The 144,179-nt window shown below is 40.6% G+C and overlaps 4 protein-coding genes across 10 annotated transcripts; 2 read left to right on the top strand and 2 right to left on the bottom strand.

The window, feature by feature from the left end:
• The first annotated feature begins 42,598 nt into the window (after positions 1 to 42,598).
• On the top strand, positions 42,599 to 71,273 carry KLF3 (Kruppel like factor 3). Of its 2 annotated transcripts, XM_032999201.2 has the most exons (8): positions 42,599 to 42,884; positions 46,821 to 46,859; positions 48,177 to 48,311; positions 53,587 to 53,680; positions 60,492 to 60,984; positions 61,426 to 61,576; positions 66,054 to 66,214; positions 67,366 to 71,273. In XM_032999201.2, the coding sequence occupies exons 4-8, from the start codon at positions 53,624 to 53,626 to the stop codon at positions 67,545 to 67,547; spliced, it is 1,044 nt and encodes a 347-aa protein (XP_032855092.1). In that variant the 5' UTR covers positions 42,599 to 42,884; positions 46,821 to 46,859; positions 48,177 to 48,311; positions 53,587 to 53,623; the 3' UTR covers positions 67,548 to 71,273. The 2 variants fall into 2 exon arrangements, with proteins under 2 accessions (XP_032855092.1, XP_032855091.1); XM_032999200.2 differs by lacking the exon at positions 48,177 to 48,311.
• A 2,767-nt stretch (positions 71,274 to 74,040) lies between these two features.
• LOC116963210 (toll-like receptor 1) lies at positions 74,041 to 79,264 on the bottom strand. Its single transcript, XM_042808207.1, has 2 exons — positions 79,155 to 79,264; positions 74,041 to 79,037 (listed from the first exon to the last, which is right to left on the bottom strand). Exon 2 carries the CDS (start codon positions 78,944 to 78,946, stop codon positions 76,490 to 76,492), a length of 2,457 nt encoding a protein of 818 aa, XP_042664141.1. The 5' UTR covers positions 78,947 to 79,037; positions 79,155 to 79,264; the 3' UTR covers positions 74,041 to 76,489.
• Positions 79,265 to 88,986: 9,722 nt separating this feature from the next.
• Positions 88,987 to 95,048, bottom strand: LOC104367839 (toll-like receptor 1). 2 transcript variants are annotated; one of them, XM_032999238.2, is made up of 3 exons: positions 92,287 to 92,309; positions 91,678 to 91,731; positions 88,987 to 91,560 (listed from the first exon to the last, which is right to left on the bottom strand). In XM_032999238.2, the coding sequence occupies exon 3, from the start codon at positions 91,467 to 91,469 to the stop codon at positions 89,040 to 89,042; it is 2,430 nt and encodes an 809-aa protein (XP_032855129.2). In that variant the 5' UTR covers positions 91,470 to 91,560; positions 91,678 to 91,731; positions 92,287 to 92,309; the 3' UTR covers positions 88,987 to 89,039. The 2 variants fall into 2 exon arrangements, with proteins under 2 accessions (XP_032855129.2, XP_032855128.2); XM_032999237.2 differs by lacking the exons at positions 91,678 to 91,731; positions 92,287 to 92,309 and adding an exon at positions 94,989 to 95,048.
• Positions 95,049 to 102,673: 7,625 nt separating this feature from the next.
• Positions 102,674 to 140,721, top strand: FAM114A1 (family with sequence similarity 114 member A1). Of its 5 annotated transcripts, none has more exons than XM_032999212.2 (14): positions 102,674 to 103,286; positions 105,821 to 106,170; positions 107,509 to 107,596; positions 116,954 to 117,067; positions 117,229 to 117,329; positions 119,395 to 119,529; positions 121,298 to 121,450; positions 123,554 to 123,677; positions 129,153 to 129,238; positions 130,350 to 130,517; positions 131,799 to 131,938; positions 133,217 to 133,289; positions 135,959 to 136,012; positions 137,554 to 140,721. In XM_032999212.2, the coding sequence occupies exons 2-14, from the start codon at positions 105,829 to 105,831 to the stop codon at positions 137,653 to 137,655; spliced, it is 1,680 nt and encodes a 559-aa protein (XP_032855103.2). In that variant the 5' UTR covers positions 102,674 to 103,286; positions 105,821 to 105,828; the 3' UTR covers positions 137,656 to 140,721. The 5 variants fall into 5 exon arrangements, with proteins under 5 accessions (XP_032855103.2, XP_032855101.2, XP_032855100.2 ...); XM_032999210.2 differs by having other exon boundaries at positions 117,226 to 117,329; XM_032999209.2 differs by having other exon boundaries at positions 102,675 to 103,286; positions 117,223 to 117,329; positions 129,156 to 129,238.
• The last annotated feature ends 3,458 nt before the right edge of the window (positions 140,722 to 144,179 follow it).

The raw sequence follows: 144,179 nt of genomic DNA, 5'->3' as shown, positions 1-144,179 counted from the left end.
ATCAATGTAACACAAGCCATGTTAATTTTATATTGTTTGGCTTTCTTAATTGCTGTCTCATGCGATGGTGGGTCAGATTTGATCATTTCCATCGTTCTCATCAAACTAACTTGCCGTCTCATCCAGAAAGGTGGCAAGTAAGATTTACAGTATCAACTTCACATACAGTAACATTGACTGGTTTTAATTATATTTTTCTATTTTATTTTTTATTTAATCTAGTCCTAATCAGATGTTCAATCTTCTGCCTATGATTCATAATAGGCCTTACTGTATCTACTATAAATTATTCTGGATTCCCACCTCTTCCAGAGTTTCAGGAGTCACTGAACATCAGCCATGAGTAATGAGACACTCTTCAGAACAACTCTGCTAAAATGTTTGGATGCAGGTTATCTGGGTGGTTTGTTTTTAATGTTTAACTTCTCCTCCAGTTCCTGAAGGAACGGAAAGTGTTTCATCCCAATCCGCGGATAAGAACGCCGCTCTTGACATCCTTCCAAATGAAACGTTTGCCGAAAGGAACTCTTTCGGGGCTGAGCCCTGACATGGCCAGCGGGCAGCCCCCAGGGCAGCAGGCGCGGGGTAGCTGCAGACCCCTGCCCATGGCGGAAGGCCTGCAAGGTGGGGGCCTGCAAGGCCAGCCTCCACGCTGCCTGCTGCCGCCATGGCTGGCAGGGCCGGGGTTGGAGCCCAGGACCCAGGTGGTGGCTGGGGCTGGGGGGCACCCCTCCCCGCTGCAGGAGTCAGGGCCTGCACCCTGCCCACTCTCCTCCCCGGGGGAACAGCCCTGGCCCCGCTCCCCCACTCCTTCCCCCGGGGCTTTCTGTCCCTACTCCTCCCTTTCTGCCGGCCTCCGCCTTCCCCCCGGGCTGCAGCAGCCGGGCCATGGCCCATGGCCGCGGTCCCCATGGGCTCCCCCACCTCAGGTGGCAAACGCATTTTAGCTTCCTCTACTGAAGAGCTTCAAGGGGGCGTGGGGGAGAAACAGCATAATAGGCATACTTCTTGCTCTTTGTACAACTAAAAAAAAAGTGTTAATTAATTGCAAGGGCTTCAGAGTGGCCACTACTTGGTGTTAAGATGCATATCAAAAGGCCCCATTTGTCACCCATAGGCCAAATCTTAACTGTTTTGCTGGCCAGTCCAATACCAATAAATTCCAGGAGATTCTCACTTTTTTTTTTTTTTTTTTTTTTTTTTGCCTGTCTACTCTGGTTTTGAGTCAAGACACTGGTATTTGTTCAGTTTCCATACACTTCCACACACTTTATATTTGTCAGTACCTGTGGCACATCCAGAGCCAAATGCCAACACCCGTCTTTCCACTTACATCATCAGCCAGTATAGGCAGTGGATTAACAGTCCCAAAATATCATGAACTGACACACTGATTACTGAAAAAGAACAACTGATATTTCTGTATTTAGCATTGCAGTAAAGAGAAGATAAATCCTTTTTGTCCTTTTTTTTTCTTTGACCTCCAAAATGATAGTTTTGAAAGAAAGTTTAGTATCTAACATTGCATTTTGGTAACTGACCTTAATAATTACATTCATCATACCCATTTCAAGCTTGTGAGAAAACTTTTAACTATGTCTCACTACTAGTTGCAACATCTGCTTTTTCCCCCATCAACCCTATGGGCTTTCCTGTGGCAAACTGTTCTGCCTTTTGGTCTCCAGCCAACCAATGTGTTTTGAATCTCAGTTATCACACACAAAAGATGAAGTGATTTTGCATATCAGCACTCATCATTTGTCACTTCATGAGAAAGAAAATCGACCCAAACCAATCTTTCCACTCTGATTTTAGTTAATGTTCGGAGTACAAGACCACCCTCCAAAACACTGTTCTTAGGCTCTCCTGAACTGGTGGAGTTCACAACAGATGTTAAGGAAGAAGCCACGAGGAGTTTTCTCTCTCCGCTGCTCTACATACCACCAGAAGTTAGGTGTCTTTAATACTATGTTCCTTTCACCTGAGATGTCTTTCACAAACAGTACTTAAAAACATATGATATGATAAATACAAGCAGGATGCACACCACTTGCAGACCCTGCAGCCATGGCTCACTTCATAAATCACTGCTTTTGGCACTAGGACATTAATCCTCACCTCGCTAAGAGACAGTGAGACGCCTACCCTATACACCTTATCTCTCATCTCATTAGGTTTCTCTGCCAGAGCAGAAATTATCGGACTGAAATGTAGCCCCTTCATTTATGAAGGATTGTCTTCAGGAGCAGAAAGGCCGAAATTTCATGAAAAATCTCATATTTATGACATTGTGTGGAGCAATACTGACAGGTTAACAATAGCTCTGCTTCTGCCAAATAAATGTATGTGGGACAATCAAGATATTACATGATGGGCCTGGAGATCAGCCAGCTTCAAGTGAGTAAGTGGACACATACACTTATTATCCAAGTCCCTATCCTGCAAGAACTTCAACATATCCCAGAAGAGTCCATCACGTCCTGCTGAAATCAGGTTATGTTGATAGTACGATATATGTGGAACAAAAAGGAAGACACAAACCCTGTCCAAAGGCTTACAGAAGCAAATTGAAACACAGTCACAAACCAGGCATGGGGATCTGCTTATATCAGCACAGGAAAGGATCAAAGATAGAAATGGATCTCCAGAGAGAGAAAAGACAGATAGTCCTGGTTCAGACATGAACATGAGACCTGTGAGAACTTCTGGCAGTTCTCTCCACTTTCAGAGACATACTGTGTGACTTAGGCAAATCACTAAGGGATAAATATATAATATGTAGGTTTTATTCTCACCCTTTGGTGTGCAGGCACCTACTGACTTTCACTAGCTCTTCATTTGCCCCATGAGGACAATGAGATGCTCATGCAGCACAGGTGCAAAGATGCTGAACATGACCTAGGAAATGCCAGGAGAGGGATGAGTACTAAGCTAGGCTTCTCCTAAAGAGCTGATGCCCGAGTCCAGGCTGCAAGGAGATGCTGCCTTCTAATCAGAGGCAAGCTAAACCAGGTCAGCAACTGTATGTGGAAAGAGGAGGAGGAGGATATGGTGGCAAAGATGATGCCCAGTAGCCCAGGGGCACCCCAGAGGTGGAAGATTCAGGTTGGATGCCTTGTCTTCTGCCTGACTTGGAGCAGGGATTTAATCTCAGGCCTTCTGTATCCTAACCAAGTGCTCTGAATGCAAGCCATCTACCACCCGGGCTTCTCAGTGTCAACTGCACTGCTTTGCACAGCACTTTTAAATAGTCCTTTGGCCAAAGAGAAAAAACCATGCTTTCATGCCCTGGTGTTAGAGCAGTGATCTAGGATGAACATTCCAGCCCTCATCCAGGGAGCATTTAAGTACTTTATACAAACTGGAAGAGCTGAGACCCTCTGCAGAATATCCTCTAGTCTGTTAAACTGGGCACTTTTTACAGGAGAACTGGGGTTAGACCCAGAGGGATCAGGACATCTCTGTGCAAAGGTTTGGGGGTTTCTGGGTTTTTTTTTAGGTTTTGTGGCATGCAGAAGCAGGGATTCCTGCTTGTCATGCTTCAGGACAGGTGCAATGCACTCCTTCACATTGCACATTTCAGGTGACATAGAGACACCTGGAGCTGTGAATGCCTGCAGTAAGCAGCTATTAGCAGCTCAGAGCCACTGGGGAGGGGAGGTAGGATTGTGCGCATGCCCGCAGTAAAAATGTAGGTGCATTACAGCCTTAGGCCTTAACTTTTGTCATCATCAACACCAAGGGACATCAAGTGCCTCTCAGGCTATGCATACCTTATGCAGGGGGTTCTGGTGATCTCAGGAGCATACAAGCATCAGGTTAGCCAGATACTAGCCCAAATGTTAATCTAGCCCTCAATTTCCAGAGTGCATCTCCACTGTGGTGTGGCAATGTCACAAAGATGAGGCTCCAGGCCAGACTCACCTCCCATCCAACTTACTTGCTTGCAGAAGCACCTTCAGGGCAGGTTCTGGGGCAGGCCAGCTCCTACTCCTGGGGATGAGCTCTATGTGCACCCAACGCATTGAAGTGCACTCAATGGCACGCTTATTTCTGTGCAGTGCAAATAGGCCCCATGACTCTGTGAAGCCTCTGCCTAGCCCATTTGCCCTTGCAGACATATCCTGTGACCTTTATCAGGTGGACAAGAACATCTGGAGTGACACAGAAATGTCTCTTGCTGTAGGCACAGATGGGATTTGTGGGCTACCTGAGCTCAGGCCAACTGCAAGTGACAGTGTGAGTATGAATGTGAGATGCTTTGCTGCCAGAGGAGCCTTGCTCCAGGTCGCATGGGAGCCCACATTGTGGGGTAGAGTACTCACAGCCCCTCTGCCTCTGCTCTACTTGCAGCAGCTGCAATCATCCCACTACCAGCAACGCTGTGAGGATGAACGCAGTCACGCGTGCTCTCTCACACAGCTGGGGCCACTGTGACCACCAAAGACAGGGTGTTTCAGAAGGGGCAGGAGGGCTGATCTAACAAAGAAAAAGTGGAAAGGTAGAAGCTCTTTCCTAGAAACACTGCTGAGGAACACAGAATAGAGAATCGGGAGGAGGAAAGAAATGATCACGTCATTGCCAAGTCCCAGCACACCACAGTCTTGAGTCAGGCCCCAAAGAATCACAAGACTTCAAAGCAAAACTGAATTTTTGTTCTTTCTATTCACCGTCTGACTTTTTGAGTCCCCAGGGTTCATATGCAAACTTTTCCTCCATTAGAAAAATAAAGATGAGATTTTGCCCTAGTCACTTATCTCCAGAAATTGTGGTTGCAACAAACACACCAAACAGAACAAGATCCCAGTGAAACCCCCAGAGCTATTGTCCTCCTATTATTCAGAGAGCTGGAGAGAGGAGGAAGATTGGACGAGCAGAGCAACAGAAAGCTGCATGTAAGAGAAGAAGGCTACCTGCACCTCTTTAAGCCTTTCCTTAAGGCAGTAAGGGACTGGAAGACAGGAGATAAATTAGGGAGGGTGGTAATACTCATATGTCTTGGGAGAAAATGAAATTCTCCTTAGTTTGCCTTCTTACCCCAAAGAGACTGCAGCAAGTATTTAATCTAGCTAAGAAACTGAAATGCTGAATTTTAGCTAAGAAACTTAAAACTCAGATGTATAGTATGGATAATTAGTGGCATGGCTAATTGGTGACTTCCACAATCTGTTCTTCTACTGTGAAACATAAGATGTTTCGCATTTGTGTAGACTGCAAGTCAGAAAGGAACGGAAAAAGAAGTATTTGAATATTTGCAAACATTGCATTATTTTTTTTTTATCAATCAGGGTGCTATTAAGAGAAATCTATTTGAATGAATTCACTGAGTTTTTTGTTAATGTGTGATGCATACAGATGAGGATGTTGTGGGAAAATGCAATTGGACATTCATCCTGTCTTCCCAGTGACAACTGTCATATCCATGCAGTTTTCCTGTCCCTGCACGTTAAAGCTCTCTGCTCCTGTCTGGGAGAAGGCCCCACAGATCACGCAGCTGAAGTACAGATCTGAGAATTTTTATGAATGTGGGCAATCCAGATGTAATTGACAGCTTACAGGAAGCAAAACAAAGAGGGTTTTGTGTCTCTGTTTACAGTGTAGCAAACAGGTGAGTTTAATATCAGGCATTAAATACATCCAGGTAATAAATCACACTAAAATAAATCACAGTCTTATTGTGCTGTGAACAGCCTTTTTTCTAACTCATTCTTCTTTGACATGGAGTCTTTGTTCCCATTATGAAACTTGGTATTTCTCAATGACTTGCTTTATCAATTTGCCAATCAAGTTTCACAGCAATACAAAAGCATCAGAATTTTAATCCAGTTTAAAAATTCTAATGTTAAAAGCATAGATATTTAATAATTAAGTACTGAACTGCCAGCTCAAGTCCCTGTCATTTCAATCAAGATTCTTCATTCAGATCCAAACCTTTCTTTCTTTTTGTATGGTATCCAATACAGACATACAACAATAGTCCCAAGGAAACATAAAAGTCTCTATTGTATCTACAGGTGGAATCTTTGTGTTTTCCTAAATTAGAGGACTGTGCAGGGGAATGTTTTGGTTCCCTTTAACATATTGAAATACCAGCCTCTCAGAGAGGCAGAAATTTTACTTTAGCGTATTGCAACAAGTCTTCTCCAGCATGACTGCTGGGAAGTCTTCCCCCACAGAGGCTGGAGACAGAGTGCTAACAAAGAGGGTTTTATGGATAAAGCACATAAAACCTCTGGGCGCTTTACACACTGCAGTATAGCCGAGGGCGTGCTGCCGGCAGCATGGCTTAGCATGCCCATGTGCCTTTGCAGGGAAATGCAGGTCCCTGCCCGGGGAGCCGGTGGGGAGCCGTGCAGCAGGACGGTGAGCCTGAGGTGCTGGTGACCCCCAGCCTCCCTCAGGTCTGGGATGGCAGCCACCTTCGTGCCAGTGTCACCCTGGGAGCAGCTCCCGGCTCTGGTCGGCCTGGGGCAAGGCAGAGCTCACACACAGCCGCCTGCAGAGGAGCCGAGGGCTGATACCAACAGCCACTCACCCCAATGCTCCGCCAGAGCAGCTACTGCCCCTTCTCCTCCTTCACAGCCGTTTTACCCAAGAGGGACTTCAACACTGGAAATTGCTACGCATCTGAAGCGCGTGTTTCTTGCAGCATCCGCAGCTGAGGGACCGTCTCTGCTAGGAGGTGACATGCCATCAGTCAGAGCATCAAAGCAAATATCTAAAAGCTCATCTACACTCACACCATTCACTTCTCAACACCCACATCTCCCCCTCTGCCTGTGAGAAGTCTTTCAGCTGCAGGGAACCTTGCTGGCTCACATTTGCCTCCGCTCTTGCCCAGCTAGTGCCCTTCCTGAGTGAACACAAACATGACTCAGCTTTTCCTTTGAAACAGAAGAAAATTGGTTCTCTCCACAGTTCCACTTTGGTGTGCTATGACAGAACACAGATCTGTCTTTCACTTTGTTTAGAAGATGTGACGCCAGTAGCAGTTGTGGATTTAATTATATTTCAGCTGCAACAGAACCTCAGTTATGTTTTTTATGTCTCTTCTGGCCTCAAAAAGCCAACTTTAAACAGGCAGAGCATTCTTTAATATCACTGATTGTGGTTAGGTCTGATTTAGGTCCTCATATAAAAGAAATTACTCCTTTTTGTCTGAAATGTTCATCATTTTGGCGATATAAAAAAATTTCTCTTTCTATGTAGATACATGTGTGTGTATGTATATGTATATTGAATAAATGTCATTGTATAATTGCATAATGAATTGTATAATTAATCTTTGAATTTCATAATGAAACTGCATAATGAATGTCTTGGCACATAAATATATGTCAATATTCAAAATGTCTTTCGTACACGTACACCAACAGTAAAACTTCTCAGTAATCCTTAGTCAGCACAACCACAACAACCGCAAAAGAAAGAAAATATTTTTGTAAAAGCAAAATTCTCCTATCTAATGCCTCTCAGAAAAAAACATGTGGTAGCCTTCATTTTGTAACATATTTAATAATATTCATTATACCTCATACATATTTCCTATCAATTATTGCTTAAGGATTCATATCTGTGCAATATCACTGTCACTCTGGCTTAGATAGCTCCTCTGCTCTAGCTCCCTAGAAATACATTAGAGATGTTTTCTTCACTTAGTTCAAAACCAGCACCCCTCACTGCATTGATAAAGTTTCCTCTGCTGGTGAGACTGAATTTTTTATCACAAATTGGTGATAGACCTTAAAAAGCACCTTGGAGCACGCGAGGCAAGGAGGAGCTGGTATTGCACATAGCATTGGACTAAGCAGTACCCATTAGGGTACTGAAGAAGGACACGTAGCTATTAGAAAAAGAGGGTGGATGGGACTCAGGCCAGCTCTCTGCCACAGCGGTGCCTCACCTATGGGGGGTGTAGATGAGCGCGGGCAGCCGTGTGCTCCCAGCCCCTCTGTGCACGGCCATCCCACGCCCGTCCCAGCTTCTGAGTTAGCATACCTTGGGGTTCCTGGTCCTCTCTCAACCTCTCCAACCACCCTCAAGAACCAATCTGGAGTCACAGGTCACCTCAGAGAGGCTGAACTTGAAGTCCAGGGGGTGAAAACAGATTCTGCAGAAACCATTGCACAAAACTGAGTCCCCGGCTTTCACTGGGGACAGGCTAACTTTCATCCATCACTCCACTCCATTCCTCTTCTGCCTCTTTCCTGCTTGGCCCATTCCCATGCCTGTGTCAGTGGCATGTCTTTTGCGTGTCACTTGGCTGAACACCAGTGGAATATAATTTACATGAAACAGATACAAGACATAGGGCCACTTTTCCTCTGTTGGAGAATCAACAGCCTCGGGGAGGAGGTTGTTTTACTTTCCTTCTTTGTTGTGTTGGGAGTGGTAGGGGGGAAAGAGCTGACAAAATATTTTGAAGATGTAGTCCCACTTAATAAAAATGGAATAAAAACAATAAAAATGATCAAAGAGGAAAATTCCTTCTTTCTACATTCCTTGTGATACTTCACTCACAGCATCCAGCAATTGCATTGCTGCTGGCAACACAGGGCTGGGCTGGCGGGTGGCTTGTTCTTGTATAACATTGCCATGGCAGGACCAGTCAACACGTCTGCCCTCATCCTGAAATCAGGGAGCTGAGAAATGGAGCCTCTGCATTTACGGCTGCTACTGCTATGGTATGGTAAAAGCTATGTAAATCTGGATTTTAAGAGTATTGATTGGGATCAAAAATACCAGAATCCCATGTGCAATGCACTGATCTAGCATAAGCTCACTCTGACAATTCAGATTGTACAAAAAAATAATCTCTGATGGATTCACTTTGACCTGCAGGCTTTATGCCTGACCCATTACCATGCCTGCCTGACCCTCTCTAGCTTTTCACCAGCCAGGCCAGCACACGGAGGCAACAGAAACATGCGTTGGATGATTACACAGAAATATGATTATGCACCACACCTGATCTGAATCAAACATGTACTTCTGGGAGATCCAGTCATACATGGATCCAGTGTTAATAGTCATGGATTTACAGCCTGAGAAGTTTCCAGAGAGAAAACTACAGGGCCAGGAAACAGTCAGGGATTCATGGAAATTGAAGGCAAAAGAAACCATTATTGCAAATTGCTTCTTTGCATAACAAAGCCTGTAAAATCTTGTTCTTTGAGAGCTATCAATTAAGCAATTTTTAATTCACTTAATGCAGTGGGATTGTACTGCTTTCCTGTCAGGCAGTTTTTCAATCAATGTCACAGGGACAAACGCTTTTCAGAAGTTTAACGGGTGGCAGGAGGAGTATTGTTAGCCCAATTTCTAATTTGGAAGTGGGGGGAGAAATTGCTATCAAATTGAAATCTAGCTACCATAAAACTTCGTGGCTGAGCATTAATTATGCAGCTATCCTTTCTGCTATTTGCATGCCACAATAGTCCCCCTAAGATTTTACCTGACTTCGAAGCAGTTTCCCTGTTCAATTTGCTCCAGTTTTTAAGCACTAGCACAGATCTTTGCAGATGTCTGCAAGGCGTCTGTATGTGCTGAGCTCTAACACTGGTGCTTCAGAGAGTCGCTTGGCCAACTTTGGTAATGCTCTGGGGAGCGATTTAAAAAATGTTTAACTTCACCAGTCACCGCTTCGTGTCCTTGTTGGTTGGTAGAGGCTTGTTTCTGCCCACAGCAGGCAGAGCGGGCGCAGCCGGGTGTGAGTGCCGCAGCCACCCAAGGGCGTTGCACATCCCTCCCTTCCCTCTGCAACAGCCCCGCTGGCCCTGGGGACCAGATAACTCTTCCCTGACCTTCCCCACGGGCAGCAGGCAAAAGGCAGCAAACTTAGCCCTGGGGTATTGGGCTGTGAATCTCCAGTCCCCACGGCAAGGCAGGAGCAACAGAAAATACACATTATTGTGCAGCCTGATCTGCTAATCCTCTCTAGGCTGCTGGAAATACTCTTGTCTAAGTGCAACGCCCTGGCTGTAGGCTTTGGGGAGACTGCTTGCAGTAATTACAGTCTGTCATAACATGAGTTTATTACAATAGTCGTGTTCATGTAAGAGACAGAAATGTTTGTTCCCTTATGAAATACACAGATGCTGGAAGATTTATGTGGGTAATGTAAACAATAACGCCATCACTTATTACAAACCACAGCTGATCTGCATACACTGCACTGAAGAAACGACAGCAGTTTATAGAGTCATTTGCCTAAAGCCAAGATTTCAGTAAACTATTTACCTTCAAGAAAGCAATGTACCCTCTTTCGGTGTTGCTTCTATTTATTGACAATTACAAGTTATTCGCTGCTATTTAAAAATAAAACATGGTGCGGTTGAGAGGATTTGGCTGCCCAGGGGGAGGATTTCTGTTGGCTTTTTAAGCATGAGCAGGCCCCTATAGGAACAAGGTACAGATCAGTATGTTCAGGTGATGGTAGCATAAGCAGGTTTTAATTTCTGAACTCTATTTATTTTGGTTGCTGTGGCAGGGACCCTCTGAATACCGCAGTGGAGACCTTGTCTGCCATAGAACAGGCAGCCAGACCCCTGTGCTGCAACTTGCTTGTGGCGATTACAGGAGCTGAAGGTCATTAACACTAAAACAGTATTTCCCTACAATTTTTGATCAAAGAACGACCTAATTTGGGGGCGGAAAAAAAAGCCTCAAATCATCTTCAACAGTACAGCCACAAGACCCTCTATATACAACTACCAAAAATGAGTCTTCACTGAGAGCATTTTCTGTTGCGTAGCTTGTTTCCCCAGGCTCGCCTGCATGGCAGCGTGCAAGTATGGTTACATGTGTTTCATTTCTTTGTGATTATTTTAAGAAGCCTTTCTGGGGAGGGGTGGCTCATCCGCCACTCGTTGACAGTGTTTTAAAGGACAGGGCTTGAAGATGGCTATGGCAGGCAGGCAGCTGCCACTGCAGAGGGCTTGTGCAGCCTCTCAGCCTACTTATTTGTGTCAGTGCCATCCAAGAGATGCTCTGTGTCTTCCACCCAAACTGCCACAGGCACCTCAGCAGCAACAATCTGCACCTAGCCTTGAGAAAGGTTATGTGGCACTGGTGGAAGCTTCATCTCTGCAAAACTGATACTTTTCTGTTGAAAGTTACATTTGCATAGCAAAGTTTGTAGCTCCACCCTCTTGCTTTCATTAGAGCAAAATTTTCAAAGGTACTAATTTGCATTTGGCATAATGGTTCATCTCTTTGTACAAGCCACAGTAACACCTCTTTAAGTCGGCTCCCTGCACACCAAGATGTCAGCAGGACACGCAGAGATGACGAGTGTAAAAGTGACACAACTGTTCCTTCGGATCTGCTGCTGACTCTACTTACGGTATTTTTACTTAAGGTATTTTCTTCCTGAAAAGCAGCCAGGTAAACACCAATTGCACACTAGTGGGGAGACCAGCCCATACTGCTTACCATTTAGAAAGCACCACAAAAATACTTGTCACTTTAGAGACAAATTCAGAAGCGTTGAACAAACATGCAGGGTAGTCCCTGCTCTGAGCATCTCAATTTAAAAACATGAGGTGATACAGTTAATGATAAAAAAAGAGAAAACAGAATAAACATGCTATTGAAAATGATGTTAAAATGTTCTCTACTGAATAAATTCAATTGCTTAAGTATTGCTTTGGCTTACTGCATCCTTTCAGACCTCTCAATGTGCTTGATGCTTAACTTCCTACTTAAATTCAATTACTTTTTGAAAACATAGCAGCCCCTAAAATCCACAATACCCAATGCCAAGGAATTCTATTTTAACACCATGTTGTGTGAAGTATCATCTCCTTTTATTTGTCTGAACTTCCCACCTGACGATTTCATTTGATGCCCCCTAATTCTTGTACCGCAAGAAACAGTAAGCAGTTTATCCTTTACACAGCTTCTCCCTTCCACTCCGTTTATTGATTGCTAGTTTATCCTCCCTCAGTTATCTCTCCCTGGGCTCAGGGATCTTGGCCTATTTAAGTATTCCTGATATGAAAGCCATTCCATATCCTCAGTGATATTTGTTGACCTTCTCTGTACCTTGTATAATGTTACTGCAGCCCACAGTACACAGTATTCAGAGTGGGGGTGTATAATGGCTTTATGTAGTGAGATAATTTTACTGCTGTGAGCAAATTCGTACCTTCAATTGCTAATTCAATTACATTTTGGAAAGATGTAAAATGATGACAACAAAGTAAATGTAAATTTGTTTATAACTTCAGTGACCTCCCACTGATTCTGGGACTTGATATTCAAGCTTAAGTTTCTCAGGTCTAATTAGTGATTTGGGGAATCTAACTGCCTTACTGGGGCATATAATTCTAAGTATTTTTGAGGCTGTAAGCAGAGGCTTAGGTGTCTGCATTCTGTTTGATAACTCATCTCTGGTTGAAAAAAAATTAAATCTTTTTGTTTTCTTCTCCACATTGCTATGTGAGAATGGGGCGGGAATGAAAACTCCCCATTTTACAAGTTAAAACACTACAAATCATAAATCTCCTCCCCACCTCTTTTTACCTACTGGTATCTTTCCATTTGCTCCTAGAAGCTAAAGACACAACCTGTTGCTGTTATTGGACAGAAACAGAATCTTAAATAACTCTATTAAACAAACAAACAAATAAATAAATAAAATTTTAATGGTCACACCGTAAGGAAAGCTTTTCACTTTATGAAACTGGTCATAATATATATGGCCTATATACAAGGGAATTATTGCATAGCTACAGCACTTATCACAGAGTATTTAGGTACTTCAAACCAGACCTAAATCAGCATCTCTGAAGCTACTGGAGACATGCTGGTTGAAATTAGTTGAAATAGGATGAAGCAACTTTCTGACCAGGGCAGAATCATAACTCTCCTGTCCCTTTCCAAAGGACTTCCAAGGGCTCAAACAGCATGATTTACCTCACTATAGGAGGTCCAGGCAATCCTTAGACTGCATTTGCAAAGCTTTTTGGTCACAGCCATACTGCTGACAAAGGCATTATTTATACCGACTGGTCTGATAAGAGAATGTAAACACCTTAAAAGTGCCATTCCTCTTGCACAATTAGCTCCTGGGTGCTGAATCAGCACTCTGGGGACAGCCACCCTGCCTGCTGTGCAGCCTGCACCTACCCGTGCTGCCATCCCACCATCCCTCTTCTTCAGGGCTCCACACGAGTCTCCGAGAGCCTTTCGCCGGTCAGCACAAAACTGCCATGCTCCTTTTCTAATCCTGGTATTTCATAAACTAACAAATCACAAGATTAGCCAGTGTGATAATGCATGCTCCTTTTCACCAGGGCAGGAATAACCAGTGAGAATCCGTACTGCGCATGCATGGTTTTTCACGTCAAGTGTACAGTTCTTGAACTATCAAACAAACCCCCCTATGTTAAAGATATGAAGAATCCCAGTAATAGCTATTGACCGGTTTAAAATATTTTTGCTTAAGTTTGTAGGTTCTTGCAGAAGCCCAGTGACTCCAGAGAGTAAACCACTGTATTATCTGGGTAGGGACAGCAACACTGCGCTTGAGAAACACACAGCATTACCTGAAATTCTTCACCCATACTGTGTAAAAACCAATGGATTTGGACCATGGATAAAGGTTTATCTTTGATTATCTTGTAAGTAACAGCAGAGCTGATGATACGATCCAACAAGTGTTTACAATCATATTATTGTATTTCATAAGCTGCCATTCCACACCTGTTAGTACATCCCTGAACCATAGCTATTGTGCAGGCTGCAAGGCAGTAATGTCCAGTCTGGGTGCTGCTAACTGGTTGAGATGCCCAGTAAAAACAGATGCATCTAAACCATTTGGTGAGTGCTCACTGCAGCTGTGTCATGGGAGGGTGCAGAGAGGACAGAGCCAGGCTCCCCTTGGAGATGCACAGGGGTAGGACAAGAGAGACGTGCTGAACATGGGAAATTCCAATTAGATACAAGGAAAATATTTTTGCTATGTGGGGGAACAAGTACTAGCACAGGTTGCCCAGAGAGGCTGTGGTCTCCATCCCTGGAGATATTTAAACATGGCCTGAGCAACCTGCAGGGAGCAAGGATGGGCTAGATGATCTCCAGAGGTCTAACCTCAGTTACTCTGTGATGCTGTGAGTTTACAGCCACTTACTGCATTTCAGTTGAGGGAGGGCTAGTTAACAGATTATGAGGATATTCACATCATTATAACTATCAAGGGAAAGTAGCAATAAAAAATTAAAGAAAATTCAGGACAAGAAAATAACTATTATCTACAGAAAAAGAAACCAGAACTGTAGAGGTTGGAGACGTGCTCCCCAACCAAATTATCAGCTGTCAGCACAGCTCCACAGGAAATTGAGTTCATTTAGACCAGGGGAATTTCCAGCATGCCAGAGTTGGTTTTCAACCAGATTTGAGATGAAAAATACAAATGATATATTTTACAGGAAAAATCAAAAATATTTCAATTAGTAAAAGATGTTAATACTGTTAAAAGATTATCACATAATACACACGTGCACATACATGCGTGCACATAAATTTAAAAAAGAAAAAAAAATGAAATGGAACAAGAATACCAATATGGAAAATTCAGGAAAAGTGATGCAGAAGAATCAAATTTTTTTTTTTTTTTTAAAAAGGAGAATATTTAAATGGGATCTCAATTTTGAATTTCTTTGAAATTTTCCCATTCAGAAAGCCAGTTGTTTTCAACATTCTGCTTCAAGAATTACGTTTTGCACCCAGTGGAGCATAATTTTCCAAAAGCCAATTTCCATTTCAAAACTTTCTATCAGTTCTCTTCAGCTATTCTTCTAATAGCCAGCATCTTTGAGGAATATGGGCTTTCTTCACTGATACAACTTCATTTTTCCTGAGCCAGGGTTTTCCTTTCCTCAAAATAAAGCAGTCAATTCTTCATTTTTGTTATACCTTCCTGTAGCATCTTACAAAAAGGCATCTAGAAATTTTACTGCCCTGTTTCTTTTCCGACCCCCTAACAAACTACTTCTGCTTTATTTTTAGAATTAGCCCTTCTTGCTGGCTTTTATTTTCCTGTACAGCCCTTACATGATTTACTGTAATTCAAATTTAACTATTGGTTTGCTGCACTGCACACCTGATGCTATGGCACAAATAATACTTACCTATTTCTCTCTCTCTCCAGGTACGTCACATCCCTCATCACTTAGGCTATTTGAGTACCCCAAATATTGACAACCAGAAAGAACATAAATAATGCAATTTCCTACTTCACAGTGCAGAGAAGAGGTAGCAAGATTAGCTTCCTAGTGATCCTAGCAATCAGTCCTCACTGCATTAAAAGCTTTGACACTGTGCACTATGTTCCTGGGTGTAAGCGTGTAACATTTTTGGAGGTGAGTTATGGCCAAGAAAGGAGGTTTGCACTTCTAGTGGTATAATGCCATTCACTAAAGGTCACATTAGAGGAACTGAAGAACTCTATATTACAAAGTTAAAAAGAACCCTGACGTTTCAAAATGCTGGCAGTAGAAAATGAGACCGTTTGGGGCTACCACACAGTTAGTGTAGAAGGCAGCTGCCACTCCACAGTCAGTCAGGAAAAGGTTAAGATTTTCTGGAAGTGGCGTCTCCACAGATGGCAAATTCCTCTTTCTGTTCAAATGAGACTGTCAAAAACAAAACAACCTCTTTCCCAGAGAAAAAAAAAAAAAAAAAAAACCCTAATTTTCCACGAATTCAATCCTTCCTTCTTCCACCATTTCCTCAGCTGTTGGGTCACTGCCAGTTCAGCCCTAAGCTCCCTGTGATTCTCAGAAAAGATCATGTTTGCTGCTTGCTGTTGTTTCCCAGCCCTGGTTACCCTACTCTTGCAGTGAACATTACATCCCCCTTTCCCCTGCTCTCATTCCTCCTACTTTCCCCTCTTGCCTTTGTGGCTCCATCCCCAGTTTGCAATATCATGGGCTGTATAAGCAAAAGACAGGACCTCTCCCTATAAAACCTGAACCTATTCACATCTCTGAACTCACAAAGTTAATTGCCTCAGGGGTTTATTCATCTCAACAGCATCATATTAAGCCCATTCTCCTGATGACTCAGTTTCAGATCTACATCCTACTAGCTGCTTTTGCAGATATTCTGTTGGTTTTCTGCTACAATCTTCATTTGCTTCCCTGGGATCTTCTTTAACCTCACCAGGCTTCAGGAACTGCAGCTGGTATGCATTTTTTTCCTTCAGCCTTCCACCAAGGCTTGAAAGGCTTCTCTTACACTCTTCCTATCTCTTTTTCTTTTTCTTCTCATGTAAGAAGAATTAACTGTACATCACAACGAGCAGGAGCTCAACTATCAAAGTTAAATGTCTTAACTACCCTCTGTATCCTTCTCTGAATGCCTGAACCCTCATCCATGAGAATGTGGATGTACAAATTTGCCATTTCTATGAACTTGAAACTTACTCAGTAGCAGGCCCATTTCTTCAGCAGGTATTCTAATTTTGTTCGTATTCTTTGGCTCTGGGGCATCAATAACTTATACATTACTGCACTTCCAGTCAAAGTTTCATACTTTCACACAGTTATAAGAATAGGGTTTTTTTTTATATTCTAATGAATTATTTAAAAATCTGCCCAAGAATATAAATAGCCTTTACTAGGTCAACAGGCCAGCAGCAAAACAAAATTTTCTTATTGTAACTTAATGTGGAAAAACACACCCATATGAAAAGGCCAAATTTTCTAGGAATTTCCATGAAATTCCTGAATCTCAGACTTCTCTGTAGGTCTTGGCTGCATGTACATGCACATGGCCATTTAGCTTGTATCTACATACATGAATCAGATGGCAAAACTGGAGCTCCACTCTGGTGTGGCAGGGAGGGACTGCTAGTGGCATGGCTGGCTACAGTGTTTTCATCATTTTCAAGCAGTACAACCTCACACAATTGCTTTGTTTTGAAAACCCACAAAAACCACAGCAGAGCTGATGAAGAAAATCCCCAGCCTCTGAAAGCCAAATTACTTGTGCAGTTGGATCCCTCCAGCTCCTGCAAAGGAGACATAGCAGACAGCTCCCTACACAGCCTTTCAAGCCACCTAATTTCTGTGCTATGCTAACCCATTGGATATGCCACTTTCAAGTATTTATTCTGCCTGTAATTCCCATGCACAACATCCACAGGGGCTCCTTTTCTAGTCTCTCTCTCCAGCTTAGTCAAATAACAGAGTCAAGGCAACTATACTATATGAACTATGCAATGGGTACACACACAAATGCTTATTATTTGGTTTAGCTCTATGTCGCACTTGTTCAGCTGATGAGTAACTTCGGGGAGGACATTTAGAGAGGCTATGTGTGCTTCAGAAGTCAATTAAACAGGAGGACCTCTCCAAAAAGTTGTGCTTACAGTACCAGGGCTCCAAGGCCAGCTTTGGTCTTAGAGCACCTAAAGCACTTGTAACAGAAAGCTCCACTTCTGTGAGAAGATCCTGCACAAGACACCTACATCAGGAAAAGATAAATACTTTCCACAGGAAAAATGTGAAATCCTTCAGTGATGAAACATCATCATATATTTTCTAAGTATATGGCACATGGAAATTATTACTTCATCATCTTTTCCTACTGCCTCTCTATGCTTTTAACTCCAACTTCACTCCCCTCCAATTCTAACCCTCCCTAATCAACACCTCTCCCAAAATCAGTGATCTCTGCCAGCACCCGACCACCCAAAGTGCCTTTGCTGACTGGTTCACTAGTGACTGTGACAATTACTCCTGGACGACAGAAGGCTTTATGGGCAAAAGGAATGGAAAGTGACCTCTCACTTTGCTAATCATAATTCCACTTATGCAGACGGCATCCACCATCGTTTCTCTTATGCCTGTTTTCATGGCAGTAGCCATGAATTTCCATATAGCCTTTGAGTAAACTGTGCTATCTGGCTAAGTTCTTTCATTATAAATACTATCCAGAGCTGTTGATACCTGGGCTTTCCCAGCTCAGTCAAGGATGAAATCTAGCCCACTAGATTTTGCTCAGCTAAGGAGCAACCTGTTTCCCTAGCACTCAACTGAAGTCAAGCCGGTCAGTTTTTACAACATGAAATCCTTACAAAATATGCCTCTAGTAATTCCAGGGAGTTTCTTGGTTGTTAAATCGAACTATGCCATGACAAATTGGCACTTTTAAACAAAATGTAGTCTCATAATTCTCACATTTCTGTAGATAAATGTTAAATGAGAACAATGTGGAGAAATTCCAAGTAGCTTTCTGGAAAGCAGAAAGGTTAATTAATCCTCAGTGTAGTTTCAATCCCGAACAAATAAAAATGTTTAAAGAGCTCCAGGGTTTAGATTTCAGCAGAGGCTGCTATACATACTGCAAGGCTACAATGCTCTTCATCAGTGTCTGGTGCTCCCCAGAGATTTTTCTGTATAAGTCCCAAAATTTAGGATTTGAGTTTTATTTACATAATGAGGCTTAGGCTGAATGACTGAGACAAGCCTACTAGGATATCAGGGCATCCTTCAGCTCTTCATTTCTCCCCTCTTACCTATGTTTCTAGCATCTGATCTCTTATCCCTCCAGAGATCACTGCTGTCAGTCCCACATGAGAGACAGGCCATGACCCCCACATTGACATTTTTTTCCCACTGCAGACCCAAGGGTGTGCTCCTGGGTAGCAATTTGCCTGTTAAACATTGTGCCCAAAGAGATCTGTGACACAGAAAAACCTTACTTGCTTTTCTGCCATCTTTTCCCAATAGTCCATCTTGTTCATTTGTAGTAAAAAAAAATGAGGCATTTTGCTCCTGATTATAACTGGATAAACATTTAGTGAGAAATCATTTTTCTAAGAAGACCCTTGTATTTCTAGTTCTGATCCTACATCAATCAGAGGAGCTTTTTCCTATGACTTTGGTGGGAACTGAAGCAGCCTCAAAACTAGTTGAAAGATGCGTACAGGCAAGTCTGTATTTACTGATGGCTGTTTGGCAGTGCAGCATATGAAAAATCAGACCTGCAGTGCTGGTACTGGAGAGCTCAACACTGAGTACGTGATCCAGCGACTTGTGCAGCGAGCGTGACAAGCACAATGACTTACAGAACAAGGCGGCACACCCAGTATCAATGTTTAAAGAGCTGAAACCTGATCTGATACCTTTGCAGGACAGAGAGGCAAAGGACTATTAATATCTACTAGGACAGGGATGCAAATTCGAGCTGTGAAACATTCCTTATGGAATAAAACTATTGGATAGGCCACAGCCAAAACTATAGATCTGAGTTTTGTATTTCTCTGCTATGGGAAACTAGAACCCTGGGTACAACTGAACCTAAATCCAGGGATTAGGACTTTGGACCTGGATCTAATCTTTCCATCTCTGTAGGTTTTTCAAAACGATGTTCAGATTTGATCTAACATAAATTCAGACCCAGACCCAAAATCTCAATTCAGACACAACTCTACTGAAAATGAGTTATCTAATTTATGTTATTCAAATCCACATTTGTCCAAATTCCTAGGAAGTTCAACCTCAGATAAACTGATTCTGAAGTTCCACAGTGAAGTTCAGATTTAGATGCCTGAAACGTCTGCAGAAATTAGGATACCTAGAGTAAAACACGTGGATGAAAATCAAAAGCAAAATAATGACAAGACCAGCTGACTGCCAAGAGAGGAAAGACAGACTGAGAGGCAAAAGGAGACACTGCTGCATAGCTCTGTTCACACTTCCATCAGGTAGGACATAGAAAGCCAGTTCTAGTGTGGAAGCCATGGAGATAGGTCAGTATGCAATGTGTCTATTCTAATAAATCTTGCTTTTCAGGTAGACTTACTGGAATGGGAACACTCCCATCCTAACCAGCGATGCAGCTCTGGGACTGGAGCTGACTTGCACTTCTCTCAGAAACGATAGCACCTGACTGCTTCCACCTTGTGAGCAAATATCTAGTATTTTAGATAGCTGACACACTGATGTGATGGCAGAGACATGATATGAGTCTGGTGTAACAGGCCCAAGCAGAAGTAACTTAAAGCAGCACTGGTGACATCTTTTCAGCTGTTAAAGACCCTCATATCAAAATCAAACTCTTGGTTTAAATGTGGCACTTCTAAACCTGAAACAGTAAAATTCTTACTCCAGCCCTGAGAAGGTAATTTCCATAAATGGAGCCACATGTGGAATATTATTGTTTCAGCTTTGCTATTCTTGATAAAGAAGGAAACCACAAATCTTTGCTTGCTCTGTACTATAGAAAGACAGAAGGAAAACCAAGTGACAATGCTAAGTGACCGCTTGCTGTGCAAACATGGCCAGAGATAAATGTAAAAGCTGGTAAGAAATTAATCTAAAATAACTCTGCTTCATTCTTAGCAAGACAAAAGGTATAAACCTCCTCACACAGTGTCTCCTTGATCAGCAAGATCTACATGGGCTGTTCAACTCAACAGGAACTGCCCTGTGTTAGTGGTCTCTCTCTCATCTCTTGAGTACTCATCATTGAAAGTAACTCCCCTGGGTGCTGCACAGAACCAAAAATGTCTTTATTCAAATGAGAGGTACACTCAAATACACGTGTAAAAAGTACCTTGCTACTGCCTTTACAGTGACATTGAAGAAATTATGCAAAATTATTGTGCCAAACTCAACGTGATTTTGTGGGTTTTGTCCTTTTCTATTACCCACATTATTGTTTACCTACTTATCACATGCACGTGCGAAAACTGCACATACAGCTACAGATGCAGTTGTTGCTGTACTATTTTGCACACAGCTCTGTGCAAAGCTTCAACACACATGGGCCAAGGACAGATTCCAGTGAGACCCACACCGAGTAGTGATGGTTGTACAGCAGAAACACTCATGGGGAAGAGCAGGGCCATGCAAGGAAAGGAAGCCCAGACTATGTGCTGGAGATGCCTGATAAGGTAAAGAGGTTGGAAATTGCAGGCTGGTTCTGAAAGTTAGCTAAGGCTTGCATGAGACTGCAGTGAACAGAAAACTGGACTGAATGGGGTCTCTCACAAAACAGAGAGGAAAACCTAGCAGTATTTAAAAATTTCGTGAAAAGGAGAAAGCAGGAGCAGTAGCTACAGAAGCAGCTGAGATCAAAGTTGAAGATTTTTTTAAGGTGGAAGAGACAAAAGCTTGCTTGTATGGCAGAACAAAAAGAAATGAAAGCAGAAAGCAGAAGAGAGTAGGGATGGGAAGGGTTCAGCCAGAGATCAGCCTCCAGCAGGAGTATATCCCTCGTCTCTCACCCCACGCACCCCTATTACCAGCCACAGGGTACCTGTAGCTTGTACAGCACAACCATATTCCCCAGACAGCAGCTTGACTACTGCCTGCTCATATTCCTCATTAACCATTCTGGGATATGCTTTTAGGACCTTGTGGCTGGCCAGATCTATCTAAATGATGTTGTTGCAGTGGGCCAAGAAGCTGTAATAACAAATCTGAGCTAGGCTCTTGCATCTGTGAGCATGGGCACATGTAGACTTCGGACATGACAGCAGGCCCAGGCCTGTGCTCAAAATACAGTACATTTTTTGAAGCATTTTTTTCCTCAAATTGATGGCATAGCCCAGGAATTGAAAGCTGCTCTCCAGGGCATTATGCTAGGACATACAGTGCATTTTTATTCCCTGCCCCAGACATGGCAATTTGTGAATCTATGCATGACTGCTCACATAGTGAACTGCACTATAACTTTACATTACCCACACAGCTAATGCTGGGAAGTATCTTCTGAGTTAAAACATTAGCCAAATTCTTTGACAGGCCTGGAAGAAGTTAAGGTGAAGTTTTTTTCTTTTTCTTTTTGTGAGACATTCAGCACTTGGCTCAGACCCAAAATTATGTTAAATGTACTTGGTGCTCACTTGGGTATATAAGACTTTGAGGATGCTGAGCATCCTGGAAGACTGGGGACACAAGTCCAAGGATAGGCTTTTCTTAGGAAATCATTTCAGGTTACCTTTAAAATTATAGGGCACATGGCAACTATAAAATAGGTAATAAATTACTATCACAAGCAGAGCCCCGTATCTCCTTGTAAGCAAACATCTGAATGAGACCAAACTACCGGCTGTGCAATAAAACACAAAGGGTGTGGAGTTTGTGTAATATAAGACATAATTTCTGCTTCATGACTCCACTTATAGAAAGAGGAATGAATTTCTGGGAAGTAAGCAAGTTCGTTTAAACAGAAAACAAACTTCAAAGAAATTCATAAAAAGGGGAGGGTAAATGCAGAGATGACTTTGTTTTGAACTCTGTACAACTGCTCAATAAAAATGTCTGCTATTCAAATTTCATTTTTGGTTTAAACATTATAGTTTCTTCTGCTACTCTTGGCAAAATGTTCTCTTTATCCTGGAGGCACTTCCGTTGTTACTTTTTTTCTTAGGCTCTGACCTTGAGGCTCCACAGGGACACCAGAGTTCATCCCCGCAGATTAGCTTCCAGGATTGGGGGTTGCCTGTATTTTATCAGAGGGCGTGGAGTGATGTTTTTCAGATATGGGCACCAAGGGTTTCCTGCAAAAACAGTACAGGTTAGCTCAAAGTTGGCAAAACTGGATGTGTCACTACTATATAAAAAAAAAAAAAAATCCCATTCTTCAGTATTTCTTTTCAAACTACAGTATAAATTCCAACCATAAGGAACCTACTTCTGATTTTTAACTGCACATTTTTAGAGCAGCGGGGAGTTAGCTGGCAAGTCAGTCCCTGCTTTTTCTCTGCCTCTGATCCCAATTCCTCTTTTAAAAGACTCTTTGTGATCCTCTTCTGCAAAGCATATCAGACCTTTACCAATGAAAGAAAGAGACTTAGAGACAAAAGATGCAGTTTCTATTTACTCACATGCTGTCTTTGAGAAGGAGAAGGTGAGATTCTCTGGAAGGTGATATGCTTCAGCAATACCAACTCATAATTCCTTCTTTTAAACCGATGCAATTTCATTTTTTATCAGATGCTGTAGCCGTATTTTACCCACAATTTCCTTATTCTCCTGAGAGCTGAACCAGCTGACATTTATGGCTTTAACTGTTAGCATGCTATGTGTGATATATCTTAATTCACATATGCACTGTGCACACAGTGGCAAGGATTGCCAGAAGAAAAGGCAATTTTTAACAGTTAAGTTTCCTATAGCTTTTAGTGGACTTAGCTCCCTTTGGGGACCTGCCTCCTTTCCCTGCCTTTGAAAATCCAAACCAATATTAATATTTAACAGTTTTTATAGCAACCCTTATACCAGGCTTTTAATGTTCTTTAAAGAGATTAATGAGTCAAACCTTCTAATACCCAAGAGAAATAAGTGGTATTTGCATACAACAGATCCCAAAGACCTCAGGAAGACAGAAAAAACCCAAAGCCCATTGGATCCAGAGAAAAGATACAGGCTGACACCAGGGACATGAGGATCATGGTTTCAGCTAGGCATTGCGCTGAAAGCTGGAAAAAAAAAAAAAAGTTCTCTATTTACACACAGGCCTATCCTTCCCTTGTGAACACCAAACTCACTTGGAGCATTAAATGTTTCTGGAGACTATGGCATTGTTTTGGTCTGGTTAATATGTCTTTTTATAAAGCTTTTTATCATGCTTATCAAACAGTGTTAGCACAAAAATGACCTGCCACCTTTTATTTTTAAAGAAGTATGACTGGTCAGATTCCTAGGAATAACTATTAAAGCCAGAGGGCACGTGGTAGCCAAAGATCCTCTACACTTATAACCAAATACTTCTATAAAATATTGCTTCAAGCAGAGAAAACGTGGCAGATAAGGCACTGTTGGATGACAATTACATTTTCCTCAAAGTTGGAAAAACAATGTCGTAGTTCCCAAAAGCCCCATCTTTGTAGGCTTGAAATAGAGGAAAAAAAAAGAAAAAAAAAAAAGTAAGCACTGTTTTCCATTTCTCAAGAACTGCCAGTAATAAAAAGACAATGGATGAGTCTTTCTTGCACTGTATATAATATTTTTGCATCTTCATGGATGTTATGTATCTGAAGTACACATGCACACAAATACACAGAGACATCAGGAAAAATAATGCCATTAATGCAATCACAGAATTGAGAAATCAAGCATTCCAAAGGCAGGAAAACACAGTCTTAAAATAAAATGCTCGCCCTGAACTTTACTCTCCTGTATTTATTCTACGATACGGGATTTGTAATAGAAACAAACAGGAGAAATATTGGTAATTCCAACAGCACAAAAAACATAAAACCACTTTTTGTACAACTCAGTATAATATCCTCTACCAAAAGTAAGATCTGTCTCTTCCAGATCTATAGGCTGGAGAACTCCAGCTCAGCTAGTTTTCTGCAACCTTGTCATACTTGAATTGCAAAGGCCTATTAATTAATCTAACTGGTTAAATTGTCCTATTGCTCAGCTCTCCTTGCACAAAAAATGTGTGCTTTTATCTAGGGAAAATTTATTTAATGTATTCAGAATTAAAAATGTAGTAAATGCATTTTCCTTGCTGCTATGAGACAAACTATGAAATCCTATTAAATTTGGCAAAATCATGCACAGTTGGGACACAGATTTATAAATCTACACTAAAGATCTCCTTTGGTACTCAGTATTACTATTAATGTCTTTTCTAACCCACCCAGACGCTAATGCTCTCATAAATTAGGCAACACACATTGGGTACATCCAAATTTTGTTTTGTGTGAAATAAAAATAAAAATAATTAATTAAATCTCTATATTGATATCAAACACTGACATTTCCTGAAATGCTTTACAAATCTACCATTGAACATAGTGTTACTGTAGGTTAAAATTAAACGAAATGTAATATTAATTCCTGCATAAAAGGATACAAAACAAGAATTTCTGCAGCATGGTGGAGGTTATCAACCTGAAACACAGAAGAGAAGACTGAGGATACCAGGACCACGGGATACCCGTTAGACCCAAATGTAATTATGAATCAAGTAATGGGGTCCTGGGATATTTCAGACAAAATGTTTCCATTAGAAATGGTACAATCTTCTCAGCAATGTGCAAAGCACTGCTGCGCCTTCATTTGAAATATTTTGTATACAATTCTGATCACGCATTGTTCAGGAGGGATGAATTCAGGATGCAAAGACAGTGCAGATGACTGGCATGAGCCAAATAGATAGGCTACCATACATGAGAATAAAATAGTCTCATTTGTTTAACCTAGTGAAATTAAGGTCAAATAGGGATACAGCATAAACACTAGAAAGCTAAAATAACTTTTTCAGCTACTGGATAACGCTGACACTTGATGGAAATTGGAATTATGAAAAATTCACCATAATATAGATTTTTAACTGGCAAAGAAATGGGGTTCTTAAACAGGCAATAGGAAAAGTGGAAATAGAAACCTAACTTGTTCTACAGAGAAACTCAATTAACTCGTGAAAGGGATTATATGACACAATTGTCTGCAGCAAGAGAGACAGAGACTTGATGATCCAAAAGGTCCTTTTGAGCTGTACCATCCTACCTGATAGGTATTAATCCTATAGGAATGGTACACCCTGCAAGTTTTCCGGGGTTCAGCCACCCATAGAAGCCTGGGCATCACTAATGTTTCAAGGATTGCAACAGATGATAAGAAGTACCACCTCAAAATCACTTTTTAAATTTAAATCAAAAGCCCTCAGGCAATGCCTACTCATGTTTACTTTTTTCCTCAAAACACTCTGGGTTGCTACAGCTACAGATGCACAGCCACTGGTAGTCACTGCCTAAAGCACCTTCAAGTTCATAGGTTATGCAAGCCAGTGCTGTGTAGGGTCTTGCCCTCATCCCTATCCCGTGCTGCAAACTGCCATGTGTTGAGCACAAGCATCAGAGAGCTGGAAACCCTGCACGAAACATGCTGTAAACCCAGAGGGCTGTGTGAGGACTAGCAGCTTTCAAACGGACAGGATTAGGAAATTTTGGCTCTCAGCAAGAGGACAGTTTGTTAACATGAGCTGTAGATCCTGGAGCGTTCCAAGTCCAGCTATTTGGTTCCAGCCTGTTTTCATCAAAGACCATCTTTTTGGATGGATGGGGTGGTCCCACCCAGGGGTTTCTTTCTAGTCTATTTTCAACCTTGTGACCACACATGATCTGGAAAACTGCAGCTATTGCATACTGAAAAGCAGCCTTGCCCACCTACAGCCATCACCTGCCATTCCTCCTGCAATCTCATTAAGCCATGTTTTGCTTTGCTGACACCAACATCGCCAAAGAGATCAGCTGGCAAAGGAGACTGTATTAGTAATGTGGCTGGCATTTTGCCTCCTGCAGTTGAGATCACTTCTGAGCACTGACTCTCTACTGGTCCACTTGGACGGAGGGCCTAAAACTCTCTCCCTCTGCTCAGCTTCCCAATGATGCAGTGTGCTTGCAACTGGGCTATTGCACTGGCCTTGCTCCATAGCAATGATAATATCTATAATTAGTATTTTTCTTGCCTTGTATCTTTTCTTCCCTAACCAGCCACCTGAGCTGTTGAAATACTTGGCAAGCCAGTGTCCCCGTTCCATCCCTAAAGCTCCAAGCAGCCCTTTAGTCCATTCATCCTAACTCATGGCAACGACTCCACTCCGCTGGAAAATTTTACTTAAATTGTTTACTTAAATTGTGTACATTTCTTTTGGAAGAAAAACTCTCATGCTGACACATGAGGAGGTCTCATCCCCTGGAGAGGTCTCTCTCCACCAAATGCAGAGCATGTCTAGGACACCTAATACTCAGAAAACTAAAGGTAGATGAGACTGATGATTGATGGTTTATGCCTTGACAGTATTTTGTAAACAGAAACTAATTATTTCTGGCTCTTAAAAGCTAAGTAAAACTTTCTAGCCCATTTCAGAGAAGGTAAATAGAAGCACATAGAGAATATATGACTTGTCAAAATACTGGCAATCACTGTCAAAGTCACAGAAAGAACACAGGAGATCCTCAGAGTCCTGTGCTAAGACCATTAAACCATGCCTCCTTCAACAAACATCTTTCTACTTGCCAGCAAACATCTCAATAGCAGTTTTACACAGCCTATTACTTGCTTATAGTGCCTTGCCTTTGAATAGCAATAAAAAGTGGTCACACACAAGGATTCTCCAGAAATGGGTGGCGAGTTCATGTCCCCTAACCTCTTCAAGCAGGCTTGAAGAAAGAAGCCAAGTGCAGCATCCAGAGCAGTTCCAAGTGATCCTTTTCTGCTCTGGATTCAGTAAAATTCCAGTGGAGACAGAGTTGTACCAGAAGAGGGTTTTTTCCCCGGGAAAGAATGGATATGAGCTAAAGCAATCTTTCCTCTGATCATAAGTGTGGAAGGCATGCCAGCTTCAAACATATTTTCTAGTGTAGAGCAGACCTTCAGCATTCACAGGTACTATGTCATCTCCCATCCATAAAAGTCAGACCAATGAACCTTCAAGTTCATAGGTTATCCAAGTCACTATAAGCATGTATCTATGTGTGTATCTGTATTAATATATCTACATATCCGTATTTGGATGTATCCAGGAGTGTTTGCATGTGCATGCACATAACTTTATAATTTCTATGAACTAATAACGGATATTTAAATATTTGGTCTTACTAATAATGTATACAGCTCACCAGAAATCTGTATGCACCTATAGGGGAACCCTACAGGGATTTTTTTTTTTTTCACTTCATTAAGCCAGACCTAGCCTTCAGAGCACTGAAGAAACTCATAAGACCAGGAAGGGAGAGGTATGGCTATTAAGCCAGGGTGAATAATTAGTGGTGCAATGCAGTTGTAAAATCACTGGGCAAATACCCACTGTGTCTCTAGTCCATTGAGCTGCTGAACTCCCCACTGGCTGGGGAGGGCATGCCGTGGAACAGCTCAGCTGTGTCGTACAAGAGGCTGCACGGGAGTCCTGAATTCTTACTGCCATCTTATCAGAAACAGTTGTAAGACAAAGAGAAGGATTTGTTCTTTTTCAAACAGTTCAGTAACTGAGAGCACAAAATAGTGGGTTTGTTTGTGGTAAAGGTAGCAGTATATCCTGCACTCACTTTGCTACTGTGCAGAAAGAGAAAACGTAAGAATGCAAAGCAATAGCATTTTAATTTCAGGTTGTAAATGCTATACTGTGCTCTTTACACCCCATGCTTCATTCAGAAGAAAAACTGCAGCATGCCAGAAAGGAGCTCTTTCCAATGAGCAGAAGCAAAACTGAGGAAATTGGAAATCTACATTATTTACTGCATCTAAACCTCTTTCTTATGGTAAGCAACAGCCCTGGCCAGCAAGCCACAAACCAAAAGACACCTTAGTGGTCCAGGAAGTTCAGAGATCTTTGAGTTAAATCTTGAGCAATGCAGGTGCAGGCTGCAGATGGGAGGTTTGGGTGTGAAAGCATGCCAAGGGCATAACAAAACTCGATTGAAGGAAGCCAATTTTAAGATCTCAGTTTGAATTCATTGCACATAGATGGCAGGAATTCCACAGATACCCTGTCTGAGAAACAAGAGTTTTCAAGGTTCTTCAGTGTGTGAGCCACTGGCATAAAAAGGGATCTGCTTTGCTTTGCTTTCTCGCAATTGCAGTTATCTCTAGGCACACCCAAATATACCTCTGTTAAATACGCAGGGACAAATAACTTCCTGGTTCAAATAAACTGAAGTTAGCAGGGCATTTATTGTGTGTTCACAGAATCAATGGGGTTTAATATTTGTCTCTAATTATTTTAGAAATAAGAACTGAAGATTTTGCTGAAAGGAAGGAGGCAGACCACTTGCATCTGAATTTTTGCCACCTTACTTCTTTCACTCATCTTTTGTGCACTTTGTGTTCCCCTATCCACCGGGATATGTGAACCATTTTTAAGACTGAAAGAAATACTGTTTTGGTGTGTTCTTCTTCACAGAATCATAGAATGCTTTGGGTTGGAAGGGACCTTGAAGATCATCTAGTTCCAAGCCCCTGCCATGGGCAGGGACACCTTCCACTAGACCAGGTTGCTCAAAGCCCCGTCCAGCCTGGCCTGGAACCCTGCCAGGGAGGGGGCAGCCACAGCTTCTCTGGGCAACTTGTGCCAGTGCCTCACCACTCTCACAGTAAAGAATTTCCTCCTTGCATCTAATCTAAATCTACCCTCTTTCAACTTAAAACCACTACCCCTCATCCTATCGCTAGACTCCCTGATGAAAAGCGTGTGTGTGTGTGTCCCATCTTTTCTGTAGGCCCCCTTTAAGTACTTACTACTGTAAGGTCTCCCTGGAGCCTTCTCTTCTCCAGGCTGAACAGCCCCAACTCTCTCAGCCTGACCTCATAGGGGATTCTTATCTATCTATACAGAACCAGGACCTCTAATCTGTACAACTGACAGAAGTTCAAACAATAAATGAAATCATAAAGAAAAAAAAAAATGCCAAGAAATGTTGGGAAGAGGGGTATTGGGAAAGAAATCAGCTTAGCCTGAAAAGGCTGGGTGCTGATGGGCAGACAGACTTCACCATACTTTCAAACCTTGAATTCTTCCCATTTCTGCAAAAAAAGCCCAACTAATAGTTCACCATTTGAGGGGAAGAAGATGTCACAAAGAAAATACAAAGCTTATGTAGGATCTTCTTAAAGCAAATGATCCTTCCTTGGCTACACAGCAACATTCAAGCAATGCCTACCACAAGTCTTAAAACAGTGGCAACCACCCAAGAGAAATCCACCCTGCGTAACACATTCCACTGAAGGCTCAATAGCCTCTTGGTGAACCTACTGGCTTGGAGTTTCCTTGAACAGAATCTTTAAAGAAAAAAATAAAACCTGGACATTTTCTTCTTCATTAGTCTCCCCAACTGCATCATGTATCTCTATTTAACATTAATTTTAAAGTGAGGAAGCTGTAACACCAACTTGCCTTACTAACGCCTGGATACACAGCTACATAATAGTGACTTGTCTGATTCCTTAAGGTGTTTTCTTTTACCTTTGTTGAGATGTTTACTAATATAAAAAACAAGCAACTATCTGGTTCTTACCTCATCATGCTATTTTGACTGTAAACTATAGGTGATAACAACACAGGTGACTGCTGCATGTAAAGCTTAGTAAACAGCAACCCTACCAAAGAAGCCCCTTGCATTTCCTTGGAACCACTGGCATAAATACTGGCATTCTGGATTTGGACCACTGTTCATACAGTGCTTTTGATATATAAAGCCTTATGCGTGTGCCAACTAGTCTGTTACTGTCAACACATACTTAAAAGATAGATCTTATTATTTATTCTTCATGTCTTAAATTTCTTTGCTTAGGTCCCAATTCTACCTAACCTTTACAGCCAGCATTTTAAGTTTACATATTATTAGTTATTATACCAGAAATATTTGCAGTATATTAGGTTAGGCACATACGTAAGTCTTTGTAGAATCCAGGATACTTATTAATTCACAAAGACTGAAATTCTCTCTTCTCAAGTATGCCTTTGTAATTACTCCTAAACATTTACTCCAACTTAAGGTTGTAAATGGGATTTATGCGGGAAATGGGCTGTTGCTTACACATGGGTGAATTTTGTCCAGTGGGTGTGTATGTTGATTTTCCACTCTAGGATTTCTGATCCTCCCAATTCTTTATTACTACCTGCCAAAGTCACTGTTGCTAGTTTTGTTTTTTTGTACACTTGAAGTCAGATTTATGACCTTCGTGGTCAAAATATTCCACATCCGATCTTTTTTCCATTCACCTTTAACTCTCTTCCCCAGTCCAGATCATAACTGCTTAGAAAAGCTTAAATGGATTGGTGACCTTTTTATTAATTACTCGTGTAACTAAAAGCTAGTTTGTTAACAGAGTAAGTCTTGGTTTCTGGAGTACTGTGGAAAAAAGTGTGTCACTGAGGACTTCTCTAAGTCAATGGTGTCTGTATAAGAAGCTCTAACTTTCTCAGGTGCTTATTTCTGAGAACTTCCAGTCCCAAAGGACTGTTTATCTTTGCAACAATTCTCTTTGGGAAGATCTGAGAGTTTAAAGACTTCAGACTTAGTGGCAAATTTTGCAGGAAGCACATAAACCTTTTTGAGAGAAACATTCATTTGCACTTTTAATTATATAATTATTTTCCCAAAAGCAGTAAAATGCAACTGCTTTTGAATATGAATGCTATTTTACCTGTCATAATTTTAAAAACAGTATTTCCTTAAAGCTTTGCCCTTAAGTATCCTCTCAATTTTCACTCTGTATCTTAAATAACTGACACATTTTATCACCTCTGAAACCCAGAAAGTAAAAGATCTGAGACTTCTGTATTCTGAATTTATACTTATCTGCCACAAGCACACTCCAAAAAAGAGATTTTGTGCCAGAATATAATCCTACAATTAATTTCCTTTTCAAAAGTCAAGAATTCAAACATGGTAGAACAAAATGTTGTAAATTGTATTAGAAGTGAGAGCCATTAGGGTTATCCAAGAAAAATGTGTATTTTCTGTACAAAACTGGAGGCCCCACAAGCCCCGAACTCTAAATCTCTAACTCTTCATGGAATATGTGGCTTACCGGTAGCAGTTTGTCCAGGCCTTTTATTAGAAGTATGCACAATATACTGTTCTCTCCTGATGCTCTCCGCAAAAGCTTCATAAAGAGGAGAGATGCCAACAGGCACAATGGGAACAGGCCAAAGGAAGATTTTGGGTATTGTATGCCCCCAAGAGACAAAAGAGCAGACTGGATGCCTGCAGAAATAAATAAAGCACAAGTACCCCTCAAAAGTATGTTCACAGAGTAAGCATGAAGAAATGTGAGTGGACACCTTTTTGCGCTCAAGAATGAATACTGAGCATTTACAAGTACTTTAAATCACGCTTCAGAATTTCTACAGCAGGTTTTTATAATGGTATCTTTAAATAACTGTTCATCAAAGGTGGAATTCCTCCACTGACATGAACCTGCTTTGGCCATGCCTCACTAGGAGCTGAGGGAGTTCTTTTGAGAAGTGATCACCATAGCAGTAGCTTTGCTGTTCATAAAGGATCCAAAGAAGCCCAAAGAGAGCATGGCTTCAGTGTAGATGGAGAAGAGTATACTTGACTGAATATGCATCTTCATGTTCTTCTAATCTTGGTCTTCCCAGTCCCATGTAATGCAGATATCCCAGACAGACTCTACAGCTGGCACATGAGCAGCAGTGCTCCCTCAGCACCAATACACTTTAAAGTGCAGCCATTATTAACACCCCCCATGACTCGTTCCAAACCCATCCTTATTAAAACCCTCTTACCAAATTTCTGAAAGCATCTTTGGAAGGTGGCCACATGGCTGTCCTCCCCCCATTCTTGTTCCAGGTCAGCTGTCTCCCTTCTGAAGACTTCTTCCTCCCTTCTGTCTCTCTTACATACTGTGAAAGGAGACAATAGGGATAAGGATGTCATCTACAGTTTATATAGATCCAGCAACCCACATTTTGCTGCCTGTGTAACCCAGGAGAGGTAGGATCTCATTTCTGGACAGTTTGCAGTTACTTTTTCCTGTTTTGGGAACTGTTTTATTTCTGTTTAAATGTTACTATAGATACTGGAATTCCGCCTCGCCAAGTTACATAACCAGCCTCTGCAGAGGCGAGGGCAAGGATGTCAGGAGGGACATAACATCCTCCTGTGCAAACCCTACACAGAAGAGAGCGTTCGGTGGGAGAGCTGGGAGGGAAAGATACCCGTCACACCTCTCTCCAGGTTTGGGAGGCTGTGTGCCTGCCCTCAGGCCCAGAAGGGACTAAACACAGCTGAAGCATCTGGGAATGATTGGGTGAAACTAGTCATAGGACAGTCATTAAAAATACTGAAAGGGTAAAAGCAGATTTTGTTCAGACATCAAGAGACAGCAGTACATACAAGCAGACATTCCACAACTTGGAAAGAGGAATGAAGGTACGTTAGATTTGTCAGGACTATTCAGGACACTGATGTGCACAGAAACCAACCCACCTTGGAAGAAGCTAACTCCAGGCCCAGCGTGCAGTTGTGGCTGCACACCCTGGCTAACTAGCCCAAAAAGCAGAGCTAGTCAGTTGTCATGTCAGCACTGTCTCCATGCCCAAGACCTGTGGTGGTGGCTAGCTAAGCACAGTTCAAAAGTCACCAGCTTGCTCAGAGCAAACTCTGAGCAAAGTTACCTAACCACAGTGGTATGCTCATGGCCTCAGGCATTTTACTATTACTCATGAATAATTCTTCATCACAATGTAGGGAAAAAGAAGTTTCTAACCCAATTTGTAAATGCTTAAAGGCATTTGGCTTTTTTACCATCATGTTCATAATTCTGGAAATTGCTTATCCTCAAAGCCTATCAATTCTCAACTGTTCCATCAAGTACAACTGAATTCCAAGTGGACACCTGCATGTAAGAAGGGGAAGGATGGTTCACTGATTTCCCAGTGTTTTCAAGGTCGGGTTCAGCTCTTGACCCCTTGAAACATCAAAGTCTAAGACCGTATTTCCAAACCCAGATAGGCATTTGAACATTTAACAGAGAATCTACCGATTCAGACACTGTCATTTTCACCCTTCCCTGCTAATACAAAGTCTCTTTTCCATGAGTGAAATGGTAAGCATGTTTCCCTATTTCACAGAAGTGTAGCAAAGTGAAATTCCTTTAGCGAGTACATGATGCTTATCATCAAAGTTTGAAGAAAAGACAGCTGAAATGGAGATTCCCTGCATCACAGACATATAAAATGCCCAGCTGTTTTTTATTTAAACTACTGTCAGTTGTAATCTCACCTTTCTTGACAACCACAAGTGCTTCTTTTACAACCCGTACAGATGCTGTTGCTGCTTCTGCAGTGAAACAAGGAGAGAGCTCAACAAGACAGAGACATCAGGCACAATCATTTAGGACCAAAAGTAAGTATTAATTAACATCACACAGAATACAGGTAGGCAGATTTTGTGAACAGAAGCCCTGTTTCACCTTCCCTGTTTTTTTGCATATACCTGCCATCCCAGTTTTATATTTCACAGCTCCTCAAATGTCAAGTGTATTGATACTGGAGCTTTTAACCCATGTGCAGTTTTTAATTAAATAAAGGCCATTTAGATACTCTTCAAGTTACGTGTGCAGCACTGTGTTTGAAATAGTCTCTGACACCATTCTAAATAAGTGTATAGTTAGTCCACTTAAGTTAGTAGCTTTCCCAAATCATGTAAACCAGGTCCATTGCATCTGCACATTTAAAAGACCGGGTTTATGTAAATATGAAGAGGGATATTAAATGATCCACAACTGAGAAGGCAAGTAGGTGGTCATGACTCCAGTGCCTGTAGCATATAGATACATATACAGACATTTCGATTCTATTTCCTCATTCACTCACCATCAAATTAAAAAAAAAAAAAAAAAAAAGCCCAGTTTGCCTTGAGAAATGCCAGCAGAGAAAATTTCCAGGATGTAATGACTCCCTCTCTTTTTGACAATCTCATTCCTTCAAAAGTGTCTCAAGATGCACACTGAAAAGCTGAGAACTTAAAAAGGACCTGGTGATTTTTGAATATATAATACTAATGTGAAGCATTGTAGATTAAGCGGCAGAAATGGTGAATCTTCCCTTAAAGCTTAGACTAGAAAATGTTTTTCTGGTGTTAGTTTTATCTGATTAGTGAAAAATTACAAAGGTGTTTGGCAAAACACACTGTACAAATGCTTTTCCTCTGTATTGAAAAAACTATGAGCACAACTGGAAGACTTGCACTTATTGTGAAATAGTTTCTTTGCTTTCACGTCATTTCAATGTCACTCAGTATTTCTTAATGAAATCCTGAACAATAAATTGAGTTGTAGGCAGGACACCTATGTAGTACCCCTCTCCCGTGCCTTTGGATGTTCTGAATGTCACATTCTCTTCTATCCCAGTACATCTTCTTTTACAATCCCACAGACTTTGCTTGAATTCTAACTACTATTGGAGTATTTCAAAGAAACTCAGGCCACCTTAACCGATCAGTTCAGTGTGGTTCTTTGCTCAGAAATGCCAGTGTGACCTTACCATTTGCTGAATCTGTAAATAAGTAATTATTTGGCTTACTTATTAAGGCAACACACCCTAGCTAGGATGAAAAACCAGACCTACAAGATAATCCTCATCTCAAGTTTCTGCTGGCTGTACTGTCTCAAAAGTATTTGCCCATATTCTATTAGTGAAATTTCATCTACACTTCATACTGTAGTTGGAAGTATGAGAAACGGGTGGTCAAAGCAATAGTCATCTAACAGGTGTTTTCTCTCATTAATTTATGAGCTTAGAATCTTGTTCTGCAGATAAAAAGATATCTTTTCCCTGCTACAGAAACTGTATTGCTAAGTATGCAATTAAAATTTTCTGTCAAATCACTTTTCATTAAAATAGGTGGATCAATAATGCTATTACTAGGTGCCTGTGTAGAAGGCGAAGAATTATATTTCTTATAAGGGGACTATATTTCACACTATAGCTGATATCATCCAGAACATTTATCTTTCTGTTTATACACTAAAATTCTAAATAACATACTGTTGCAAAAGTAATTTGGAAGTATCACAAAAACAGCAGTTATGTTAAAAAAATAAGACATGTCAGTAGAAAAAAAAAATTATTTTTGAAAGGATGCATTTTCCCAAGCATTTTTTTGCTTTTAATACTTACAATATGCACTGAAGGAAAAAATAATAAAAATTGACGGCATCGCTGGTAAAAGTAGAGAACAGAACTTGTTCTCTGTTTTTAACCAACACATACCACTCTTGATGGAGTATATAGTACTACATACAGGAATGGAATATGGTAGCCACTGGCCATTCCTTTACTTTGTTAATGTCTGCATTATGGTAATTTTAACTTGCAATTTGTTTTCATTCATGTTCTCTATTTAGCAAGTACAACATTTTATAGGTAGCAGCTGCCATGAACAGCCTGATTTTAAAGCACATAATGATCCTTATCTTCCCCTAAAAGTGGTATTTAATGCAGAATCACAGTGTTGGTCAGGTTGGAAGGGACCTCAGGAGGTCATTTAGTCCAGCCTCCTGTTCAGAGTAGATTCAGCTCTGAATTCAGAACAGATTTGTCTAGACTTTGTCCTGTCAGGTTCCAAAAACCTTTTGAAAAGAGTTAAGAGCCTCTCTGGGCAACCTGTTCCAAAACTTCATGGTAAAAGACTGTTTTTTCTTGTTTTGTCTGGAAAGCACCCCCTCCCATCCCCTCGTTTTTATGGCCACTGTTTCCCATTCTCACATTGTGCTCCTCAGCTGCAGCTTCCCCTTCTCGGTAACCTCCCTGTAGGTGCTGGTGGGGGCTGCTGTTAGGTACCCCTGAAGCCATTTCTTCTCCAGGTTGTCACAGCCTTTACTGAAATTATATATATATATATATATATATATATATATAGTGATATTTTTAATATACTGACACACATTTTTAGTATACAAAAAAATAGCTAAAGATAGCAGCTAGTCCAAACTGGTCAGATTATGCAAAGTTTTTTCAAACAGCACAGGGAAGGAACAAGTATACCAGCTTCAGTACATCATTTCAGACAAAGGAATTAAATTCTTCTCTTTGTCTGGTAAGTCATTTCAGTGCCTCACAATTCAACAAAGAAATGTGCTCACTTTTCACTAAGTATTTAATGACATTAAAGAGATGCAACATTTTTCAGTCCTACATTACCTTTTCAAATTCTTCTAGTATACATTTTTCATGTAATACCAGCTTTGCAAAAAAAAAAAAAAAAAAAGGCCAAAAAAACCCAACCAACATTTGTTTCCCAAAACTGCATGTTTTTGGGAGGTTGTTTTGAATATTGAACATTATGAGTCATTTGTGACTGTGGAAATTCCAGTAAGTCAATGGAGTTATGTCAGACCTGAATTGGACTAATTTCTGACAGTACATTCTAAACTACACAAGCAAACAAATTCCCCAAATGTAAAAGGACGGGGGAAAAAATGCAAAAATGGGTGTTAACATCTTCCATATTTTAGGACAACTTTCAACCGCCCAAATTAGACCCAAAGTTGCTCCTCCTTTCTAGCAGGTCACCTAAAAACCTGTGATCTGTGGATAGATGAGATCTCCAAAGGTCAATCTGTGTCCTAATCAAGTTATCTAAAGCGGAAGCCATACATAATAAAACATGACAAAATGGGGACACAAATAACATAATATTTTAAAATTTATCTGTTTTCCCATCAATCAAGCAGATAAATAAGAACTGGAGGTATAGCAGCCTTAACTATAGGCTTCCATGGTTAGATAGCCTTAACTATCTCCTGGAAGATCCAAGATCTGTTTCTCTCCTAGGAGTAATCTGGGATTGCATCCATTGAGTTGCTTGACCAAGCAAAGTCAAAGTGACTTTTACATGATAGGGACCCTCAGAAGACATAAATAGCTACATCTAATTGTGTTCTCAATTACATCAACATCCACACCTCTTGAGTTCATGTCAGCATAAATTTGATGAGAATTTGGTCTCTAGACCCAGCAATCTTTACATGTACATATCTGCCATTACTTCCAAAATTGCTGCTATTCCTTCTGCTATAGAAATCTCAAATGCCCCTCAACTACATCTTGGACATCACTACGTAATACAACAATCTTTCTACACTTCAAATAATGAAATTCAAGCCCAGCAGCCTTCAGTAGCAGTTACACCTGCACCAAAAACATGCTTGTTCTCAAAAATACCAACATGTAACAAGAAATTCAACACACACAGCCCCTAGTCCCCAAATGTTGTCTCTGTACTTTTGATTGCTGCACCGGACTTAAGGGCTGACCCTCGGAGGGCTGTTCTTTATTAAAAGCAGTCATGTGCAACTCGGTGGTTTTAACTAGAAAGAGCAGCCATCCATCCTTTCCTTGCGTGAGGTGGTGAACACAAAAGGGCCTTGTGTTGTGGTGTCTGAAATTTGTTTCCGCACAAAACACGAATTCATTTCAGGGGTGAGGAACTACAGCAATCATCTTGGTCCTCGGGCCACGGGAAGGGGCAGGCGGGGAGGAGGAACCCGGGCCAGGTCAGGCAGCAGGACTCGTCATCCAGCGTGTGGGCAGGAGGAGGGAGGCAGGGAGGGGTTCACACGTTTGCTCTGCCCTAGGCCCCATGCACCTCAACACCAGCTCTGCCCAAGCTCCTCCGGTGGTTTCCTCTTGCCCGCACCTGCGCGACAGAGCTGGGGAGCCTGGCTGCTCGCCACCGCCTTGCCCTTCCTCCGAGCAAACAGTCAGGTCCCAATTATGCAAACACGCGGGTTGACTCACGGGTTGCTCACGTGCCCGAGTGGCTACAGGATGAGAGCCCACCGTTTCAACACTGGAAGTTTCAACGGAACAAAAGCGCATCTTATGTTGTACTGTGAGGTTTTTAATACCTGCAAAAGCCTTTCCCGCGGACCAGTAAGTTGATGCTTGCCACACAGCTCCCAGAATGGCACAGGAATCGTCTGCCAGAAGACGGGGCTGAGTCACAGAATTCACAGAGGGTATGTCTATACCATAGTCACACCGATGTGACTGCAATACAGTGTAAACATAGCTGGGCAAGCTTTAAATTAGCTACCCTGGGCACCAGTAGTAGCTTAGCCATTGAGCTCAGGCCAGCCTAACCACTCAGGTATTTACGCAGCTTTTTGGGCATGTTTTCCAGCCAGCTCCAAGTTCCACGCTGCCACAGCTGGATTGCTACCAGCTTCCCAGTTGGCTAGTTTAAAACCAGCTCAGGTATGTCTGTGCTGCAGTCACAGCACAGACTAAACTTCTAAAACATTTAAATTCCTACCATCTCAATTTCCACATTTCTAACAACTTGGAATTACAATGCTGGCCTGTATCGTCACTGTACTGCTGAGATTAAAAATTTGGGGTGCAATACATAAATACCATTTTAAGTGTGAAATGTATGGCTCTTCCAAGATGTGAACTGTGTTTAACAAAAATAATGAATGCTGCTAGCTATGTGACGACCTCTCATTCATTCATTCCAGAAGCCATTCAGTGAGCACCAGATCTACGAGGTGACTATCTGACCTGAAACTCTGCAGAACACAGTGAGTTTATACACAGATATCTAAATACCTCAAACATGTTCAGGCCTTACCCTGTATCTGTGGACTGAGGGAAAAGTCCACTGATTCCAGTGGACATTTTCCCTGTATAAATACCACTCACTGACTATATAGTACATTTTGTAACACAGAGCAGCCTGGAAGAAATGCCAGCTGAACACTTGCATTTCTTGACCAGCAGACTACTCCAACTCCACCCCATAACCTGAAGTTGAATTAAGGACTGCAAAAGTACACGAAATTCTTAACTACTTCTTTTAACTGATTTTTGGGAAGCAGAGTATGGCTTTTACCTTTAAAAGCCATAAATTTGTGTAAAATTTAAGTCACATTCATCACAGTGGCAATTTAGTGGATTGTAACAAGGGTTCATTTCATCATGGCTGGATTTGGTCCTTTAACAGACATCTATTATACCTTTTCATTACACATTTTAACACCGATTTGTTTGCACCAAAGATCCACATGCTCCCCTCCACCCACTCTACATATCACCTCCTGCCTGCTTGTACAAGAAAGCTCAATGTGCCAACACTCTCCCTAATGCTTGGGACTATGTGTCCTCCAGGCCCTGCCATGTCAAATGCTTTATCTCATGGCAAGGGCTCATGCCATGTGCTACAAACCGAAGGCCACCCAAGCAATATTCTTTATTCTTTCAATACCAAGGACTTGCGTACCACTTCTCTTCTGGTTTGGGAGAGAAGTCATTCAGTGTGTTGACATTTGAAATGCTGCGGGGATGATGGTCAGAGCAGGGATGGAGGAGGTGTTGTGCTGGGAGATGTTAAGGGCTGCCATCAGCCAGTCCTTTGATCTAGAAACACTTCCAGACCTGGTTAAAACTGCTGGGTCTGCTAACCAGATGGTAAGGACTCTCTGTGTTCCCAGCTTCTCCCTCCTGGTTTTTCTATTCCCATTAGTATCAGTGAGATTTTTCTCCCTTCAGAATGTGAACACCCCTTCAAATTTTTGAATTGTTAAAGTATGAAAACCATGCACAGGAAGGCAACCAAATGCTGACAGGTGTACAATCTTGCTTGGCACCGCAAAAGCATCATTCACAAGCCTCCCTCTCCTTGTTTGCCAATATAAATCCAAAGTGACTTCACAAGAAGACAGTAAAATTACACCGGATTAAAACAGGTTCATCTGAGGCCAGAACTAGATAATAGGTAGCAGGAAAACCCAGCAACTTTACCAGGAGCAGCATGCTAGCTACTACTAAATATTTTGGCATTTCTCATGATTTGACATCAAAACAGCTCTGCCTCTGACCTAAGGGTTCTAGCTAGCTGTGTAACCTCTGTTAGTTTTCAGAATAAAAGAATGCAAAACTGGGACATAACTACTTTTTCTTGAGCATGTTCATGCAAGAATACTACAGCAGCACCTTTTCACAGCCCTAATGAAATGTTTTGTGTCCATGTGTATGTTCTAACACAGCAATTTTGTTTATTTTATAGGCTTATAATAAAAATATGACACTTTATGAGCTACATGATAGTATTTCAACAATACCTTGTTGTGACATGATATGGTGTAATTACTTAGCAGGAGATACTACAGTTTATTGTTATGTCATTGAGTCATACCCTTCAGGGCTTCAGGCTGGTGTCTTAGTTTGCTTTTTAAAGCTATATGGACTAGCAAGCTAAGTCAAGGGATGTATAAAAACAACCTAGAAACTAAGGCATAGACCGAACATGCGCCTGCACACAGCAGTGTGCTTGAAAAGACTTCCCCAATCCTTTCTGCTTCCCTCTTTGTTTTGCTTTTACAGCATTATTGACTGGGTTAATAATAACCAAAGAGAACAGAAATTTCAACCCAAACGTGCAAAAAACCGGTATGTTACATTAGGATCCTATTCAGGCAGTTAATACAGAGACTGATCCTAAAGAGCGGGAGATGCTCAGCATGAACCACTGACTTTACCCACGAGAGGAAGCATGCCATTGGAGTCCCTCTCCATCCACAAGAACCACCGCTGGCGTTTCATCTGCCCACACAGTTTGCACTGCAGGATACGGCCTTGCCATGCACAGCATTCGCCTCTTCCTTGGCTTCATTTTAAGGTACTATACATCAATCAGGAGAGGATGTAATTTTATATAGCACACTGTAACAAATGTAAGCACAATCCAGGGAATTAGTGGCTGCACCTTTCCCTAACTAATGGAGTTGAGACAGTAGGCCACGATCTACTTAAAAAAAAAAAAAAAAAAAAAAAAAGCCCTGCTCCGGGTGAAGTCCTTTGGTCTGTCCTTGGGCATGGAGATAAGCGGCTCCCGTTTAACGGGAGATACGTGCAGGGAACCCCGCTGGAAACTCCCGCCTCACGCAGCAAGCGGCAATCTTGGGGCAAGTTCAGCCTCCCCGCCGCCGCGGCGGGTCCCGGTGCCCCGGTGCCCCGGGGCAGGGCCGGGCCGGGCCGGGCCTCCGCAGCCCCCGGGCAGGGCGGCAGCCGCGGCCCCGCTCCTGCCCCTCCAGCGGCGAGACGAGCCCGGAGAGGCTGGGACGGACACACAACCCCCCCGCAGACACACACCCCTGCCCCGGGCCGGTGCCAGCCGCGGGGCCGGGCAGGCAGCGGCGGCACTGGGGTAGCCGGCCCGCCCCGGGGAGACCGGGCTGAGGGGAGCGGGCAGCGCTTCCCCCCGCCTGCCCCTGTCGCTCCCGCGCGGAGCCTCTCCCCGGCGGGAGGCGGGAGCGCACCCAGGCGCGACGGGCTGAGCGCAGCCATAAAAAAAAAAAAAAAAAAAAAAAAAAAAAAAAAAAAAAAAGGATAAAAAGAGGCAAAACACCACCCCAGCAAGGGCCTCAGGCAGCCGTCAGTCCCGGCGGCCGGGGCGGGCGAGCCGCCAAGCCGGGGCGGAGGCGGGCCGACACCCCTGCCCCACGCCCGCCGCGCTCCGGCCGCCTGCCCGCACCGCGGCCAGCGCCGCCGGGCCTCGCCTCGGCCCGGCCCGGCCCGGCCCCGCCACCGCCCCGGCGCGACGGGGCGCGGTGCGGGCAGCCCCGCGGCGGCAGGGCCGGGGGATCCGCCGCCCGGCTCTGCGCCGCCCCCCCCCTTTCCCAGCCCCCGCCGGCGAAGCCAGCTCGGCGGCAGCGCCCCAGAGCGAGCACCTCCCTTCCTTCCCCCCGGGCGCTGGGTGTTGCTGTTATTTTGCTGCCGCCGCCGCAGGTCGGCCGGGGTGGGCGCGGAGGGAGGGGAAGGGGTGCGCTGCGAGGCCGGGTGCCAGGCGCACGCCTCTGCCTGACACACGGGCGGGGAGGAGGAGCTGGCCGGGCAGGTTTGTCAGCGGGGCGGCGGCGGCCCCGCTCCCCTCCCCGGGCTGCTGGGGATAATTAGTGTCTGTGCGAGTCTGTCTGCCCCCGGGAGGCAGGGCGGGCGGCGCGGAGTCAGTGCGTGCCCGGCTGTTTGTGCGCGGTGACTCGCCCCGGCCCCCCCCCCCCCCCCCCTCGGCGGAGCCTCCACCCCGCGGGCGGGGAACCGCCCGGCCCGCCCGGCCGCGCTCCCCGCCGTGACCCTCCCACCGCCGCTCACCCCGCCGGCCAGGGGAGCCGGGCAGGGCGAGCGGCGCCGGCGTCATGTGACAGCGCGGCCCGGTGCCAGGAGCCCCGGGGGGGAAGGCGGGCGGAGGGCGGGAGGCAGGGCGGCGGGCGGGCAGCTCCTCCTCGCACACAGACCCGGAGCCGCCTCAGCCGCGGGGACGCGGGACACGCCGGTCCTCGCGCCTCGGTGACGCCGCAGCCCCCGCCACCCAGCGCGACCCCCGGCACTGCGGGAGCCGAACGGAGGCCCGGCGCCCTCCGCACCGCCCGCCGACCGTAAGTGTGAGGGCGGGGGGGGTGGGCTCTGCCGGCTGCGGGATGGAGCTGCCGGAGGAGGAGGAAAGTTTCCAGGCGCTGCGAGCGGCGCGGAGCCCGGGGCGGCGGGCGGCGGTGTGTGTGTGTGTGTGGGGGGGTGTGCGTGCCTCCGGCAACCGGGGGGGCGGCGGGGCCGGGGGTCTTCGTAGGTCCGCGGCTGCGGGGAGGGGGAAGCGGGACTCGTCCCGGGGCTCACAGCGGGGCTCCCCCCGCGGCGCCTGTGAAACTTCCTGCGTGGCCGCCGGCGCGGTGAGGGGGGGCGGGGGAGGGAGCTGCCGCTCGCCGTCGCGGCCGCCCGGGCGGGCAGCGCACCTGTGTGGCCGCCGGGGCCGCCTCCCCCGCCAGCCGCGCTGCCCGGCGGGGGGGGCCCGGGGCCTCCCGCCCGCCCCGAGGGCCGCCCTCCCGCCGAGCTGGGCCGCAACGAACAGGCTCGTCGCCTTCGGTTAGAGAGTGAAGAAGCGTCGTCGGTTCCCGCACGGGGTGCGGTGCCGGACGAAACGGAGGTGGAAAGCACAGCGGGCGCCCTGGGGTCCGAGGGCGGCGGGGGGCAGGCCCGGGCAGGAGCTCGCCTCTTGCCGGTGTCCCACCACAGCGCAGAGCTGATCGGCAGCGCCGTGTCCCCCAGCTTAACTCCCGGGGAAGTCGAGGGCGAGACCGGCTCTCGTTACGACCGTAATTAGCTTCCCTTTTCTGGATGCCGTTTGTCGAGGTTTTTTTAAACCCGAAATGGGAATAGGAGTTACTCGCTTTGGACCTGTGTCAGGTGAGTGCCTGGCACAGCCGGGGGAAGAGGGAGGTTCAGCGACAGGAGCCCACACTGCGAGATCACAGCACCAAACCAGAGGTTGGGAGAAAGACCCGTCTCGGCATAGCTCAAGTGGTCATTCAAGAGTTACATGAAAAAAATGCATTAAAATTTCTTTGTGTACTCCCCTGATGATTCGGGTACTGTACCTGCACCGTCTGCTGTGTTTTATTTGCTTCCTCGCCTTTGAAAATTCAGGAAGTGTCACTGTTTGTGGAGCTGAAGTCTGAAGGTTTTATTGTTGGGAAAAGCTGAATTTGGGTGGCTGATGGGAAAGCTCTGAAGACTTGACTTTATTTAAACTAACATATATAAATGTTTAGCACCGGTATTGAAAAGAGAAGATTACATGGCTGCTCAGTAGTGACTTTTCCATAGAATACTTCTAAGATACACTGTCCTGATAATACCATGAGGAGCTGCTTCTTGTGTGAGAGGAATTACATCTGGATTTGATAATCCTGCCTTCAAACTAACTTTCCTCTTGTATTTTTAAGAATACTTTGTCTACTATCAAAATACAAAAAACCTGACGCTGACTTGAGTGGCCTTTTTTATTTTTTCCCAAGCAGGCAAATACTTTTTTTTTTTCCCCTCTGCGCACACTAGTATAGATGTGTTGTAGACCACAAGAGAGACTGGGGGTAAGGGCAGGGAGAGAAGAAAAACCAGAAAAAGATACTAAATGGTCTCTCTCCTGAGAAAATGAGCAAAATTTCCTCTAAGTAGCAGAACTGCAAGGGAGCCCTTAGGTATTGTGAGGATTTGACCTAGGCAACACCTGTTTAGCCAAAAGCAAAAGTCTTCAGATAAATAGTGATGTAAATGTGAGTGAGATTAGTCAAAGGAGCAGGGATAATAGAGATGGGAGTTAGACCACTACCAAATTATTTATATTTCCAGATATTCAGTATGAAGAAAGTAAGGAACTGATACTATCGGCATAAAAGCTACACCCACGCATTGCTGTGTGGCTGCTGTACTACCTGGTTGTCACCTCGTGTGCGCTGTCAAACTCCAGCCATGAAACCCCACAGCAATTATTATTGTTACTGTGGTAGTTGTCCACATAATTTGCTGTAACATATTCTCACATTGGATAATATTAGATGGCCCACCCATGGTTTATAAATAACCGATGCAAAGTATGTAAGAGAAGAGAGATTATTTGAAACCAGGGCTTTGAAGGAAAACGAACGTTGAAGTTAGTGTATTGCTTGACACCTAGACAAGATGTGCCTTTCTTCTGCCTCATGTCAGCTTATTTCATTTATTCGGCTGTATATTTGGGTGCTTCAAAAATAAAAGTATTATAGCCATGGAAAATCAGATCCTGAGGTGGAAGACTGAGTGCATATGAAACAGGGATGACAAGGGCTAAGCATTTGATAGCTTAGAAAAATAGTCTTGGGTGCACTGAGTGAAGTTGGTCCTCAGCTATTGAGCAGTACTGAACAAAAGTGAGACACTGTCCGGGAGCAACCCCTAGCTTTACAAATCATTCCTGCAATGGTCTGATCCCCCTAGCTCTGTCTGTGAAAAAGGTGCTTACTGTCAGGCTGGGCACTGCCTGTTTGATGTCATGAAGCTGTAGCTCTGTTTAGCTACTGGCATTCTGTAAATACAGTAATAAACCAACTGGTCCTAGGGAAGGTTTCAACAAATCGTTATGACCTGTGGTGTCTAAAAATCTACTCCCTTATGTTAAGGGAGCCTGTTTGTAAATAGGGCAGGTCCCCTGCATAAGGACAGTGTTTTTATTCACACCCAATGAACAAACACCTCCACCCACTGTTGTTGTTTTAAAAGACTCCAGCTGCTCATGAATATGGGGTCAGGGAGGGCCGCCTAAATGTTTCTCTGTGCTTTCTCCCCAGCGCAGCCAGCAGAGCTGTTTCCTGTTCTTTGTTTCAAGGCTGGGGTTTGCGTCACACATTCCAAGTGGCATATGTGGTGCTCTTTCCTGTTTCAGGCTGTTTTCTGGCAGATCGGTAGCCTCGTCCAGGCCCCTTGTCACTGCCCCTCAACTCCCAATCCCCACCCAATGAGTTATCATGTCTCTACACACTCATGATTGCTTAAGATGCCTGTGTTATGTCATAATGAGGTTTCCAAGTTAACCTTTAACGCACGCCCTCGACTCCAATATAGTTACGGGGGTGGAGAGCTTCAGTCCCTTCGCTGAAAACTTTTACTCGGAGTCTCCAAAAAGTTGTGAGCCAGTTTCTGCTCTCGCTTGCTCATCAGCCGATCTGGACTAGATCTATTAAAGTCATGGAGTTACACTGGTGTAAAAAGAGTGTGAGAAGAGAATCCACATCTGTAGGCTCATACTTTTTAAGAGAGGGTTTTGGCTTCTGGCCCTGCCCAACCTGAATGGCCCACCATAAGCACTTTGTGTTTCTGGATCTCAAAAGGAAAACATTTTCTCTTTATACAAACGAGAAGATGCACTGTCTTCCAGATGTAATACAGAAAATGAGACATTGCTGGCTAGCTTTTCTTTGGAATAAATAGGTATGGCTGTCCCGCATTTTGCATTTTTGAAGACATAAAAATAAATTTTTTATTCTCTCTATATTTGTCTTCTCCCCCCCACCCTGTTTCAGGCAGACATATAGAAACATCGAGAGGAAATTCAGAAAGAGAACATAAATCTTTGTGTTGTTTTGGATCTGACAGAAGAAGAGCTAAAGGACCCAAGCCAAAGCTCATTGAAATGAAGAGAAAGACTTGCATTAACTTCAGTGGGCTTTGAATCAGGCTCTGGATGAAAATGCAAGATGGAGTGTTATTCTTCTCTGTCACTTATGGGCTGGCATATGCATGGTTTCTGTACACCAGAAATACTTCCACCCTTTCATTTTATCCCTTTTTTTATTTCACTCATTTTTAAAGTAATGTTTTAGTTCTTGCTGTTGCTCTTTTCGATGCTAAAAGTTTGCTGTTTGTGATCACTGCAGGTATCTTTTAGGAAGTATCCGAAATACATGCTTTAAACTTCCCCTTTCAGGGCTTAATTGTATGTGAAAAAATAATTTTTACTGAATTATGTGCACATCCTTACATCAACTTGTTTTTTGTCTGTTCAGAAATCCAGATAACAAGAAGTTTTTGGCCACACAGTTTTGGTAAGTTGTTTATTGATCATTTTCGTTTGCTACTCTCAGTTGTGTTTACTTAGTTATTTTTCTGTTAATTTTAGGATACCATTGATGAGTTTATCCATTAGAGCCCAATTAAATATCTTAATCCTGGTGCTGTTAATTTGCACAGGATTTCAAACATATTTAATATTTTTTCCTATGACAGAGGAAAAGTGTTGCATTTAACTGCATTTAATATTGGAAACTGGTGTATAATAAATGCAGTCAGTTTTGCGGTTCACATCCTTTTGTAGCCAGAAGTTCTACAAAATCAGAGACTGAGATTAAAATTATAATAGTTTTGTAAACCAACTTTTTAATATTAATTAACACTGCTAACAGGAGGTCTTTTAGAGTTCTTTTATGCTGTCAGCATTGGATCTTTGTGTTTTCATTCTGAGGCTAGTTGCTTCCAATCCAGAATATGAAGTTTGGCAGAGCTGGTTTTAGGAGAGATTTAACCCTTCCCTGTTAAGCATTCACTTGATGCTGAGTCTTCCTTTGAGGGTTTTATAGCCACAGTTGATATCTCCCAGGGGAAGGAAGTGTAAGTGTAGATCAGCCAAATGGAAAGATAAAGCTCTAACAGGTTTTTAATAGTAAACTAAGTCAGAATGGAAAAAAAAACAAACGCGTGGTCTGCCTATCATGCAGTCAGTGTGTGTTACCAACAAACTAACTTAATCCATGAAGGCATGACAGACTTTCCACTTTTAAAGAGTCTAAGCTTCTTTGATCACTGTCTCATTTGTATCCACTACACTATCCATCTCTTTTCCCTGTTTTTTTTTTCTTCCCACTTCCATAGGTACATAGAAGTTCATCGACATTTGTCCTGTATTCAAATCCTGGTTCAATTTAATCATTTAGGCTATTACTCATAAATTCACACTTTCTTTAGGATTAGAGTTCTTTCTTCTTCCCCATGCTATCAAAAATGTTGAATCTCTGTTTCATGAAATAGCAGAACTCTTTATGTAAGAGAACAGTATTTTCTTTCATTCTTCCATTGTAATAATAAGACAGGATTTCTATTCCTCCTTTTAAATTATCTTCAAAATTAACCTCTTAGGAAAGACGCAACAAAAAAAAAAAAAACAAAGTTCAGTTTGGGAGGGAAAGATTATCATGCCATTCCACATACTTCAGTTGTTTTCAAAAGTCTGATCTTTTATCCTTACTAGACTGTTTCTCCTTCTAAGAAGTAGCTTGAGACAGGAAACCAGACAGCAGTCTGCCCTGATAAGGGCAAATATTGTCTCATGGAGGTGCCTCAAGAGCTTTTCTTTCTCTCTCCCTTAGGTTCAGTAAATGTAGAACTGAAGATTGAACAGGGTTTACAGGGGCTCCATTTTTCCGTGGTAGAGGAGACATTTTCTTAATCACTGCAAGAACATTTTTGCCCAAAATTTTTACATATAGGAAAGCCATTTCCAGGTAAGTGGCTTCAAAGAGCCTGCATCAATATTATCGTAAATTTAATGAAAATACTGCTTTGTCTACTACACAGCTTATGAATTACTATGTCAAAGTGGTTCTAGGTCAGAGTGACGTCAACAAAGTTACAATGCACAAGTTGTGCAAAACAGATTTTTCAGCCTCTTTGTGGTTCTGAAAGGAGGAAGGTAAAAGATTTTCAAGTTAATAAAAAGTAACAATAGTCTGAAATACTAAATAACAGAATGCTATAGGAATACTATTTTTCTTCGTGCCTATCAAGTAAAACTTTCATCAGAAGAGTTTTGCCCGGGTACCATTTTCTTTTTATACAATATCCTAACTTTCTCAACAGTTACTACTATTTCCCTGTGGAAATCCAGTGAATAAACAAACACAGAAGGCTGCCAATCAGTGAAATGTTTTCTTGTTGTACTAGTTCTCCATGATTCTGCCCCTGCTCTGTCCTTCATGGGCTGGCTGCTCTGGTCCCTTCCCCCAGCACCACGCCTGGGCCTTTGCTCTTTCCCCTGCTCTTGCTTTGACTGAGTCTGACTGCTGTGCTGAGCTGCAGAGTTTCTTTGCCTGCTGCTATTTTGGGGCCCAGTGCAGTTTAATTGCTTGCTTACTTCCCATTAAAGTTAATGGAACTTTAGAAACTCCATTGTGCTGACTCAGGTCTTGATGAGCAACTGGTACAGTAAGTGCAAACACATCTTGATACTGGCCCTGGAGACCACTTTTTCTACCTTTTCCAGGGAATCTTCCTCTCAGAAACTGGTTTTTCTCCATCAAACACCTTCAGGCTTCCACTGAAGAAGACTTCTCACCCAGGTTCAGAACACCTCCCCACAGTTTGGATTTCATCAGTGGAGAGTCTTCCTGATACTATAACTTCTCCTTAGTTTCAGGGGAAGTTTGGCTGGAGGCTCACAGAAGTAATAGTTTCAGAGCAGCAGCCTAAGTCCCAGAGGGCTTGGACTGAAGAGCTTTGGCCACATGACTTACGTTGGCTGCTAGAGACCAACAGTGCTGCAAGAGCTGCAGTGTCTTTGCAGAGGGCTCCCATGCAGTGCTAATTTACCAGATATCTTTACATTATTCTGTAATTATACCAACAATAACAATCATACCTTGAAGCTTCTAGACAAAACCTCACTGTACCACAGGGCAGCATTCATTGCTTCCCCTAGGCACAAAGATTGAGAAAGCAAACCCTGTGCATACTTTCATGCAGGGTGAAGAGAGACAGAATTTATGGTCACCACCCCCCTGTGACTGCTCTTCCAAGTACTTAATGAGAGCAAAGGCTCTATGTTAGAAGGAGGCTTTGTAGTTGTTGGTTGTGCACAGTCAAAACTGGCCCTCCACCCCACCATTTCCTTTCGTAACAGGTCTACAGATTTGGTGGACCTTGAATGTAGATGTGCAGAGCTGCTGGGAGTAGCTGCTCTTCTCCAGCTGCTCTGCAGTGCAGATGTGTAGTCCGGGTGCGTTCTTTAACCGCTTTGCTTGTTTCATCCAGGGTAAATAATCTGTACAAGTCTTTATTGTCAGCATACACGTTAAGTACCTTTAAGCTTGCATTGACTGTTAATTATGTCTCTGAAACAGTAAACCATACCTGTCAGGAAGTTAATATTGAGAAGTGTTCAACCCTGACAGGGCAATGAGCTCTACCGATGGTGAACTCCCCTTCTGGAAGGGATACTTTGCTGTATATCGAATCATAAGGGCAGAGTTTGTGGGTTTTTCTGGCTTGCTGTCTTCACTGGACTTCAGATAGGAAAATACTGAGGGACTTTACCTGGACTTTACCTTGCACCTGTCCTTATTTGCATACAAAAACCAATTGCTTCATTTGACTTTCTGAAGTACAGGGTGTGAGCAAAATCTTATCAAAGCCATGTCCTGTTTGGACAAGTTGGACTGACTTGGCAGGGATCCACAGGGTGGAGTGAATGGGAGGAGGCAAGAAAGTAAAACTGGGTGGCTTGTTAGCAGAAAAAAGAGGGAGAGCAAAAAAAAAAGAAGAGGGTGGAATGTTTGCCTACTGGATTGGAGTTAATTATTTAGTTTCAGATTACATGCATTTTAAATTCTTTTAACCCACATGAAAAAAACCTTTTAATGCAAAATAGTTTATCTAATAATGTGAAAGACAAAGGCCCTTATTTTTTAATACACTTAATATAAATACATTGTTGTCTCCTCACTGTTTTTTCCAGGGTACCTCAGGAATTACAGACAGTATTTTGATTTTCCAGAAATCAGTTGTATTTACTAAACAATTTGTGGGTTTTCAAGCAAGTACATTATGAAATCAGTGTGTAAAGTAGAACCCAACTGTTTTTTCATTCCTCTGTAATAGAAACAGATAAGACTGTTTACCTTCCCTATTACCCCTTCTCAAATGTTTAGCAGAGAGAGATTGGGAGTTTTTGCGTTAGTAGGCATGATTTTACAAATAGAGTAGGAAAAACTACTGACTTCTTAGTAGAAGTAGCATGCTTTATTTGTGTGTGAGTGTGCATGCATGTATTTGCTTGTAAATGTGGTCCAGGCAATCAATTTGGACCATTATTTTTAAATGCAAAGAGGATTGTTGTGTGAGTTTATTTGCAGCCTTAGGAAAGTGTCCTTTTGAGCTAAATTTTAAATGCCAGACCCAAAGCTGGTTTATATTGACTGTAGCAGCTCTGTCCGTTTCCACCACATAAGAACTTGACCCTCTGATCTGGACCAACAGGACCAAGCATTATGTATTTTCCTTTCTTGAAAGTTGGTTTCCAGTCACTATCAAATGGGGAAAAGAAGCTTACGGCTTAAGAGGAACATGTGATAAAGTGCTCAATTTCTGTACTGTGATACAGCAATAAGTAACATTTTCCTCTGCTGTTCTTAGATGACTGCACCTGAGAGAGACTGAGAATTACTTTTCACTTTTACTCAGTGCAGTATACTTTCTGTTGTCTTTGTCAGCCTAATTCCTATACAGTAATTTAGAGCCCTCTCAGGAAACACTCGACTATGTAGCATGACATGTGAAAATGTGTATCAAGTGTCTTTCATGCACTTTCTTGGAGTAAAAGTTGAAAAGGAGTAACTGTTAAACTGAAAAAAATCCAATCTTAAAACAACAAAAATGACAAAAAGAATAGTTGCGAGCAGGACTGCTTACTTAGAACAAACTCTCTCCTTTCTTTCCCTCCTTTCCTTTTATTTCCTAATTTCCTTTCTTTTCCTTTCTTTTCCTTTCTTTTCCTTTCTTTTCCTTTCTTTTCTTTTCCTTTCTTTTCCTTTCTTTTCCTTCCTTTTCATTCTCTCTTTCACTAAAGTACAAATTGGTGTATCACTTCATCTATGCACATATAAACTGAAAATTGAAAGTTACTGAAAACCTGAAAACAAGTAGTTCCAGGTTCTTATATATGATGTCGTAGAGGCTACATTTTATTGTAAACATTTTTTATTTTAAAAAGTATAACTTTTTAATCTGTTTTCGTAATGCATATACGTGTGGAAATGTATGTGAGTGATGCACAGATACACACACATATATATGTGGATATATTTCTGGGAAGATAGTCTTCTGAAACATTAGTCCTAGCTATGTAAAATGTTAAAAATCTGAAAAAGATAACCACTCAAATAAGAATAGTATAATTAATAACCTCACAAACGTACTTAAAGTATTTCCAAAATTATCACAACTTTTAGCAAATAGTGCCATTTTACACGACTGCTTCTGAAATAAAACTACATGTTAAGTTTAGACTGGAAGTTACATCGAACTATTCTAGATGTTTCACTTTGTTTTGCAATTTGGTTTTGTCAGGCCTTTGACTTTTGTAAGAAGAATTGTGAAGATACTTTAATTACTTTTGATACTTGTTTGTTTTCATTATTCAAAATGTACACTGTTGTAAATTATTCCCATAAGTCTTTAAACTTTATTCATATACCTGAATAATTAATGTTAGACTTGCAACAACTCATGTCATCTTTCTCTGGAAGGTCTTAACAAATTTTTATCTGTAAACACACATGATAGTTAACTGCAAGAGTCTATATTAGTGTAGGCTTATTAGAATTGTTTTAATTTGAGCAGGTACATCTTAAAATTTTCTTCTAAATTTCTGGGAGAATTTTCCAGCCACAACTACAAATCTGTTGTTGAGCCTTTAGCTGACTTCGGCAGGGTTTAATTGCCTGGATGATGTAGCCTGGCTGTATTTGTTTCTTTCCAGTGCCATCTACTGGTCAAAATTGAATTCGTGTAAATTTTTTTTGTCCTCACATCTTAATAGAGGTTGTACCACTTCCAGGCAGGGCTGTGAACTGTACAGTGTATGGTCAGAACTTGCTCCTTCAACATCAGTCATACAATGTATAACCTCAAGTGATTTATAAAAATCTTGCCAACATCTAAATGTGATTGAGAACGACTTTCCTTTGCTTCTCTTGGTTTTTACACTGTACCCTTATTGCTTCACCCAGAAAAGGTATCTCCTCCTTTCCTTCACAGCATCTTTCCAAGTTGACCATGGCAAATGTGTGCTAAATACTTTCATTTCAGGCAGTTTGAGATAAGCTATAATTGAACAAGTGAGGTTGGACGCTCTGTAGAAAAAACAACCGAAGCTACATGGAATACTACCAGATTTTTGGAAGTGCTTTTCTTTTGCAGTTAGCACAAATTGTTGGAATGTCAGTAAATCTATCATCTCAGGGAAATAACAGATTTTTTTTTGTTGTTGTTTGTTTTAGTTTTAAGTTACTGGAGCATGTTGAATGTACCTCTCTAAATTTGTCCTAGATTTTAATCTTTCTTTTGTGTTCATTTCAATGTCACTGTACATGAAAATTTCAACTTTTCCATTAGGACTCTTAGAAAAGAGATATCATCTTCAGAATCAGTTCGCTTATATAAACAAGATCATTCTGAAGTTGGCATAGTCTAACCTGTGATGTGTTTACACAGTGACAGCTAATAAAAGTGACAAATCTGTGATCTTGGTATGCTCACATGAACAATACAAATTAACTTTCATTAAAGTGAGCAGATGTCCCTTTGTTTCAACAGCAATTGGGAAAGAATAAACTTACAATAAGTGAAATATTTAAATGTAACCCAGTCAAATGTTTAAGAAGCTGTGTTAGAGCTGCATAAATATTCACATTAATCTGGTGAACTAGTAAGTTCTCTACAATTCAGAAAGTTGATAAAGGGGATTTCCTGTGTCTTTCTTAACACCTCGTCTTTCCCCTGCAGGCCACATCAGAGGCATCAGAACAGCTGAATAAAAAAGATGCTAATGTTTGACCCAGTCCCTATCAAGCAAGAAGCCATGGAGCCTGTTTCAGTGGTAAGACTTCTAAAATATATTAGCCTTTGTGATGACTCTGTAGTTTTTTCACCTTTAAATTCATACTGAGATTTTGCTAAACTTTGGACTAGCTTAGGAAAGGCTGTGAAGCTATATTTTGCTCTTACGGCAATCAAATTCACATTGTATGAAAATTTTTTCTGTAGTTTATGAATTGATTGCCCTTAAGTGACCTACCCCGTTACCTCTGCTGGTGCTCCCATCCCTAGAGCAGAGGAGAGAGCATCCAAGAGTTTCTCAGCCGGTGCAGTGCAAATAGGATCTCTGTAGCTCATGCTGCTGTTGGATGTGGATTGAAATTAAGTTGCCAGACTTCACAGTGGAGTGGCAAGAGCCTGTGGCTTCGATGTTACACCTTTGAACCAAATGAACAGCTACTCACTGTCCCATTGTTCTGTTTCTCTCTTGATCTTGACAACATGTGCCTGGGGCTAACTACGCTCCGAACAGCAGAAAATTAATCCTGACCAAAAAAAAAAAAACAACTATTTTTTTTGCTGGATAAGCTGGGTGTATTACCTGGCCATGTGAACAGATGAGAACCGGGACAGTGGAGGAGGAATGGGGAAGAAAGGGGAAGGAAAGACCTGTTTCAGTTGGGTTAATTTTCCATCAACTTGGTGTGTAGGGTCATCAGAGAAGAGTCTGATAAGCAAGAGCAGCAGGAACATGTGGCTGGGAGAGGCACAGTGGGAATTGTGACAATTTAGGCTGACAGGGAAATATGGCCTTAGGAAGCAGTTTCATGTATACTTCCCCTATCCAACTGCAGGCTGCCGCTGAAAGGGAAGGTTCAGACTTTCCTCCCTCCTTTCCAGTTTTGTTTCTCCTTTGCATGACATGAAGGAATTCTGTGGCCACAGAGTGACTTGGATCCATTGGATCAGCTTATTGAACGGTCAGAATTGCTAACCCACCAAAAATACCCTTATTTTTTGGTCGGATCAGGAAGGTGTATCTCACTCATTCTGTGCAGCCTCTTAATGCTGGAGGAAGGGGAGAGGGGAAGACAACTGAACGGGCCCTCCCCTTTCAGCAGTAGCCTGCAATAAAATCAGATTAAGTGTAACATGAAACCACACCCCTAGAAGGGCTGATCAGTTAAAAGGGTGTAGTCAGTGTGCATAGAGTACATTAAACTCATGCTCTGAGTGGCATCTTTCAATCAAAAGTGTGCTGTTTTATTTAAAATGTAGAATAATTGTCATCAATTTAAATGCATCTATAAGGAGTCTGATTTCTTCAGTGCTGTTAATAACACTTTTTGAGAGTTAAGTTTATATGCATTTTAAAATTACAGTTGGACTTTCATGAGGTTTATTAACTTCAGAGAAATGATAGAAAAGTAACTGATCTATCACTGAGAGTGTAAGTATGACAAATTCCAATATTTGGTCAAGAAGGAACCTTAGTATTGGCCAGTCTGCCTGTCACTTCAATCACAATTACTGCATAACCTTATTAAGATTAGTGGTGATTATCTATGATCACCTAAGGATATCTAATGGTGTCCTTCCCAGGCAGAAAATGGGCCACTTTTACAATAAAAGCATCATTACACAAATAACAGAAAGTCACGATAGAGACACTGGGCTGCCTTTTGTACACATCTGCCTTCATCTCCCAAAGAAGGTTCTGCAGTGGCTTGAGAGACACAAGATCCTGCCCCAGGCAGCTGTGTGCTTCTGCAAGATGGACAGGGTTGGCCCCTCAGCAAACAGACCAGGAAAGGAGTGAGCAGTCTTACCCTGACCAGCAGATGAAGGAAAAACTGCAGGGGGAAGAACAAGGGAGCATTTCTGAGCCAAGTGCATTTTCAGACTGTAGTTCCAAATGTTGCTTATTCTATACCACGTGCTCCTTGCAGATATATGGTACCCTCCATGCGGGAGTCATCTTGGGTGTTCTTATAACTCAGTGTCATCACTCTGACCAGCCGTTAGAGACTATTCAGAGCATTTTACCAAATCTGTATGCTTTCCTTTTCGTTATTGCATAATGCAAAAAAAAAAAAAAAAAAAAAAAAAAGAGGCAGGAAAAGAACAACAGGAAGTCCAGAGGAAAGGACATTTTTTGAGTAAGGTTCCTCTCATACAGAGTACTCTGGTTTCCCTTGGGCTGAGGAGTGTGTGTGTTTCAGCTTCTGTACACACACAGACTGTTTAGCTCCAAGCCCCAAGATCCTGTGTTCTCCAGGGCTTTTTGGTCTTGTGGCTTCCTTGGAGCCCTGCTGCCACAGCTCCCTGGCAGAAACTGCTCTGGAGACACCTCTAAAGGGAGGAATCATCCTATGGAGGGAACAGACGGAAGGATAGCAGCCACTGACTGTTCGTTTTCTTGACCTTCTTTTGATGAGGTGGAAAGAAAGAGAAACTGTTAATGTGATGTTTTGGAAGTGCTAAGCATAGTGTTCAGTATGTCAGCAGGCTGACATAACTCGGAAATCTAAAGTCAGGATTTATTTGGACTGTATCTTTCATTCTGATAGTATCATTAGAGGCCAAACTAAATGAAGCCCCTTAGGAATTACTCATTACTTTACCTGAACATACACTGTCTGTAGGTATAAAGTCTGTCTTTAAAAAAATTCCATTAGTTGGGGTGGGAGAAGGAAGCAAATTATGATTTTGACACCACTGTATTTCAGGGTGTGTGGGGCTGAAAGGATTAACTTTACTTCTCAGATGACTGAAGCTCGCACCCACAGTATTTCATCACTCTGCCAACAGCTCATGCTATTTATTAAATTGAATTATTGAACACATTTTATGATAGTTCTTAGTGAACTAGTGACAAAGTCATCTGAGTCCTACCTAAATATTTGCTGCGAGGACTTTTTAAATATTTGGACAAATACGAGTTACCGTTCAGTGAAATAAGTTGGGTTTTTTATGTGTTACCATCTTCCATTGAATTGAAATAAACAGTTTTTCTTTGCCCTTCCATCAGTTCCAAAACTACTTGTTTCACCCATTCTTAAATAGCTATGTGTTACATGAGGTTTGGAGATCTTAAGTAGTGTACTGGAATACAAGTTCCATGTGGTGAGAATGCTTTTTCATGTACTAGCTATTATTTGGATTAAATCCTGTTCATCCTCTTACATGATACTGAATTGACAAATAGTTTAAGTAGATAAGCAGTTTCTTCACCTGTTTCTGTTTTTCCAAGAGGCTGGCTAAATTTTAAAGTTAAATTCATAGTGTTATATAGTTTATAAAAGACTTGGTGAATTGCTTCAAAGTCTGTTTGCCTGTACAACAAAGATGATGTTTCATTGTGGCAGTGTAACAGAATTTAGCAAATTATATCAGATTAGTGCTTGATAATGTCACCTTGTAGAAGCAGCAATCTTCTGGGTGGTGATAGGTATACTTGTAGCATATTTGCCCAGTCTTTATTCTTGATAGATTGTTAAGAGGAAAAGCATGGCGATTCTCCTTTTAGATTTATTGATTTAATCATATGAGCCATACAGATATGAATCAAAGTTGTATCATATCAACATATCAAGTTCCTTTGATTTATTTGCCAGTTTCTTTGTGGCTTAAGTGCTCTGGGTTTTATTATGGGCAAACAGCAAGGAAAGGTTAATGAATTGCTTTGTAAGGCCCAAAGAGGAAAAGTGATGATATCAAACATAGAAAAGAGCTAGATGGAGACTGTAAAGGAATATATGTTGAAATACAATCCTACATAATTATTGTGATTTACTGTAGTGATATACCATTCTGCAGAGGGATGTTTAGGAAAGCAGAATTTACAGGAAAGTGGAAATTCATTGTTTTTTTTTTTTAATCCAAGTTAGACCAAACTCCTGCATGCACTGTTAATTCCCACAGTAGAAATCCAAAGAAAATCTATCATCTTAAATGTGTTAGGCAAACAAAACAATTATATCTAATTTTCCATTATTCCACCAGAATACTGCTTTTGCAGGCTATGAAGTACACTCCTGCTTCCTGCAGTTGGTGGTATTTAGAAAATCAGGCAGAGGTAGTTGGGCTTTCTTTTGTTTGCTATTGTTAATGCCCTCTGTTTACAGAGAAAGACTTGAAGTCTTCTATACTCTCCCATCCCCTATCCCCCAAGGGGTAACTGTCATCTTCCCTGGCAAAGAAAGGGGAAATAACAGTCAAAATCAGTGGTTCATATCAACCTCATGGCAATTGCTGTCTGTGTCCCAAGGAGCTAGAAACTGAAACTTTGCAATGCTAAAAGGTACGGGAAGCTTAACTTCAGAACCAGGAGTTAGATCTTAGCATGACTTACTCTGAATTAACAGGGTTTCAACCACACTTTATTGGTAGTGAAGTAAAACTTTTCCACCAAACATTGTCTGACTGACAGCAGATACTCTCCTTTTCATTGTTCTAGCATCCTTCTCAACTTTTTCACCCCTTTTTTTCCCAACACAGATAATTTATTGCACCACATTTTATCACTTTATCTGCAATTCAGCTAGAAACATAGCAATTAAAAATGCAGAAGGAAGAAAAGTTTAGAAAAATTCAGCTTCCCCAGACTGACAGAAAAAATACTTATGTTAGATCCGTGCCAGCTTAATTACAACAATTAAAAACGTCTATGTAAAACAATGGAAGGTATGTGGAGTAAAATACCAAGTCCCTAAAATAATCACTTCTTTAAAACATTATTTTCTTCCTAATTCTTGGAAAGTATTTCTTGCTTATCTAAAAACACTTCTCTAGTTTACAGTTCTCTGCACAACATTTTAATAGTTTGTTATTTTTTTCAACACACACACTTGATATTACTTGAAGAGTTAAAGAAAAACTCTTTATATAGAAAGGTGACAGCTTAGAGCTGCTTCATTCTTTGATAGGCTTGTTGACTGAAAATGTTCCCTAAGATTGAAATTGCATCATCTTTTTCCTTTCTAGTATGCTTGCAATGGAAGAAATATTCATAGGTAGTGAATTTGTGATCATCCCTGACACACCTGCAGCACTGTAAAATGCACTGATGCTTAGTGGTGGAACATTTGCAGTTTGTTGAAGCTGAGCAGACATTGTACCATAAGCCAATAACAGCAATTTTAAGAGTACTTAATATCTCTTAGGTGTTTAAATTTTGAATTTTTGCCTATGTCCATAACTTGATCAGATTTAGTAGATATTGAATACTGTTAAATATTAAACTACAGCAATATGCAGTGGCCTTCATCATTTAGAATGCTAATAATTTCATTGCTTGGCTTGCTAGCACTGCTGGCAATAATGGATTTTTTAATAGAATTCTGAGGAACCAATTACCATCAAAGATTAACATTTTTATAGGTTGAGTTTGTAAGAATAGTTATAAGTAAATACAGTTTCAGAGGTTCTAATGTAGTATTTATTGTTTGAAGATTAATCATTGTGTATGCTGCTTTATTCAAATATTTTTTGGAATAGGTGACTCAGCTTTGTTGTTTTATCACAGTGCTATGAATGCAGCAGGAAAATTTAATATTTTCTAGACTCAGTGGTTCAAACAATAACAATAACTGAAAAGAAGAAAAATACATTTGTATCATTTTGCAAAAATACTTTTAGTTAACTTTGACATTTAAAATCAACTAGCTGTCCCTCACAGGGAAGACAGGTAGGAAACCAGAAAGATGTAATGCTAGAAGTTTTCATCTCAGGAGAAAAAATAATTGAAATGTCATGAAAATAATTGTTTAAAAATAGAATAGTTTTATACTTCTAATCTGTTTCAATTTCTACCATTTTGAACATTTTTTTAATGCTACTTGTCTAAGTCTTTTTGGTGCCAAAGAATTTGGCAGTTTTTTAGTATTAGTGTGAAACTGGTTACCCTTAATGTGAAGCTTTACTTACCTAGAATCCAAAGGTAGTATGTTATTTAAAAAAATATACAACATCTAGGGGCTAAAAACCTATGGATTGCATTTTCTATGTCTATCTGCTGTGTTAGAAGATCACATCGGTTTCCATTGTAAGTTATCTGTTAGTAAACAACCACAGTTTTCAACACTTTTAAAATGTAAAATTGATCTGGATATTGTTTAATAATACTATACTCTGCAATGAATGTTAATACTACTTGGTTTACAAAAACTATTTTCACTAAAATGGGGAGATTGTCACATAGGTCAAGATTAGCTTTGGGGTTCATATGATCCTGTAGTGAGAACTGCTTGCTAGCACTAACGGGAATATTTTTCCAACATGCCAAATGTTTATCCTTGTACTAGTTTAGAATTTACCTTTTGCACTCTTGAGTTTTTCACCGGTTGCTTATATAGTTCAGCTGTGTATTTTTTTATTGCTTGTAGGGTTCAGATACATAACTTCATGCTTTACTGATGATTGTTTTCCAGTTACTTAAGCAGCTGATTGGGACCCATTACTTGCAATTCTAAGTCCATTTTAACTCCCCTCTTGCTTGACTTTGTGATCCTCAGTATATAGTTATGTGCTGGGCATAGTACCATGTATCTCCCAGGTCAGTTAAGTAATGTGCAGCTTAGTATATGAAAAGCAGCTTTTAAGGGAGAAGAATTGTCGAATAAGACGTGAGGATTTGCTTTCATCATCTGTTTTACATTGCTTCTGAAAGAGTGAATCAGTACTTGAATAACTTTGTGTGAAATCTCAGGCTTTGTTTAATTCACTTTTATTTAGAAAGAACCTTAAAGTGTTTAATTGAAACTTTTTTCGTTTTTCCTGTGTTTTATTAGCCAGCTTTCTTTTTCAGCAGTAACTGTGTGTGTTGATTTATTATTTGATTTTCTTTATCTTTTTTCCACTCCTCCTGACAGTCATACCCGTCCAATTACATGGACCAAATGAAGCCAAACAAATACAGCGTCATTTATTCAACACCGAGTATGTTGCATAGTAAATTCTACTCAAACCCAGAAGGACTATCAAATGGAATCCAGATGGAGCCAGTAGACCTTACAGTGAACAAACGGAGCTCACCACCTTCAACTGGAAGTTCTTCCCCGCTAAAATTTCAGACTGTGCATAGGAGAACTTCACCTGCATTGACTCTGTCCTCACCCAGCTCACCTCTCAGTAAATTCACACCGTCACCCCCAGGAGTACAGCCTATTTCCATGCCCATAACAATCCCACCTGTAATGGCTGCTGCTCTTTCACGCCACGGACTGAGGAGCCCTGGAATTCTCCCGGTTATACAGCCTGTTGTGGTCCAGCCGGTTCCTTTTATGTATGCTCCCCATCTTCAGCAGCCCATCATGGTGTCCACAGTTCTTGCAGATGAGATGGAAACTCCAAGTAGCATGCAAGGTTGGTGTTGTCAGAGTTTCTTTTTCATGCCATCTCATCGTGGGAAAATAACTGTATATCCAGGCACTTTTTTGTGTGTTTTTTGCCTTTTAGGAAATGGAACATAATTCCTGTTCTTCTTAAATATGCAGGCATAGAATTTACTGTATAAATATTTTACCAGACTTAGCAAGGTCGTATTCTGTTCTGATTTATACATGCATAAAACTGTTTGTCTACTGAGATTCGGACTGATGAAAATGAATAGAATTGTTCTGAATCATAGTTCATCGGGAGATAGACTAAAACTGGAAGATTTTGTGTTTTAGCATAAATTGTTGTACTAAATACAGAGCTGTGGGATTTCTTTTGTTTTAACCATAGATTTTACGTATATTTTTTATTTCCATAAATCTCCATATTTTTGATGTGTTGCCTTCCTTATACCCTCCCCTGATACAGTGCCTGTCATTGAGTCTTATGAGAAGCCTACACTGAAGAAAGCAATCAAAGTAGAGCCAGGGAGTGAACCATCAAAGACTGACTTCTATCCTGAACAAATGTCACCCCCATTGATGACCTCATTGTCTCCTCAGCAAGTAATGTTGCAAGAGTAAGTAGCTAACAGTAGTCCCAAGATCAGCAGAAGAATGAACAGCAGTTCATTGCAGCAGGAACCAATTTTGAGGAGTGGGAGGAAGTGTTGCTGTGCTTTAGAACATGTGATAAAATACAGAAGAACATCCTTACCCCCCACTGCCACTGTGAAATGTGATTTCAACCTTTTTTTTGTCCCTCCATATACTCCAGTACAGGAGTTAATATGTATGTATACATCACAACCACATAGATCTGCCACTTATATAATGCATTTCTAAAGTAATGCTAGTCTCAATCCTACAGTTCACTGAAAGTACGACTCCCAGTAAGCCAGCAGTACCCGTTTATGAAAAACAGCAGCAAAGTGGAAAGATACTGTAAAGACATTTCATACTAATTGCTGTATTTATGTGACCTAAAATACCTTTAAAAAGATTGTTGTGACTTCCTTTTCTTGGAGGACCTCTTTGTCTTTTAAGAAATTTTGGCTACTTGGTGGAAAGAACCACCTCAGGCCTAGAAGTTCTGTATATATCCAGTGAAATTCTATGTTTACCTGAAGCCATTGTTCCATGGGTGGGTTTTTTTGGCAGCTCAAGTAGTTCCTGAATCTCGCTTTCCTCCCAGCAACTTGTTTCCACCCCAGTACCAACTCACTGTGCTGTTACAAGTGTTACTGGGGCCACAGCATGAACCAGATCACAGATCTAACTGGGTTTAAAACAGTCCTCTCTGCAGAAGACAGAGCAAGAGCTAGGAAGAAGTAGTAAGGTCTGGGACAGAAAATTTTTAATTGGAAATACTAAAAATTTCTCGGGAAATACCTGAAGAGCCATGGTCACCCTTCTGTTTCCCATTTTCCTAGGGGAAATTCTGTCAAATTAGCAGAATCATGGAGTGGCCTGGAGCCTGGCTCATTCTTCAGCAGGCAGTGCTCTGGGCAGGCCTGCAGGCTGCTGGTGTGGCTGTGGCAGGAGCTGAAATTGGGAACTGAGCTGGGCGCACAATACATGACCTCAGAACCCATTTCTGCCATTTCTTCCTCCTCACCCTTGCCCTCAGAGCGGTTGTACGAGACCTCACCTCCTAGAGTGGGGAAAAAGGGCTCCAAGCCAGACTCCCAAAACCAGTGTTTGAATCTGGGGTGATTCAGAAAGAGAGAGAAAGCCTGGGATGGGCATTCTGCATTTCCTTCAGAAGGCAGCCTCTTCCTCCTGCTCATGACTGTTCCCAGGTTGGAAGGCACCCCGTGGCTCCGGGGCCACCTGCATTCTCCACAGCCTTCTTGTGGGCACCCCTCCTCGTTTTCAAGTGTCTAACCAGCTCAGATGCAGCTTGTAGACTGCAGGCTCTTTGCAATTAACTAGTTGGCAGCTAGCTTTTATAAACTATCTGCCGTTTATCTAAAAATAACTTTATATGTTTTGTTATAATAAACATACAACAGTAAACATCCATGTTTACTAGGCGCTTTCTTATCTTCCACAATGGACCTGCCACACTAGGGAGTCAGGTCTGCATGTACTTGAAACTAACTTCTGCTAGGTCAGGACTATCAGAGGTTTTGGTTTACTTTTGTTCTTTGTTAGGCCTCTTTAACAAGAGCAAACCAGTAAGTGCTGTTCCTCTCATACCACACCCTTCCTCCAGGGCTGAGACTTCTGCAGACTTGTCACCTGCATTAGTGATTTGCATTAATTATTTCCCAATGAGTCCAGTTTCCACAGGAAACCCATCCGCTGAGCAAAGAATATAAAATTTGGTATAATATGTAGGTAGTGTTGTTAGAAAAAACATTTGAATAGTCCGTGCTTCTGAAGCATCTCATCTGCTTGCCCATACAGAGCCTTATGTTTATGGAGACCCTGTCCTCACATTGTAAGGGCTTAAATTGCTTCCCAGCTGTCTGCAGAGCTAAAGTTCTTGCTCATTGCTAAAGCCAGCCCCTTCAAGTTCATCTTCTGCTGTATCCATAGCAAGAATTTTGTAAATGGTAGTTTTTATCTTCTTATCATTAAAAAAATAGACAACTCGTACAAATTACAAGATGAGAAACCTAAATGTTTATAAAAAAATTCCTGTTCTCTCACAGCTTTATCAGCCTCTTGCTCTGCATTATGAGCTATAGTTAGGCAATGATTTTTAATAATTTTTCATAGGTTCCAGCTGCCCAAAGCACACTATTCAGACACATAAGCTACATTAAGGGGGCATAAGGAAAGCTTCAGTCTCACTTTTGAGTGACTGATTTTGCTTTAGTGCTCATTTTTGGCATGCACATTATATATACATCTACACGGTGCTAGTGGCATTTCTGTAGGGATTGCTGGACTTTCTCTTATGTCTGATAATTGACATAACTATGCAGTTATTACTAAAGTCAAAGTTGAGGTAATAATCTCTGACCAAATATAATAAGCCTCATAACATTGTATTTTTTTTGCAAGTGTCAAAGTCTGACTCGGGCCGTTAGCATAGTCTGGTCCGTTGGTAAAGAAGAAAAAGTTGTTAAAATTGTAACGTGATTTTTGGAAGATACTCTTATCTATTAAAGAGTGACACTTAAATGAATTTGTATCTGGTTGTGCAAGAGCGAATGAAAGAATTAGGGCTGTGCTTTTATTATTGGCACGTACTTGATATTTACCTCTGATTTTTGACACCGCCTTAACCATTTTTTAAAACTACCACACCCCATCTGATTATTGATAACATTCTGTAGTCTTGCCAGCCTCCTTTCCTCTAAAGGGAAAATGAGACAGAGACATATTCTCTGTGCTTTCATTACATGTTCTTAGACAGAAAACCATCACAAATGGTGTACAGCCAATATCCTTTTCCCCCCCTTTTTCCATATGTTGCCAGGACTAGCCTCCACACATAGGGATTTAAACTAAGTTTGCTTGCTGTCCTAAGCCAGAGCTTCTCCAAAAAGACCAGTATGCAACAGTGTTAAAACTGAGCATTGCTTTAGAGAAGCATTTCTCTGGAAGCTAAAGCATGCCTTTCATATTTAATTTTAAAGTATGCACATCTGCATCGAACATCACCATTGTGGTTTCCCGCCATTACAGTATTTTTAGCTAGATTTAGTGTGCATTTGAGGAGTACATCACTCAACAGTCACAGAAACACCCAAGAAAGATAATTTGGCTCCCAATTTCATGCTTGTAACTCTAATAAAAGAATTAATAACAGAATTAAACCTTTCCTACATTGGTAATTCCCATCTTGCTGCTGTGGAGAGTCATAGAAAACTTTTTTCTTGTTAAACCATGCACAGGATTTTCTATCTTTAGCACATGCCCTTTATTTTGCTGAGATAAGCATTCGTTGTTTATGAAAATCAGGCCCTAAAGGAACTTGGTTTAAGTAACTAATGTAACCTAGTGTTACAAACATAATTCAATCAGTAAAGAAATACGAAATACAGTAACTGAGAAAAGACAGGAGTTCTAAAAAGCTTAATTCTCTCACATGGAGGAGCTGTTTTTGCAACAGGGAATGCAAATATCTGCACATTATATACTAAGTTAAGAGCTAAAAAATATATTAAAAGCACTGGTACAGATCTGCTAGGGTTGAAAAATGCAACTTTTATGAGGTTTCAAGGTTCGTATTGCCACTTGCCTTTTGACAGACATACGTATTTCTTTTTCTAACACTGACATGAAAGAAAGAAGTTGTCCCCAGTTGTACAGTAGGAGGGGGGTTCAAACCTAAATATCCATTCAATGACACCTTTTAAGAAGCTCGATGTGTTTTCACATCCATGAATATTTATGTTTTTGATCGTTACAGAAGTTCATATGTAGTTAATATGTGTCTTACCTGCACTGTACCTGTGGGCTTCAAAAGCAAAAAATGATGTTTATGAAGGTGGAGGGACAACTTCAGACATCCTGTGGGTGTGCCACACAGGCTAAACTCTACTTTTAGGAATTGACGTCAGTGGTATATGGAGGCCGCACCCTCCTGCCAGCACCAAACAGGAAATTCTTAATTACTCTCTAAAGGAGTGGCTGGAACAATAAAGATTGAGTTCTGCTTTGAACCCTAAAGATACAATTTCTTTAATAATATAGAATAGCTGTTTCCAATTACAAGCAAAATAGTTAACTTTTGAAGGAAGAAGAAGAAAAGTTGTGAAATACAAGCAAAGTTCATTATGAACTCAAGAGTTTGAGAAATCTGGGTTTGACTGAAAAACAGGAATTTGAAGGGGGTTTTTCCTTTGTAAGCTTAAAAAAAGCTAGGGAGTAGTAAAAATGGCTACATCATGCCACAAAGTGAGTAAACATTTAAAAATATTACTGCTAGAATACATGAAATTTGCTAAACCCTCTTGAATTTTTCAACATGCGTGTAATGTTGTTCTTTCTTCCAAGAGACAGAGTGGTAGCAAATACAGGACTCTGTCATGATTCCTATTAGCTGAGGTTTGCTGTGCTAAATGTTTTTCATTTTTAACATTCAGTTTGACTTTGCAGGAATCACCCTTCAGTTATAGTTCAGCCAGGAAAGAGACCTTTACCTGTGGAATCTCCGGACACGCAAAGAAAACGCAGAATACATCGCTGCGATTATGAAGGCTGCAACAAAGTCTACACTAAAAGCTCCCATCTGAAAGCTCACAGAAGAACCCATACAGGTTTGAGCTTTGATAAGCTTTTCTTTCATCAAGTCTGTGGTAAAATAGTAGACAAACCTTTTAGTTTGCTAATGGCCAGGTGACCACAGGTGTAAATACAAAATGACAGAAGTTAAATCTGGCATTGTTCTGAATATAACTACAGGCTGAGCGAAAGACAGAGGATGTAGCAGGAAAAACCCACCACGAGACACTAAGCCAAAGCAGGATCACAGTGTATGCTGGTGTGTTTTACATTCACTGGCTCTTTGCTTATTTTCTGTCCACTTGCTTGCAGATTACTCATTCCGCACACCCTGTAAACACCAAATCAGTTCAAATTGCACTACCTCATCTCTTGCATCACTGTTAAATTTGACTGAGACTTCCATGGGAGTAGCCCATTTGTAAAAGTCTGGCCTGTGTGCCAAATACATCTGCTTCATGTGGACATGGTCCATTGGTCCAGTGGTGCTCTTTTATGAGTGAGTGTTGCAATAAACATAGCCCCATCTCTGTTCTCCACAGAAACATTCATCTTGGCATGCGGAATGCATATATGTACATCCAAGGTTTTTACAGAGATACAGGATGCATTTAGGTAAAATGGAGCCCAGTTCATGTCTGTCAAAGCCAGCACTTTACCTGTGGGGCTGCACAATGGTGCTAAGGAGAAGGGGGATCCCATATTAGAATGTAATGCTCGAGAGAGGTTTTAAGTTGAGCTACCTGTGACTGTGGTGCCAGTTACATATACTACAGTAACTTTAAGAGTTCACAAGGAGATTTCTGCTTTGCTATGCTGAATGATAGCACTACTCCTTTCCCTCAGATAATCTAGAGTATGAGGTCCTGGTTTTGAAAATACTTTAACAAATGCTTAAACCTTCCCACTTCTGGGTTCGATGAAACAAAACAAGTGCTAATATGGCAGAGGGAGGAACAGAGACAATAAAAAAAATAAGTTGCGGCAGGAAACAATCTTTTGACCTGTTAACTTTGACTCCACACCTTCTAGTGCAGAGTACTCTGCAGCCCAGTGCTGTCTGGAGGCCTTTTGAGTAAGCATTGAAGTACTTGCTGAAACTTGGCACGGCAAGAGAATAAATCTGTCAGATGTTTAATTGATGTGGTTGTGTCTTAAATTCCCATTTCTGTGTTTGTTTTTCCAGGTGAAAAACCGTACAAATGCACTTGGGAGGGATGCACATGGAAGTTTGCTCGTTCTGATGAACTAACGCGGCATTTCCGCAAGCACACAGGAATCAAACCTTTTCAGTGCCCAGACTGTGACCGCAGCTTTTCACGTTCGGACCATCTTGCTCTTCACAGAAAGCGCCACATGCTAGTCTGAATGTCTTCTGTCCCTGACTCCTGTCACACCTTTTTTTTTTTTCACACATACCTTTTAGTTTGGATTCAGCTGGTCTGAATCTTGGAGTTTATACCATTAAAAGCTTATCTATGGTCAGTAACAGATGTTATCTAACCCTTCTATGTCCTTGCCACGGGTCAGACCTAAAGAATGTGAACACTTTTCTTTTTTTTTCTCCTGGGGATGCTAAGCAAACCCTTTCTGCAGACAGTATGTTTAATGTATTCCATTGTGAATAAGGGAATTTGTAAACTAACAGCTTTTGTTAGTTTCTTCATATAATCAACCCAGCATATCCTGATAAAGTAGTAAATGTTACTGAATATCCAAAATGCTAGTCCTTGCCAGAGACTTCTATTTATGTGCCCTGTAAGGGATACACTCTCATTTTATGCTCAACAATGCAATGAATGGACTCTCCCAACCGTGTTGATTTCTGCAATATGGTTAATAGTTTTAGAAAGGCACCCGATTCAGAAATCCCCTCTGCCTGAACAGTGAGTAACACTGTAGAAATAAATCTAAGCAATATAATTACTTTACAGAAAGATTGAGTTACAGAAAGATCATTTACCCCAGTCAAGAAGAAAATTGGCAGGAATTGGTCAATACATAATACTGTGCATCTAAACCAATGTAATCTGTCCTCTGTATTATAGTGTAGTATATATCCTTGTTTTTATTGCGTAATGCCCTGGTGGATTTGTTAAATGAAGACTTTGTGTGACACTGTATGTCTGGTTTCTGTGCAAGTGTATGGATGGAACACACACGGTACCCTCCTCTGACGTGGCATTAAATGGTATTCATAGAAGCCTACCACACCTCATTGCAGGGATATAGACTATCCCTCTACAATCACTCCCCTACATTTCCTCTAAAGAATTTTTTCTCTTTGCTGTACCTCAGAAAATAGCAATCATTATGTGAAAAATGCTCCAAACTGTATTGTTTGCAAGTGAGTGCCACTTTAATACACTACAGTATTTAAAATTATTAATCCACAATGTTTTTATGAGAAGATGGCATCAGATGTGAAGCACTTCTCATGATAAATTGAGTCATGTATCTGTTTTGGATAAAGACAAATACCAATTCATCCACTCGATAACTCTTGATTTGTGACTCTGGTAGTAGTAGGTGGGTAAAGTTTCCCTGTGGATGTTTCTGTTGCAGTAAAATACCACATCAGCAAGTCCTAACTCCCATGTCATTTAGCAAACACAATTTGATAGATAAAATAAACTGAATGCAAGCAACCTGCAGTTGACCCTAGAAATGTTCCCGTCTCTGGAAGCCCACTGCAAGGAAGGTTTATGTCTTTCTTAGCTGGCAGACTTTGTGGCACTGCAAGGAAACAGGATGTATTTCTTGAGGCTCTTAGCACCAGGGCGTTTTTCTTCTTTCCCCTACATAAGGTAAACATCATGAAGCATACTGAAATCAGATTTTCATTTCTCTTGGAAAAACTCACTGGAAGATGGAGGGGTGAGAGGCGGAGGAGTTTCCTAAAACTCTCCAGGAGGAGTCAGGTGGAGTGTCCATCTGGGGGTGGGTGTGTTTGAGCTCATGGAGCAGGTAGGCTGTGCTACACCCTGTGGAGTCCAATGGCAACCTAAAAGAATCCTGCAGATGCAAGAGTTTGAGTGCCAGAGAGCCTTCCCTTGGTGATAGGAGTTTACCAGCTGTTCTGCTGACATCCACATGCTCCTAGAGTGAGAGGAGAGGATCTGTCCTCCTTGGAGAAAAACGCTCCTGCAGCGATTGCTGTGAAATACGAAGTACCGTTCCAGTTGTTTAACAAATCTTACATGTGGGAATACGGAACTGGCGATTTTATTTAAAGAATAGAGCCCCGAACATGTGCTCTACAAAGGGGAGCACTGGGGCTTGCAAAGCAGGGCTGGGAACGTTGCTGCAAAGCTTTTGTGAGGAAGATCTGTACGCTCTGTTGCGGCACCATGCATCCTCACCGCTCCGCTACGACCGAGGGAAGTTACACCAGACCTGTCTTGTAACGCCCTCATCTGCTTATCTATGGAGCTGAAAAACCTGGGAGATGAATCGATCTTGGCTAGGACACTGAGGAACTTGCAGGGAAGACAATTATAGTAATGAGCAGCTGTTCTGGAATGAGAGTTTTTGTTGGATATTTTTATTGTCCGTGGTAGCAGCATTGGCCTTCATCAGGCTCTGAACTGACTGAGAGGCTGTGTGGAGCCCCGGTAGCATCAGTCATAAGTCTACAGACATTTAGTATCCTGGGATTAAAACAATTCTCTATTATATGCTAGGGAAAAAAAAAACAGATGAGATCCTATAAAAACAAGCAGCTTAATGGCAACTGGTCCCATTCTTAGCTTAACAAATGCAGAAGCATAAAATTTGGGGTGGAACATTTCTTTCCAGTGCTCTGTTTCTTTTTTAAAGCTTTCACAAAATATTTTCTTTATTTTTTTTTAATTTAGAAATCTAAAATGAAGTACCCTAAAAGGAGAACATCTTCATAACTATGAGTTACTTTGGAGAATTTAATCTAGGTTATTTGCCATGTTCATTCATTAGCCTGTGTAACTTTCTCCTGAAAATATACTAATTGTGGGAACAAATACAGTGAAGATTCAATAGAACTTTAAAATATCTTTATTCATGTGCCTTGTGATTTAGGACAACAGAAATTTAAATATTAAATATTTGAGATTATTTCATGTAAATGCCTTGCTTATAGGATTTTTCACTTGTGTCTGTGGTGTCTTTTTGTGAAATGTCAAAAAAGTCACAAACACGTAATGTGAATTTACATCTTAACTGGCTCATTGATTCACTTTAGCAAACTGATTTGAGGGATATCTTGTAATTTTTAAATATACACAATAATTTTTAAAGCCAGTCCTTCCATCTTTACCCTAAAGAGAAGCCAATTCAGATATAAACAGAAAACACCAATCCTGCAGAACGTATATTTTTAAAAGCCACCGTTTTCCCCAGCAGTAATGCACTGTGCAGTGTGTAACAGGTAATACTGTTTTACTGAAATGGGCCTGTTTAAGTTTCCAAGACAATCACAAAAAGCTAAAAAGGTATTAATGTGTGTGGGGGGGTATATTTAAATATACACTGCCATTCTGCCGTGATATTTCTAATGCCACATCTTGTCCAAATACATTGTTGTCTCTGTCAAGGTTAGCAACATTTAGATGAATAAAAAACCTTTCTATAAAAAATTACAAAGCATTTTACATACCTTAAGGGGTCTACACCAGTTTTCATTGTATTTTACAGATACTAGCACTTTTTAAAAATTTACTTTAAATATTAGAGGGTCAAAATAATCTTTCTGCTTAGCATCTCTTACCTGCAAATATAGCAGGGATATTATATTTACTTTAATACTTGTATAAACTATACAGAAATTTTTTAATAAAATGTAATATATTTTATAAGCTAATAAGACTGAATGGGTAATTAAAGGTTTCTAGTGTGCATTACTATAACTTACAGAGACATTTTGGTAATCTTTTCTTACTAAAGATGTGAATGTTTAATGTACTTTCACTGTTTCTACTTTGGTAGTCCAATGGGAATTCAGTAATGACATTTTGTCATGTCAAACTGTGAACATAAATTTGTACTGTACAGTCCTCATACTATATTTAGTATACAATGCCTATGTATTATACTTGTTAATAAAACCCTCAGAATATTGTTTGTGGTCATGTTATCACATGCTGTACGCCAAGGGACAATGCCAGGGGCACAAGGGCCAGGGGTGCCCGGGGATCCCCTGGGTTTTCGGGTGGTCCTGCAGCACTCCTCCACACCTCCCATGTGTACCTTCTGGTACGGGCAGGAGCAGGCAGGGCAGGAGCAGGCAGGGCAGGAGCACCAGGCATTGTAGGTGCTGCCTGTAAGCACCTGCGCTGCTTCTAGCTCCTGTGCTGTGGGCAAGCTGTGCACTTAGAGGCAAACTCACAAAAATGGTTTACTCGCTTCTAATTTGGGCTTTTTAATTGGTTCATTGGTAGGTCTGGAGCACTAAACATGTGAGTTTGCATTTTTTATCACTCGCAAAACAGCCGTCTGGCCCTGCTCCTTTAGTCATGCTCTTCCCCGCAGCACTTTCCCAAGACGGGGTGCCAGAGCAGACAGTGCAGGCACAGGTGCCAATGCATCAATGCTCACAAATCCTGCTCACCTCCAGGCACACCCACAGCCTCTGCTGAGAGATGATGATGTATAGAGCTAACGAAGAATGTTTTTTTTTCTTTGCACCATTTCAGATGCCTAAAAAGAGTGAGCCCAGTTGAGTTTGCTGTGCATCTCAACACTTTTCATTGTTGCAGAGTTAATTGCACATGTGTCATGGTTTGAACTCAGAGGGCAACTGAGCACCATGCAGCCACTCACTCCCCCCCTTCCCCCTCCAGCATTGGGAAGGAGAAAATAAAGCACAAGGCTTGGGATTTGAGATAAGGACAGGGAGGGATGACTCACCCATTACTGTCACAGGCAAAAAACAGACTCATTAGGGGAAGGAAAAAAAAATAAAAAGAACATAAATTTAATACAGACACTAACAACAACAACACCTAACACACAGAGTAGGACAGTGGGAAGCATTACCACATCTCAAGAGCACCTTCCCCCCACCCCTCCCTTCTTCCCGGGCTCAGCTCTGCTCCCGATATCTCTACCTCCTCCCCCAGCAGCACAGGAGCAGGGAATGGGGGGTGCAGTGAGTGCTGCCACTTCTTCCATCTTCAGTGAGGGAAGATTCTGGAACTTCTTGCCCCTGCTCCAGCATGGTCCCCCTCTCACAGGAGACAGTCCTGCACAACTTTTCTCCAACTGGAGTCCCTCCCATGGGCTGCAGCCCTTCCCGAGCTGCTCCGGCATGGGACACCCCCGTATGTTGCAATCCTCCCAGCACTGAACTGCAACAGCAGGGGCTGCTTCTTCCCACAGGATCCTGGCCTCCTTTGGGTGTAATCACCTGCTTTGGTATGGGGCCCCCCACAGACCACAGGTCGGCAGCATCTCCACTGTAAACGTCCATAGGTGCCGGGGGGGGGGGGGGGGGCGGCCTTGTCATGTCACCATGGGCTGCAGGGGGGTTTCTGCTCTGGTGCACCTCCCCTCCTCTTTCCTTCTCCATCCTTCCACTGATCTCAGTGTTCATGCAGCTGCCGCAACTCCTCCTCCCAGGTCCCTTCTTAAATACATTATCGCAGAGGCGCAGCTGATGGGGCTTGGCCTTGGTGCAGAGGTGGGGCCGACTTGGAGCTGGGTGAGCTTCCAGAAGTTTCTCACAGGGGGCCACCCCTATAGCCCCCTCCCCTGCTACCAAAAACCCCGCCACTCACTCAAACCCAGGACAACCAAGATGTTGGTCTATTGCTGCCTGGGACCCAGCAGATCATGCTGGTGAGCATCTACATGATTCCATGGTGACATATAGAAGGGAAAGCAGGTACAGCAGAAGTGAGGCATAAAAATAAAACCCTGCAAACAGCAAAGAGAATGTAAGAAAATGACCGGCTTGTATTTCTTGGCATCCTGCTTGAAAATAAGGATTGATCATTGTAAAGCAAGAGTCAGAGTTCACATCATGCTGTTGATTTACAAGGTTCATTTGTTAGCGAACCAGTTGGTATCTGCACTCCACAGCCTACCTGTCGGGAGGGACCGATGGCATGGGGGACAGTCACAGCCACAGACCCCACACGGGAGCTGCCCTGAGGAAGGGCTCACCCTGACCTGTGCACACCTGCGAGAGGTTCCTGCATTTTCTGGGCTGACATGATTATCTATTTCAGTTTTCCTAAGAGGCAAAATGCATTGTATGTATTCTAGCATGAGCTATTTTTTTCAGGAAATAGTAATAATTTAATTGGACACTGGGTGTCACCCTTAGCCTGAGGAAAAGGCAAAAGTTAAGCTTTTGAACTCAGGCCTGGCTGCACACTAACACCATCAATACACCATGCTGCCAATACACCGTGGTTCCAGGCCTGTGAGCTCAGTGAGAGCAGAACCTGACATCATTTTTATAAATACAGACATTAGTATGACAGTATTTCAAGAGTTTAACCAGATGCGTGTGTCCTGTAAGTCTTGCAGACTTATTCCCAAGAGGCAGCTCTACGAACACACAAAAAAATTCAACTACATATTGCCTCATAAAAAAGAGTGAAGAAAAGCAGTTGCTACATTTGATAAAAACAGAAAATAATCAACACTTCATGAACCCTCTGAACAGAAACAGAATTTTGGGGAAGAAGAAGATGGAAGTTTCAACAGGGAAATAATGAGAAACACTGTCAAATGGTAACTTAGGGAAAAAAAAAAATCTGCTTTGTCAAAGAAACTCAGAAGTGTATTTTATGCAACTGTAGTGTATGGTACAGTATGTAAGTCACTGAAATACTGTACCATGTGCATAAGCAATTTGTGAGATAGGAAGAACAGAGTATAAAGGGTGTTACACATGTTTAATACCCTAAAACAACATACATGACAGACTTGAGAGACTATTCCTTTCACACCTACCTATAAATTAGGTTTCAAAAAAGTCTTAAAGGTGAGGGACTCTTCTGCAGCCCAGACCCTGTACATTATTTAGGACATAAAACCCAGTTTGCTGATGCATTACATTTACAGAGACCGGAAAGCCTGATTTGAGAAATGTTACTTCCTCTTTTCTTGTGTAGTAAACAGGATAGAATACGTACCCACTAAAACGTTACCAATAAACGTGAATGCTAATCGTGTACTTAGACTGTAATTCTTGGGAGGGGGAGAAGTCTTTCAGGAAGGAAGGGTACAGCTTTTCTGGTAGCATTCTCCACCGTAAAGCGCAGCAGAGCCCTGAAGAGGTAAAGGCTACAAAACTCCTAACCAGCTTAATGTGCACTTAAGTACCTGAGAGCTGCACAGCACACAAGCCTTAAATTAGAGACAGATGTAACTGGCTGTAGCTGTAATAAAGAAGCCGCTCAAGCTTAGCCGGGCAATTGCCCAAGAGCAGACAGCAATGATATGAAGAAAGTAAAGAACCTGCACCCAGAGGGATGCTTTAGGGCTGGGAAAAACCTGTTAAGAAGGAAATGTTGCAGCTCCAGCGGCGCATTCAGGCAGCAGCCCCCAGGCTTGACATCACTGCTCCTGTGGAAAGCATCTCACAGCCTGCTATAACTGGCTGGCTGGCAGGTTTGCAATGCACTTTTGGCAGCGCCCCATGGTGCCCAATGCCCCTGGCCGCCAGGTTGGGTTGCCGGGAAGCACAAGTGACTCTCAGGATAGGGTAAAGCCTTCCTGACCTGACATCCTACAGAGCGCTAAGCTCGTCTGTGTCTTTGAACATCTCCCCTCATCATAAATAACATGCTTTTCAGGCATGACGCATCCACCAGCTCCCACTGAAGTACTAAGGGTTCAGCAGCCCTTTTCAAGGTACACAAAGAAAGCTTGGTCCTGGCTGTGGGAAGAGGGACGTCTCAGTTATGTGTTAACACAGAAGTCAGCAGCCAACTTCCCCTTCACCTGTAATTAAGACTTAACAGAGATTTGCTGCCCTTCTTTCCAAAGCTCTATATTGAGAGCCAGGCACCTAGCATCCCACCGCAATGCCCAGTTAACCTGAGCTGGTAGGTGGGTGCGCAGTGGAGTCTCAGCGCCGCTGGACACCGGGACACTCTCCCGTAGCTTCCCATCCCCTGCTTCATCTAGCTGCCACCACTCACGCCTGGAGGTGCTCCGTCAGCCGCCTCGGCGAGTGTGAAGGGTCACATCCTCTCACTGGCTTGCTCACCTCACGTGCTGCTCACAGCTGTGATCAGAGGGCTTTGCGTTTCCATTGAGCCGTAAGTATAATTACACAACTCCTCATCACCAGTGAAATGACACCAGGAAATTTAATAACAGAATAAACTGAGAGGTTTATTAGATTGTCAAATTAAATCCAAGCACAGCAAATGATTAGATGTCTCCCATCAACAAATACCATCAGTTTAATCAGTTTGATTTTAGCAGAGAAGTTATTTCCCAATGAAAATTACTCCTCTTTCACTTGCTCATTAAAAGGTCAAGGTTAAGAGAGCTCACTGAGAGTCTGGAGACATTAAGGGGATTCACCTCCAAACATCAAGCTTCTCCATTTTAGAAAACAGGAAAAACAAGCAATCATATATAGCTTGATATGATCATAGCAGAAAGCAGCAATATTGTAGTACTATAAAAATGTAATAAGTTCAGACACTAACTATTATTTTGAGGGCAATAAATAGCACATTCTATGAAATTATTAATTGGTAGGTAAATCTAGGCAAGTAGAAATGTTTAGTACAGCAAAGGAAGAAGAATACAAAACAGGGATTAATGGATCCAGCTTTCAGCTCTTACCCAGGGAAGTCTCTGTCTGTGATGAGAGGAAAGACTTCCAGGAAAGGAAAAGAGGTTGAAGGTGTAGCAATACTGTACCTTTGACATCTACTATACCAATGTAAAGGAAGGTACTTAAACAAGAGCTTTCTTCTTCTTCGTATTAATTAAACCCAACAAAGCAGATCCCAACCACCTAAACCTCACAACAACCATGTCACAAGAAAGATAAAATACATGCCTTGACAGTCCCAATGACATTGAACCAACTACTATTTTTGTTACTTTCAAATATGGCTTTCAATGGGAAAAGTCCAAAATAAATGCAACCCAAGTCTACCAAAATAAATGCAATCACTATGAAAAATTCTCTCTGCTTCTCTTTGTTGATGATGGGCAACAACAGAAGATTTCTGACTACTTTCATGATTATAATAAACAATAGCAATTTCAATATATCAAAACTGTATTTTGATACAAACTAGGAATACTGTAAAAAACTATAAAAAATGATTAGCACAATTTAATGCAAGACAGTCAAGTCAGTTATTCACATGCTGACTTATACTACTAGTAGAAGTAACTTCACTCTGCTCCTCATTTGCTTCAAAGGATATTGGCAGGTTAATGCTAATAGCTGCCCTCAGGTTAGCCCAGAAAAGGGCACGCTTGCTCCTCTCCTTCGGCCACTCCAGGTAGGTTCGCTTTGCCATGAGAGCCTTCAGCTTGTGATACCTGGCAGGGATAACATACGGGGGGATCGGCTCCAGTAAAATGAGGATTAAGCTGTTGGAACTCTCACTGAACAACTTGTGATGGGCAAAGTACAGCTCATAGTGACACCACTCGCTCTGCACAAAGTTGGGAGACAACACAAAGATCGACTTGTAGCTCTTCTCAATGCAGTTAATGATGTTCTCCACAATGCTCTTGCCAGGGATGAAGTTTCTCTCGTGCTGGCACAGTTGTACACAGCCCTCCCCCTTCTCCAGGTTCGGGATCAGCTCGTTCTTCACCCACAACGAGTCGCGCTCGCTGTAGGAAATGAACGCGTGAAACTGCAGAACGCTCTCCTGCTCTTCGGGGCGGCTCTGCCGAGCCCTCCGCTTCGTCTGCGTCCACTGCCACGTCATCCGCACGTACCACGGCGCGTCCAGGAAGATGCACAGAAAGGCCACGACGGCCACGAGCGCCAGCGTCAGCAGCAGAGCTGTCACAAGCAAGAGCGTCGCGTTGCAGGCCAGTTCGCTCAGGTGGAAGTCCTTCAGCTGCGTTCCCTTCAAGTCTTCCGGGTACTCGCACACGTACGCCGCCGGCCAGCCAGCCAGCTTCCCCCCAGACCGCCTCTCCAGGCGGACAAAGTCTTGCAGTTCGCAGGAGCACCTGAACGGGTTGTGCCCGGCTTGTAGCTCCCTGACCCTCGTGCAGCTCTGGAAGAAGTCGGCAGACGGGGTGAGGATCAAATTCATCTCTACGTTCAGGACCTCCAGCGACGTAAAGCCACCGCACCCCGGCAGGTCAGCCAGACTGTTCTGTGCCAGGTTCAGCTCCTCCAAGGATTTCAGCTCTGCCAGCCCCTTGGGCACCCTGGTGATCTGATTGCTTTGTAGGTGGAGTTTTTTGATGTTGACTGGCAAGCACTCAAACACGGCATCCATCAACTGATTCGAGGACAGGTCCAGCTCCGTCAGAGATTCAGCCCACCGGCATTGCACGTCAGCTGCATCGTGACGCAGCAAGTTGCCGCTCACGTCCAAATATTTCAGTGATTTCATATGGCTGGTCATGAAGCTTACTTTGGGAAGGCTCTCAAATTTATTCCTCTGCAGAATAAGTAATTTCAGATCTGTCAGAGTATGACAATTCTGGAACAATTCATCTGTCAGGGCATTGTGAGAAAAATTCAATGACTGAAAGGAACTTGTTCTATTGGGGCAAAGCATGTGTGGCATATATGCATCATATATTGTTAAACTGGCAATATTCATCTCTGAAAACTGTCTGTATAGAATCTCCTGATTGAAATAATAAGCCCTATTACGAACGTGCTCCAAAGTTAGTGTTTTCATGGAGCCACCCGAAGAGATTAGTTGTTCCAGAGAGCCTAAGAACAGTAGAAGTTCATGTTCAGGCAGCTCGCTCACTGGTCCCCGGAAAGTCAAATTTCTCACAGTCAGATGTTCCACGGGTGAATACCAAATAAGCAGGAAAATTTGCAAAATGATAGCCCATTGTAAATCCACAGTGTCAAGCACTAGAGCTGTTGTCTTGATTTTCTTCAGAAGTGTTAAAGGAGGAGCAGGGAAATCTTTGTAGCTCAAGGTATATCTTAAGTTAACTATTCTTAAGTTTTCTGCAGTGCTCATGCCATCGTACAGTAGGGAAAAAATGAAGTTTTGGTTTGCTGCAAAGACAATGTCAAGGTTCCTTGTATTCAAGGCTGTCAGACTCTGCGACTCATACAGAGAAAAGTCTTCTAAGGTTAGGATGACAGTGTGCAGCTGCAAATGTATGATATACATGAAGTCTGACCTTCGTATCATCGCAGCACTTAACCCGAGGTACTCCAAACGAAACATGTTTCCGAATTCCTGGCAGATGGGCAAGGCAGTAAACTTATTAAAAGAAAGATCTAAATGTCTAAGATATGGAAGAGTTTGACAGTAAACTTTCAAAATGTTATTATGAGATAAATCTAAGTATCCTAAATCTTCATTAAAAGTGAAGATACTAAAGTCAAGCTCTGTAATTAGATTATGAGAAAGATTTAATACTTGAAGGTCAGGAAGAGAAATAAATTCTGAAATACTAAGTCCAGAGATCTTATTATGTGATAAATCTAATACGTGAGTATGGACTGAAATGTTTTTTGGAACATTAGTTAGCAAATTGCTTGAATAATTTGCAATAAATTCATTTTCCACGGTTGGCTGGATATTATTCCATAGCGTGCACGTAAAGACACAAGCAAAGACATAGATATTTGTAAGAGGTCTCATTGTGCTTTCCAGGTTTATCTTGGTTTTTTACAGAAGCACAGAAGCATATCTTTTTTTTTCTGTTCAATGTGTCTCAGTGATGAGTCCAGCCCTATGAAAAGAAAACACATGGCATTTGCTGAAATTGTTGAACCGTTGAATTGAGGTTTTATTGTTAAAATAAAATTAAATATAAAACTTATGTAATAAAAATCTTATTTTTACATACTCTTGTTCTAAGTTCCTATTAATCCTCTTCATCGCCATTCTTTAATTCCAGTTACTGATTTTTTTCAGTTAAGTAGAAATTAAGTCATTTATAATGGGAGGTATACAGTTGATGATATGTTAAAAAAAACACAGAGATGTTAAGAAATACAAATTTCTCAACAATCTTAAAAAATAAAAAAATGGTACAAACGGACATCAATGAATTTAGGAATAAAGGAGGACACAACAAGCCTCCTCCCATCTGCTCTTTCTGTAAACCCCATGTTCACACGTATTTGGGGACAGAACTCCAAGAGCCCCATGGACCCTCATGGGAACTGGTACAAAAGCAACCTCTTCACTTAGAAGAGCAAAAGGATATTCCTCTCCACACCCCAAAGCCCCAGGACATGGCCATGCACCTCCTCAGGGTCAGCCGATCAGAAAAACTGATCACCTTTCTTTTTGTTATAGCACAAAGACTATATAGGCGTCTATTTTTCCAGCAAGCCAAGAATATTGAGGAGGAATTGTATGGTCTCCTGAAATTTGCAATGCCAGTCTGGCCAAAAGCACACTAACAGGAGAGCCACAGCATAACCAGACACTCTGTATGAAGCAGGGGTACCCAAAATCTGAACCAAAACACTTGACACTTCCAAAGACTCCAGAATTTCGTAGCCACACTAGAAATTTCCTACATTTTCCAAATTACCCCATAGTTACAAATTGACAAGGAATCTCTCTAGAAATGGTGAGGGACAGTAAGTCTAGTTCTAAGGATCAAAAAAACCCAGGGAGGGAAACGTTTTGTAGGTATGGAAAATGGTCTAGCAAAATTAGTACCTGTCTATCAATTGCCTACATAGATTTGGAGAGACACCAGTACTATCATGAAAAACTATGTCCTGAGCATTAATCTCTTGTTGTCAAGCATTAAACACAATACAGACAACCTGAAGTATGAGCAACTCATAAACTGTTTCAGGAGGCAAATATCCCCAATTTTGTTTCCTGTGCTGATTTTGTAAAAAACCCAAAGTTTTAAAATTTTGCCCCTGTGCAATCTTTTGTTAAATAAAAACCAAAAGCCTGTTCTTTCAGTTCTAGGTCACAATGTCTGTTAGCCGCTAATAATTCAATTGATTGATACCAAAACTCATCCCTTCCCCTCCAAGTCTCTTACCAAACTTAATCAAGTTTCCTTTTAATTAAGCAAAAATATATGTAAATAACATCACCAAAAACAATAAAAGAATGAATCAGTAAAGTATATATTTGTACCTCAATAGAACCCAATTGAGAGGTCAAATTCTGTCTTCAGAAAGTTGGGCTAAGGTGCCTGAGCACAGAATAGAAATGAAGCTGGGTTGGTTGGTCATAGTAGAGTATCACTCACAAGAACCAAGACAAGGAAATCTGACCCGGCCTCCCTCAAGGAGCAGCTGACCCTTTTCTTCGGAGTCCAGGTATGTAAAAAACCTCTTGAATCAAATAAACTGATCTGGAACTATCTGGGGGAACTTCTCCCTGGTCAAAAGGGATGTCAGGATCAAAGCAAGAAATGTTCTGATGTGAGAAAAAAACAGAAAGATATTCTCTGTCCATGCTCCACTGCCAGATGAGTTATAATTTACAGTGCATGCCATGCAACAAGGGACAATCCACATTGTATAGCACTACAGAGTACCACAAAGAATAAAGCAGGTACTTCTAGCAAAGCAGTATTAAGGATCAATGGTTAGCCCACCCTCCACCCCCCCAAACATCCTATTGTGGTATTAAATTAGATTTGGCTGAGAATGAAAATTGCCATAACAAATATATTTTTCCCTTTCTTCTTTGTCGAAATTCAACATATATATGAGCATGTTTGTTGAAATTTCAAAGTGCAAAAATACCTTTCAACAATGAAAAGACAGCACCCGAGATTTGATGGAATCCAAAATACATATAACAAAAAGACAAAAATGTAAATAATTGTGAGAAACTAAAGGAATCAATGACTCAAACACTCCTTGACACAGAAAACCTCAAGGACACGTTGTGGCCTTTGTGATTAGTTTAAGGAATGCTGCCCAGGGAAGGGCAGACTGTATCAAAGGATGCATGGCTCCACTTCCTTGCTGCTGTGGTGCCAAATTCCTCAGATAAGCCTCAAAGAAAGGTGGGAAAAGACTGAAGAGAGAGATAAACACCTAGCACCAGACCTGCCTCTCTTTGTCTAGTATGCTGATCAGCTGATAAAATTTACTTAAAAGACAACAGAAAACTTTGCTGTTTGTGCATCCACCACTCAAGACAACCGTACCTGAGACAATGCTGGAACTTGGAGTGGTGAACCAGACTCCCTTTCTGTCCTTTCTTTTCCTTTTATTTCTTTCCTTCTTTTCTTTCTTATACATTTATCAATAAGAGACCACATTGCTTACTATCCTTTTCCAAGTTTAAGTTGTTTCTACCACGAGTAAAAGACTTTAACCAGTCGTTTGGTGTCATTTCACCCTAACTTAATCTGAAGAGATCACAGGACCATTAACGACTCCCTGGGCTCCCAGTCAGCCTGGATTGTAACAATAATGGAGCAAATATAACCCACCTTTTGTGCGTGGAATTCATCTCCAAGCAAGCGAAGAACCAGCAAAAGTCCTCTGCATACTTGGTTAACATCCTCAAAGCAGAATTTCAAAATTCGTAATCTTCAAGCTGGTGAATCTCACATGAGATGCTAATTCCTTAATCGTTAATACCTCAGGAAGTAGAAAGAACAGGGTTTTCTTTTATAGGCTATATAATTCTAAGAAATAATGAAATTTCCCTACAGTGCAGGTATTAAGAGAACAATGAAAGGAAACTTTTAACTGTCCAGACTCAAAATACATTTACTTCTGTAATATTTACATAACTGTACAGTTTAGGAGGAAATAAACCTATCTGCGGTACAGAATATTCACCAAGGCAAGGCTGTTTAAATAATTCTGCATTCCTAATTTCATGTCTGCTTCTGATGGTTACACAGACATTCTAGAAATTTGTCAGCTGCATCTGCTCTTTTGCACACACAGAAAAGAGGAAGCAGAACCCTCATCACCAACTTCTCTTCATATTAAAATCCCTTGCAGAGCTCTACCCTGCTCAGTTAATTTCCTCAGCAAGCTGACTAATTAATATAGCACACTGACAGATGGCAAAAGCTTAGGTCAGAAAAGCTAGGAGCAGGGGCAAACTTGCACGGTTCGAAACCTTTACAGGTCAGTCATCTTTACACTAGAGATGCCTTGGATGGTTATCAGGCATACCCCACATCTCAGCTTCCTTCAAAAAAATATAAAAAAAAATAACCATAGAGAATATTCTCTATGATATGAAAGCTGTAAAGAAGCCATGAAAAATACAGCAATATAGGGCAACCTGGGGATGGAGAATTCCACTAAAGCAGCCATTAAATTAGTGTTTGAATAGGGGCATGAGCCTAGAGAGCAAATCAACAGAGCAGAGAGTGAGTGCACTGCAAAGGCAGATGTGAATAACCAAAACCAACACCTCACTCCCATAAGCTTCCAAACAAATACAACATGCTTCAGTAAGATTAATTAGCGAGGAAGAAAGATGCAGAGATGAATAAATGAATGAACATTTATTTAATCTTAATGAATTTTAAGATTCAATTAATTAAGTATGTAATTAATTCTCCAGGTATGAGCAAACTAGGGGGAGAGGGGCCACCTGGGCCCATTCTGGACAGTCTAGAGCTTCCTCCAGCCCACGAAACAGCACCTTGGAGGGGAATTGAAAGCAAGAAAGGATTCCGCTAAAGAAGCTGAGAAATATGAAAAATTATTTTAGATAGCACTGCCAGTTATATTTCAAGCTTGCATTAGATTCCTTTGAAACTTTTATTTTGCAATTACCTTTTAAATTTTTTAAACAATAATTTAACCTTTTGCTTTGCTGAATGAAAATTTCTGCTTTTCATTTTGAGATTGATAAGTAAAATAGTCTGAACTGAAACCAAACTGAAACCATTCTGCTTTCCTTGGTGCAGCAAATATGAGTGTGGGAAAATAACAGAAGAATGTCGAGGAGGATTGTAAACACGCTCAAGTGGCTTGCAGCTAGGGTGTAGAAAAATACATATATCATTCTAATTGTTTTGTGTCCTTGTGTGTTTGACAAGTGTTCATCTGTGTTCAGATAACAGCCTGTGATAGACTTAGAGGGACCCTACTGAACATGCTTGAGATTCCCACCCTGCTGTGGGAAAGATCAAAGCATAGTGGTAAACTAAGCCTGCGCGAATCCCTGAAAAAACCAGGCGCAAACAGCAGGTTTGGCAATCCTCTACAGAGGACCGAGCTCCGTGGTGCCTGCGTTCCCCCTTCTGTCCCTCTGCCTGGGTGCTGTTTCGGGGATCCCCCCAGTTCGCAAGGTAACGAAAATAAATTCACTCTTTTATTTCATCCGTGGTTTTGTGGTTGTTCCTGCATCCTGTCTGTGTCAGCTCACACACTGATTAATACATTACAGAAAACTCTGAGACATCTGTGACCCAAAACAAACACCAGGGATCATGAATGTTTCTCAATAAGCAGCAAGAGTCTTGTCAGTTGATACTGTCTTGTCTTCAAGTTAAAGGAGAAGTTCCCATTGCTGGGCATTAATCCATGAAAATTAACAGACTAAGGCACTTGTTGACAGAACAATAGTATCACAATTATGCAAACCAGTGACAGTTTTACGTCCAATATAATCCATGAAAAAACTTTGCTGCGTGGACAAAATCAAATATACCATCAGCTTTCATCAGAATTGACTCCGGTGCACACACAGCTGTAAAAAGCAAAAGTATCTACCCATTTAGTTGTAATATGTTTAGTTTACTTACTACCCTTCTTTAGGAGGCTTTAAAATACATTCAAATAAACAGTTTGCCCTAAAGAAAACATTGCAACTAGTTAAAATGAGACTGATACTCCTGAATGCCTCACTTAAATCATTAGGACCACTGCATAATGTTATTTTTGCTAACCCATTCAGCAATGCTTTGTTTGGGGCTGGTTTCAGTTTATTGATTAACTCATTTTTCATGATAGGCAAAAACCAAAAAGCAGTGTATTTCTGTTCATGTATCCTGAAATGTACCAGCTAAATACCACCCTTTCCATAGTCGGCATACATACACTCATGCAGATGCCTTGTTACATTTCTTAAGTTTGTACTGCTGGGGTTTTTTGCAGCTGATTATATCAACGAGCACAGATCTTCACAAACAGCCTTTCCTCAAGGTACATTTCAAACTTCTGCCCGCGTGTTGTGATTACTTACCCAGAGAGGAACCACAGCGGCACTTGGTTGGGTATCAGAAGCTGGTCAGGACCAGCACCATGTCCAAAGGTGTGAAGAATCTCTCCAGTTGGAACTGCAGAAGGGAAGTTACATGTGTAAAGCACCGAGTTAAAACAGCCAGAGCAGATGGACTCATCCAAGCACTCATGAAAAGTTAACACAATTATTAAAGGTTACAAAGCCAGTGGATGGTCATATCAAAGGACCTTATCTTCAACTACAACTCTCATTGTCACAAATTAACCCTGTGCAACAAGTGGGTGAAACAAGGGCTAAATGCCACCACAAGTCAAAGTGAGCAGAGATTGTATCACACTTATGCCCAAGTCTATTTTGCTTGGGCATAGATAGACACAAGAACCAAAGCTGTGGAAATCAAACTTGTAACACAGAGCCACCTTGCAGAATACGGAACTGTCTCATTTGTTGCTTTCTTTTGACCAAACTGTGACTACAAATGAGCATTATAGTCAATCTTGGTAAATGTTTCTGAGAGAAAAACCAGACAGACTGAAGTTCTGAGTAAAAATACGGGTTTCACGTAGGTTTTGAACCTTCCTCTCAGCAGAATGCCTCACCTCCCACAGAGTCTCATTCTTTTCCCCTGAATGCCTTTCCCTGCTCTAACTCTCTGCAGCTGAACCTCAGTGATGATGCTTTGTAACATTTCTAAAGCTAAAAAAGAGCTGAGCTTTCAGTAGGTCAACCCCCATTGCATCAAGACTCCCAGTCTGTCACAATTCAATTTCCTTTATACTACACACTACTTAAATATACATAAAAACATTTACACTTTCACTTCATTCTGGACATTTTCTAGGTTTTAGATGGTGTTTAAACCCCATGTTACCAGTTTTGTATGTTGATATTATTATGTAACTAAAAATAGCATTCCTGACAGTCACCAAGATGACTGGTCAAATGCCAGTGTTGTGGTTTAGGCCTGATTGGCAGCCAACCACAATGCAGCAGCTCTCTCTCCCTTCCCCTCCGGCAATAAGAAGGGACAGAGAGCCAGGCTTGGGGTTCAAGATAGGACTGGGATGGGGAGAAAATTCCCCTTTATGGTCACGAGCAAAAGGCAGACTCGTTAGGGGAAGAAAAAAAGTACATACATTTATTACAGACACTAACAACACATAACAGAGTAGGACAGTGAGAAGCATTGCCACATCTTGAGAATACCTTCCCCCCACCCCTCCCTTCTTCCCGAGCTCAGCTCTGCTCCCGATATATCTACCTCCTCCCCCAGTGGTGCAGGGGCAGGGAATGGGGGGTGCAGTCAGCACTGCCACTTTCCTTATCTTCGGTGAGGGGAGTGTCCAAAACTTGTTCCCCCTGCGTGGTCCCCCTCTCACAGGAGACAGTCCTCCACAAACTTTCTCCGGCTTGAATTCCTCCCACGGGCTGCAGCGTTCCCCACACTGCTCCTTCATGGGTCACTAACTTCCTCCGACTGGATTCTCTCCCACGGCTGCAGCCCTTCCCGAGCTGCTCTGGCGTGGGACTCCCCCGCATGCTGCAATCCTCCCAGCACTGAATTACAGCAGCGGGGCTACCTTTTCCCATGAGACCCCGGCCTTCTTTGGGCACAGAACCTTGATCATTCGAGCAGGAGCAACAGGCCACAAATCAATGTCTGCTCCACCATAGATCTTCATGGGTGGCAGGGGGGGGCCGCCCTGCCGTCTCACCACAGGACACAGGGGGGTCTCTGCTCCGGCACACCTCCCCCCTCCTTTCTTCCTCCATTCCTCCACTGACCTTGGTGTTCACGCAGCTGCAGCAACTCCTCCTCACAAGTCCGACTGCCCATCACCACGTCCCTTCTTAAATACGTTATCGCAGAGGCGCAGCCGATTGGCTCAATTTCCCAAACAGAAGTGGAGCTGACTTGGAGCTGGGGGAGCTTCGAGAAGCTTCTCACAGGGGGCCGTCCCGATAGCCCCCTCCCCTGCCACCAAAAAACTCCACCACTCACTCAACCCAGGACAGCCAGGAACCTGCTCTGATATGGTATCTAATATTGTAACACATTTACACACTCCCTTCTCCTGATAACTGGAGTGTATTACCAGTTACAGATTTCAGTGCAGAACCAGTTGCAGACTTGCTCAGAAGAGGGAGCTCAGAAGAGGGTAGCTACTTTCCAAAAGGTGCAGATAAAGTGGTTGATATGGGCGGTGAGACTACACCATGTATGGGAAAAATTTCTTTGTGGACTAAAACTGGTTTTATAGAAAGTGTTCAGAGTATGGCAGAGGCTAAAATAATTGATTGAAATATTCTGTGTCACTCGAGAAACTCATTGTCTCCTGTGGAAACTAGATGTAGTAATTCATTGCATGGGTAGCTGTTTTGCCCATTATCTGGCACATATCATGGACAAAAATCTAATAGTATGTGGGCTTCTGGTTCCAAAGTACAAGCTTTAATTGCTCCCTATGCTCATTACAAGCCTCCCTTTCCAACATTCTTCACTCAAGAATGGACATATACCAGATTTTGGACATATACCAGAAACCTGTAATTACACATTTCTGCTTATGATCACATCTGCTACATTGCCAGAGGTCACATAGTTCCCAAGTTCTTTCCAAAGTGGCAAGCAAACCTCTGCTAAAACCTTCCACTTCTGAAAGAAATAATTAATTTCTGGCAACAGTTATGCACTCCCAGCTGAGTTAAATCAGGAAGGATTCCTGATGCATTCTCAGACTTTCAGAGAGTTTCTCTGTCCTCCAGCTAACAGAGTTCTTAAAGCTTCACACACAACAGGGGGTGTTAACTGTATTACAGCAGTTTCAAGGGCTACTGACCTAAAAGTCTGAGGCTTTCGAAGAAAATTTTCAAGTGAGCCACCAGGTAACAATCCAGCTCTCCTGGTTGTGTGAAAGGCATAAGGCTGTTCATCTTCAGTTTTCTAAGGGTTAAATGGGTCATACACTGAAGCATTAGTTGGAAGGGAAGGAGGAAGCACAGAAAACATTTGTTTCCGAAGTCCTGAATGAAATGTCTGTAATTTGGTAATAGGTATGTTACATTAATTTTGAGGATAAGTGGGACGAGAGCTAAAGGTGTTAAATTTGACCTTTCTCCTACAAATCATAAACAGTTGCCCACAGTTCAAGACTTCAAATCAAGAGACCTCATGCAAAAAAATATAACTAAAAATCTTTTGTTAATAATAACGGGGGATAAGAAGGAGACAAAATGCAGACATTCTATACTAAATGAGGATTTAATCTTAACATCCCTTCTTCTCTCATCTTCAAGTTGAAACACTTTTTGAAGGGAAAAATTCTTGCTTGCTGGTCATCTAAGTCTGGTATTGTAGATGGTAAACACCTCCCCTTCTGGGGACAAAGAGGAAGTTCGCTGTGATCATCTTCATCAGTTGCAAAAGTTTGTTGGAACCCAGCCATGTCTTCTTGAAGTCAAAACAGCACAAGTACAGGTAAAGGGGCCTGCTGTATTTCTATGAAAGAAAGCAAATATTGTAAATGTAGCTTGTTTTTCTGACTCTGTTAATAGAAGGTCTGACCTGCTGTCTGAAGACTTCACAAGTATTTTCAGCCTCAGACTAGTTATTGTCTTCCTGATAAGAACTCACAGCTGTGCTGCAAAATATACTGTTTTGGCTGAAAAGGACAGATTCTTTTAATAGTAAGCATAAAGTAAGATATATGGGTGAGAAGAAAAAAAGCAGTAGGCTAAAAAAAAACCAAAACATAATATAGAAAAACCAAGAGTTTCTCAAGATAAAGACAATAATGATGACAAAGGCCGTTCTGTTCCTGCAGATGGTCAGGGTGCCTCTCAGGAACACACTGGTACCAGGACTCTATCTGAGGATGGGAACTAGAGCTCTGATTGTCAATTCGCTGCCATTGCCTTACAGCAATGCCAAACTAAGGGTCCCAAAAGATGAAGTAGCTCATCTTTCCTCTTTATTTTTCTTTCCTTTTTTTTTTTTTTTTTTTTTAAGAAAACACACACACACACACACACACACCCGGCTCAGTTCTCTTTTGTGGGGTGGCCATTTTTGCCCACCTGTGATGAATCCAGGTCCTATCCTTTTAGCTTCACTGAATCTGAGAAAAAAATACCCAGGAACCATGTCAAGCTCTGGACTTCTAGACATCTTCTCAGGATGCATAATTATCTTTCTTGCAAACTCATTTTGCAAAAGAGTTGCTGTGACCAAACAGCCTAAACTTTGTGATGAATGCAGCTCTGCAAACCCTCCAGCAACTCAAGCACTCTTCCACATGACTATACCAACTGCTCCAGATTTTATTCTGCGGACAAAAAATCACTACAGTATTTCAAGCTGCATTTCAAAATCCACATCCAAACTCATCTGTGATTTGCCATCTCTGTAACAATCTCAAGAGACTTCCAGCAAAGTGAGTTGGGTTTTGCCTACAGTTACAAGGCAGCATAGACAAATATGTAGACACAAAGTTCTGTAACAAAATGTTAAATACATTCACAACCAATGAAAACCATAAAGTATTTATTGCTTCACCAACAAAAAACTGAAGAAACTCCGTTAGAAAGATCCTGAATCTATTTCCCCACACTCCTCTCCATTAGTCATTGGCAGGTTAATTCTAATAGCTGCCCTCAGGTTAGCCCAGAAAAGGGCACGCTTGCTCCTCTCCTTCGGCCACTCCAGGTAGGTTCGCTTTGCCATGAGAGCCTTCAGCTTGTGATACCTGGCAGGGATAACATACGGGGGGATCGGCTCCAGTAAAATGAGGATTAAGCTGTTGGAACTCTCACTGAACAACTTGTGATGGGCAAAGTACAGCTCATAGTGACACCACTCGCTCTGCACAAAGTTGGGAGACAACACAAAGATCGACTTGTAGCTCTTCTCAATGCAGTTAATGATGTTCTCCACAATGCTCTTGCCAGGGATGAAGTTTCTCTCGTGCTGGCACAGTTGTACACAGCCCTCCCCCTTCTCCAGGTTCGGGATCAGCTCGTTCTTCACCCACAACGAGTCGCGCTCGCTGTAGGAAATGAACGCGTGAAACTGCAGAACGCTCTCCTGCTCTTCGGGGCGGCTCTGCCGAGCCCTCCGCTTCGTCTGCGTCCACTGCCACGTCATCCGCACGTACCACGGCGCGTCCAGGAAGATGCACAGAAAGGCCACGACGGCCACGAGCGCCAGCGTCAGCAGCAGAGCTGTCACAAGCAAGAGCGTCGCGTTGCAGGCCAGTTCGCTCAGGTGGAAGTCCTTCAGCTGCGTTCCCTTCAAGTCTTCCGGGTACTCGCACACGTACGCCGCCGGCCAGCCAGCCAGCTTCCCCCCAGACCGCCTCTCCAGGCGGACAAAGTCTTGCAGTTCGCAGGAGCACCTGAACGGGTTGTGCCCGGCTTGTAGCTCCCTGACCCTCGTGCAGCTCTGGAAGAAGTCGGCAGACGGGGTGAGGATCAAATTCATCTCTACGTTCAGGACCTCCAGCGACGTAAAGCCACCGCACCCCGGCAGGTCAGCCAGACTGTTCTGTGCCAGGTTCAGCTCCTCCAAGGATTTCAGCTCTGCCAGCCCCTTGGGCACCCTGGTGATCTGATTGCTTTGTAGGTGGAGTTTTTTGATGTTGACTGGCAAGCACTCAAACACGGCATCCATCAACTGATTCGAGGACAGGTCCAGCTCCGTCAGAGACTCAGCCCACCGACATTGCACGTCAGCTGCATCGTGACGCAGCAAGTTGCCGCTCACGTCCAAATATTTCAGCGATTTCATATGGCTGGTCATGAAGCTTACTTTGGGAAGGCTCTCAAATTTATTCCTCTGCAGAATAAGTAATTTCAGATCTGTCAGAGTATGACAATTCTGGAACAATTCATCCGTCAGGGCATTGTGAGAAAAATTTAATGACTGAAAGGAACTTGTTCTATTGGGGCAAAGCATGTGTGGCATATATGCATCATATATTGTTAAACTGGCAATATTCATCTCTGAAAACTGTCTGTATAGAATCTCCTGATTGAAATAATAAGCCCTATTACGAATGTGCTCCAAAGTTAGTGTTTTCATGGAGCCACCCGAAGAGATTAGTTGTTCCAGAGAGCCTAAGAACAGTAGAAGTTCATGTTCAGGCAGCTCGCTCACTGGTCCCCGGAAAGTCAAATTTCTCACAGTCAGATGTTCCACGGGTGAATACCAAATAAGCAGGAAAATTTGCAAAATGATACCCCATTGTAAATCCACAGTGTCAAGCACTAGAGCTGTTGTCTTGATTTTCTTCAGAAGTGTTAAAGGAGGAGCAGGGAAATCTTTGTAGCTCAAGGTATATCTTAAGTTAACTATTCTTAAGTTTTCTGCAGTGCTCATGCCATCGTACAGTAGGGAAAAAATGAAGTTTTGGTTTGCTGCAAAGACAATGTCGAGGTTCCTTGTATTCAAGGCTGTCAGACTCTGCGACTCATACAGAGAAAAGTCTTCTAAGGTTAGGATGACAGTGTGCAGCTGCAAATGTATGATATACATGAAGTCTGACCTTCGTATCATCGCAGCACTTAACCCGAGGTACTCCAAACGAAACATGTTTCCGAATTCCTGGCAGATGGGCAAGGCAGTAAACTTATTAAAAGAAAGATCTAAATGTCTAAGATATGGAAGAGTTTGACAGTAAACTTTCAAAATGTTATTATGAGATAAATCTAAGTATCCTAAATCTTCATTAAAAGTGAAGATACTAAAGTCAAGCTCTGTAATTAGATTATGAGAAAGATTTAATACTTGAAGGTCAGGAAGAGAAATAAATTCTGAAATATTAAGTCCAGAGATCCTATTATGTGATAAATCTAATACGTGAGTATGGACTGAAATGTTTTTTGGAACATTAGTTAGCAAATTGCTTGAATAATTTGCAATAAATTCATTTTCCACGGTTGGCTGGATATTATTCCATAGCGTGCACGTAAAGACACAAGCAGAGACATAGATATTTGTAAGAGGTCTCATTGTGCTTTCCAGGTTTATCTTGGTTTTTTACAGAAGCACGGAAGCATATCTTTTTTTTTCTGTTCAATGTGTCTCAGTGATGAGTCCAGCCCTATGAAAAGAAAACACATGGCATTTGCTGAAATTGTTGAACCGTTGAATTGAGGTTTTATTGTTAAAATAAAATTAAATACAAAACTTATGTAATAAAAATCTTATTTTTACATACTCTTGTTCCAAGTTCCTATTAATCCTCTTCATCGCCATTCTTTAATTCCAGTTACTGATTTTTTTCAGTTAAGTAGAAATTAAGTCATTTATGATGGGAGGTATACAGTTGATGATATGTTAAAAAAAACACAGAGATGTTAAGAAATACAAATTTCTCAACAATCTTAAAAAATAAAAAAATGGTACAAACGGACATCAATGAATTTAGGAGTAAAGGAGGACACAACAAGCCTCCTCCCATCTGCTCTTTCTGTAAACCTCATGTTCACACGCATTTGGGGACAGAACTCCAAGAGCCCCATGGACCCTCATGGGAACTGGTACAAAAGCAACCTCTTCACTTAGAAGAGCAAAAGGATATTCCTCTCCACACCCCAAAGCCCCAGGACATGGCCATGCACCTCCTCAGGGTCAGCCGATCAGAAAAACTGATCACCTTTCTTTTTGTTATAGCACAAAGACTATATAGGCGTCTATTTTTCCAGCAAGCCAAGAATATTGAGGAGGAATTGTATGGTCTCCTGAAATTTGCAATGTCAGTCTGGCCAAAAGCACACTAACAGGAGAGCCACAGCATAACCAGACACTCTGTATGAAGCAGGGGTACCCAAAAAAGTTTCTGAGAGATCTCATATTTTCTGTCATACTGTTTCTGATTCCCTGGAGATGGTCAATACTTTTCTTATCTGTCCTTCTTTGTTCTAATCCTGTAGTAAAATAACCAAAAACAAAATAGATTGTATCATGCAGAAGCCATCATAGAGATTGATTTCTTTTACAGTTCCATTTTCTCATCAGTCATCTCTTGAGTTTTTTTGACTCAAAAGGCTATGAAGGCATCTACTGTCTTTAAGGAGAGGAATTCTTTATTAAGAGAACACTTAAATTTCTTTTTGGTAAACACGCTGTATTTAATATATAATGAGTCTGTTTCTTACAAAACATGTCTGATTTCATAGGTGACTAAAATTTGCTGCTTACTTACAGAATTAGTGTGGTGATTCAATGTATTATGAAGGCTTCCCAGAACTGCATAATACACTTTGTTCAAAAAGTACAGTATTTGAAATCAGTATGGTCATCCTCTCCTCAGATTCTCTCTTGAAGGATATGAACTAGACTCAGACACATTTTTTTAAATGGACCTGTGACTATAAAACCTGGACTGAAACATAGGATGGAGTTTCAAGAGAGTGAAACAAAATCTGAATGTCTTTAAGTAGATGATATTGGTCATTGTGCTTATTTTAACTGGGGAGACTGGGGTGGAGAGTACAACGTTCTATATTTATGCTATGGGAAAGTCCACAGAAGTGTTTGTTTCTCATCTGGTCTTGAGCATCTCCTGATTTTAGACAATGAAAGTGGGGTATCCCCATGTCTGATTTCTTAGGTGTACACGGAGGACACCAAACACACACTGAAAATATTTGAATGCTACAGAAAAAAATACCATTTGTAGAATCTCTGTACACAAAATCTAGGCCTGATCTAAGGACACTGGCTTCAAATGCCTTCAAATGGCTTGTTTAAGCACAATTTAGAGAAAAATCATAACCATGTCTTTGCTTTGATTTTCCTTAATGAAGGACACTTTTTCTTTTCTGTATGTAGTTTAGGGTAGCCAGCCTCCCTTTGTTTAAGTCAGCCATTGTAATTACTACCATAAATCTCCTTCTCAATATTGCCATAAATCCATCAGACCACCCTTCTGAAAGAGGAACTGGTAAGAACTTCACTAACAGTTTTATATGTGTTAATCTTGATTTAAAGTTGTTTTCCAAATCTCCGAAATATTTTTGTTTTGTCGAAACATTCTTCCCCTCTTCCTCCCACTACTTTTAAACAGTAGTTGTTGTCTGAAGCTTTCTATGGTGATTATTCATGCCTGCACTGGTTGTCAACCTTCCCTTGATATTGAAATGGCTAAATTGTGAGTTGATATTTCTAGTGAGTCTACAATGAGACAGTAATAGCTGTCACTTTTTGGACTAAAGCTACACCCTCAAGGACTACATCCTCTGTACCATTAACCATTCCACAAGCCTTGTTAGAATTACATTACTGGGTCGAAAACTTACAGTTTCCTTGATCTAACACACCCCATATTACAAAATCTCAGCAATACAAAAAACCCCCCAGTCCACTGAGTTCTTCTTTTGTAAAGAATACATGAAACTAGGCTTGGAAATCATCTAGAAATAATGGAACAATATGGCAAAATTTTTCCAGCCTTTTCCAGATTTTCATCTGGAAAAATTATATGCAGTTTTACTGTCATAGCCCTCAAAAGGTACTTGGGCATGTGCTGAGAATGAAAGATAATCAGCATTCTCTATCCTGCTCTTTGATTGTTTGGGCAACACTATTAATGTGTATATAAACAAACAAAATATGTAACCTCAACAGAAATCTGGAAAAAAAAAATCTACCTTCAAATCATTATTTCTTCTTAGGACAAAATTTCAGCAAGATCTAGGGACTAAGTGAAACAAGGATATGATTCTTCTACATGTGCTTAACATTCTTTCTCATATATCCTGGCATTCAGTCAAATTATTTACAATTACCTTCAAACTTTCTTTAGAATAACCTATAGAGCAACAAAATTAACAACAGTTACAACACACGAACCCACGATTTGGGGCTATCACTGGAGAAATTCTCCTTTATAGTCATATCCCTTTTAATGCAGAAGTATCCTCAAGTCTTCAAGCTTGACAAAAACATCACTATTAAGATATAAGCAAATAAAAACTGTCTGGGTAAGCAAACTAAGATGATAGTGAGAAACTGTCCTTTTGTTTACAGTGAGAGAAGAGATCAAAATTGAGGTTTTAAGAGTTTTTCCAATATAAACTCGGTATAAACTGACTAAACTTTCAGATTTGAAATGTACAGAATGCACTGAGCTGCAACGGTTCGGTATTAAAACCTGTGCTTCACAAGTTATTGGCATAATACAAGAGTCAAATTTAAAAATGTCTTTCACATGGTTGAAACACATCATCAAGTTAGACACATTCCTGAACTGTAGAGAAACTATTTCCATTAAATCACTGTGACTCCCTTAACTATGAGCGCAGTGCTAATACTGAGAGACTGATATTTGGTCGGCTTTTTTGGATAGACTGACTGAACGTAAGCAACTTTCCTCTCATCTCCTACCCATACACTTGAAAATACATCATACACTTGCTAATATCTCTCTATGGAAAACATGGATCATTTTCAAATAAGATGCAGAAAACAAAAGAGTTTTAGCTAACTAGCAACCACATAAAATCAATAAAATGAAAGTTTTCTCACCAGAAATCCCTGCCCTTCGAAAAAGCAGAAAATGTACTCAGGAAAAGACAAAAAAAAAAAGTAAACTTCCTGTAACTCTATCCTACTATGTAACAATACTTAGGAACGCCCAAACTTTTTATATAAATGTTTGTGCCATCTACTGACAGTTTATGAAATCACATTTGCTTTCTACCAGACGTATTTTCCCCATTATTTATCATTGAACTATGTGTTTTCCTGCTTTGCAATAGATGAAGCAGGGGAAAAAAAAAATAATCTTTTTACCAATCTTCTGCTTCACCAAATTAATATGAAAATAACTACTACTTTTGAGCTAGTTTTACACTGAAATTCAAACATCGTCCTCTCTGACCTTAATAATGATCTAAGTCTGTATTCTGATATTTTTTTTCCATTTAGCTATACCAATTTAGTTGTCAAGTTCTTATCAAGGCTGGTTTATAAAAGTACTGGTTTTCTTATATTAATTTCTATTTAATGGGAATAGAAAAATAATCTCTCTTCCCCTCCAGCAGTGTTGTGATTGGGTTAAATAGTGAACATGGAAACAGTGGGTGGGGTCTTTTTTTTCTTTTAATTAAAACTGAGCAGCAACTTGGGTATCAAATGCCCAAGAACTTGGGTTATTGTCCTGGCAAAGACATAAACCAGTCTCTCTTTATTTCTTTATAATGTTGGTCAGAAATTCCATCTTAGCTGAGATCTAAATTGCCACACTACAACCTACCTTCCTGGGTTAGCATACTGTAACACATTCATGATTTAACATTTCAGTGACTGAGGAAGCAGAGGAATTTATCTTAAAAATTACTTTTTCACTTCAAGTCTTATTCTGTACATCATATTTCATTCCTCTGCTCAAGTGAACAGAGGTCATCCAAAAAAGGAAGGGAAAGGTAGGACAGGTAGTGAGTGACAGAATATGGATAATTCATATTCTCTGCTGTTATGTCAATAAGCCTTATGGTGGTACCCTGATGCCATGCTTCTTCCTCCAGCTGGTTTCCAAATGACACCTTGAAATGTTGTTATATACAAACCTCACCACTGTCTGCCCTTTGCTGGAAAGATTTAGCTAACCATCCGTAGGATGAGATAAAATCTGTTTGGAATACAAGTTTCACTGCCGGAATATAACCCACCTATTGTGGAGACATTTTACACCAATGAAGGTCATGATGCCCTTGAAGGTTTTTGAATAACAGAAAAATAAGGTCACGACAGACCTTGAATAACAGAAAAAATAAGGTCACAACAGACCTTGAAGGTTTTAGAATAATAGAAAAATAAGAAAGTTATCAGTGAACAACAGAGGACTTTGGAAGAACGCCCGGAGCAAAAAAAAGTGAAAAAGCAAGTTATAATGACAAGGGAAAAAACATGTGTAGTTAAGCTAGCCAGTCAAATGTTAGAATAGGTGTGTGAGCAATGTATGTTAACCAATAAGCACTTATGTTGGGGGAGTGGACAACTTTGTAGGGGGATAAAAGTGCAGCTTTCTGAATAATAAAGGGTCTTCGATCTTAACATCGGAGTCCGTGTCGTCAGTCTCCCCAGATGGTGACCCCGATGTCCAGGACAAAGGGACCGGACAAAGCGTGCCAGCCTTGCAACAGCAGGCACTCGGACTCATCATCGCGATGAAGGCCACAAGGAGACGCAATCGGATAAAGAATCTGAATGTGAGCCTGTGGCTTCTCGACAAAGTAGCAAGTCACTAAGGTTGAAAAAGAAGGATATCAGGCGCTCCTTGTGAAAAATGAATGATGACAGCAGCAGTGAAGCAGAATACGTTCAAGGGGCTAGAAAGACGAAAGGCCGGAGGAGAGAGTCTATTAGGGAAAGGTGGAGAAAAATAAAAATAGATGGGTTAAAGGATGGCGCGAAGATAGATTTGGCATTCCTGGTTATTTTCAGGCCAGACCAGCCGCCTCAATTACAAGCTTTTGACTGGCAATTAGTGGAAGAAATAAGGAAGGCTGTTGTGCAGAATGGATTACAGTCTCCATTCTCACAAATGTTATTGGAAAATGTGTTGTGCGGGCAATCAGTCACTCCGTATGATTGTCAGCAATTGGCATCATTAATCTTAATGCCAACACAAAAGCTACTGTGGAGAGGCAAATTTATGGAACTTTGTGAAGTAAAAGCAGTGGAGAATTTGGGATGCCAGCAGGGGGATTCCTTGCTAGGAATTGACATGGATCATTATGCCGGTATGGGTCAGTCTACAGACCCTCAATAGCAACATATTTAGCCATCAACTAGTCCTTGGAACACACCTGTTTTTGTAATACGGAAAAAGTCAGGAAAATGGAGATTGTTACATGATTTATGACGAATCAACGAAGTCATGGAAGGTATGGGACCTTTGCAATCAGGATTACCATCACCAACTATGATACCTAAGGGGTGGAGCATTTTAGTCATCGATCTAAAGGACTGCTTCTTTACCATACCAATCCATCCTGATGATAGTGTTAGGTTTGCATTCTCAGTGCCTACAACAAATAGACGAGGACCAGTGCAACGGTATCAATGGGAGGTCTTACCTCAAGGAATGAAAAATTCACCAACAATATGTCGAATCTATGTGGATATAGCATTGAGGCCATTTAGAGAAAAATATCCACAGCTATTAGTGGATTGTTATATGGATGATATACTAATAGCAGGAAAAGATAACACTGACCAACTTAAACAGGAATTGTATAACATGTTAAAAGATTATCAATTACAAATTGTGCCTGAAAAAGTGCAAAGCGTTGCGCCACGGGAATATTTGGGTTGGAAAATATTAGACCATACCATCGAACCTCAAAAGGTGTCACTAAGGGTGAATATTAAAACACTTAACGATGTGCAAATCTTGTTAGGAAACATTAACTGGGTAAGGAATTTATTCGGTATTGATAATCAGACCTTACAACCATTGTTTGAATTGCTAAAAGGAGATACAGAATTAACAGCGCCCAGATTATTAACAAAAGAAGCAGAACAGGCCTTGCATAAGGTAGAACAAATTTTAAGCCAAAGACAAGCACATCATATTGTGTATGGACATCCTATAGAATTATTAATCATTAATAATGATTATCAACCCATAGGAATGATAATGCAATGGGTAGATAAAGAGCTAGAAACAGAAAAATCAAAAATTTTGGAATGGCAGTTTTTATCTCACCAGCCTCAAAAAAACAATTACAACCAGACCAGAAATGTTTGCACAGTTAATCATGAAGGGTAGGAACCAAATTGTGGAATTAAGTGGAAAAGAACCTGAAACTATTATCATTCCTATGACAGAGCATTATTTGCAATGGTGTTTACAGAATAGTCAGCTTTTACAGATTGCTTTAGCAGCTTTTAGTGGACAGATAAAAGTACATCATCCAAGTCACTGACAAATTACTTTTATGGAGCTGACATGCAGAATAACAACTTCACAACCAGTAAGGTTATAAAGTAGGTATGTTTATTCAGTGCTGGGTGCACTAGGCATCACTCCTCCACAAGCGTGCACACCCATATGACCCAGGGCTACTCCCTTTATGCCCAAAACGATACATATCCATAGACTTTCCAAGAAATCATTTCCATTTGCCCCGCCTTCGTCTCTTCTCTTTGCACCTGTGCAGTTCTTCCTGGTGGTCCTGGGCCAGGGTCTCGAGGCTGAAGTAAGGCTCCCTCTTCTTCATGAACTTTTAAACTTTATCTCTGCCGCATGCTCTCCTAGCCCCTGGCACCAGATTTCCCCAGCTACAACTTTGGCCCCAGCCCTCTGGGCCCTCGGCGCCTGTTCAACCCACAGAACCAGCCCTCCCCTAGCAACTCCCATGTTATCAGACAAACATCATGTCTTAACAATCAGCATGTCTTAACAGACAAACGGCATGTTTTAACAAACAAAGGGCATGTTTTAACAAACAATCTTATCAGACAAATGGCATGTCAAACAGTATGTCTCAACCCCCAGGTGCTAGCTCCTCTCCATAAGAGCAGCACTGTTTGGAGCAGAAGTCTAAGTGTAGTACCACTCCAGTAAGTGGGCCAACAGTTTTTACAGATGGTGGTGGAAAAACTGGGAAGGCAGACCTGACACTGCTCGAAAATGGACAGTGGAAAGCACATGTGGTGATTTTACAGGCCTCTCCACAAATTGTAGAATTGCAAGCAGTAATTGAAGTCTTTAAAAAATGGATGAAAGAACCAGTTAATATTATCACAGACTCGGCCTATGTAGCTGGAGTGGTACAGTGCTTGGAAAGATAATTTTTAAAATTAATTAATTAATTTAAAAATTAATCATGAATTGCTATTTAGTCAAATGAAGGAATTATGGTTGTTATTACAGCAATGAGACCATGAATATTATGTGTGTCATCACCGTAGTCATACCAACCTGCCAGGATTTTGTGCTGAAGAAAATGTGAGGGCAGACAAACTTACACAACTGGCCTTTATGTTACCTATTCCTGATACATGGCAACAGTCTCGCATATCACATGAATTTTTCCAACAGTCAGCAAAAGTTTTAAAAAGACAATTTAATTTACCAATTTCAGAAGCAAAGGCAATCATACAAGCATGCCCAGAGTGTCAGCAAATAACAAAAGGACCAACAGTAGCAGTTAATCCAAGAGGATTGCAGTCACTACAATTGTGGCAAACAGATGTGACGCACATCCCAGAATTTGGGAAATTAAAATATGTGCATGTATCCATTGTTACATATTCAATGGCAGTTTGTATGACAGCACTGAGTGGTGAAACATCTCAGCGTGTACAGAACCATTTTAGACATGCCTTTGCGACGTTAGGCATCCCCCAAAAGACAAAAACAGACAATGGCCCAGCATATGATTCACAATGGACAGGAAAATTTTTTACCAAATGGGGAATACAACATATTACTGGCATTCCACAATCTCCGACAGGCCAGGCAATTATAGAATGTACACATCAAACATTAAAAAATTATTTGCAGAAACAAAACCAGGGGGAATCTGGAGAGACACCAGTAAACAGATTAATGAAAGTACAATATGTTATGAACTTTTTACGATTAGCAGGGGAAGACACTATTCCTCCCATTGTGAAACATATGCAAGCCATGTCAACAGGAATGTCAACATATAAAGAACAACTTAAGGTGTTAGTGAAAAACAAGGAAGGAATATGGGAAGGGCCGTTTCAATTAGTAACGTGGGGAAGAGGTTATGTTTGCATCATTACAGATAGTGGACCTACGTGGATCCCGGCAAAATGGGTGAAACCAGTGGTAGGAAAGGAAACTGTCGGATGGATTGTCTTTGGAGCAGCAATCATCGCGACAGCAGGACCATGGACCATCACAGCAAGACCATGGACCGTCAAGACAAAACTTATGGGTGTCTTTTGCAAACCTAACAGGGCAAGACTCATTGTGTGTGTCATTAGCCACACCCGGAGATCCATTCACAAACAATTAAGACAATTAAAAGATTTGACCAAAGATTTGAAGAGTAAAAAGGACCGATTGGTTAAGAGGGTTGTTATCTGGATGGGGGATCACGGGATGGTTACAAGAAATAATTCTCCGGGGAAGAATGGTAATATTGGTGATTTTGATTGTTGTTATGATGTTACCTTGTTTTTTGCAGTGTATTCAAGGGATGGTTCGACGACAGTATCAACAACTGCATGCCTTGGTTGTTGAAAACAAAAAAGGGGGAATTGTGGAGACATTTTATATCAACGAAGATCATGATGCCCTTGAAGGTTTTTGAATAACAGAAAAATAAGGTCACAACAGACCTTGAATAACAGAAAAATAAGGTAACAACAGACCTTGAAGATTCTGGAATAACAGAAAAATAAGGTTTTGGAATAACAGAAAAATAAGAACGTTATCAGTGAACAACAGAGGACTTTGGAAGAACACCCGGAGCAAAAAAAGTGAAAAAGCAAGTTATAATGACAAGGGAAAAAACATGTGTAGTTAAGCTAGCCCGTCAAATGTTAGAATAGGTGTGTGAGTAATGTATGTTAACCAATAAGCACTTATGTTGGGGGTGTGGACAACTTTGTAGGGGGATAAAAATGCAGCTTTCTGAATAATAAAGGGTCTTCGATCTTAACATTGAAGTCCTTGACGTCAATCTCCCCAACCCATTACTCTGATGAATACAGAACCAGACATACTTTTCATTAACATGTAATAACTACCATAAATTATAGATGCTTATTTGAGAGTATCTCTTCAATTAAGCAACAGTATGAGTTGGCCACTGGCATAGTTTGAGTTCTCCAGTTCTGCCTACATATTATAAAGACAGATAAAGTATATGTTAAACAGCAAAATAAGCATATTACCATTATTTGCATGCCATTAGCCTTCATACTGATCATTCAGGTTTACCAGTGCAATCACTGGAAGAAGATTAATATATTCTTCAAATGTTATGCATACTTCTGTGTTTTGTTAAAAGTAGCCAAATGTAGTTGTTTCCTTCCATCTTTTCTTTATATTTATCTACTTACTAAAAGGTAAGTTTTTTTTTCCGAAACCCATTAAGATGATGACACTCTGAGTAATAACAAACTTCAGTGAAATCTGAGTAGTTTTCAATTGCTCATTTATTTCAAAATCATTTGCAATATTACTGTAGTGAGAAAATACAAGTGTATTAATTACTGAAAAGTGAAAGACAATTAGAAAATGCAAGTACTAAATTCAATACAGTAATTTAGGAACTTAAGAAAGGAATACATCCTTCTATCCCAAGACTGACATACACCTTTAAGTATTTATAATGTTCTTTCTATATAATAATGTAATTTCATTCTGAAGTAATAACTTTATATTACAATAGTGATTAATACTGTCTTGCAGTTCTAAAACATGCATGGCTTTGTACAGAATCTGCAAAACTGACAGTCTAAGATCCACTTTACAGTCAGAATTACTATCCATCATGGGGAAAAACAATCTCCACCTCTTGGATCTTCATTTATCATAATTCCTCCTAAGACACTGCCCTTACTCTTCCACAAGCTCCATGGAAAAGCAGAAGGAAATCCTTAGGCCACTCTAAACTTAATTTTCAGTAAATACATCTAAACATTAATAAATGAACCTAAAAGATGCTAGAACTACCAGCACACCCTGTTACTTAAATTCTTATTGAAACGCCTTCAAAATAAACTTTTTAGTGATACAGACATTTGTTCTGCTACCACCTACCTTAATGGGAGACTTGCCCAGTAAGCATGCAAGTCACATAGTGTGATCCATATTTGTGAAGCACACTTCTGAGAACCAGGGCTTTATTTTGTGACCTCCTATAGCAGCTCTCCTCAATGATTCACATCATGTACTATTTTGCTTCCTGTGGCAACAGTAAGGATTTATTTCTTCAGCAGAGAATGACTAGTGATAGAAAGGATGCCATGATGAATCGTGGAACTGCCTTTTATCACAATAAAAGGGCATGCATTGCATTAAAATTAAACAGCAAAAAGAGGAAAGGGTATGAGGAATCAGACAGAGACAAGAACCACAGGTTGTTGGGCAAGAATTTTCCCTGTTCAACCAAGTATTGCTTGCACGGTTGCGGTTGCCCAGTGCTGACACTAACTTACAAGAAGTGTGTGTATGTACTTCCCAGTTTCCTTCAGCAGCATTTCCTGTAAACAGACATACAGAAGGTACAAAGTGGCATCTGAAAAGCTAAATCTCAGTTATTTATTGCTGCAACCCCACACTTCAGCAGGTGGCTAGCTGCAGCTTGCTCTGATGAAGGATTCAACTTCCCAGAGGGAGAAAAAAAAAAAAAAAAATATGGCGCCAGCTCAGTGATTAGACTCACTTACACTTAAAATGCCTCAGTACGACTGTTACCACATCAGCCTTCTCCAATGTATCTCTTCCAGCTCCTGAGGCAGGACGCCCCCGGGGCAGGCCCTGCCCCCCCCGCCCCGCGTCCCGCCGCTGCCCCCTCCGCCCCAGGGCCGTCAGGGCCGATAATGGCGGCCGGGGCGGTTGGTCGCGGCGGGTCAGCGCTGCCGTCCCGGCCCGCAGCCTGGAGCCCGAGGGCGGCTGGGCAGCGGCGCGGGGCAGCCCCTTCGCAACAGGCGGTCGCCTCCGAGGGACGGAGGGAGAGCGGAGGAAGAGGAGCCAGCTCTGCCTGCCTGCCCTCCCTCCTCCCGGCGGCCCGGGGCTGCCCGGCCTGCTCTGCCTCCTCCCCCCGCTGCTGCCGACGTGGCGGGGCGGGGAAGGAGCCGGGGGCGCGCCGGCAAAGGGACTGCTGAGCGGTAAGGAGCACAGCGATTTCTTCTTTTTTTGCCGCTTTTGAAACTGGCTGCGGGCTCCGCAGTAGTAACTCTGCGCCAGGGGGGATTTCGAAAAGGAGAGGGGGAAGGAAAAAAAAAAAAAAAAAAAAAAAAAAAAGGGAAGGGAAGCTGTGGCCGCTGAGGGTTTGAGGGAACGGCGCTCCGGCTGCGCCCGGGGCGCGGGGGCAGGTGGCAGCGCGGGGCGCCCGAGCGAGCGTCGCCTCAGCCCGCCGTGCCCGCAGCGTCCCGCGGAGGGAGAAGTGACAGCGAGCGTCGAGGGCGAGGGGAGCTCGGTGCCGCCGGCCGGGAAAGTTTATTCCTCACGGAGGCGTTGGTTCGCGCCTGAAAGGCGCCCGTCGGCGGCTGGGCTTCCCTTTCGGGGGGGGTGGTGGTGAAGCTCCTCGGGCGGCGGGTCGGCAGGTGCCACCGAGCCGCTGCCGCCGCTGCCGGCCCCTGAGGGGCGGCCGGTCCCGCCGCTCGTTGGGCGCTGCCCGGCGCAGGGCGGCTGGTCGCTCCGGAGCTGGCCGTGGCGGCTCCCTCAGGAGCTGTCGGTAGAGAGTCGTTCCCTTCGGGAGGAGTTGTCCGAGGTGATTTAGATCAGTGTAGTCTCACGGATGACAGCTTGAATGACGCGTTACGCCCCCCCCCCCCCGCCCCGGTCAGGCACGGCTCGTGGTTTCTGACAGCGGTAATTTGCTGTTCCGTGCCTTGCTCCTATAAGGGAGGTTTAGCAGACAGCTGCAGGGACCTTGGCCCAAGTGGTCCCCAAAGATGACCCAGTCCTGCAAAAATTCATGTGCACGTGTATGTGTGATCCTCTAGCAGTTGTACTGGTGTTGGGCATTTTCTCATTCAGATCTATTTGCTGTGCGATATAATCACGATGCGTGTGTGTACAGATTTTACAGGTTTTGTTAGAGGATCCTCGTATGTGGGAATGGAATTTGGTTTACCAATACAAAACTTTTTTTTAGGTGATGCTGACCATCACACAGTGAGTGCTGTTAAAACAATGGCAATCCTTATGAACACCAAAGCATTTTAAAGTATTTGCTGTATTTGTAATGGAAAACTGTAAATACTTGTCGCAAATGCAAAGATTGTGACCTCTAAATGCATATTTTCTAAAGATAGTTAAGTTACAGCATAAGCTAAGGTAATATAAGTGGTACCAAGTACTTAATTGTTTATTTTTCTTGTTCGCTGATCTCAAATGCTATTCCTGGAACTCTTTAAACAGCTGATCTACACTCAAGTTAGTTGAACAGGCTGCTAAAGCCACTGATGTATGTGAGTCTATAGACTTTAACAAAATACACTAATTTAAATACGTGCTGCTCAGGCAAGTTTCTTCTAAATCCCAGTTATATTTTGCTTTTTGCGTTTTTTGCCTGTGTTCTTCAGTATCTCTTAGAACCTCAGCCCTTCCTAATAGGGACAAAGCTTTGAACCATATTTAATTAATATGGGAGTCAGTGAAAAGACAGCATCTGTGGAGAGTACTGTGTGAGTTTATTTTATGCCTTGCAACTCAGCAGGTAGTCAAGAGCTTGCAATGACAACTCTCTGTCAAGAGTTGTCTTCTGACTAGTGCCAAGCATACTGTTGCCAACAAGAGTGGTAGTAATCACTGTACAGTAGTGCTGTTGGACTCTGCCAGTGCCGGTCCTTAATCAGTTGCAGAGCTTGCTCAGTGGCCATTGCTTTCCCTTCCTGGATCCACAGTCTGATGACTGCACAGTGGTGGAAAATACTTAGAAAAATAAAGTTACATTGGAAGGTAAGGAGTAAATAACAGAAAACTGATTCGTAACTCACCAAAAATAAGATCAGTAACTGTACCTCATGCAAGTTCACCTTGACTTCAGAACTGAAGTCTAATCACACAGATGGAATTTTAGGAGCATGTGAGAAACATTGCAGTCCCCAAACAGTAAGCAGTTGAGACAAGTGACGCAGAAGCAGTGACTGCAGGGACCATGGCCTGTCCTCAAATTATGCCTCTTCTCCAACACATAAATATCACCATAGTTTCAGTCATGCTGTGTTTGTCATCCTCTTCTTCATCAGTCAGCAGGATATGGGAACCTGTGTATGTGGAAATGATAAGAAGGAAAGCAAGAGCTGCTTCACTGTTGCAGCTCAGATTATCCTGTTCTCCAGTGGCCTTTCAAACTCATCTAATAGGGAACATAAGAATCAACCATGTGAAAGCTCTTATATTTGACTTCTCCAGACAAATGAACATCATTTCTCCCTCACCAAACTATATTTTGGAAAACAGTAATGCTGCTCTTCGTACTTAAGTGAGATCCTGCAAGGTGAATAGTGTATTCAGAGTATCATCATGATACCAGTGCCAGCATGATGCACGTGCCATGGAGCTCCATGTTTCAGGAGGCCTTACATCAAGGCTGTGTTGCTTTTCAGCAATAGCTTTTGGTAAACCCTGCGTATTTTAAAGCCACTCAAATGTTTATGGAATCTAAAAGACTTAATTTATTCTCTATATTCAGAATTGAAAATGTCTGAAGACATATGTGACAGCGTGCCATCTGAAGAAAAACCTGAAGTAATGGAAATGCCCAGCAGTGATGTACTGCCTCACGAGTCAGTACCATGCCTCGTGGAAGCTGAGGTCTTGTGTGAGTCTTCACAAGATGAACATGGACAGGCCACTCAGAGCTCCAAAAATAGACAGGAAGGAGGCATACTTATTAATGAAAACCCTTTGACTGAAAAAATAATTGAAAGTCTGCCTGCCAGCGGAGAGGCGACTGAAGACATGCCCACTGAGTGTAATGAGACTGTAAGTCTTGATGCAGAACCTGAATCTGAAGAAACACAGCATGAACAAAGCAGCCCAGTAAGTAATACTTTCTTTTCCATAAAATCCCTCCCTTCTGTGCTTTGTAATGACAGAATTTTGTACAGTGTACATACTGTTTTTCACAAAGGCCAGGGGAGTTATTTACAGAAAGTCTGCATGGGAATAAAGTAAGTTAAAATTGCAACACCAAGCTTTTGGAAACTAAGAATAGTTGAATTTCTCTTTGCCAGTATGGTATTAATTTGGTCTTTCCAGCCTAGTTGCAATAAAACTATACAAGAGCCTAAATCTTATTAAGAATCTAGTCCATTTTGTATAGATACAATATTCCTGTGATTTTGTTATCTGGCTTCATTCAGTTCACAGAATGAACCTAAAAGAAGACGGAATTTAAGCTGCATATGCAACATTGAATCTTGTACTTGCTAATTTTCACATCATTGACTTTACAAAAATGGTGTATGTTTCACAAGGCTCAGTGAAACGGCCAGTAGTTTTTGATTTGTTCTAGGCCAGTAGTTTTTGGTTTGTGATCCACAGACTTTTGGGAGTCCTGTGAGTAATCACAAGAAGTTAAAAAAAAAAAAAAACTAGGAAAAACAAGGCTTTTTTACAGTCTATACAGCATCCAAATCCAATACATGGGACATAGCTGAAGATGCTCTCATCTCCACTGAGAAGTTTGTAGGCATCTTCGAATTAGAAAATGTTAAAACACATTGTTTTAGTCCCTCCACCAGTGATCCCCTCCGCAGGGATCTGTACAATGCATGATACAGAGCTGTCTTGGGATACTTCAGCTTTTGGTTTTGAGTTGATTGTTTAGGGATGATATGTTACTGGAGACTTTCTTCAGACAACAGTTTAATATGATTGAAATATGGAATACTGATAATCACTTAACACCACACATTAATGTAAAAGGTGGACAGCACCTCCCCTGGCTGTGTTTTTGTTGAGCTTGGTTGTTAGGAGTTCCCTGGGCACATCTACTGGGTTATACCTCTGAGGAGACTCAGGCAGAGAAGCCTCTGACTCTGGCTCCTGGTAGAAGTCAGGAAGGAGACAGGATCCTGCCTTTCCCTAATAACAGCCCTAATACACTTGTATGGCTTTATAGGATCGGGTACCTGAAGAAATATTAGGACATCTGTAAAGACCTCTCTAGAGTTTTAGGAACTTTCAGGAATAGGTGATCTCAAATAAGCTTCCCATTCTGCTCTCTTGCGCACAGAAGCTTGGACTCCATGTAATACCCAATCTATCATCATTTATTAAATGGCAGACTTTGTTGCCTGACAGGTACTTTGTGTTTCCTCTTGCCTTTGGAAAACAAGAATTTTAGACAGTGGAGTCCTATTTTTGTTCTTACAGGCCACAGACTCCTCATCTAAAGCAAGTAGATGGGGAGCATGGGGTACCTGGGGAAAGTCTCTCCTATCATCAGCTTCTGCCACAGTGGGTAAGTGTTCAATCAGTAAAATATGTGGAAATAAATTGTAATTTTAACGTTTCATTAGATATATTAATGTTGTCTCTTCAAGATTCATAGACAGTTTTGTCCTGATACACTTGGCAAGCATGACTTTTTTTTAATAGGAAGAAGGACTTTCCTAAACTGTTGAAGCCCAGAAATAATTCTTCGAGTCAGATTATGGACAAGGTACTGGCATGTTTGTAAAGTTAGTGAATCACCTCATTGTGGCTTCTTCACAGATAGGATACATAATTTGATACAATTACTACCAACCAAAGGCTTACCGATTTTGAAGTCAAAGCACTCCAACACAGATTTGTGCACATGCATGTTTGTGGTTTTCCATGACTTCTAACTATACAATATGAATTCACTTTTCATAAATCGTTCCAGCTGTCATTGACACCCAGTGAAATTGTTAAGCTATCACACCAGACTTCAGAGAGTAGGACAACATACTGAAACATGAACCCTGTACTCCTTCTCCCTATACGCTCATTTCCAATAGTATGTCAGTACAAAATGTCCTCGTGAAGGCTTTAGGTAAAATTGAATCAATACACATTGAAAATTCACAGACAGAAAGAGAGGCATGCAAATACCTAGTTACCAGTGGGAAATAATTTCTCACAGAACTGTGCTAAGCTGTTAAATAACCAGTTCTCATAAGGGATCCACAAGACACCTTCAAAAGATGAACCTAGGAATTAAAATTAATTGCTAGTTTCTAAAAACAACAGATTCAGCAGAGATACTGTATTTATGATCCCATATAAGGCTAAATAAGTCTCCTTATCCTCCTCTGTTCCATGGACAATAAATTATATCTGTCTATTTCTCAGAGAAGGAGGGAACTTTCCCTGTATTCTCTTTTTTTCAGTAACACCCACACTCAGGAGTTAGTAACTACCTTGTCTTTCAGACAGTCCAACCAATTAACATATCTAATTAAACTTGGAATGGATTTCTAAGATGTCTTTAAATTGACATCAGTGAAGGTCACTGCTGAAAGGAGCAGGCCTGCCTTGTCCCAGCAATATATTTCTTCCTCCTCTTATGCTAATGGTAGCCTTTGTGTAGTGATGTGAGGAGCTGTTTTATGGGACTGGTTTTTGAAAAGTACAAATTAAGTAAGTGGTGGATCTTCAGCTGCATCCCTTTGTAAATTCCCTAATCTGGCTCACCATTTGATCACCCAAATGCTACTGAATGGGAAATGATGAGAGCACACAGAACATGCTGACGGGGGCAAGGTCAGCTTAACTAGCTGTGGAACTGCATAAGTGTTCTCAATTTGTATTTAGCCTTAAAGTTTAGCACTTCTCTTTCAGACTTGAAGAAGGGCCCCTGTGTCGAAAATTCTGCCCATTTTTTTTCCCCACACTGTTAGAAGGTCTAATAAAGGGTACTGCTTTCACAGACTTCCATGTGCCTTGCCCCTCTTACATTCTCAGACCATCATACCAACAGCATTCTGAAAAGAATTTGACTTAATGTAAATAACTAAAGCAGAAAATTTATGTGCATAAAAGTAATTTTACTGTTGATCAGTTGGAATTGCAATGCTGATGAATTCTTCAGTTCGTTTTTATAGTTGCCTCTACACAATGGGTTTCTTGGAACACAGCTCTTTTGGGTCATTCAGTTTTTGCCTGAGATAGCCATATTTATATTCTGTTTAGCTTTTGCAGTAAATAGTATGCTATCAAATGGCCATTTTAATGTCATTTGTAAGTAATAATATTATTTGTTACCTGACAGTTACTGTTCTTGCAGGCTTGCAGTGGCAATCTCACAGTCTTCTGTTGCTTAGAAGTCTTGGTCTCACTGAGCAATCAGTTTAGTGTCACAAAGTGCATACATTTTCTGTGAGGCAGTATGGCCACAGATACTTTCTTGCCCAACTGATGTGAGCTTGCCTGACAGTGATGAATGCTGTTGGAAAAGGTTTGAGAGACAAAGAAGAATGTCTGTTGTGTCCCTTCTTATTGTCTAACAAGTAAAAAAGGCATACCTTTTTACAGCTGTTTGTTGCTTTTTTCTATAAAACCTGCTGCAAGTATTGTATCTCTGTGGATTTCCATGGACTTTTTAATGATGTGATCTCATTTTTATGTGGGCCTTAAAACATCTGGGCTCATATACATTAAAAATTCATACTTAATTAATACTGGCTTCTTAGCATACCATCTGACTGTATCAGCATGATGGCTATTTTCACAGTGTAAATATGTGAACAAGTTTGTTGTCTAGGCAGACTGTCTTGATAAGGTTGTGTGATGTCTATTTTGAATAGGCATATCATCATCATGTATATATATATTTAGAATTATTATTATTTAAAAATGAGCACAGTTGAAACAGGTCAAGTTGCCTAGGCAAAGGAGCATCCACATGTAGAAAAGAAAAAAGAAAATTTAAAAATAATTTTAATTTACATGAAAATGGTTGTACCATGTCACACTGAAGAGCCATCTACTGTCTAGTTTCTGGCAGTGACCAAGGGCAACTGGGAAAGGGTCTAAAACCAGGTGTATGTAAAGCAGTACTTCCCCACTTTTCTCTTTGCGTTTTATGGAATCTGTAATTTAGACAGTTACCTGACCCTGGCATCAGAGTAGGGTTGAGGTCTCATTACTATATAATAACTTTGGATCTAACTTTTCTCTGTGGATTTATTAAATAAAATAGACTTTGAGTTAAGCAGAAATCAAATGTACATTCTTCTTTGTTCACTGAACCCAAGGTAACTTTGAAGACCACACAGATAATCTTAGAATTATTCCAGGAAATCAATGCAGCAGGTAGTAGTTTATATTCCTAATATAGAGGGCTTATTTCCTAGTTGCTTGTTATGGAAATCCATGCTTGATTCTGTGAAGTATTTACTATCTGTCACTGTTATAGACAGGATGTGGGACTTCATATACCATATATCTATTTCAGTATGATATTTCCTAGCGAGAGACAGAGAGAAAAAAAAATAAAGCTATTGGGAATTTCTATAAGCTTTCTTCTTTTTATTAAATATTTATTATTCTCCTTCAAGTTACTCCATTTAATATCTGAGCAGTTCAACCAACACTTCATCTCCTGTTCTACATCAGAAACTAGGTTTGCCATGATCAAGTCTATTTTAATGCTTTTTCCTTCAGTGTAGCAAATGGTACAAGTAAAGCTGCTTTCTTGGAATGAGACTTATCAGCAACACCTTCAGTGTGTGAGTTTTCTCTTGGTCTGTTGTTATCTTTGCACAACACAGCTGCTTCTCTGGTTAAGTATGACAAATAATTACTGTTCCTTACATTTTTCTTCAAAATTATACTTTGTAAAAATAGCAGAAACATTTTTAGGTGGACTAGATAACATCCTAAAGGCTTAACCAAATACATTCAGCTTTTAAACAAATGGTATCATAGAACAACCCAGGTTGGAAAGGACCTCGAAAGATCATCTAGTCCAGGCTTTTGTGGGAAGCAGCACCTAGATGAGATTATCTAGCACCTTGTCCAGTCATATCTTGAAAATCTCCAGCAATGGGGACTCTACCACACCCCTGCGGAGGTTTTTGCTGTGCGTGATTGTTCTTACTGCAATAAATTTCTTTCTTGCATTCCTTTCTCTTGAAGAGGAAAGGAATGAGCTGAAATAGTTGTTCCAAGGATTTTGGTTTCATTATCCTTCAATGCCTGATTTAGAGCTCCTAAATAGATTAGCATTTTTTACTGCACAGCTGTAATTTGTTTAGCATAGCTGATTTTAGTTTCTAATAATAAGGTAGTTTCCATATAATTTGTATTTTGTCTGTCTTTACCTAGCTCTGCACATATAGCCAGTGACTGGTTTGGTGATGGTTTTGTATGCTACAGAAAATGTCTGTTCTCTTTGAACTGATTTTGACATTATTTGGACAAAGGTCCCCACCACAGGGCAGATGTGATACTCCTTTACACAGCAGAATCTATAATGCCTTTGGATTAGTAGCAGTCACTGCCGGAACCACGTTTAGTGTCTGACACTAGATGTCACACTAAGAAAGCTATTGAATCTGCCTCATTAATGAGGTAGAGTTTTGTTTTGTTTTTAAAAGATGCAGGGTGTTTGGCTTCCCCCATTGTGAAACCACACTGGAGTAGATCCACTGAAATAGTTGTTGGGATGATGAGGTGGGAGAAGAAGGCTTACTGTGATTTGAAGACACAACTTGTACTTACTGTCACCATTTTACTCTCTTTCTTTTAAATTGTATTGTGTAGTATATCAGCAATTACACCATCCTGTGTTTTAGTAACAGTGTTGATAAAACTCTGCTCTAATAGTGGGTTACCATTACAGCTAAGCCAATCTAACGATGAGCAGCCGCTGAAATGTGCACTCCTGCACCTTTTTCCTTTCATGTTTCTTCCTCCTCTCTATGCTAGCACTCATGCTCCCCTGAGCTCCCAATAATCCATTCAGGAAGCTAAACTGACAGAAGAGTAACTCTAGGGGAAAGAAAAATCCCTTTTCTGCCTCTTCAGTTCCTTGAACGAACTCACTGAGATAAGTGCCAGGGCAAGCAGAAGAGACAAATATGGAACATGGAAGGAGCAGAACCTCCCATACCAGCACTGAGAAGCCATTAGGTCAGTTTAGCTGTAACAGCAAACCTTTTATCCCCAGGGCTTAAGCGAGGCAAAATATATTCTCAGTCTGTACTTGAAGCTTGTGACTTCCGTTTTTAAAAACAGCTTGTATGCTTGAAAGCTTGCCTGTTTGGTTCTTTTTCCAACTAACCTATCTGCTAGCTTAATGAAAGTTACTACCTTCTACAAGCCTTGCCTTTCACATGCTGCATTGTTTTGTACAGGTGAATTACGGCGTTCATAAGGTGCTTAAGTTATTCTGCTCAACAAGCTGCATTTCTAAGCAAAGTCTGTGCTCTGTCATGCTGTATGCATGTACTTCACACCATGTAAGTTTGTTTTTTTAAAGTTCTCCTGCCATTGAGAAGATCAGCATCTGTCAATACCTCTTATAGAATAAAAGTAATAAAAAATAGAACCCAGATGTTTAATTTACATGGTCTTTAAAATTCATACCATAAGGCTGCTTAATGCATCTCTCTTATGCATTGCTTACCATTAATATTCTGCTAGCTTGATTATTATGTGCTTGTGTATGTTCCTCATCTAGTTCTTCACCTAATAGAATAGCACATGTAAATATCAGACACCCATAGTTCTCCCTGGTGTGCTAAAAACCTTTTGTCACTCAGTATGACAATGAAATGCCACTTGTGATGTCACTGTGTTCATGAGCTTAGATATTATTGTGCATGGGTATGTGTAACAGTCATTGCATACCTTAAATTGAAGTCTGTGTGGAACAGAAATGCAAATGCTTCAGATAACGCGAAACTGAAGTAGTGAAATGATGTGAATGTCTTTTCCATCCTTTACAGATACTGTTGCCCTGTTGTGAAATAAAGAACTATAAAAAAGCCAGAGGCTAGGTGTTATGCTTGTACCTTATGTGGTCACAGAAAGGACAGAATAATTTTTTTTTTTTTTTTTTTTTTTTCTCCATTGGATAAATTCAGCTGATTAAGGGAAAACTGGTTTGGGGCCTGAAATCACATGGTGGTCACTCAACTGTTTTTAAATACTGTACAGCTGCTGTAGCAGCAAACCCCTTTTTCACAGTTCTTTTTTAAGAATACTGAATGCGAGTAACAGATCAGAGGAATGTGGCCATGCTTTTGGGGATGGAAGTCCCGTCTGCTTTATGTCTTTTTACATGCATTTTGGATTTAGAAGAGACTGAGAGCCAGTAATCTGTGTAGCAGCCTTTATGCCTATTGCTATTATTACAACATTTTACCATTGCAGTAAAAAGATCTGAAACTAGTCTCATTTACTAGCTTAATTGGAGTTATTTCTGATCTACAGACTGGATAGCATAGGTATTATCAGAATCTAGCCTGTGTTTTTGTTTTAACTACAAGGAAGAGAATTTTTCTACGGCTTGAAGTGGATGGAGTGCCAATAAGATAACCTCAAAGTGAGCACAATGTGGTCCCACATTTTTTGTGTACAAAATGAGAGCACAGCTGGCTTTTCCACATACCTGTACTTCATACAGGGTAGTGATACCACCCCAGCCATCATCAGGCTCCTCAGTTTCTCAGTCAGTGTCAGATGCTAATTTAAGGCCTTAATCTTCATCTTTGTCTTGAACCAGATGAAGCTTCAGTCATTTTACTAGGCTAAATTTTGATTCGTTGTTCATCAGAAATGCCCCATGGTGCAGCACATGACAAAGATTGTGTGGTAGCCAGCGTCAAAATCTCAATCTCTTCCTCCCCATCTGTACCACTGAAGCAGAGAGTCCATTTGCCTGTACTACACTGACAAGGGGCAGCAACTCCTACAGAGAATGGTTTAGATTTCAGACATGCTGAACTGCCCTCCGGAGCTGTCTGTTGGCCTCTCAGCTCTGCAGGGAATCCGGAGCTGCTAAACTGGGAGGTGGAAGATAAGAGAGCCTGAAGTGAAGTGGGATGTATCCGACTAAAGCATTTGTGAGCGCTGTAATCTGGCCCTGGGCAGATCAGGCAAACTCAAAGCAAGCCACGTTTTTAGGCACTGCTTGCAAAATGTTCCTTTTCAAATGAAAGATTCCAGCTAGCAAGACGAACAACGATATTCTGCTGAAATTGCCAGCCAATAGAAAAAAATCATGTAGACAAGAACAAAAGCAACACAGGGAAAAAAACCATGTTTTCTTCAAAAAGCATCCAGGTAACAATACCCATTGCAAGCTCTTCTGTATCTGCTGTTAGAGATGAGTAAATGGAGACATCAGCGGTGTTCTAAATTTACAGTGTCAGCTCAGTGTATTAACACACCCAGTGTAACAAAACCAGAGCACCTTTATCTCTAATATGTAGGCTTATCTCCCGTAACCTCTTTTATTGTTGTGCTTTTTGAAATTACAGGTAATCATTTTAATTTCCGAAGCAACATGCGCTTCTGCTGTGTTTGTGGATGCATGTGTATCTGACAGTGCTGACATGCTCCAGTTGTGGTCTGCTGATCTCATCTGGTTTTGTTGTTGTAGTCAAACGTACATGCCATACAGTTTAGTTCAGCAAAACCACTCCTAGCTGACCTGAAATATTTTCTTATCATTCTAGTGCGTGTAACCATAGCCCTGAAAATGCTACCTTATTTAAATGAGTCCCAGGAATTTGGAGAGTAAAGTAATGACTCCAGAATCTATTCATGCTAATATTTTCATTGAACCAATTAAAATGTGCTGGACATTGGGATTAGACAAAGTAGTGCATTGCTCTCCAGTATCAGCATTAGAACAGATTTTGCAGAATGCTATATCCTGTAGAGTTGGACATACTGCTACATTTTGTAAGGCATGAGATACAATAGACTAAAGTCATATTTTCTTTAGATGTGTAAAAGCATTTACGTGCCTAGTCTCTCTGTTTTGTTGTAAAATGTCAGGAGCCCATGCAGCTTTATGCTGTCATACAGAAAATTACTTGTTCCTGCTCATCTGTTCTTAGAGGACATCTGTTCTTTGTGCTTAACTCCAGATACTCCAGTTTTCTTGTACATGATCTTTCAGTAGTTTTGTTTCACATATTTATTACTGAATTCACAGAGCACTTGATGTGCAACCTGTTTGGAAACTATAGTCTCATAAATCTAATCTTTCCTTCTTCCTACTCCAATTCAAATAGTTTTGCTGCAATTTTCTTTAATCGGGTATTCAAAAGCATATTTGTATGACTACACACACACATATATGTATATGTTTATTCAGAACACTGCAGAGCACTGGCAAACGTTAGGCTATTTTGCTGTAGTTAATATAACTCAGAAAAGATGCTTTCAAATTTTGTAGTAGAAAGTGCACACAATTGTGGGAAAGTATGGACAACATTTAATGAATTGTTATGGTTGACTTCATGCCTTAGATGTCTAGGTATCTGCCTGAGCATCTGTATTAATGCCTTTTCTGAAATCATTTATCTATTTACAGTTCAGTTTAAGGTAACAAAGAAAAGAAGTATGAAATTGTCATTAATACTTCTCATAAGTAGTTAGGCAGATAGTTAGAGCACTCTGTATTGTTCTACTGCTAGAAGTTACAAGCTTTACAGGAGATGTACTAACGGTGTACTGTGCAAGAAAAAATCAAATAGGGTCACTGAGGACATTTCATTTTGTGTTGCAAAGAAATATTGCTCTCCTGGTTGGTTGTTTACTTAGTGCATCTCAGCTGCTGTGCAGAAACCTGCAGCTAAGGAAGATGTCCTAGCTGGGTCATTTGTGATGAGAGAAGCCTATCATGAACGTACTTGTGCATATATCCAGAAGCAGAATAGGCAGACAATTTGAGGGTTGTCTTTTTTTAAGGGCAGTGTTTTTCAACTACAGCTAATATAGATTAGGAAGCTACTGCCTCCTTTTGCTGGTTACCAGGCAATCCCACCCGATCCTATAGCGGGATATTACCAGTCCTTGTGACCTGCTAGCATAAATAAACTGTGTAGAAAAGCATCAAAGCAACCCCATTCTGCCAAAATTATTCAGATAAACACACTAATAACAAATATTCTTTACATTGAAATAGACCATTTTAATAGAACAGAGGGTTAGGGAGTCACTACATATGTGTCAGGTAAAGGTGGTAAAATATCTGTAGGAGATCGGCTTCCACTGGAACAATAATTCTGTCTTTGTCATCTGGCACCAACAGACTTAACAAAGTATATTTAAATAGCAGATTTGAGGAGAAACGCTTTGGAATTTGACTTCAAATGAGCAACTACGGATCTTAAGTCCTGAAATAACTTTGAGGCCCCAGGTCAGGATTCCCAAAATACCTAACATAGCACCTATGCAGCACTGAAGAATAGATTCCTTACCTCAGCCCTGCAGTCACCCACAGTCCATTAATGGTGGGTTACTTGTTCTAGACTTCTGAAAACTAGAGGAGATCCCTCCTATGGGATTAGAAGGACCATCGATTTCTCTTTTAAACTGACTGTAATAGAATATTTAGCATTTTGAAAAGCGGGGAACTAAACTTATGTGTGCCACTGAAACAGGTTTCATTTTTCAGATCCAGTCTCATTGTATTTCAGCTTTGTAATTTCTAGTCAGTAAATAGACTGGATATAGTAGAACAAGTGAATTATTAATCTAGAAAAAAATAAGCCATTATGGTAAGTTTAATAGTTATTCTGATTGTCATTATGCATGGAGTATAAGAATAGTATGCACCATTAGTAATAAGTTTTCAAATCATATAATCTAAAATATGGTTCTGCTGCAGGTCATGGGATAACAGCAGTGAAGGAAAAAGCAGGAACTACCCTAGGAATTCATAACACAAGTTCAGCATCTTCAGAAACAGCAGAGCCTCCTGCAGCTGAAACACCAATTACACGTAAGTTCAAATTCACTGAAATTGGACAAAACTCTTTGACACTGACAAATTAGTCCAATTTACAAAATTTTAAGATTTTGATCACAGAATCCAGTTTACTGTAATTTGTGACTTGTAGAGTTGAAAGTATGCTATAGCTTATTTTCTTTTGTTAGAAGCAGAAGATTCTCTGGACCAAAGCTCTTCTGAAAATATTCCTTCTTCTCCTTCATCTGGATCTCGTGGCATGTTGTCAGCTATCACTAATGCTGTACAGAACACAGTGAGTAATTTTAGCTGGCCTTTCTGCTCTAGTTATTTTTTCACCATTTTTAGGTACAACTTCACTGTAGGCCACATTTGTTAAGTTGTAAGTCTTTGTAAAAACAGTTCTGTTGTCTGTTCAGAGTCTTTTTCATAGCAAAATATCTGCATCAAATTAAAAAAAAAAAAAAGTCAAACACAACTAAGTCAGTCACTACTTTGGCACCAGTTTCAATCAAAAATATGGTCTTATCCTAAACTGTATAGAATTCTCCAAATTCTTGGGAAATCTTTCTTACAGTTTTGGTACCATCATCTAATTTTTTTTACAGTTAAGTCCTTCCAGAGAAAGTATGATAAGATTTGTTAACATTTTTGAAGACAGATTAAACAAGAAAATACTTCATTTGCACATTTAAGGCTTTTACTAAACTCTGTATTGTTAGTCCCTGGCCCTTACCTTCACCTCTATCTAGTCTCTCATTTCATATTAGCCTTCCCAGAGGGTGTTCTGATTGCAGACTCAGTGAGACAAAATCTTTTGTAGTTGGTTCTTTCCTATTACACCCTCAATGTATTTTCTGTGTGTCGCATTTCATCCTTTTCTGTTTTCCTGTGTTTGAGCTTTTGCAAAATACTGTACCATGCTGTATCCATATAAATTTTTGTGTCATCTTCTTTCTCAACATTTTTTACACACTATTACCATAGTGAATGTTTTCATCTGAGCTTTTCAGTATGGTGTTTCCCTTGAAATTATAAGAGACTTTAAGCATCAGCTAAAAAAGCATAGAAGACTAACTCCCCATTGAGCATGTTTTATGAAGTGGCAGTTCTTTTTTAATGCGTATTCAGTTCACTCTGAGTGCCTCATCATTCTAATATCAAAGATTTTGGGAGCAGAGTAAGATTCCTATAGGTTATTCCTAAGACTGTTGCTACAGAATCTGAAGCATCATAGGGCATGTGAGAGCTGGACACCAGTAAGATTACCTGAGCATCGTATGAGATTTGCCAATAAGAGAAATGTGCTCTTATGCAAACCTAGAGTGATGAACGTCAACAAACAAAAAGAATAACTTAAGGTCTCAGTAAGTTGCCTGTAATGCCATTTGAGACTTTGGTAGGGTTTTCCCTTATATATCAGGTTACATCAGCATTTGAGTATCTATCTGACAGATGCATAATCCAGATTGAAATGGAAATCTTTAGCCAGTGAAAATTTTTCTTCAGTGTACATGAAAAATTATACTAATATGAATCACAGAATAATAGAATGGTTTGGGTTGGAAGGGACCTTAATGATCATCCAGTTCCAACCCCCTGCCATGAGCAGGGACACCTTCCACCAGACCAGGTTGCTCAAAGCCCCGTCCAGCCTGGCCTTGAACCCTGCCAGGGAGGGGGCAGCCACAGCTGCTCTGGGCAATCTGTTTCAGTGTCTCACCACCCTCACAGGAAAGAATTTCTTCCTTATATCTAACCTAAATCTACCCTCTTTCAGTTTAAAGCCATTACACCCTGTCCTATCACTGCATGACCCTGTAAAAAGTCCCTCTCTGGCTTTCTTGTATGAAGACACAGGAAAAACTGTATTTCGATAGACAGTTCCAGAGTCATCACAATTGTTAAAATTTTAGAAACCAGTTAGGTAAGGCAGAGTCATCCTGTTTGTGTTGTACTTTGGCTCAATATCTAAAATTCATAATCATATCTATTTAGATATTTATTTTAGATTTGAATATATTCATATTCATATCTAAAATATGTTCCCATGGATTAGATGCCCCTTCAAATGAAATTAAAGTGGTATTATTCATAATCTTATCATTGGCAACATGTGACATTTCCTCTGGTGTGAGTCTTAATTAACTAGAGATATTGGTATAGTTCATGCTTTTTTCTTTTTGAAAATAGAACAAAGTAACATCATTTTATAAATGTATCAATCCTATTGTTAGTTAAAGCATAGAAAATCTAGGGACCTGAATGTTCAAGGACAGTGTCAGCAAAAGCAGTACTCTTTATAGTTCGTATTAGCATAAAGTGGAAAGAAAATAACCACATTGCATTATTTTATACAGGGGAAAAGTGTATTATCTGGAGGCTTAGATGCTTTGGAATTTATTGGAAAGACAACCATGAATGTCCTTGCAGAAAGCGATCCTGGATTTAAGAGAACCAAAACACTGATGGCAAGAACAGTTTCTCTATCTCAGGTTGGATTTATTTAAATACAGCTCTGTCAATGCAGTTTCAGATTCTTTTTCCAGCATTCCAGATGCCTCAGGGAGAGGCTTTATTTATTGCGGTTGATACTGGCTAGACTTATGAAAATAAATATTATGCTTTATATATGCACGGCTTTATTTTTCTTCACAGAACTACAAAAGATAATGCAAAATCATCTTTTCTGCATAATCACATGTGCAGTAGCTGATTTTAGTAAGATAGTATATGTGGTGATAAATCATTACACTCTGGAGACAGAATTAAATTGTTGATCTTTTTGTAACAGCTGTAGATAGATATCTTCCAGCATAAACATCACTATACAACTTTACTTGGAAATGAGTAATACTGGAATATGACATATGTTTTGTTAGGAATTAAAGCTGTGAAAAGTTTTATCTTAATATCCATCTAAACTAATGGTACCCTTACACAGTCGTGACTCATATGTTTAAAAGTTCAGAGGCATGATAAAAACAGAAGTATAAGTGCTGTCAGCACAAAATTATTTTAGCTCTCCAGACCCTGAGAGGAGGGAGGCTGTGGAAATCAACAGATATTGAAAAAACCTTTAATTTTACTACATGTTTACTTCCTTGTAGAGAGGAGTAAAGTATTTTTTCTTTTAATGAGATGTTTCATCTTTAGCGTTTGTCATTTTAAGTGTGAACAGACTGATACTGTTGTAGTAGGCCAAAAGCAAGTAACTCTTGCCAAGGCCCACAGGGTTAAAATGAGCTTTTGAGACTACCTTCCTAAAGAATATGTATGAATTCACACATAAAATATGAGGTGGAGAGTGACATAAATCAGTTCTTATAGCTCTCATAACACAGTACTTCCTTTTCAGTGATTTGTGCATAAAACTTTGTGATTGATCTTTTGAAGGTAGAGACTGAAAAATCTACCATCATAACTCTTTTGTAACAAATGAATAACTGAAAATAATGCTGTAGAAATTTTGAATGATGGAATAGCGTAAGTGGTGAGAGTTCACCTGTATTCGGAGGCTTATATGTGACTTAGGATGTAGTTCAGATGTATTTACCAGCTTTACTGTAGCAAAGTCATATGAGAGGCCATTCCTTCCTAGGAATAGAAAGAAGGAATAGAAGACCCTATTCTATACACTGTTTTACCTATACACTAACAGAAGTGTATAAGAAAATCACTCCAAAATATCCCCAAGTATATGGAGGGTAGTTCTACCCCACCTTTGGTAGAAGTCATACGTTATTAGGCCAATCTCTTTTGTCAGTCCCGCTGTCACATAAAGCTGACTTTAGTGTCTGCTAAAAATATTTTACAGGAAATATTTATGTAGGTGTATTATTTATGCAAGTAGGTAGGCAGGTCCAAAAAATAATATTCTTCCTATTTTGTGCTCTCTGGAATGGATTGCGTGACTCTTTAAGGCTGTGTATGAAATAGTCCTTTTTATTTTTCTTTCATTGTAAGTAGTAGCTAAATTTATTATAGAGTATCCATAGCTGACACTGCTTTTGAGAGCATAAGCAAGATTATTTGTTTGTTCATTGTTTTTTAAAAATTATGGTTAGCAGTTACCATTGGGAAAACCACACTTAGGATACTACTTAAATATTTTATTAGAGAAGTTTATCAAAAAAGAAGTTAGATATTTCAGCTTTGCAGGTGTGATACAGTCCCAGATTTTATTACTGCTTCCTAGACAAGCAGAAAGTAATAAAATCTGTTGTACCTACAGCACAACAGGAATGATGTGTATTTTTGCAGCTATTGCGAGAAGCTAAAGAAAAAGAGAAACAGAGGCGGGCCCAGCAAGTTACAGTTGAAAGAACTGCACATTATGGACTACTTTTTGATGAATTCCAAGGTTTGTCTCATCTTGAAGCTCTGGAAATCCTGTCAAATGAGAGTGAAGCTCAGGTATAGTATGCAGACAGCATAAATCAAAATGGTTGGTAAAAATTGATCTTTACATTAATTTCACTCTGCAGGTGCATGTGGAATGAACAGTAAGTTCTCCATCAACTTCAAAGGAAGTTGGATTGGTCTCATAGGCCAGTGCTTGGCTTCAGGAAATCAATCTCAATACACCTCAAATTTAACTGCAAGATTAACTCAAAACAAACAACTTCATAACTGAAAGTTATTTCTGTTGGGACCATATATTTTTCAGCTTGTGACACTGTGCAGATGTATTTTCAGAATTTGCAAGGAAGTTGAAGTCTTTTGGTTTTGTGTCAGGCACTGATACATTCAGGAATTCCAGACCTACTACACCTGGAGGCTAGTGAATCAAAATTAATTCCAAATTACTTACTCAATTCCTAAGCCTTCTTTATTGTGTTAGTTTTTAAAGCTACATAAAACTACCCTAATATATTCTTACTGGAAGTATACAAATGTCTCTCTGAAGAACACGCTAATGTTACTCAGGCCTATATGATAAATATATTTTTTAATTTCAGCTGTCAGTTTATTGCCTCTGCTAGTAGAACAGTAGATCTTTGACAGTAGATTAATAGAATTTTGTAGATTCCCAGTAGTGGTATTTTGTACTGAAACAGTTTTCTGAATAAATTTCTTAAAATACAAGTTTTCTTTTTTGTTTTTATAATTAGCACTCCTTGCTCTCTGGGTTATTTTTAATAAAAAATAATCAGCTTGTTAAAATTTGCTCTCACAAATAAAAGAAGCTTATCTTAATAACAGCTAGGTACATAATGCCCATGTTGGGTTTATTTTTTGCCAGTATGTCTAAATGAAAAATTAAAAATTTTTACTGTGAATTACCACAGGGTCAGTCAGACTTGTGCAGGTTGTTCCCGTGGGGTTTCTGATGTGCTTCATGTTATGTCCTAGATAACCCCTTGTTCATAGTCCTACTCACTCCAACAGGATTGAATGCAACTGTGTGGGTCAACAAGTCCAATGCCCTGACAAATATACCGATTACCATACACATATGCACAAAATACTTCCAGGACTGTAAGCCTGAGACCTATACTAACAGCCCAAAAGCCATAGGAGGAGCACAAGAGAGACTGAAGGCATTGCCAATGTCCTATGCTTCTAATAGCAGGGACTTAAAAATATTTCTAACTTTTTATTTTAAAAGTTTCCATTAAAAAAAGTTCCCGGTTAATCCGATGAAATTGGTTAATGCTATAGACAGGGACAACAAAGCCCTAGGTAGTGCTTCACAAGCCCATCACAACCCAAGTTGGGTCTCACAACTTTATCTTGCATTTAACCCTGAGCATCTGAGCTGGATACATCAAGGATGAGCATAAGAAAACATCTTTCTCTAGTCTCTCATTGAGCCAGTCTTCATGGCTGTAACGCAAGCTTAAAAAAAAACCCTTGAAACAAACCTAAAAGTAAATTTTGAATCAAGGGGAGAGAAGGCATTTCTCTTGACTTCCATAGGCAGAAGCTGCAATCATGGACTTAACATCATAACTCTAGTGCAAACAAACAGTGATCTAAATAATCTTTTTCCATCCTTCTTAGTCATGCCACCCTATTAGATATGCAGGGACTTGCAGATACCTGAGACATGCAAAGTCCTGTCAATACATTCTTCAGAACAGGTAGACTGGTAGACTATGGATAATTTTGGTTGCATTTTGAAGGAGGGGAAACAGGCTTCTTTTTCCAACTCTTCCCATGAGTGCTCAGACTAGCCAGTAATTCTGCCTGTGCTCTTCTTGCCTGCTGTCTTCATCCAAGCAATCCCAAAATGCTTATTACAGTTTGCAATTAAACCACAGATTTATAATACAAAACTAATGTTCTAGGAGAAGGTAGAGACCTGATGAGCTTGCAAAGATGGTGTAATTTTTATGATACTCAACAAATTTTGTTGATGAGAACTGAAAATGTGTCTACATTGAAAGGTTAGAGACAAGATTTGAGCATAACAGAAGTTTCCATTTCTCAGCCTATTTTGGTATCGGGCTCTAAATTAGCATTTAAGAAATGCTCTGTTTTGGTTAGGAATACTTACTGTCCTTTCTTTTACAGATTCAGTCATATTTAGCAACACTTGATGGAGAGCAGTTGGAGACTGTGAAAAATGATTTAATTGCTATAAAAGAGATTTTTGTTCCAAAGGAATCAGATGACGAAGTGGTGCAGGCACAGAAAGGTAATTAGAAATACAGAGACTTAACCATATGAGTAATTGCTACTTCTGTATATAGTCATTAAAAAAATTACAATCCAAACTATGATTTCTGATATCCTAATACTCTTCATAAGGTGTGAATAAAATTAATACTCTCAAAGTTCTGGAAGCTGATCAATGCTTAATTTTCAATTTATATTGTAATTGAAGTGTGAAAAAGAAAATATAACTTAAGGAAGTATTATATTACTTTGCTATATCATCAGTGAGAGCAAAACAAAAATAAGAAGGGAAAATAATAACCTTTTGGGTAACTGAGGTTTTCTTACAAAGTCTATTTATGAAATTGTGTATTCTGAAAGTTTTGGAGCCACCATAGTTCATGTCTGTAGGCCTGTGAGATCCATACCAAATCTCTTCTAGGTAATAGAAACAATCCCATTGACCTGACTGAAGACTGGTTTATTCCATCGAACACCATATTGTTGTGTTTCAGAAACACAGAAACATAAAAAGATATTTCTTCCACATCCCCTTGATCTTCTCAGGGGTGCTCTGCCCATAAAACCTACATTTTGCAAGATTGTGAGGTATGATTCCTATAGCCTTCAGAAAAATTGGAAAAAATGTGTTAACATCCACATGTTCTAACTGGAAAGTCTGTTCTGCCTAGACTGCTATTTCTAGCAATGCTTGCTCAGTATGCCTGATGTGTCTCACAGACAGCTATTTTCTCTCGGGGCAGACAGCAAGTGTTCAGTGTAAAGTCTTACTATGGTAGAGTCTTGTGCTGGGTTTTTGCCCTCATTACTCTTTAAAACCCCACATTCCTCTGTGGGGTTGTAAGAAATAGAAGTCAAGAAAGTCTATTACTAGCTTAAGGATGAGGATTCATAAGATGTCTGTTGTTGCTTAATTTCTGTGGGAAATAGTTCCTTGCTTTGAAACCAGCCCCCAGTAAAAGCTGTTTCTTGCACGAGTGTTGTTTTCACTCTCACTGATGTTTTCTCTGGTGGTCAGATGTTCTGTTTTTTCAGTGAAGCACAGCTGATGATCATACTCCTTGAAACCCAAACTGGCCTTTTATATAGGTGGGAACCAAGGCAGTGAGCACCTTAAAAAAACCCACAAAACAAAATGAAACAAATCAGTGTGCTTCAGGTTTTCCCCTGCTAAAGCAAACCAGTCAGCAGTGAAACATATCCTCCTTTCTGTGGCAGCGGAAATAATAACTACACACATCTTCTTTCCACCTTACAGTTGAATGGGTGTTACTTCAGGCTGCAGTTCAAAATGACTCATGTCCTTTAGTGTGATTTGGCTCAAAATTTGTTAGTATTTGAACTACAAATAAATTTCATCTATTGGTATTAAGTTGGATAAATTTCAGCTCTACTGGAGGACACCAAAAGAATGGAAAAGTAAATCACTTCTCAAAGTAGCTTTCTGATATGACTGAGCCTACACTTGTGTGGTCAGGCTCCTAACCTGGGACATGTGGCCTTTACTTCTTTCTTCAGCCTCTCACCCATAACCCACAGTACACTCAACACTGCATTGATAGTGCTCTTAACACTGTATAGTTCTTTGACATGTCCCTTCTAGACAGTGTCCTAGTCTGGGTACCTTTCCCAGTTCTTCATTAAAATCTTGTCAGAGCGAATGAAGGCTTCTTAGGATCCTCCTGAGTCAGGGAAAACAGACCTTTTCCTGAATTTCTTAATAGATGGGATCCTAAGTGATCTTATTATGTGCATTTATGCAACAAAAGCATAAAATGTCATAAAACTCAAAGAAGTCCATTAATAGGCCTTTACATGACAATTGTCTGCCATTTTTAGATAAAAGCAATATCCAGCACCTTTCCATGTAATGTTGCATGTGATTTGCATGTCCCTTTCGCCTCACAGAGCACAGTTCTGTTGAACGGTTTAATGTTTCACAGATACTTTAGTTTGCCAATCTTGACATGATTTAAGTTGGATTCCAGTGGCTTGCTATTGACTACACTTAGTTTTCTGGTCATATTTTACCAATAAGTTTAGCTTTCTAGGGGGCATCAATATGTATCCTTCTGGGAGCACAATTGATCTTTTAGGGTCTAGGTTTGAATTTGTGTTTTGTTTGTTTGGTTGGTTTTTTTAAAACTAATTATTTACCTGAAATTACTTATTGGGACCTTAAGCATATTTATGTGGCATAATTAATATTTACATTAAGAAAATGGTCCGTGTTTAATGTTACAAAAAAATTTTAGACATCATTTGATACCCAGCATAGATAAAAGACAGTGAAGTTTAACAACAGATTCACTGATCTGGATTAAATGCAGCTCACATTCTGCTGTCAAGAGAATACTTCATTCTAGTTTGTGTTCTTAGCTCAAGCTAGGTAATACAATCAAGGTCCTTTTAAGCACATTAATATGTTCTATACTTATAAAATCACGTCAGTAATCCACATGCTCTTCTAATGGAGTATTTTTTATACAGAATTACATAGTTTTACTTAAGCTAACTAATCTAGCAAGAGGTAGTAGGCCATGTTAAATTCTGTGGTGGAATTTTGAGTTTTAATCCTGCTTGCTGAACAGATTAAAACTACAACTAACTTGACTTCAGTAGGATTTTGATTTGTGTTTCCTAGCACAATAAAAGTTGTGGTTTTTTCCTTTATGTAAGGAAGCCACCCACCTAAAAAACCCAGAGATTAACTGTTAACAGAGATTAGGTATTTGAAAATATTGAATCTTATCTGGCCACTGAGCTGTATTTGAAAACAATTACCATTTATTTGTTACCACTTTTTCATCATCAAAGTCATGTTATTTATATGGTTAGTGCAAACAGAAGACTAGCTGCTGTATTTTGCATTCAAGTGTTTGAAAAGGGTGGCTATTTGTTTTATGTAAACTCTCAGGATCCCTTCTTATCCTAGACTCTCAGGATCTCACTTAGCGATGTTAGTACTGCTTTTAGTTTCTACCGTAAACACTTTCCATCCTACACAAGGAGAAATTACTGCAGTGATCTTTGGAGGACTCTTTTGGGAAAGGACTGGGGCTAGGCTTTGTTCTTGGCAACTTTGAAACTGGAATCGTAGTTTTTTTGTGGTTTTGCCTAACAGCCAGGTGCAAAATCAATACAAAAAGAAAGAAAAGGAGAAGTATTTTTGGACACAAGTAGAAGAAAGCCGGATGCATACCCTTCTCTCTGATGTTTCCTCTCGCTTGGTTTATACAACCCTTTCATGTAGGTTTCACTGCAGCTTCTTTTCCTTTCAGTTGTTTATGAAATAATGAGAGGAGAATGTCTGAAAAAGTAGCTTTACTTACATGTTGAAAGCCATTAATAACAAAAACTTCATATGTGAGGTTAAGGGAGATGGTAACCGAAGTAAGTATTGAATTGAATTGAATATGCCAGTTATCAACAATTTTGGTAATTTTGCATTGATTCAGTGAACTGCTGATCGGTTTTCAGCATGCTGTAGTTTATAAAACAATTTGGCATTGTTTTAAGAACAAGTGAATTCAGTGTATCCAAGAGGTGCTGTATTGCAAAACCTGAAAATCCTATTGCCAAAATTTACTGATACGGGCAGCAATGAAATTAACTCTGTGCATCTCTTTGGCCTGCCAGGATACAATCTTCTTGACTGTTCCCCTGCTTTTAAGAGGAGATCTTAGTCTCTTGGTCATTGCAGGTGAAGAGTTCTTTGTGCTAAATACTGATTTGTTTTATAGTGGTAAAGATAGGCACTCTCTTTACAAGCAAGGGTAAAATGTCCTTTGCTCTAGGAGACTATAATCCAAGTGTCAGATTCTAGCACCTTTCCATATGTTGCAAGGTACTGTGAACTGTAAACAGTTCTACCAAAATCCCCAATCTCCCTGGGGAGTAATGGCCCTCCACTTTTAAGCCCAGTATGGAAAATTTGCATAAAAATGGAAAAACTGGCTCTACCTAACAAATGAACAAAAAAAGTGGAAGTACAGCAAGACATTAAATTAATTTTTGAAGCAGTTGGACTTTTATCAGGCTCAGTAGGGAGACATTGACCTTTTAGTGTCATCATGCTAAAAAACCTGGATTTTGTATATTCCACCAGGAAATGTTAATGAAGATTCCAAACTCAGTAAGTGCAGATGAACAGAACCAATCAAGATACTAACTTTTAAGAACTTAGAGCATGTTAGAATGTGGGAACTGCAGGTAGTCAAAAGAATGCATATATTAAAGATGAAGTTTGAATACTGGTGATATTTATCTTTGCTCATAAATCTTGTGAAATAAAAGTGCAGATTCTTTAAGGCTCATTACTGCAAAGCAGAAGAGAAAACATTCTTCATTTAAAGAAAGCTCAATCTTAAAATAGAAAGAACACACACCTCTTAGCTGTGATTTGCAGACAGAGCAACAGAGAACACGCTTTCTAGTACATTTCCTCTGAAACTTATTTGTATCTGGCTGGAACAAAAAAGGCCCAAACAATAGGCCTCAAACCAAAGTTGACTTCTGAGTGAATTCCCTGACCAGCAACCAGCATCTTATCAGCAGCATGAAGCAACCAGCATCTTATTAGCGTGAAATGCAACCCTGGGAACAATCCCTGAAAACTATAAATAGACATCAGGAAGTAAATATAAATCCCAAATGTAAAGAAAAACGGAAACTCCTCAGACGTGCCCGAATCCTGGCCAGATCCGGACACGCCTGAGTGAGGCATATCAATCTACCAGGTATCTCCCCTGCATTTTGTACAGATTTGTTTGTTAAACTGTATAAAAGCCGGGCCCTCTCACAGCAAAGACGGAGACCCCACCTACGAGCGGACGCCCTGCGTGGGACTTCCCAATTGCCGGGAAAGGCTCTCCCATCCTTCGCTGTGACGGGGCTCCCCAGCTGATGCACAGGTCGGGGGGATGGTAAAGTAGGAGGGCAATTGGTGAGGTATCTTAATCACTATAGCTAGCTTTATGTAGTAATGACTAGGTGCATTACCTTGCTTATTCTTTCTGCTGCTTTAAACCAAAGTAAAATAAGCCTATTTCTTTAGCTTGGTGTCTGTGTCCTTTGTGTTAACCCCGTCAATTGGCAAAACACTGCCCCTGCTGCAGTTTTTATTCCTTGAAAGAATAGGTTAGTATCTCTTCTTTGGTTGTTTTGTGGGTCGTGTATTTTTGTCAGATAACACGGGATCATGCAGCTTCTCCTCTTACCTGTTTTTGTGAGACTTAGTGGAATTTAGAATGGGGTGGAAAGAGTAGTTAAAGTGTCAAGCTAGCATATCTGGTTGTACAAGTATCTCTGTTGCTTGTTCTCTTCTTTATTTGAGCATAAACACACCCCCCCACACACACTCCTTTCTTGTATCACTGTCACTGTTTTTCAGGTGCTGGAGTGCTTGTGGAGACTATTTGACTGGATGTATTTGATCATGTAAAATATTATAGTGATAACACCCTAACAAAAGTTGTCTTGTGTTTTCTTGCAGCAGATATGGGAGAAGAGTTTGTCAGCATGCTCACTGAACTGCTGTTTGAATTGCACGTTGCTGCTACTCCTGACAAACTTAATAAGGTCAGCACCTGCTAGTGAGCTGCCCTCTGTTCCTTGGACAAAGACAAAGAGGGAGGGTTTTGTTCTGAAATCTGACACAAAGCAGTACCTATCCCAGTGCAGACAGTTCATAAAACAAAGTACAGGAGGGTGGGACTAAAGTGATGAATACAGAAAAGCTTTCGTAGAAGAAGTGAGACTAGTAAGGCAATACAGTCGCAGTGACTAGCTAGCACAACAGGCCGTGTTAGAAAGCCTTGAACCAGAGGTGTCCCCACAGAACAAAATTCATTAGCAGGGCAGATTTGGTCTTACATGCAGGGAACAAAGGTCAGGTTCAGAATTATTTTTCTTGCCCATCATGTTTATTCTTCTCCAGAATCTTCTGAGCTAGAAGCAAAGTCTTGGATTTAGCTTATCTAGCTTAATCTAAAAGTTGGCCAGAAGCTAGTCACAGTACTAGCCACATTTGTACTATCAGGCCCCTTTAAGGTGATTCACCTGCTGATCTTGGGCTCAGATGAATGTTTATCTCTCTAGCCATGTAGATAGACTGTGGATAACTAGCTTAGGTTTAGGTCTTAACATACTTCAATTTGACTTCATATTAAAAAAGAGACATCAGAAATTTCCTACTAACCATAACAGTAGTCTGAAATTGTATAAAACTTCAAGGCTTTTCCACTTTGATCTACTTTCATGCCTGGGAAGGCAGCTGAAGATAGTGATTTTCTATTTATTTTTCTTTTAAGAATTTAGTACATCTCTCTTACCTCTCCAATATTTTTTCTTCTTTTTTTATACCACCTGCTTGTTTTTATTTGAGAAAATTATTTCTATGTAAATTCCTTTGAAATATACCTCATAAAGCTGAAATATTAATAACTTTGGTATTAACTCCAACTCTCTGTGTTGGTTATCCCTGGCTCATCCATCTTTATGCAGTCAGAAGTGCTTCTCCCTACAGTTTCTTAAATACACACTTAACTAAATGCCATGCAGAGGCTTGATATGTTTAATCTTCTGAATGTAAAAAGGAAATAATTAAATGTATTGTTAATTAATGTACAGGAACATAATTTGATATTCCCTACTTGAACTGAAATTTGAGGTTGGGTTCTTTGTTTGGCAGGCTAGGAAAAAAGCTCATGAATGGCTGCAGGAAGCCCATTTTTCCACCCCAGTAGACATAGAAGAGAATCTAAAAGAAAAACCTGGAGAACCTGGTGAAGAAAAGACTGAAAAGGAAGATAAAATTGACAGTGATAAAACAGAAGTAGATAAAACCAAAACTGTGGAGGTAAAACAGCTTTTGGAGGCTAAGTTTCATTGAGCAAATTGTCATACTTTGCTTGATAAGATTACTTCTTTATCTTTGTGTGTTGGTTTTATAAGTTGTCCTTATTTTTTAAACTCATGGAAGTATTAAGAAATATTCATATATAACTATTCACTCTAGACCGAATGGGAAGCTAACTAACATTAATATTTTTGCTGTTAGTCTGTTCCCATAAGTAAATATGAAAGTATCAGGTTCTCTGCCTATTGCATTGTTTTTATTTTTTTAGATCTATATTTTTGTATGTCTGCATGTGTATACACAACATATAGTGAGCTGAGGGATTCTGTGGTGTAATGTTGATAGCACATTGAAAGTCATATCTCAACATTCCTTGGCATTTCTTTCTCCCAGTGACAATACATGGAAAAAATTTTCAAATTTTATTTAAACTCTTAAACAGTTTAAATCACAAACAGACAAACCAGAAATATTACTCAGGCAACTCACAAGTGAACATTCTCTTTGTTAAAGATAGCTCTTAAGGCTAAAAGTATAGTGTCTGTTTAGACAGCCCCTCTTGTTGATAAGGTTAGCTGTGTTTGAATATTTTATGCCAAGTTATAGCAATATTAAATGTGATTGGTATCTTTGTCAAGATTTTCTGAATTAATTCTAATAAAGAAATTATCTGTCATGTTTTCTTATAAACAAGGTCCAAAGATGGAGACAGAGTTCCACTGTATATATTACAGATTTTTATGCGATTGCACATTTCCAGCTGGCATCAGCTTGTGAAAGCTGTAACGCCATAGTGCTAGGCTAGGTAGAATTTTTTATCACTGATGATAAAAGCCACTTTTTTATTGGAAGTATTATCCATTTCTACTCTGGAGATTCATCTGAGGTATGACTTAATACTTTTGGCTCCCTATGAAAGTAATTATGAGTTACTCTAGAGTTAAGGGATCTTTGTATTTGTTAGGACTAGGTTTAAAAGTGCTATGTTAGAAAATCTGAAAGCCTGACCTAGTTCCCATCCAAATAAATGGTAACTTGTTCTTACTAATTTTTCAGGATGCATAGAAGGTCTGTATTTTATAATCTGTGGATATTTCATTTCCCGGTATTGATTGTGAGGATGACATTATGGCTGATACTACTCCACTATGTATGTGGTAGTATTTCCAGTTGGGGCGGGGAGGGCTGCTATGTTTCAAATTCTTTTATATGTATCTATCTAGATATATATTTATTAGTATTGTTATTATTGATTATATTATTCCCTGTTTTTAATTTAAGGAAATCTATATGCGGTCCATTGAAAGTCTGGCTGAGGTAACTGCTCGTTGTATTGAACAGCTTCATAAAGTAGCAGAATTAATTCTACATGGGCAGGAAGTAGAAAAAACAGCTCAAGATCAAGCAAAAGTACTGACAAAGTGAGTATGATGTACTTCATATATGAACACTTGACATTTGCTTAAAACTCGTGAAGTTCCATTCAACTTTTGACACTTGAAGGATCAAGTTCACGGATCAATGAACAGAATTGGCTTTAGGGATCCTGGTGCTGTGTTTTCTCATGTAATCACGTTACATAGACTACCTGTCATTTTTTGATATGGCTAGCATATGTATGTTTACAAAAAACATGACCTATTCACAGGCTGAAAGGAGTTTCTGCTTCAGCAACTGAATGTACACGCTGATTTGGGTTGCATTTCCTGTTCCCTCTGCAAAAGATACTCTGCTAGCATATTTAGAACTTGCTTTTAGTGTGCATAATGCAGTCTTATTATCTGCCAATAGAGTTTCATTATCTAGTGTTTATCTGCCAAAAATAAATAAAAATCAATTTGTAGGTCTAAACAATAAGACCACATTTTTCAGCCACTTTGTAGAAAACCACGACAAAACATACATAAATCCAAGAAGCCAGTTTTTTCAGTGGGACTCAAAATTCAGAACTCAAGCTCTCTGTAGTAATCGATTATACTGATTTCAGTGGGTTTTGATGTTAGGATGTTGTAAGCACTTGACTTCTAAGTAAAATATTTAAGTAAGTGTTTATCCTGAGGAATGCTAGTAACAGTAGCAAGTCCATAGGAACACTTCAGTCTAAAGCAAAGTACTTGAATGAGTATTTGTCAGAGTTAGAGCTAAGATCTGGTGCGTCTTGCAGGATGAGGTTCTGCGTGAAGCACTTGTGAATGTTTACCAAAACAGTGAAAGGTCTAGGAATAGAACTAGATCTACTTGTTCTCTTGTGTTTTAACCACAAGAGTACTTCCTCTGTTAGTGCAGAGTAGATGTTTTATTGCATAGATGTGAAACTTCACACTGTTCTCATTAAAGTTTGATTTATTTCCAACAGTATTTCTAGGAGTTGTGTTGCTGCATTCATCAGAAAAACAATAGTTAAACTAGAAGTTTAATGTTTAAAAAGTTGAAACATTGCCCTATTAAAAAAAGACTGGTGTTTGAGCCAACAGGACATCATTTTGCTGCTGTAGTCAGCAGTGGATTTTTCAGTGGAGGATTATAAAAACTATATCATGAACAAAGTCTACCCCAAAATATTTTTTAAATTACTAGAATCAAAATTGCCTTAACATTTTTGGCTTCTAAGATGAAGTTTGTTCCTGGGACAGTCATAGGGTTTTTATCTGTTGTCAAGGATGTATTTTTATATTTGTCTGTCTTTTTTTTTGTCCTAGTTTAACAAGTGCCATGTGCAATGAAGTTTCATCTTTATCAAAGAAGTTTTCTGATTCTTTAACGGCAGCTGGGGTAAGATAACAGCATTTTCTGTAGCATTTGGGCATTTTTTAACACAACTTTCTTCTTGAAACAGAGATTATTACCCAAGTCCAGTGGCTTTGCATGAGGTACTAGCGAAGAGGGCACTTTTTTCCTCAGATCAAGGACACAGAGCATTTTTGCAGCAGATTCCCTGTTGCAGAGAAAGTTTATAAGCCTTGATAGAGTGCAGTGTGTCCCCTGCCTTCTAAAATCTCTCTTTTTAGACACCATTTCCCATTTTTCATGATCACCACTCTGCACTTCTTATCTTCTTGTACTGAAAGGGCCCCACATTCGAAGTCCCACAACTTCGTGATATTTTCTTCTCCTACTCAGCCTATCCATTTTGAATTCATTTGTGTAAAAGTCATTAACAGATAACACTTCCAGTAACATAAGATAGTTTCACAAGCTGTCTTCTTAGCCTTTGCTAAATCCCCTGGCCTAGGGCCACTGTGTTTTCAAAAGGTTTAAGAGATTAGAAAATCTGTTTGGTCATCCATCTTAAAAAAATCACTCTGTCTTGTATCTCAAAGTATTCCATTTAGGAACATACATTCATCTGTGAACATCTTTGCTAGAAATAGTATCCTGCCTTTCAAGACATTTCAAAGATGACTGACATCTGAGTATTCTAGCAGGATCCAGAGGCAAAAATTGTGTTGTTGCTGAAATTGCTCTATAAACGTCAGAGAACAAACTGGCTCTCCTGAGTACTTCATGAAAACGTGAATGTACATCAAAGGAAATTTTCCCAGTTCTGCCATGAGCTCTCCCAGCACATCGCTGAGCAAGTTTTTTCAGTTATTTGTAGAGAACATGATTTATTGGGTTCCTTTCATTCTGAATAATTTACATTCCTTCCCACTGCTCTCTGAGAAACTGCTTATTTTGTGTTTTGGGATTGTATTTTAGCATATCTTTGTGTGACACTTGCAATAAATACATGCACAGCCATATAAAAATAAATTGCACATGAAATATTAAGCTGACCCAGCTCAGAAAATTGGAAACTAAAGCTTTCGTACACATTGCACTGGGTTTTGTTCTTATCAACTCTGTACTCAGATTTTAGGACCAGGCTGTGTTTGTGGACATATTTGCGGGCACATAAGAAATTGAGCACAGAGACACTTCCCACTGCCAAAATACTCTCTAGAGGAGAATTTTAGTAGGGCAGACTGGTGATCTTGATGTACTATCCCATTCCTGTAAGCTTTTGCAGGAAGATGTGGGCCTTCTGCTCACCACGATCAGTAAGAAAGTAAGGAGCACCTGTCACAAAGGACTGTAGAAAATCTACATCTTCCTGCATGTTCCAGTGGTTCAACTTCCGCCTTAACCTGCCAGCAGCACCCGGGTTCACAAACACATTCCAGTCTCCTGCAAAGTGCATTAAGTCATGGGAAACTGAGAAATGGCTTAGAATGGAAAATACTGTTTTTTTTCAAACATAATGCCACCCCTGTAGTTACATCTGTGTAATTCAGACATTAGTTGTAGTGCTGACTGTACACAGTCTATAATGTTGATGATGTTTCTGAGTGAGCAGTAATGCAGAAGTGAGAAATAACAGCTTTGCTTGCTACACAAAATTTCTTTCAAATTTTAATTTATTGATTCATAAAATCAATAGTATTTAATTGATACTTCTGTCTGTTTCAGTTTCTTGACAGTCAACTAAACAGTGCACTTTATAATGGATTTTCTAATAACTGACAGTAAAATTACTCTTCCTTAACCACCTTCCCTTTGTTCTGCCATCTTTCTCCAAACTAAAATTAAGGTGTTTCTTTAAATCTAATGTGAAAGCTACAAGGCTGTAAGTGGAAATCCTTCAGCTAATCAGTATGGTGTTTCCTTTGTTCTCATAAAGTTCAGTGTTTGGTATTGAAAGAAAGCAACTCTTGCTGGAGGTTACTGTCATTCGAAAAAAACAAAGAACAGCAAGAATAAAAAAAGGAAATGACTTTTGCCATCTTAAAAAGCAGAGGAGCTGTCAAATCTTGGTTTTCTAGCCTCTAGTAGTGTCACTACTCATTGTACCCATCTTTATTCCTATCTGGTGGTTGAGAAAAATGCTATGCATGCTGAGCTATGTTTACTGGCCAGCTCAACATACACTGCCTCCAATTTGGGGATCTGAGTTTCACCTGTTTTTCTTCTGTAGGGGAGCTAATCTGGGCCTTTCATTTCCTCCTAACCACAGATACTTGTGAAACTTCTAAGAACTTCATTTTCCTTCTGACCTGTATTTTTCCATCTTGTTTCCTTGAAAATGAGCAAGGAGTAAACAAACATTTTGAGGGAGATGAAAAGGGCACTGACAGACAGATGTTCAGACAATGTCCTCACATAAATCTCACATCCATAAAAAACCCGGCAATTTGAAACTCTGTGGCACATGAATTAATGAAAAAGTAAAACCCTGGGTCCATCCTAGTTCATTGTACTCAGTGATAGAAATATGTAGGATCTACTGAAGTGTGTATGAAATGTAGACACAGTTATCAGGAATACTGTGATAAACAGTCTGAATAAGAATCAAGGTGAAGCAAGACCTTTATAGAATTCATAAAACCACTTCTCAGATACCAATATATTTCTGTTAAATGTATTTCTTGTCGTGGCATTTCATTCTATTTTCCGGTTTACAGAGCAGTATGAAGGCAGAGGTTCTTAACCCCATCATCAACTGTGTGCTATTAGAGGTAAGCCTTCGGTTTCTTCACATTAGGATATGTTATAGTAAAATGATTTTGAAATTAAACAGTCGCATTTATGTCTGAAGAAAGAACTATATAAAAAGTAATGACAAAATCAATCTGGCTGTTCAGTGCCAGCTCATAAACCTCTCGTTTTTGTGTTCAGCCTCTCCCACAAATACCGTAGTAGTAATATTGCATTTACTGAGGATTCTTAAGATCTGTATAACTGAAGTGAGACTGTCCAGCTCTTACATTCTGCTGCTGTATCAGTCAGAGCACAACAGACAATTTGCAACGTGGTGTTTAGCCCTTTTCTAACCTATTCACAAGTTGCTTGGCATAAGTCTATTGTTACTGTTCCGTCACCTACTTCAAATACTGCAAAGTATTTTGATTTACAGAGAGTTTCAGACTATTCTTTTCTTTAAAATTTGAGCTGTAGGTATGCTACAGTGCTTCCCATCCACAGGCATTTAGATTACTACAGAGATTCACAGTCTAGCAGCAGCCTTGGTCAGCACATGGATAACCATGTGTCAGCATCACCAAAATGTTCATGAGTGATTTCTGTTGTTAGACACCATGGACCTTTTCTGTTAGACACTATGAGTTATTTTTCATCAGAAAAGCACAGTGAGTAAAATGTGCCTCAAGAGGAAGTAATATGCTCAGAAAGTACTAAAATGTGTACTATCTGCAGCACAAATTCTTTTAACTCTGCTAATTAGATCACACTTCTCTTTAAACATAAATAAACATATACCAGTGACTACAAATTGTCATTCTGTAATAACTGCGTTCCCTTCAAAATGAGGAAAAGATTGTGTTACAATAAGCAATTTCACACTGAATTAACAATACTTTAAGGAAGATCATGGGAAGTTGAATAGAGCTCTAGTAAAGATTACTGTAAGTTTCTCTTTGTTATAGGGTAAATTTACTGTTGCAGCTGATATATCTTTCTGTGCTCCAGGAATTGCAAAATCTGGGAACATCCAGATTTGTGGAATACAATGTTTTGTACTTCTTAAATCCTGTATTAATATATAAATATGTATTAGTACAGCCTAAGTTCATGGAGAAGTACAAGCCGCTATACCGTTCCATATTAGAAATTCCAAAAATAGTACTATGTGTTAAAACCATTATAATCGTTCAAAATGTTAATTTCAGTGACACTTCTTACACCTACAGAAAATTCACAGTTCTGTTGATGGAGAGACTAGTTGGTTTGTATTTTAAAAGTCAGATCTACTTCTGAACACTCTGGCGTTTTGTTCTACTCACATTACAAACGAGTTCAAACTGAGGGAAAATCAGATTTTTTTATATAGTGATTCAGGTTATCGTTGTTAGCTGTAAATTTTTATAATTTATCTTTTTTTGTATCTATAGATTTTAAAACCTGGTGTGAATACATATGCTACTACAGCATGATGCAGATGTAAAAAAAAAAAAAAAAAAAGGCATTTAAAAACTACAGTGTAATTCAGGAAATACATGACAGCTATACTGATGAAACACATGTTTTCTCTCCCCGTTAGGGTTGCAACAGTACTACTTATATTCAGGATGCTTTCCAGCTACTGCTTCCAGTTCTGCAAATTTCACACATCCAGACCAGTTGTTTGAAAGCGCAAGAGTGACAGTTTCCCAGCAGTTGTCACCACTGGGCTTAACAGAAACCACAGACCTAATGTCTTTAATGTATGTGGATGGCGGAGATGGTATGAGAGATGTCTGGCCACTTAGAGTCCTTTGAAGACACTAAACGCGGTTTTGCACATACAATATTGAACAACATTTTAAAACCCTTTTAGACTTTAGAAGTAGTTAGTAAAGTGAGTAATTTCTTTTCCATTAGAGTATATCCTTTGCATTAATTTAAACTGAAGTTTATTGATATTAGCATTGACTTAAATACAGATTGGAAATGTTGACCCTTTCAGTTGTAGACGATGTATGAAGCAAATTAGAATCTAAAGGTTTTTAGAAGATTTCAGCCCAAACGACCATTTCTATTGTTTGCATCCTAACTGTCAGCTCAAAATGTGTATTTCAAAAGTTGGTTTCGGTATTTAATTTTAGCCAACATGAACAAATTCCCAGAGTGTTGTGCTTGTCAAATGTTACTTACAGTAGTAAATAATAACATCATAATAATATGTATCACATAACACTTTGTGTTGAAAGAGTTGTAGAGTAATAGGTATTAACTTTACTAAATGAAAATTATGGAGGTTATGCATAAAGAATTATACTGAAATTTTCTGAGCCAGTTAAGAGTACGGGTAAAGCTCTGTATTTGCTGACCCATAGTTTTATATTCCTTTATGTCTATTTCTTAATTCCAGCAGCTGATCAACATTGCAGGCCAAATTAATCTTTTTAATATGCAAGGAATAGAAAATGTCCTTTTTATTTGACAGTCGAAACACCCCCGAAATAATCTTCTCTTAGATGTGTTACCAGGTTAGTACTTTGATGTTTAATTTGGGCTTTAAACATTATGAACCTTTTTATCAAATGGAGTTACTGACAATTCAGAAATACAGGTTTGGGGCAAGGAAAAGAAGTTGTGGAAGGAAGTTACCGGGAAAGTGCTTTGGATGGGGAGGCCATATGTCAGAGCAATCACCTTTTCTCTGAGGCAGTAGCTAGACAAAGCATAACAGCAGCAGGAATGACATTTCATAGTAACACTAGCAACCGAGATAATTTGTCCATACCCTTAGCTTAAAATCCTGAGCTGTGAACCTCAGAATTTGTTTAGTTTACCTTCTAGACAGGAAGAACTTTCCAATATTTTATGTAGCCTGTTCTGGATTTTCATTTATTATGTTTCTTTTAGCTATTTTGTATTTTTTTTTCTCTTGATACACTTGTGAATTGTATTTAAATGCTTTTTAATTGTAGTTAACATCTGAATGTGTTTAATCATAGAAGCATAGTTCATACATCGTAAAATTAATGAAATAGAGTATGAGGAAATACTCTACTGTTAGAAAAGAGAAACCACATATCTGCTTTGCACATGGTAACTTTTTTGAGTCCAGGTAAGAGAGGACAGAAAGGTCTGTTTGTGTCTTACACTATTGTGGTCCCTGTTCTGCTGTCATACATACTGTGACTTTTCCATCTTTTGTTATGTAGAGATGAAATTGTCACTATCTCTGAAATAAGGTTTGTTATACAAAATCTATTTTCTGCCACTCTGTAATTTAACAGATATCTTTCTGATAAGTAGAAGGGGTACAGTCTTCAAATCCACTTGCACAGAATGTTAAAAAAAACTTACAGCAATGTGAACAAAAGTAAGAAGGCCCTTTGGCAGCTGAAAGGCAAACAAAGCTTGGCATTTTTTGGTATTTATGCTGTATTGAACAGCTGACATTCCCTCAACACGGGAGAAAGTGGGACACAGGAAAATGCAACCGGTAAGCAGACTCACTGGCCCAAAGGTAGGATGCAGCTCCCACCAGCCGTTACATCCACAACACTTCAACCTGGCATTGCTTCATTTCTGAAAGCGCAATTTCAAAAGTATGTTACAAAATAATGTTTAGCTGATGCAAAACATTTAATCTCTGGCTTCTACACTTTGAGGGGAATAAGCAGACTCTTCTCTAGTAGTCCTGCCTGGCTGCTGGAAGACGCACACTTGTGCTTACTTGACCAGCAGTCATTCCTGTATCCACGCTTTGACCCAGAAGAACAACTCCTCAGCACAGATTACTGAGGACCGTGTACTTGCTCCATATACTTGATCATGAGCAGTTTTCAGTTTTAAAGATCTGGACACCAGTGAAAGTATTCACTGTAAATAGGCCATTCCCTGAAAGGCCTATTTATTTAAAGCATTTTTTTTTCTGTTGTCCTATGCTGGCAAGCAGAATATAATACCTGGTTAAAAGCTTGTTTATTTTTCAAATGAAGACTATCAAGAAAAATCTGGTGTTTTCACCTATCAGTCATTACATCCTGGATTTTTTACTTTAATTTGATCATTACTTTTCATCAAGAAGCCTTTCTGTCTGCGTTGGAGTAGGGCTCTGCATCAGGTATCTGTAAACATTTTATTACTGCCAAATGAGTCATAGAACATAGCAATAACTGTTTCACACTGTTCCTATGCTGAGTTAATGCTTTCGGACATAAATTAATTTAGTTACTTTTTCACGTGGATCTTTTTTTCCCTCTGAAATGCAATGTAGAATATATAGTGTTAAACCTGTCAGAAAAATGTGTTGACAAGCAGTGGTGCCTTTTCACAGAGGCTGAACAACATAGTATTAGGAGCCTCAGGGGATAATGTTTGAAATCGTTGAGGGGCATTCTTAAGACAAAGATTGTTTGTCTGAGATATTCCTTACTAGAGGTTTCAGTATCTTGCTTAAATTATGTATGTATTGAATAAAGTAGCTTACCCTAAAGTAAAAGAAGCTATAAAAAATAATGTGGGGACTTGAAGGATTTACATCCATACAATAGAGGAAGGGAAACAGGGCAGAATATGAGCATAGGAATACACCATCTGATCTCAGATGCAATCATCTTGTCCTAGGAAAACCAAATGTTATATTTTTAAATCAATTTTAGATAAATAATATTTCAGTAGAAGAGTACTGTGTGGATGTAACCAGAATAATTTGTTTACACTGGTTTGTATTTTTCCATCAGTCAAATAAATCATTTGAGGTACTGAACTGAAATAGTATACTAAAAAATAATGTTTTGAAGAATAATGGGAGGATGTACTCAGTGAAGTCTTTCACTTTCTGATTTTTGATTTACATTTGGAATGAGTGATTTTACTGAGAGTCTGACAGAAAACAGATGTTGCCTTAACCTTGTAGGGGAGCGTGTTCTTTCTTTCATCACCACCTTTTTTCAGGTCAGTACACTGAGTGTGCCTTGGCATTTGTCAGACTACTAGGTTTTAAGTACTTATTTAAAAAATAACTTCAATTGTGAAAATTACCTGTTCTTTTGAGGAGATGTGTTTTTCATGGTATTCCACTTTTGAGCACACCTTTTTATGCAGAGACAAAGCAGGCAGGCTTTTGCCCTCACTAAGTTGAGAAATTCATCAAGATGAAACTTAAAGCCATGTCTGCATACCTACAGCCTTGCAGATGATCGTCTATTACGGGTCACCACTGAAGGATGAGATGGAAGTAAACTATTAGACAAGTCATTTTCTGTATTTGTATATTAAGGGGGGTTGATTTTTTTTTTTTTAATCAAGCAAAACAAAGCAAGCTGTAAGTTTGCTGCTTTTTAGGGTATAGTCTATTCATGTGTAAACATCTCTTCCCCATGATTTCCTCCTGCACTCCAGCATCCATTGCTTGAGACAGCTAAACAAAAGAACTGTCTCTACCACTTTTTTCATGCTGCTTAGATCATCCTCTGAAGCCATTAATATATTCCTCTAAAATGTGCCTCAATCGTATAATACAAAATCACAGTCATTACAAGTTGAGATGCTTTTTAGTGATGTTTTGAGTGTCACCCACCAGTCAGTATTCATAACAACTCTAATGAGTCTGAAACACCACAGTATTTTGAGTGACAAATACAGACTTTTGCTTTTTTTCTAATTCACAGAAGTGTTTTTATCATACAAGCAGTCACCCAGCTCACAGGATTATCTTTGAGACATTCCAGTTCTGTTTCAAATTACAGCCCTGTCCTTTCTATTAGTCTCAAAAGAATGTAAAGAGTGGGAAAGGACTTTCCTGAGTTCTTTTTAAAACCATCTCAGAGCAAGGCTTAACATGACACCATGAGCCAGTCTGACCTACTTTGAAATTCTTACAGTCTGACTGGAAAGCCCTCTGGACTTCAAACCTTTTTGTCTGTCTCAGGTCAACTTTGTTGCTGAAGCTGCTTTTAGTGTGCCACCTGTACATTTTCCGTGCTCTGACTCCTACTTCAGCATTCATAATATTGACGATAGTGTGCATTTTTAAAAAATTGAAAATAAAATTTTAAAAATGGAGCTGTATTAAAAAGATGGGAGACGGAAAATGGTTTTCAAAGAAGAAAAAAAAAAAAAAGACATGCCCTCTGGAAATAGGAACAATTTTCAAGGTTGGATTAGAGAAAAGGCTCTCAAAGAATCTTCCATCATTGTTCAGAATAAACAAGAGAAAATACCTGATTAGTTCCAGCAGAACTGGAATAAGGGCACTTCTGAAGTAAAATGAAAATCTGCATGACCTCGAAGGAAGTAAGTCAAAGATAAGAACATTCAAAGCGGAAGAGCTCAAAGGGAAGAAGACAGCTCATCTGATCACTCTGGATCTGCACTGCTCATTCTCCAGTTACTGCCTGCACCCCAGAAGTCCCCAAGCACACACCTGCTAAGGACTCCTTTGATCTCCTTTTCAGAGCTTCCCTTCCCAGCCTTTTGAGCAGGTGCTCTCACAGACTCAAAGCAGAACGCCAGCTATTCATTCTGCCTTTCTAACATTTTACACAAGGAGCGAAAGAGTATTTCATATGCAACACTACAATAATGTGCAAAAGGAGTCTAAAAAAATCTGCAGCAAGGACTAATCATAATTCTTAGTGAACTGAATTTGTTGCTGCTGTAAGGAGGAAAGCATGAAGACGTTACTCAAACAAATGTGTCTTATTTCTCTTCTGTGCTACAGGTTGAGGCTGAAAGGCATTCAACAAAAGGTGCCAATCCTGGAGTCAGTGTCACCTAGGTGAAGACCAGAACACTGGATAACTCAAATTTTAAGCACCTTCAGAAGCGTCTCAACCCATTTACTAGACTTGGAAAAATGCAATCCTGCTCCTTCTGCCCTTGCTTATCCCAGACACGGTGTCAGCAGCTTATATGATGCAGGTGTTTCAGGTGGTCTGTGCCTTCCCTCCAGCTCCCTCACCAGTTCTGCCCCATGCCTATTTTGCACATTTCTGTACACAGTCAGTTCTGCCTTCCCCACCAGTTTTGTTCACCCCACTCGCTTCCACCTTCATGTCTCCTTCCCCCCAGTGGTTTCCAAGGTTCTTCCCTCCTGCCCGTCATCTTGTGCTTGAGAGGCTGCACCAGGACATCCCTTCTCTCCTTGTGTTCAGCTCTGAAAAGCCAGAGATGAAGACATGGGGTTAGGAGGACACAGGAGGAGAAACTAAGAGGATCTCAGGAGGAAATAGGAAGACACTAAACCAGTTGCTTTTTCGTCTCCTCCATCCTCCTCCAGTGTAAGGAGGTTGGACTGGAAACTGCCTGGATTTCAACCTGAATTACCTTAGGCTCACATTTTTTTTCTTGCCATTCTTACCAATGTCTCGTATCCCCATTCTCCCACTGTTCCCTATAGTTTGGGTCATACTTGCAGGACAAGGTAAGCTTTACTCAACGGAGTTTAAAAGCTTGTAACAACCTTTTGGATTTACTTGCTCTTGGTGTTTTTAAAGGTATCTTGGAAGATGGAACTTCCCAGGGTAGTAAAACCAAACACTTAAAGAGCTGTGGGACAAGTGTGGGCAATAAAACAGTAAGTCCCAGTTTATCCATCAGAGAAAAAGAAAAGAAGGAGGTTAAAGGCAAGAATAATAGAATTAAGTCATAGGAGAAAGGAAATTAAATTGGGGTCACAAGGAGCAGGGCTGTCCCTATCAACAAGACCTCTGGATTACTGAAGGGGAAGAGTGAGAGAGAGTGCCATCATTTAAAGCATTTAAACACTGACTGAAACGGCCTTAGCAGTTCTGCAGTGATGTGAGATAGATAGGTCTCTTCATCCTTAAGTGGCTGTTCTATAGTAAGAAAAAGCCCTAACCAGAAACAAATTGTGAGAGGCTTATTTTATAGACTATATTAAAAATCCATTTCTGAAAAGCTTTAAGTTATTACCACAGATAAGCAACAGAGCCTCAAAAGCCCCCAAATCAAGAACGTATTTTTTTCCGATTTTTTTATAAGATGGTAACAAACAATAGAAACAAATGCTTCAGACTTATCCAACTAAATAGAAAAAATTCCATATGGCCTTAACTCATTCAGAAGCTAATGTTCACACCTATTCCTATTAAATCTGAACTGCTTGGTGCAGTGTAATGACTGGAGAAGCAATTTTGGAAAGCTTCAGGAGGGAAAAGCTACATAAATGTAAGGGATGGAGGTTATGAAGTATTAACACGATGCTAA

The sequence above is a fragment of the Tyto alba genome, unplaced genomic scaffold, assembly GCF_018691265.1.
Source record: "Tyto alba isolate M040663 unplaced genomic scaffold, T.alba_DEE_v4.0 Super-Scaffold_6, whole genome shotgun sequence".
NCBI classification, from domain to species: domain Eukaryota; kingdom Metazoa; phylum Chordata; class Aves; order Strigiformes; family Tytonidae; genus Tyto; species Tyto alba.
The sequence above is the reverse complement of the archived record's forward strand: the minus strand, read 5'-3'. Positions and strand labels throughout refer to the sequence as shown.

Excerpts from the sequence above, each read along its gene's own strand:
- LOC104367839 (XM_032999237.2), bottom strand. The coding sequence starts at position 91,469 with ATGAGACCTCTTACAAATATCTATGTCTCTGCTTGTGTCTTTACGTGC.
- LOC116963210 (XM_042808207.1), bottom strand. The coding sequence starts at position 78,946 with ATGAGACCTCTTACAAATATCTATGTCTTTGCTTGTGTCTTTACGTGC.
- FAM114A1 (XM_032999214.2), top strand. The coding sequence starts at position 105,829 with ATGTCTGAAGACATATGTGACAGCGTGCCATCTGAAGAAAAACCTGAA. Across the intron at positions 119,530-121,297 it reads GAACAGTTTCTCTATCTCAG|CTATTGCGAGAAGCTAAAGA; the intron begins GTTGGATTTATT and ends GTATTTTTGCAG. Across the intron at positions 131,939-133,216 it reads CAAGCAAAAGTACTGACAAA|TTTAACAAGTGCCATGTGCA; the intron begins GTGAGTATGATG and ends TTTTTGTCCTAG.
- KLF3 (XM_032999200.2), top strand. The coding sequence starts at position 53,624 with ATGCTAATGTTTGACCCAGTCCCTATCAAGCAAGAAGCCATGGAGCCT. Across the intron at positions 53,681-60,491 it reads CCATGGAGCCTGTTTCAGTG|TCATACCCGTCCAATTACAT; the intron begins GTAAGACTTCTA and ends TCCTCCTGACAG. Across the intron at positions 61,577-66,053 it reads CAGCAAGTAATGTTGCAAGA|GAATCACCCTTCAGTTATAG; the intron begins GTAAGTAGCTAA and ends TTGACTTTGCAG.